This window comes from Heliconius melpomene, chromosome 6, assembly GCF_056956725.1.
Source record: "Heliconius melpomene rosina isolate 202511_hmr_F chromosome 6, ASM5695672v1, whole genome shotgun sequence".
Taxonomy (NCBI): Eukaryota; Metazoa; Arthropoda; class Insecta; order Lepidoptera; family Nymphalidae; genus Heliconius; species Heliconius melpomene.
The window spans coordinates 1,848,344-1,992,522 of NC_140394.1; the positions used below are offsets into that span (position 1 = coordinate 1,848,344).

The 144,179-nt window shown below is 33.0% G+C and overlaps 6 protein-coding genes across 7 annotated transcripts; 3 read left to right on the forward strand and 3 right to left on the reverse strand.

Moving 5' to 3' along the window:
* Positions 1-21,886: 21,886 nt before the first annotated feature.
* On the reverse strand, positions 21,887-24,223 carry LOC146538035 (whey acidic protein-like). Its single transcript, XM_085187023.1, has 3 exons — positions 24,070-24,223; positions 23,494-23,673; positions 21,887-22,055 (listed from the first exon to the last, which is right to left on the reverse strand). Exons 1-3 carry the CDS (start codon positions 24,134-24,136, stop codon positions 21,892-21,894), a joined length of 411 nt encoding a protein of 136 aa, XP_085043149.1. The 5' UTR covers positions 24,137-24,223; the 3' UTR covers positions 21,887-21,891.
* A 5,105-nt stretch (positions 24,224-29,328) lies between these two features.
* Positions 29,329-45,596, reverse strand: LOC146538036 (aminopeptidase N). The gene is made up of 15 exons (XM_085187366.1): positions 45,474-45,596; positions 44,515-44,588; positions 41,525-41,787; positions 40,278-40,472; positions 39,380-39,535; positions 38,269-38,408; positions 37,027-37,216; positions 36,531-36,681; positions 35,579-35,790; positions 35,033-35,216; positions 34,563-34,764; positions 33,912-34,186; positions 32,099-32,298; positions 30,535-30,849; positions 29,329-29,935 (listed from the first exon to the last, which is right to left on the reverse strand). Exons 2-15 carry the CDS (start codon positions 44,575-44,577, stop codon positions 29,668-29,670), a joined length of 2,814 nt encoding a protein of 937 aa, XP_085043492.1. The 5' UTR covers positions 44,578-44,588; positions 45,474-45,596; the 3' UTR covers positions 29,329-29,667.
* Positions 45,597-52,032: 6,436 nt separating this feature from the next.
* LOC146538037 (aminopeptidase N-like) lies at positions 52,033-73,451 on the forward strand. Of its 2 annotated transcripts, XM_085186511.1 has the most exons (16): positions 52,033-52,171; positions 59,176-59,370; positions 60,011-60,630; positions 61,226-61,381; positions 62,967-63,287; positions 63,628-63,811; positions 64,523-64,758; positions 65,010-65,190; positions 65,443-65,635; positions 65,926-66,081; positions 69,083-69,201; positions 69,903-70,099; positions 70,293-70,460; positions 70,685-70,898; positions 71,390-71,537; positions 71,928-73,451. In XM_085186511.1, the coding sequence occupies exons 2-16, from the start codon at positions 59,191-59,193 to the stop codon at positions 72,017-72,019; spliced, it is 3,165 nt and encodes a 1,054-aa protein (XP_085042637.1). In that variant the 5' UTR covers positions 52,033-52,171; positions 59,176-59,190; the 3' UTR covers positions 72,020-73,451. The 2 variants fall into 2 exon arrangements, with proteins under 2 accessions (XP_085042637.1, XP_085042638.1); XM_085186512.1 differs by lacking the exons at positions 52,033-52,171; positions 59,176-59,370 and adding an exon at positions 59,586-59,868.
* A 607-nt stretch (positions 73,452-74,058) lies between these two features.
* Positions 74,059-79,465, forward strand: LOC146538038 (transmembrane protein 181). The gene is made up of 12 exons (XM_085186260.1): positions 74,059-74,368; positions 74,459-74,562; positions 75,033-75,191; positions 75,362-75,464; positions 75,976-76,129; positions 76,328-76,408; positions 76,848-76,947; positions 77,419-77,546; positions 77,899-78,045; positions 78,165-78,267; positions 78,425-78,649; positions 79,260-79,465. Exons 1-12 carry the CDS (start codon positions 74,211-74,213, stop codon positions 79,394-79,396), a joined length of 1,599 nt encoding a protein of 532 aa, XP_085042386.1. The 5' UTR covers positions 74,059-74,210; the 3' UTR covers positions 79,397-79,465.
* Positions 79,466-81,242: 1,777 nt separating this feature from the next.
* ova (ovaries absent) lies at positions 81,243-83,014 on the reverse strand. Its single transcript, XM_085186261.1, has one exon. The coding sequence runs from the start codon at positions 82,737-82,739 to the stop codon at positions 81,318-81,320; it is 1,422 nt and encodes a 473-aa protein (XP_085042387.1). The 5' UTR covers positions 82,740-83,014; the 3' UTR covers positions 81,243-81,317.
* A 567-nt stretch (positions 83,015-83,581) lies between these two features.
* Positions 83,582-95,600, forward strand: TBC1D5 (TBC1 domain family member 5). The gene is made up of 13 exons (XM_085186934.1): positions 83,582-83,763; positions 83,839-83,906; positions 87,005-87,139; positions 87,973-88,072; positions 88,392-88,508; positions 88,875-89,002; positions 89,595-89,645; positions 90,698-90,800; positions 90,975-91,093; positions 91,807-91,949; positions 92,342-92,486; positions 92,932-93,151; positions 93,598-95,600. The coding sequence occupies exons 1-13, from the start codon at positions 83,761-83,763 to the stop codon at positions 93,856-93,858; spliced, it is 1,593 nt and encodes a 530-aa protein (XP_085043060.1). The 5' UTR covers positions 83,582-83,760; the 3' UTR covers positions 93,859-95,600.
* The last annotated feature ends 48,579 nt before the right edge of the window (positions 95,601-144,179 follow it).

Below are 144,179 nucleotides of genomic sequence, written 5' to 3' on the forward strand. Positions count from 1 at the left end.
ACATCCGAGTATTATGCTGGTATGTTCCTTTAATCTATGCCATCATTTTTTTTTTTTATTTTAAGTATAATTTTAAATTTTAAATTATTTTTTATTTATATTACTAAAAATTAAGATTTTAAATTAATAACCTATCAACTAAGCCCATATAACTTTAAATAGGGTTAATCTGGATTAACAGATTCCAGAATTGAACTGGTTCAAGAATGACGAAAGAAAAAGAAATCTTTTTGGTTTCTTTTTCAATTAACATTTGAGAAATACAAAACCACAACATTACAATTATTTTAACAACGTTTATATTTAAATTAAATCCAGTCATCAACTTAGAAAATATTGCACAAATTATACTGTTTTAAGAACAATTTGAATAATGAAATGTCAGATTTCATTCATTTCACACAATTTAAAGGCGATGTACAAACTGTACAATATTATACTAAAAACAAATGTAATTCATACAATATACGAAATATATCTCACGTTTATTTTCTGTTGGGTGGATCATCGCTCAGTAGAGAAAGTGCACAATACATTTCACCTGTAAACCGCTACTATTCTACTCTAAGTAATATTATATGTATTATGTATCTACCTTAGAAGATAAGAAAAATAGAAGCTTAAATAGATATACTAAGAAATATCTTATATGTTTAGTCTTACGATTGACGTTTTTTATTTTTAATTAAAATACCAAGCAATATTTCAAATTATGACTCATATTCTCAATCAATTTATTAAACCTTTTTAGATATATTTAAATATAACACTACTACGAGAAATAATCATATTTATTCTTTCTTCCTAATTTCTTGGTAAAAATGGGATTTTCCATTTTACACCTCAAAATCCACGCAAAAAAAATTACTTGCGACGACTAGTTCTACAATAAATATTTAATTTCAACATATTACCTCAAGACAACATAAATTAAATAGAAATAAAGCTTTCTTCTTTACAAGCTCTCCAGTCTAATAAGTTTTCCAATACCCATGTCCACTTAATTAACTTTTAAAACTTCATTACCGCGGCGATGAGCTTACTTTTTATGTTTTATAAACACTTTTCTTTGTTGAATATTGCTTTAGAAATATTTTTATTATAAAAGATAAGTGATTTTTAAAGTTCAACATCTAACACTTGTGAAAGACTCGAATTATAAACATCAGTACAATAGTAAATTACGTTCTGAAATTGTCAGTTATGTTATTCCATTGACGTTATATAAATAAGTATAACTAGCTTAAATAAGTATAGCCTAATTTTAGACCATTTACGTTATTATTTATTATGTAGAAAATAAATACTATTTATTAATCCTATTGGGAATTGAACTCTCAACTGTCGTGTTTACTCGTGACTCTTTGATAGCTTCTCTATTATTCATACAAAATGGAATAATTAGCAAAATATTTGGCTGTACAATGAGAGCCCTTCACGAATACTACTTGCTTACTCTTTAATGTAAGCTAACCATAAATTAATTTTTCAGAATGTAATTGAAAAATCTTTTATTCATCAAGAAATTTTCATTACAGAATAGGGTCACTCATATAATTTAATATATTGAGCCTACTACATATTAACCACTTTCGAACGAGCGAGGCTTTTATAAAGAAGGTATTCTGCATACGTTTTAACCCATCACATATATTAAAATATCTTGCTATAGTAAAATAGTCCGTGTGTCAAAGGGTTAAGTTATGTATGCACTTTTTGTGTCTCAGTGGCGAGAGTGCATTCTATCATTCGCTAACTCAAGGCTCATTCATGGAGGTCATTGGGCAAGTGAAGAACTGCTGTGGTCCAAGCTATAACTTGCAGAGCAGCAGCAGAGTCAACTTTCTGCATAATATTCGCCTATTGTGCTATAGATATCCTTCTAACTTAAGTTTTTCTTGTAGCTGCTAATAACATCTTGGGACAATAATGATGTTTGACTATTCTTACCAAGGTTTGAATTGAAACACCATGTCAGCTTAAGTTCACAATTATCATTTTTTTTCAATATTTGTATTATATTCTTTAAAATATCAAAAAAAATAAGTTAAAGTGATTTTACACATAAAAATTTAAGTTTTTCAGTAAAATCTATCTATAATTACCATTATTTTTATATATTTTTTGAAGTTAAAAATATCATATTTGTAAGTTTAAAAAAAAGAAAGTCACGTTGAAGTCATCTAAGAAAATCGCTTTCAGCTTGTAACTTTTTCGTATAACCCCACACATAGTGAAAACTGGTAAGGTATGAATACGAAAGAGCGCCGTCATTCAAGTACAAAGAGGTTCGTTATCCAACCCCCGTCGTAGAGCCCAAATCCAAATAGATCTCTTATAGTTCATTGCACTTTAGAAAATAAATTTTAAACTTTTAATTATGTAATAGCTGTGTTGTTGACGCTTCGTGCAACCTGTAGCTGTAAATATGGAAATTTTACTCCCATATGGGGAAATGAATTATTTTGATTTCCACACTCTGGTAATAAGGTAAAGCGCGGCGTTGAATTTCGCCATTCAACACGCAATGTCTTAAAAATTGGGCGGAATGTTGGGAATGGAGGTTCCCTCCGTCTAACTTACTTTATGCGGATACAGCGTGAAGTTCAAAAAATATATTTAAATTATTTTATATTATTTTCTTATAGAGCAATGTGTAGCATGCCTAATAAATGGTATGTCGTAAGTTCTAGGTTTTCTCTCTCTACCCCGTCACACACAGGTGACGCTCTACGCTATAACAATATTACGAAAAATATCGTAATTAAATTGTTTACTTTCAAAAATGATAAAATACAGTTACTTATCAAATTTGTAGGCCTCTTTACTTTTTTTCTTAAAAGGTTTGTTTGTACAATAAATTTTAATTAACTTTTTGCTTTGGAGAGTATTATACTACTATTTTTTTTTAATCAAAATATCACTTTGAGGAATTCTTTTTGATACTTTCTAACAGCCGAATTCTGGAAGCATTGCGTGTAATTCAACGCCGCGCTTTACCTTTGCAATGAGGAAATGGAAATATAATATTTTATTTCCTGGAATGGGAATCGAATCCACAACTTCACACTCGCTACGACTGGCGATATAAATATATAATCAATATAAGCAAAACAACTAGTACAATACGGTGCTCCACTTAAGTGACCATTCCAAAATTATTTGCACGAGCGCCTGCCAAAATCCATTTAAGTTAGCCTTTACAACTTGGCAATATCGCTTATTGGAATCATAAGTTACTACCAACAAGTCAACAGTGTAACAAGTTAGCAACATGATGGATTATGAGAGTTGATTTAGTAAACGCACTTTTTGTATGATATTTCATATTCTTCCTTTAAGGGAGAAAAACGCGGCGTTAAGTTCCGCTTAGTAGTGTCAAAAATAGAGTTAAAGGGCTAATAAATTACAAGCCCTACGATTATAATATAGCAGTTACAACAAAAACTGTTTATTTATTATTTTTAAAAATTTATGTAAAACTCAATATTTGCTCGTAACTTTTCGTAGGCGCTTATATTATATTAGGATCTGGGGATGTCTGGCAGAGGCTTACAACCATGCTTAGTGTCTGGCAATGGATAACGTCATTAATAATGTTATTCCCCAAATAATATAAAAAATAGCTTTATAATTTAACGAAAGTTAGATATTATTTTTTGCACCTTATTAAACCATGATTGGGTGTATTTTCTTGTAAACCTTGATAAATAAATATTAACCCCTTAAGGGTTGTTTAAATTTAGTCCATACAGATAAATTATTTCAATATAAATCAATAGATTTTTGCCAATGTGCTATAAAGGCTGCGTAATACAGGACTAATGAGAGAAGTTGGGGCGACCCGAGAGATATTCAAAGTTGAAATGGATCCTATCTCCATTTGGATAATCCATGAAATGGTGTAGAGGTATGGAATGTTGTGAATTATTATAATATTATGTTACTTTAAAATATAATTTATATGTAATATAAAAGTTTTAATGTGACTCAGATTCATGTCTATTTGTAAAAGTAATAATCATTGTGGATTCGATTCCGACTTAAAGAAATTAATTACTATGATTTCCTCGCTCTATTAAGACAATGTGTGGCGTTGATTCCCACCACTTAACACTAATATTGACCATATAGAAAATTCACATAATTAATAAGAATATATCAAGATTCCCTAGGCGTACCCTATTAAAAATAAAAATTTTCCTTACGAAAAAGCACAGAATTAAGAAAAAATTTAAAAATTCTTTATATTCTCAATAATATTGCTGATCTATACGTGGACAAAAGCCACGTACTACGGGCACTGTAAATAATTTAGTTATACACCCTTTGCCTCTAGAGTCACGTACAAAATGCTTTGGCGGACGGTCCTCGCTAAAACGATTCTGTCATAGCTGCATTGGATATTGCATTTGTTTAGCAACTACTGAACCGGTGTTTTATTTATAATAATACTCGTACTAGTGTCCGCTTCTTTTTATATTGTTCGAATATATAGGGAAAATTGGGAAGTTATTTTAATATATTATTTTACTGTTATAATTTGTTAAACCATAATTTAAATCTTTTATATTTAATAGAAAAATGTTTAGTTACTTCATATCTCTCTATCTAGGTGGGTTATAGGTACCAAACGACAAACGGGGTTTTTCCCACATAAATCCCGATCCCACGAGGACTCTGGGATAAAAAGTAGCACTTCCTAGTTTTCAGTGAAAGTCCCAAAAATAGATTTCGCTGTTTTGAAGATTATCCCGGACAAACAGAAAGACAGACAAACATACATTTTAAAATTGTTTGTTTTTGCTTTAGTACAGTGTAAATAACTACAAGCACTTAATAAAAACACGTTTTTTTTATCACAGAGAGACACTTAAATTTTATTTCTATATAAATATATAGATTAAATCAAAACTTTAATCATAATTCTTAGGTACGGTTCTATATTTGATATTCCAGTGGCGAAGCTTAGAGAAGGGTCCTCAAGAAGTAACGGGCCGAATAATATGAGCTCAGCGTACTAGACCAAACATCAATTTGCATTTCAACTTATATTAATATTATATTTGATTTTTAATTTAATTAGATGAATTTGAAAAGAATACGTCACAAAATTTCTGATTAGATTGTGGTTTCTTTGCCAAATAAAAAAAATAAACAGCGTTAGGTTAACCGCAACCAGTGGAAAATATATGTATATAGATATTAAAATAGCTAAAGGCCGTAGTAGCGCTGTGGGACGGCGACATGTAAACATGTTGATTGTGAATTCGGGTGGGCGGAAAGTGCAGAACGGAATATTTCACCTGTATACCCTGTTATTTGCGGAATGTCCTGTAAAAAAAATAGTGACCTAACAATTAACAATTATAGTAATCATAAATGAGCCATGACCTCATGAAATGTCTGACAATATGTGATGGTAGAGTCAATTAATTGTGGCTTCTACGTCCACTCTGGGTCGACTATTATTATTTTTTTCTACTCTGGTAAAACAAAAAGCTTCATTGAGTCTACCTCTAACTAGTTATTCAGCATTTTTATGGAAATTGGACGATAGTCGAATGTTTTACAAATATACAAGTACTGTTTCTGTCATTTTTGTACTAGAAAGATATACTCTTAAAAATCATGAATGATTTTTCCTACTAATATTATAGGTTTCGTTAATGATAATGATAATTGCATTTCAGTTGATACATCATATCTATCTCCATCCTACCTCTAATGAATAGAACAATAGGCTGAAGAGAGGTTGCCGTTTACACGTCTCTACAATACTGTATATACATTGCACACAGATACATGCTCACCTATACATGTACAAATGTATGAATGTATGTGTGTATGAGTTAGACAATAGATCTAAAATGAATGTATCTAGCTAGTTTAACCGCATAGAATAAGAAAGTCAGTATGATTTAGAGTTTAAATACATAATATTGCATTTTGTGTTTTTTTTACGTAATTTTCTGTCTTTACATTTGGTTGTTGTAGATTCGATCCCCATTCAAAGCATTTATATAGTTAATAACTTAATTTTTTAGCAACATAAAATTTATTAAAATAATAAAATATTTTTTAAAATTTTAAAAGAAATTTTGACTAACTCGAATATAAGTTACAACATTTTTTAAAGAGAAACCACAAGCTCCAAAAGTTGATGTAGCAACAACTTCTGCTAACAACTTTGACGGTCATGAATATGAATTATTTAAAATTTTAACAAAAGAAAAGAACAAAGAATAATAAATGGGTGGTAATATTTCAGTTAATATAATAAATTATCTATATAAGATACCGTTTAAGAACTCTAATAATAGGTTTAGTACTTCTTCTACGACTCTTTTCGTCCTAAAGGTTACCAGAAAGATCTATCTTTTGCACATTATTTATGCCTATTTTATAAATACCTTTACCTTTAAGTCTGGAGTACAAACGGAGGGGGGGGGGGGGGGGTGTACACGCTTGTGAAAGGATACTACCTTTTCTCTGCCTACCTTGCTATATGTATCATATAAAACAAAAACAGTCAAGCTTTTATTTTTACACTGTAACTGTAATTTTCACGCTGTGTGCTAACTGCACAATACAGAGGCACGAGCGTGAAAAGAGGTGCATTTAATCCATGGTACGTATTCGCAATATACGCAATCATTTTAAAACTAAAAGCTGTTTTCTAATTTTATTTTTTTTGTTATAAATATTTGACATGTAAGCTTTTAGCTTTACGCTTTGTCCCTCAAACAATAGGATAGAGAGAATCTAATGTCAAGACATTCTGTAATCCACCTTCCTGCGAGTCTTAATTGTCTTTTTAGAGTTTTTTTTAGGTTAACACTGAATCAAGACAGAGGAGATCTGATGTGACGTACACTGTTTCCAGGTTTACTGTGCTTGTCTATGTGTGAAGACACTCTGCTCTCCACTTTCCATCGAATTCTGGAGACATTGTGTGTTGAGTACTCAATGCCTAATATCAGAGTGAGGAATGAAAATATTAAATTTTCACTCCCCCAAGTGGAAATCGAACCCACGAAACTTGACGATCGTGCCACTATGATACGACTGGTATTACTGTTATCGTGACGGCTGTAGGTTCTACTTCAGAGAGGGGGAAAGATTTATTTTTATTTACTCGCTCTGGCATCGTGATAAGTGGTGGTGTTGAGTTCCGCCGCTAAATACGTGATGTCTCAAAAAATTAGGAACCTTTGATTTCTTTGCTTTAATTGCTTTATCCGGGATGCAGGAATGTTAATTAAACTTACCAAGCAAATTAAGAAAAGAAAGACACGCCCAAACAAAAAGCTCAAAAAAAATGTTAAAACTCTACAGATATAACGATTTTCCAACGATTATATTAACAGAACACCCGTTAAAGAAATTAGGGGTAAAATTGGACGTTGATTGGCATTCGTGTCAGAATTTCAATTTTTCGTGAGCAATCGCCAGGTGCACTTTTCACCCCATTAAGCCCTTCACAATTGATATGGAAAGTAAAATGCTCAAAGATTTGGTCATATTTTTGTATTTAATAAAATGTTACGGTATCACGCACGCACGCACGTTTTCCGCATATAGCGAGATAGGCAGTTAGAACCTAGTAGACACTCTTCGTTCTCCACTTTCCGCCTAATTTCCAATAAATTACGTGTTAAGTGGCGGAACTAAACACCGCGCTTTGTTTTAAGCCATAACCTTTGCTTTTGAAAGAGAAGAGTTTTATTTAATCATTTCGACAAAGTTTTCCTTAAGTTTTATTATTTTTTTTCTCAGGAAACAGCATGTTAGCATTCTTTCTCGCATTTAAGATATAAATAGATATGTAGAAAAGAAGCAGTTTTCAGTATTAATATCACATAGAGAGAAAGAAACTCCTGTTTCCATTTTCCGCCGACGGAAAATAGTAATTATTGCCGAACTACTATTACTTTAAAAAAGATATCATAGATATTTTTTATTTAATAAATCAGCTGTGATAAGTACATACAATTTTTAATATTTTTAACTCAAAATTTTTAACTAATTTCAAACTAAAATATCGCACAAGGCTTGAAAGTGTAGAGAAAGTCTGTGAAAAAAATAAAAAAATGCCTTTCACAAGCCATGAAACGACCTAACGACTTCTAGGCTCCTCAAGAAACGCTTTGTTCCAACGGCGCTACGTGAGCAATCTCTGATGCAAGGAGGTAATATTTCACACATTCTTACACGTAAGAAAACGATTCTAAAAAATGTTAGGGAAATTTTATTAAAATATATATTTTTTAATTTGAATAAAGTTATTTTTTTATAGAAACTTATATAGTAATGGTTTGCTTTTGTGTGTTGAGTGGCGGAGCTCAACGCCGCGCTTTGCCTCGACACTAGAGCGAAGAAATGGAAATATAAATATTTATTTTCCTCGAGTGGGGATCGAACCAGTCACTTTTACACTTGTCACACTTTGTGCCCCTGTGATACGACTAGCCTCTTTTGTAGGTAAATATTGTATTAAAAATATATATATACTAATATAATAAAGCGGAAGTTTCTTTATTTGTTTGTTTGTTTAAGCGCTAAGATCTCTGGGTCTACTGGTCAGATTTATCTTTTTTTATGAAAGCTACATTCTTCAGGAGTTCTATAGAATTTACAACATTACGGTGTAAGTCTTAGTTAGCTAAGTAATTTAATCTCTAACTTATGTACAGTTAGTACATACTCTGCTATATCAACGGTTCTTTGTCTTCCATTGTAATGCAATTATGAGTTTTTGCTTAAAAAAATTTTTGTTCTACGTTTAATTCAACTAAAACTTTCCTCATTTCACAGCCCAATTATTTCCAGTTTAAAATTAACAATTTACCAAATCGCTAAATTAGTCGAATAATAATAGACATATTCAAATTGTGTGCTTAATTTAAATAGTGACATTAATCAATTGAATTAAATAAAATAATGTATGTATACTTTTTAACTTTACAATAGCAATATATATATGCAATGAAAACAGAGGGCATTTAGTGGCAAGACTCTCCATTCTTCATTTTGTGGCCTAATTCGCGCCGTCATATGTCGCCGCCGGCGGGTACCGGTAATTATTGTATGAAAATAAACCTGAGTGGGGGTCGAACTCACGAACATCGCTTATACAATTTTAAAATTATGCCTGATCAGCCCCACTGAGCGCAACGGCCTCAATACGAATTATAATAATGTTAATCTTTAAAAAAATGTATTTATTATAAGAAACTTATTATTTTAATATCGCTATAAGACTCGACCCTAAAACATATTCCATGCAATCAAATTTATACAAATCACAAATATCATCAAAATCGCTTCAGCAAGAAAATCAAGCAGACCAAAACTACAATTTAACGATACTGCAAACAAAGTTATTCTACAGAAAAACTTCTAAATGGCCGAATGAAAAACATTTACACTAACATTTTGGGTGATTTGAGCGTAACGTCAGCGGTCGGCTTTGAAATGCAAATCAGTGTCCGCAACAAACTGCAGCTCGCCTAAATTGGCGGTTTCGTGTTCCCGATTAATTCCTGTAAGCTTTACTATGGGATTGTCCTAATTTTTTTAGGAGACCCTCCTCGTAGAACTAGGAAACGTATGGAGTCTATTACATTTTATAATTTACCTAAATGTTAGTGGGTGTTATATAAAAGTTTAATATACTATGATATTGTGTAATCCTAACTATCAATAACGTTCTATGACTTAAATATACAAAATCGTAATTTTTAAATGACAATAAACCACTGAGAAACATCATCATTTTAAAAATTTTGTATCAACAATGCATTGGATTTTATTAATCTATAATTCTTACAAAATAATGATAAATCACTTATTTCTTCTACTTTTCTTTCTCATACGGGTCATAATCAGAAAAAGTGCACATTTTGTGTCTTTTCTTGTCCCGCTACTTTGAATGCGTTTTAAAAATACAATTTTAAAGATAATTTAAATATTTTGCCATTTAAGATAAATTTACTTATTAACTTAAAGATTTTTGTAATATTTTAAATGTATTAAGGCTTTTAATAGTATTTTTTGTTAGTTGCAAAAAACTTTTCAAAATGCTTCCATACAATTTTTCGTGTCCCATTCACCGCTTTACTTTTTAAAAATTGATTTGTTACGAATATTTATGGTTTTATTTGATTTCAGATATGTTTAGATTACTTTACTTTATGCATAATATTAAATAGAACTACTTTTATTGATACATTATTTAATAAATAATATATATTAATTAAGTAAATTTGTCCCAAAATATTGTCTTTTTGTTACTCAGGGCTAGTAACGTACAATTAAAATATGAACGCAATTATTTTGGATGGTATTTAATATTAGTTTTTATTGTGGCACCATTATTCGAAAAGTCAATGCTGTCGTAGCTACAACCAGTAGTGTTCTCGCAGCAGTTGAGGGGTTCAAATGTTTTAAAGGGAATGCGTAAAATTACATCTCAGGGTTATAAACGGCTTTTATTTTGGTAAGTATTCTATAATTTCGTTTTCTTGTTTATGTTATTTGCTTCTTTTTACAAAATCTCAAAAAAGAACGTCAGTGCTTGCACAGGCAACACGTGGCTTATGAGCAAATATTTAAAAAGGTTAGAATTTCTCAGACTTCATTCTCAATTTCGTTATATTTCGTTACGTAACGAAACTGAGAAAATATGAAGCCTAGTTCACAATTACGGTACCAATGTTTTCTTATATATGTTTATAATAAAATTTTATCGAACCGGTGCTTGTATATGGAAGATATGTATATAAGAAAAAAAAATGCTGGCATATGAAAAAAACTATTAGTGACTTTTCATAACGTAAAGTTACCAAAAATAATGATTTTTAAGTTTTTTTGCTTGTTTGCTTGTTTGTCTATGTGTTTGTGCACGCTAATCTCAGAAACAGCTGAACCGATTTAGTTAAAATTTATTTTTATTCTTTCTGAAATTAGTTGTGATTTTGTGATTTTTATTTTTTGATATATATTTTTGTATTTTCAGTAAGCGTAAGCTCCTATGTCAAATGCTGAAACAAATGCTTTTTTTTTTTTAGATATAGAGAACGTCTTAAAAAGACCAATCCTATTAAATATGAAGATATGCGGAATAAACACTTACAAAGAATTAAACTTAATTCCAATGATAACGACTCAAATTTTGATATATTTTAAAGTGAATTTAATTTTATCATTAACTTTGTGATCTCTAACTAGAAATATAAGTTTATTACGTTACGCACTAGCATTATTATATTGTTAATATTCTCACTTTGTTATGTTTTCTTCGTACATTTATAATCTGTTAATTCAACGATTGGACCTTTAAAATTTTGATCTGTGTCTCATTAAATAAAAAAAACAATAGTTTTATTCATATAATATCGTTATTTTGTTGTGTATAATGCCTTATGTCATCAGTTTCGTAACAAACTTTATCAGTGTTGTTACTTATCAGTTACGTTACGAATTCGAAAATGTCCACTTTTCTGATTATGACCCATACACTTTTATAATATACATTTTTCATGATGGTCTCCAGAGTTTAAAAATAACATACCCAAAAATGAGGCATATAAATAAAAAACACAAATTTCAAATAAGAACGGTATTTCGTATACGCCTTGCACATTCAGCGAGAGCTTAAAAAGAATTTAATTATAACTTCTTTATGAGCTAATTGGCAGTGCTCTAATTACTGAATTTCAGTACAATTTAAACGTTCGTGACTGAAAGAAATCCTTCGTGTAAGCGCTCGAGTCAACTTTACGGTTGGTCTGTTTTGGTGCTTGTTATTTTTTTTTTTTTGATAATTATCGTGACCTTTTCAACTTATACTTATTTGTGCCAGTGAGTTGTAATTGAAGCTAATTATTCACAGCTGAACTACTTATATTTTTATTTATTTTATTTTTATTTTTTTATTTCAGCAGGTGGCCAAAGGAAACCTAGTGCTTAGACTCTTCGGTTCCTACGTTCCGGTGAATTTTCGAGGCATTACGTGTAGAATGGCGGAACTTAACGTCGCGCTTTGTCTTTGGTACTAGCGCGACGAAATGGAAATAAATAACAATTTATTCCCTGAGTCGGAATCGAACTCACAATCGTCGCTTTACAGCTACGCGGTACGATGTGTTAAATTTTTATTTATTGCCATATATTTATACATTTCTTTTGTATTTTGCATATTATTATTACTATTGTTTGGTAATGAGATCTAAAGAGAATTTTTATTAATTAATAACAATCTAAATAAACATCTAGTATGTAAAACCACGCTTAAACATTAATCTAATATATTGCAATTACAAACGAAATATAATCTTTGTGTCTTAACTATAGGTTCCCTCTGCCTACTCTTCTGTATGCGGGATAAAGCGTGAAGCTTATTTTAATTTTTTTTTATAATAAAGATAAATATGCTCAGTAAACAGCAATCACTCGATAACGTAAACAGCGGCGCCTGACAACGGAAACGAAGTTACAATTCCGATCGCTACCTTAATTAATCTGCTTTGCGAACGGAGTTTATTTTTGCAGCAGCAGTAATTACAAGTTTTTATTTAAAAAATATTTCATGGAACGGGATTGATTCGTGCGATGTCACTTAATATTAATAGTTCCGCCGTTTTGTTCTGAAATAGTATTTTAATATTAAAATCGTTTTTTTTATCAGTTTTAAAACTAAGAATATTTATATGTAAGACGCGTTTCTACTAGTTACGGAATCACTAACTGGTAGTGTTTTTAAGATGTAGGGTAGAGTGGTAGAGCTATTTGATACGTCCATCCTCTAGCACCTTTATTTGCTCAGTCCACCACATTGTGGACACGGAAATCCAAAATGTTGAATATTATTATTCTTTAATTGTTTATCAAGCGCACGACAAAAATATGAAAACGTTGCTATGATTTCATAAGTGATTCTTCTTCAGTTTATCCACCACTCACGCATAAAGGGAGTAAAGCATAGAGAACCTAGTGACGACATACTTCATTCTCCGCTTTACTCTTAAATTTGAGACATTTGACGACGATAGCCTCTGCCAATTATCACTAACAATCACTACTTCTTAATATTTTATCCTGCAATAAACACATTATGTATTATCTAAGCACTCAATGACATATTGACACCATAGACGTGATGGAGATCCAATCAGGCTATCATTTTTCCCCAACTAATCGGATCTCAAGATTGCACGACCTACATCCAACGCTTGGCAGGTACATCTAAAATTAATTAATGTTCACACTTGCCACAGACTAAAATAATGCTAGTAAATATGGTGTGTTACACCATTGGAGGAAAACATTGAATAAATTATGTACCTATAGTGTTACCGTCTTCCCTTTTTTACGTGTTTCAATAAAGAGGAAAATGGAGAATGAAGATGATGAATGAGAGTGCCCAATCACCGAGTTTTATTTAATTACTCCGCTAAAAAGAAAACTAATGCCAGGTAAAAGGAACCAAAGAGCAACGTTGAATTTCCCCATAATGTTTTCCAGTTGAAGTTTTTCAAAAAATAGGCTTGAATTGAAAAATAGAATAATTTGATTCTATACAATTTTTTCCTTTATGCAATAAAAATATGAGAAATGCATGTATGTAGGAAGTAAAAATGCAATATATCTTTTTAATAATTATTTAATTACTAGTTTAAATGAAAGCCGTCTTGGCACAGTGGCACAATGTGAAATTGTAAGCACAAGAATCGTTGGTTCAATTCCTATTCAGTAGATCGACATAGTTTCATTTTCTCGATAGTAGTTAAAATTTTTCGCTACTAAACACTTCATACCCTGCTATCTTCTTCTTCATCCTGGCATTAATCCCGGCTATTGCCAGGGTCTGCCTTCCTACACAACCTACTCCACTTTGCACGATCTTTTGCATCCTCGGTGGTTAGACCATTGGCTCCCATGTCCTGCATCACGACATCCAACCAGCGCTTCCTTGGGCGTCCGGGAGGTCGCACCCCAGGGACTGGTATAGCAAGGCACTTGCGTCCGACATAGTTCTTAGGCCGGCGCGTAACGTGGCCAAACCATCTCAAGCGACTCTCTTGGAGCTTATCCGCTACGTCACGGACCCCAAGACTACCTCGAATGAATGTGTTGCGTATGCGGTCAGACCGCGTTACGCCGCACATCCACCTCAGCATCTTCATTTCCGTGACGTGAAGCTCCTGAGTGTGCCGAGATAGTGCTGGCCAACATTCGCTGCCGTATAAAAGAACCGGTCGGACGATGCTCTTGTATATCAGCCCCTTGAGCTTGGGCGGTATTCTGTGGTCGCAGACCACACCAGTGACCTCCCGCCATTTGGCCCAGGCAGCGCTTATCCGGCCATGGACATCGTGATCGATGCCTCCAGACTCGTGCATAACCGATCCAAGGTACCTGAACTTCTCCGACTTAACGGCTGGCTCAGGACGTATAAGGATGGTGCTCGAGTCCCGGCTCCCGCAGGCCATGTACTCTGTCTTCGACACATTTAGTTTAAGACCGCCGTTCTCAAGCGTACCCTTCCAGAGGTTCACTTTACGCTCCAGCGTCAGTCGGTTCTCGGCAATGAGTGCTATGTCGTCGGCATACATCATCAGCCATGGAGGCTGGTCCTGGATGTGAGCCGAGACAGTATCGAGCACTACATTGAACAAGAACGGACTAAGAGCCGAGCCCTGGTGAACGCCCACCGTAATCGGGAAGGGTCTAGTGTCGCCAACAGCAGTCCTAACCATAGAAGCGGAATCGTGGTACATGTCTCTGATAGTCTCAATATAGGCCTCAGGGATCCCTTTGGATCGCAATGCCCACCAGATACATTGACGAGGCACACAGTCAAAGGCCTTCTGCAGATCTAAAAAGGCCACATGCAGAGCTCTCCTTTTTTCCCTGTATGCATCCATCAAAGTTCTGAGGGCGAAAATGGCGTCCATGGTGCCCGATCCTGGCTGAAATCCATATTGAGACTCAGAGACAGTACACTCTCGGCGGAGCCTGAGGTCGATCATGCGCTCGAAGAGCTTCATGGTATGACTCATAAGCTTAATGCCCCTATAACTACCACAATCTTGAACACTGCCCCTTCCTTTGTAAATAGGGGTAATGAAGCTAAGCCGCCACTGATGCGGCATCTTACCAGTGTTCAAGATATGGTTAAAAAGGTCAGTAAGCATGAGCACACCAAGAGAGCCCAACGATTTCCACGCTTCGATCGGAATGTCGTCAGGTCCCACCGCTTTTCCGTTCTTCATGCGTCGAAGGCAATTACGTGTTTCGTCAAGGGTTATTGGGGCAATAAGTCCGAGGTTAGGCGGTGGGTCGTGATGAAGACTGCATGGGTGCTGAGTATTCAGCAACTCCTGGAAGTAGCTTCTCCACCTCTCCTTCACAGAGGCATGACTACAGAGCAGCGTGCCCTGGGAATCTTTGACGCAAAGACATTTTGCGATATCTTGCGTCACTTTATCCCGGGAACGTGCCAGTTTGTAAATGAGCTTCTGCCCCTCCACAGTTTCAAGTTTATCATACAATGGTGACAAACTTTCACTGCGGGCTCTGGCTACAGCTCTTTTACAGGCACGTTTAGCTACTGTGTACTCCAGTCTGTCTTCAGGAGAGTTGGATTCCTGCCACTTCTTAAAGGCAGCCTTCTTTTCACGAGTCACCTCCTGCACCTCGTCATTCCACCACCATGTCTCCTTGTCGATGACACGCCCTCCCCTAGAAAGGCCAAGAACTCGCCTGCCCGCCGCAATGATTGCCGACTGAGCCCGATCCCAAGCATCCTGAGCAGTCTCGGTGTTCGTCGAAATATCGTGACTTTTCACCTCTGCCAGGGAGTCGGTCTGCATCGGTCCATTCAGCAACCACCACTTGATCCGAGGCCTACGTTTCTCGGCTACTTTCTTCTTCGGAGTGACGTTAAAGTCCATGACAAGAAGACGATGTTGGGCCGTTAGGCTTTCGCCTGGAATGACCTTACAGTTAGTTACCCTGCCCATATGACACCGTCTGGTCAATAAGTAGTCTATTTGAGTTGAGTGGGACCCGCTCTTATACGTGATAAGGTGCTGAGAATTCTTTTGGAAGAACGTGTTCACGACGGCCAGATCAGACGCAATACAGGTTTTCAGAATGTTTTCTCCCTCTGCATTGCGAAGACCGTGCCCAAAACCCCCGTGAACACGTTCATACGGCTCAGCAGCCTTACCGACGTGCCCGTTCAAGTCCCCCCCAACTAAGACCACTTCGGTAGACGGCACAGCAAGTAGCACCCCTTCATACTGCTCCCAGAATGTCTCCTTTTCGGCCGCGCTACATCCCGCCTGGGGAGCATAGGCACTGATTAAGTTTATGATAACGCCCTCAATCAGTACCCTCACTCGCATCAAGCGGTCGGAGCGACGGTCAACTTCAAGGAGCCCATTCTGAAGCTCTTCAGAAAGCACTACCGCTACACCGTTTCTACCCGAAGGTGACCCAGTGTATATAAGCCGGTAACCCTGTCCGATGTTACGGGACTTATTGCCCTTCCAGCGTGTTTCCTGGAGGAAGGCACACTGGACCCGACGTCTCATGAGTACATCTGCGAGTTCCCTGCATCGTCCGGTCAGAGAGCCAATATTCCACGTTGCAAAGCGGAGTTTCCTTCTGGGTACTAGCGTCTTTAGCCGTGCCCGTACATGACACGGTAGCCCTTGCCCACTTGTCACAGGTGTAGGGCGATGTGCCTGCGCGTCGTTTTGCGGCGACGCCCTAGCCGTACCCAGTCTTCTGTTTCGTTGTCGGTCCATATAAGTGGCGGTTGGCGGTTTTTAAATGGAGCGACTGCCGTCTGGCCTCCAAAACCCCTTTGTGGGGAAAACCGAAGGGAGAGGAAAATAGAAGGGTAGGATAGGAAAAGGAAGGAGGGAGCTAAGGAAGGAGGAGAGGGGGGGGACACCATTCTTACGGACTGGATGAGGATATAAGAGTGGCGGCTCGAGGATCCGGGGTCGCGTACCCGTATGCCCACAAACCAATATCGGACAGATATTAGTCTGGGCACCCTCTGGAGGATATTCTGGAGGATATCATACCCTGCTATATGCATTATAACCCGTAGAGCTATTATATATAGCAAAACTTTTCTAAATAGCAGTTGTAAAACTATTTTTAGTAGCAGTAACTTACTGATATTTCTATTCTGTGTACTAAGACTACGCCATATAGTCGACAACGAGCTACCAATTACGGTGTGATGAAGAATAGAGGCAGCCTCCTGCTTGATGCACGATAAAATCAAATAGGCTTGACTTATAGATAATAAGTTAGATAAATTATTTTATTTTTATACTTGATTTAGTATTGTTATCTATAATAGAGATATTTTTCTCTATTTTCCGTCGGATTTTAGAAACATCACCTGAAAAAATTGAGACCAATTGGTTAAGTATTAATTACTATCTTTGTTATAAACAACAAATATATAGGTTCTACTTGTATGTATTGTTATTTTAATAGTTCTAGGTACAAAGTATAATAATAGGATATTTTCATTTTCAAATTCTCGCTCTGTCCAGTATATGCAGGCTGGAAGTACCTAGTGTCAAAACACTCATTTTTCCACTTTTCACATAGACAGGAATATACTATTATCAAGACTGGTCTCCTATTTTTGATTGCACATTGCGTACTGAGTGGCGGGACTCAACACCGTATGAAAATAAACTTTTACTTCAAGCTAAGAAATTAATATTTTTTTTTTTTTTTTTCATTTATTTATGTACCACACAAGAAAGAAAGTACAGAAAACTTATAACAATAGAAAAAATGTGTACAATGGATAACTTATCTCTAATAGAGATCTCTACCAGAAACCCTTGAATGTAGGAGATGTTAAAAGAAATGATTCGGGTGCGGTATTTTAATATTATGTTAATAATAATAATAATAAACCTACATACAAATATTAATACACTATATTATAATATATATATATAATACATAATATTATATTATTTTCAAATATTTGTCTATAATAATTATATGCTAATTTAAAGAACCAATTTTTTAGTCACGCAGAGCCCATAAAACATTGAAATTGGCAATTTTTTGTGCAAACAGTGTAAGTAGACCGACGAATTATAGCCTCTTACACTGCATAAATAGGGCGAGAGTAACTTTTGAACAAGGATTATTATCTTTATACGGAGTACCGCCGTTGAGTCCGTCGTGGCGTAGCGGCACAAGGCTGTGACTGTAACTCGACGGTTATGGGTTCAATCCCCACTCGAGGAAGTGAAATATTTATTTACGTTTTTATTTCCTTTTCTTCGCTCTAGTGTCGAGGGAAAGCGCGGCGTTTGGTTCTGCCACTTAACACGCAATGCCTCCAGAATTCGGCAGAAAGTGGCAGATAGAGTTAATTTGGTTGAACGCGCTGATCTCCGTAACTACTGGTTCTCTTCTCTATCAAAGACGGTTATTTGTTATGTTAATCATTTGAATGTACTCCACTCACTGTACCTGCGATCATAGCTACCCCCCACACTTACGTAACGTCATGTATCATACACAACTCTCATTTATTTCTATTTGAGTAAAAGTTACTTTAAAATAAATTGAAATGTCCAATAATAACAAATTATTTTACCTTCATTAACAGGTAAGAGTATAAGGAAAAAAGCGCAACGACAGACCCCAGTATTTGAGATTGGCGTCTGTAAATCAATCACAGCCTCCATGTTGCCGCTGAGAGCATATCCGTATATTTTTCAAGCCTTTTTTATGTAAGAACACGTTTCCATTGCACATTGATTTTCTGGAGGAAAATTTATTAAACTATTAAATATTTCATTTCCTCGAGTGGGAATAGATGGGAATAGGATGTGGGTGTGTGGGTTTCCAGGTTCCTTCTGCTTTGTACGGAATGCAGCGTAAAGCTATAATAAAAAAATACAAACCACTGATTAAATATACGTAAATAATTAATTTCATATTAAAAGACCTAAGACTCACTATAATGGAAACAAGGTGTTTGAAACCGAAACGCTGTGAAAAGGTAATTGTGGTTGCATGAAATATGGTGGCATTTCATCTTGTTCACGCCGTCACACGTAACACTCACTCCAGCTACATACATACATACATACGAGTATATTTATTTATATTGTATTCTTGTATTTCAATCTAGATCGCCTATTACACTTGAACTATGCATTAATTTTCTAACAAGTGCATACCGCGTTATATTATGTATTTAAAAAAATCCAGTACAGAAATATTCGCTATATTTGTATTGAAAGCGTTTGAAAGGCAATTCGCATAATAAAATAAATATATGGCCGAACGATTTAATCGAACAAAACTTGTGTAAATAACTCGTGCTTTTAATGCTGCGATTTATTTTTAATATTCTTTCAGCTCCACGCTGTATCCCGCAGGGTAGGCAGAGGGAGACTAGTGTTAACGTTCCCCAAACTCGCCTAATAGTCGTTATTACCACAAGTGGGAATCGAACACACAACCGTCACGTTCATAGGCATGGCAATAATAATAATAATAATAAGCTTTATTTCAATTCCATACATTATATACATTACATTTACAGATACATTTATAATTTTAAAAATTTTAATCATTGATATATATTTAGATTTAATAAGTTTTGTTATTATTTAATTTATAGATTGTTATATTTCATGTCATTTTAAATTATTAATTATTTTAATTGTTTGTTAATTGTATGGACCCCTTTCGGGTAAAAGCCTCCCCCAAGGAATGCCACGACCCTCTATCCTTAGCTGTGTCCAGCCAACTTTCGCCCGCAATCGCTACTATTTCGTCTACCCACCTGGTTTGAAGGCATGGCAATAGCATGCAACAAATAGAACTTAGTCATAAGAACTTAGAACTTAGTCTTAGATATTTCTCTTTCTGTTGTATTTTGCGAATTAAATATAGAAACATTGTATAACGTATTTAGCTTTAAAAAATATAATAATTTAGTATAAGACGCTGTCCTACTGCACTGTGACAGTTTTAATATTGAAAAGTAGTCCATAGCTTTCAGAAAGAATAAATTTGAAGTATAAAATTACGAATTTGATGCAAAAACGTATGAATTTCGACTATATATATATATATTAGGCTAAAGTAAGATCTACATTGGATATACCATCAAATATTTCCCAACGATGATTTTATTATAGAACGAGTATTTATTAGAAAGATTGCATTTTTTTTTCACACTGCATCCGCATTCAGTACTGTACACAAACCATTGTAGAATGCAATGAAGAATAACAATACAAAAAATGGGATTTCCAGGAGGACAATGCTGGAGCCTTAGCGTCCACAATGGGAAGCCTTTTGTGAAGACGTATAAGATCGATTCGTTCTATGTGTTTTATATACAATATTTTGTCTCGTGCCCAAAAGATGTATTGCTTAAGTTTTTTAAATTTATATTATAGGAACGAACGTTTATAGCATTCTTGTATTATACTAGTAATTACCGGCGGATTCACCCGCGTGGTCAAATATATAACTTAGACACAGTTATGATATATTGTAAGTGTAGAACACAAGACAGCGGAGCAACATAACCTAATGTTTAGACTCTCCCAGTTCTCCGACCGAATTCGAATCACTGCGTGTTAAATAGCGGAATTCAACACCACACTTTGTCCAGAGCGAGGAAATAAAAGCAATTAATCCCAGTCTCAAGTGGGAATCAAACCCATAACCATAGCTTTTACAGTGAAGTGATGCACCTCTACAGCCTCGATAATATATACACAATAGTACAAGTAATATTTTATTAAATGTTTAAGGTACCAAGTAGAACGACATGAAGGCCGTCAAAGGGGAAATACAGAGATAATGAAAACTTTCCTCATCTTCGAAGAAATGATTAACTATATTCTATTTATGATTAACTATATTATTCCAATTCAAATAATTAAAATGATAAATAATATTTTTAAAAGTATATAATACGAAAGTGATTGATTAATTGATATATCTTTATTGCCGACCTAATAACTTGAGGTCGTCGTGCCGAAGGGCACCAGTATGCCACTGTAAGCGCGACGATTGCGGGTTCGTCTTCTACGGTGTAATTAAATATTTAATATTTTCGTGAAGTAAGGTAAGCAGAAAGAGCCTAGTGTTAAGACACTCTGTTCTTTCTTTCATTTTCCATATTAACTGGCGAAACTTAAGGGTCCCCAAACCAAGTAAATGAGAACAATTAATTTCCTCGAGAGAGAGAATCGAACCCATAACAACTAATAATCTATACGCTGATCCAAAACTCCACGATGCTCTGAAAATTTACTAATTTCTATATAATATAGGTACAGTAATGTAGATCATGCGTGAAGAAATGACATTAAATGAGCAAAGGACTCATAAAATGTTTGAAAATATTATGAAAATTTAATTTACCAACTGAAAAATAATCTAAATGGCACAAACGATTTGTTGAGGGTAGAGTTGAATAGTTTTTGTAGAGCTACACACAAAAGTTGAACATTGCCTTTTACATAAATACGTACGTGAGATTCACTCAGATATTAAAAATGCGAGTATTTGAAAGGCTAACCACATTTTAAATTAAAATTCTGCTTCAATTTTTGTTGAGGCCTTATATTAGAAAGAGTTTGTAGGGCTTTAGAAAAATGAAAAATATAATTTTTATTTCTATTTACGTTGGTAATTTATTTTTAATTTGATTTTCTGTATATTATTGTAATACGTAATGACTTGCCAGAAATTAACAATTTGAAAGTAATCGAAACATTATAAAAGTAAATGAAATTATAAAAGCTTTTAAAATCATATTTTGGTGATATTTTTATTAATTTTTGTGAACATTTTTTATAAAGGTGGTGGGACTTCCTCTGCCTCAGGTCTCTGGCACGTCAGGGCGCCGCATCTGTTCGGGCAGCACTTGAGCGTTCTAGGGCAGTCTGAGTCTCCAGTACAAGTGTGACTGCAGACCCACACACCACGCGGGTACTCTGGGCAACGGCCTTTTTTTACTGAAAACAAAAGTAAATTAGTAAAACTGCAAGAAATAAAGAAATAGTATTATGTTCCTCATTAAATGAGCTTTTAATGGCATTTTAGTTAAATAAAATTATTTTATATTTCACTAGCGGACCCGGACGCGGCTACGCCTGCTTGAAATATAAGAATATAATGTCTATAGAAACATAATTTCAATCTAGATGAAATGCTAAAAGTGACTATTATATTTATTTTCATAACGATGAATATCAAAATGACGCGGTAACGAACGCGGTCGCGTAGCGACGACGGTTGTTATTAACATGGCAGAATAAATTGCATGTCAAATTAGAAAGTATTTTAATTTATTAGTATATATGTGTAATGTAATATTATATAGCCTATAGCACTTCTGAAGAATGCAGCTTTCATACAAAACAAAAACAAAGTAAATCGATCCAGTAGATTCAGAGATCTTAGCGTTCAAACAAACAAACAAACAAACAAACAAACAAACAAACAAACAAACAAACAAACAAACAAACAAACAAACAAACAAACAAACAAACAAACAAACAAACAAACAAACAAACAAACAAACAAACAAACTCTTCCGCTTTATTATATTAGTATAGATAGAAAAAAGAATTTTTTTTATATAATGAAAATATTTCCAAAAGATCACAAGTCTAAGCTGGAAATTTTTACGGTACTCGACTAAGGCATAGAAAATTTTGATAAGCGTAGCAGGTACAAAAATGTCATTTATAAAATGCCTGCGAGTTGAAAGACCGTGCTTTCGTCCCAAATTTTTTCTTTTATACTTATAGTGTTGCTGTCAAGCTATAACTTGTTGCTTGTAAAGCTTTCATGTACGAACTTTTTGTGTTCATTTCCAAAATATACATATTCCAAAGATTATAAATGTATATTTTCATTTAAAATAGAACTGGTCAAGTGTGAGTCGGACTCTCCCACCGAGGTTTCCGTACAAATTGCAGGATTCTAGCTTAAATCTAGGTCTAAAATTTAAAATGGATTATGGACCTACAATTTATTGGTCAATAGTACAACTTATAAAAGTTGACAAGTTTAAGTTTGCAGGCGTATCCAATATCCTCAGTCCACATATTTTGTACTACAAATATAAATTTGAAATTATTTTTTCCTATAAAATACATATAAATTTTCGAAACTTCGAATATTTATTTCCTTTAGTTGTAAATTCTGACTTCATGCCAAATTCCACAACAGTAGATCTACGAATTTCATACAAAATGCAGATAAATGATGCATAATTGCTCCTGTATTTTAAATGCTTTGATAATGAATCTTATTTTTTTGCCTGTACCTACCAAAGGGCTTTAGACCAGAATATTGGATGTTAATTCCAGCTTGATATTTCCACGCAATCTCGAGATAAATGGTCAAACAGATTCAATATTAGATATTAAGGGAAGAGCATCTTACCTAAATTAACGAAATGCCTCTGCGTCATAGCATCGACACACATGGCTCCGCCGCACGAGGTCGGGCAGCACAGCTGGGTGGAGTTGCAAGGTAGACTCGGTCCACACTCAGCATCACACTTGTCCACTGACAGTGTGGGTGGACATGAACCCAGTGATTGGGATAGTGGTATTGAAATTGCTGTTGAAATTTATTTTTTTAGTAACACTAGCGATCCCCGCGCGGCTTTGCCTACTTAAACTTATTGTTATATTGTATAAAATTTTTATATAAATTAATGTGTTAATAGTTAGTTAGACTATTAGTTTCATTACCTCGATCTGGTCTGGTTTCAACACGCAATGCTCCAGAATTTGATGGAAAGTGGGGATCGGAAGTGTCTTAATCAGAACGGAATATCTTAACACTAAGTTTTCAGGTTCCCTCTGCATACATGTGCCATACGTGTGGGATACATCGTGAAGCTAAATAAAACACACTAACATTCGCTGACATCACAATTTTACACACTTTTAAAGTTACAAAAATTTTGCTATTCTATTTTTTATTTAAGTAATCAAATAAATACTAACTCACCTAGTACTACAAAACACAGGCCTAACATCTTACTATAATATATATTAGTAACCTTTATAATTTCCATTTGCTCACATAGTAAAGAGACGACTAAGCACAAACGGCGTGTGACACACTGACCGGATCGTCTTGGTTTCTTATCACTTAACTATAATAATATGTTGTAATCAGATAATTAAGAATAATAAATTATTTCTCCGAATATGTTATTTTTATTCATTTCGTATAATATGTGTATGAGGAAAGTAGTTGTGTATTTTGTGATACTTTTTTTATAGCTCCATGCAGTGTCCCGCATAAACAGGGTAGGTAGAGGAAATCTAGTGTCGAGAAACTTTAACCCTCAGAAATAAAGCACACCAATCAATACGTAATGTTTCCAGCTTACATCGGAAAGTGGGGAACAGTAGTGTCTTAATGGGAACGGATTGTCTGTCCTAACACTATGTCCCAAGATTCCCTCTGCCTACCATTAGTTTTTTTATATGATTGTGCCTAAATAAATGAGTGCCTACAGTTACATTGTATACATATTAAAACATCTTCGTTCATTCCGCTTGACCATGACGATCCCAATCCCTCGTGCTGCGGAGTAACAGGTGCAGGGATCTGAAGGATTTGCGGGATTAAAAAAACGTGCGCACGATTTTTCCCGAGTATTAAAGGTTTTGTATATACGATGACGTGCAGACCAACAAGTGTGAACCTATATTCAGTTGATATTGTCCCTAATAGAGTTATGTTTATAAATACACCGTTTTGTTTCTGTTTCGTCGGATAAATACTCGGATACAGATTGGATTTGATTATTCTCATGATAATAGTAAAATATAAATCGATATGAACTTCTAACTAACTACTTCATAATTTTATTCATCTTATATAAATATTTATAAAAAATATATTTCTGACACATTCTACATAAAATATAGAATATAAAGCAATTTTTTTAAGCAGTGTGTATCACGATGTCAGCATAGATAGCGCCGATGGTGAAAGCCTCCAAGAATATGTAGTACATGACTGATGCGGCACAATAGCTCCGTGTCTTAGATCTAATGCTCTTAAGGGATGTAACGAAAGAAGCGTGAACAATCTATTACATGCATGCAGAGACATGGATATTGGATTAGTTTTTGTATTACAGCATATTCTTGGGTTGGATAAATAATATAAGAACAGGTTTTTTTCAGAGGGAACGTAGGAACTTAGTGTTAAGACACTTTGTTCCCATTAAGACACTTTCGTTCCCTATTTTCCTATTCAGTGGGGGAATACCAGAGCGAGGACAACGAATCGCGCACTTATGCTCCTACGCTACGACTGGCCTCTAGGGTACGTTCGAATTTAATATGGGTTCATTTTTTCAGGGCCGACTCTAGGAGATATTAATATTCAAATTTTACATTATTTTACAGCTAATACTGAAAAACATCGTACGTACCTTGAATGGAACTCATATATGTTGGTTATTTTACTAAATTTCATACAGTATTAATAATATAACATGATATCTCTATACTTTATTTGTATATAAAAAATAAACATCCACTTGCAATACACCGTTAACATCACAAGTTCAGAATAGTGGCAAGTGGCAAGGTGCAAATGAAATTTTCCCAGCCTCGGCCGCCTGATGAGCTTCCGCAATAGAAAGTATTGGAAAAACGCTTACCGAGTTTTATCGGGTTAAAGTAAACTCGTTATCTACTACAGCTATTCATATTTAGATATTTTGCATCTGAATAGATCGTTTAAAGCCATAGGGGGTTTGCGATAGATTCTTACATTGTATCTTTGAACCAGCAACTGTGATTTGAGATTTAAAGTAAGATATATAGAGTGGAATGGAACAGTATGGTATAGATGAAAGTTTTTTTTAAAATAATATTTTGGGACACATACATTTTAATTTATATGTATAGACATATAATTATAAGTTTAATTTAAGATTTGAAATATATAATTATGTATATATGGGAATAACCAAAATATATACGTTGTATTTATAATACCATTCAGAATAATCTTGCTAAAGGTTATCGCTATTGCCTTGGCTAGATACAATAATATTAATGACTGATACCGAAAGGTTATTTTATTCATACAATATTTTTTTCTTCGTATCTACCACGTAATTTGGGGAGAACGTAGTGATAAGTCACTTCAATTTCCACCAATTCCATACTTAGGAATGAAAAAGATATTTCTATGTTTTTTCTAAAAATATATTTATCTCACTCTCAGTAAAATATCATTAAAAACATAAATATTTGAAGGTGACGAAATATGTGTAGATATACAAATCTGGCTACGTCATTTTGTCATATATTTCAAAAAAGTTTCACATTTAATTTTTAAAAACCAGTAATTTTTTACATGTTCAAAACTAAACTGTCGAATACCTTATATTACAACGTAGCTATTATTTCTTGTCTAAATAAAGCTATATATGTAATTAACTATTTAATTTATTCCGGTCACAATTGTCAGGTACCCTTCAGGACCCTGTAGTTAACCAACCTGTATAACCATACAGGTGGTTCCAATAAAGTGAATGTTTTGTAGCTTTTTTTTTCATATTTTTTTACCCCCGACGAAAACAAAGGGGTGTATCTCGTTATCTATATGTCTGTCTGTGGCATCGTAGCTCCCAAGCGGATAAATCGATTTTGATTTAGCTTTTTGTTATTTGAAATGGGGACTTGAGTATTGCTAACAATGATTTAAGAAAATAAGTTCAGCTGTTTGAAGATTATCAGCTTTATTCTAGTTGTTTCTTTACTTAATTTTTGTGTTGGGAAATTTTAAATATCAATTACTGTTGTGTTAGGCGTAACGACAACGACGTATTAAAATCGAAGAAACAAGTATATTTAAAATGCTATTGAAAGCGGGAATCAAACCCATAACCAGTAGCACTCCAGCCACGCAAAGATAACTTCAATTAATTATATAAATTAGTAAATTTACTGGACAATACGAACAAAAGGTTAAAACCATTTACAAATTCACTCTTATTTGCTCATGAATTACGTTAATTACACGCGAGCGCTGCCATCAGCGATGCATGAGATGGACCGAATAAATATAAGTTAACTGTACTTTTAATTGAAATGTTAATTTGTTTGTACGACTGCATGCTTATGTACTTTTGCTGTTAAAAATGTTTTTTTTTTTCTTATTACCTTCACGCTGTATTCCGCATATAGCAGAGGAGCCTAGTGTTAAAACACTCGTTAAATACATTCTACATAACTTTCTAGACGCAGTGTAGGCAAGGGGAACCTGGTGGTTACCAGCATCAAGACATTCTGCTCTCTATTAAGAGTTCTGTTCTGTTCTCTCTACTTTCCGCCGAATTCTGAAGGTATTGCGAATTGAGTGGCGGAACTCAATGCCCTACTTTGCCTTACCAGAGAGAACAATTGAAATTATTTAATAATATTTCCTCGAGTGGGAATCAAGTCCACAACCTGCCCCATCTATAGTCGCACGCTTGTACCCCTGCGCTATGACAGGAGCCACAAATTTTATAAATATTTTCTTTTAAATTAATAACATTATTTATTTTATTCATTGAATGCTTAATGATAAAATCTTCACAATGATTTTTAAGTGAGACTTGATTGTGTTGGATTTAATTGAAAATGACAATTCTGATTTAGATTCATTAAAATACCTCTCAATCTGGTACAAGTGTCAACTGATTTTCAAAGCGAACGAGATTCTTATTATAAGGTATAATTCCTATATTGACAAGAAATAGTCAACTGATATTGTTACAATCAATATTTCAAATATAATGCTATTTATATTATGCAATGAAGGTAGTATTAAAAAGTAAAAAGGCAGTATTAAAAATGTTTTATACAGTTTTTTACCTTCGCCTATCTAACACTATTTGTAGAAAAATAAACCGACTGACCACATATCTGAACAATTCCATGCAAAAAATACCCGAACCAATAGTTACTTCCAACTACGCCGTGGTATCTTATTGTTACTTTTAATAAGTATAGAAGATAGTAAATTATGTTTGTTCAGATAAGACACTTATAAAAACGTCGATTAAATCCAATCTTTCGAATAAAATGTCTACGAAGAAGTGCTACGATTATTCCGATTAAATGAACATCCCTCCATTGAAATTATTATATTCGGAAACAAGTTCCGACGAGTAAGAATTTCTTAACTTTATTACGTACAAGAAAATGAGCTAAAATGACTTCAAATATTGTTTTTTTGCTTGTGAGCAATAATAATGAAAAGAGAATTAGTATGGATATGTATTAAGATTCTTATATTTATTCTTATTATCTATAAATTGCAAGGGGATATATAATTATTAATTACATACTAATCTTCATCATATACTTCACACTGCATCTCGCTCATTGTAAAGAAAGTAGGCAGAGAGACCTTGGAAACATAGTGTTAGGACACTATTCACATAAATACACTTCCTTTTCCCATTTTCTCTAGGCAATACTAGGCAATTGCTAGGCAAATTTTGATAAAATTTAGCAAAATAAGATACAAAATATAGAGTAAACGGTAGGATAGAGCTTACTTTATGTCTTGCATTTTATATACAACTAGCACATACTTTCACTAAACAATCCACTGGAGGGTATTTTAAAGGAAGTAGGAGGGTATTTTAAGGAAATAGTAGGTACGTTTATGTTAGAAAAATGTTACGAACTTGGGAACGTCAAAACATGTTTCATCGAACCCTTTTGTTCTCGTGGGAAAAATTTGTCAATGACTTTGGAATTCTTGTTTTCTGAAATATAAATGCGCCAAAAGTGCTTAGATGTATGTATTTGCCTGTTTTTTTAACAATTTATATTAATTAATCATGGCCCAAGGCATTGGTGTATCTAGAGATATTTTCTGGAAAAGGAATTTAGCTTTGAACAGATATGTTCGCGTAAATGTAGTTTTTTTAAGCAGGCGAAGTTGCCCTGGACCGCCAGTAAATATATATATATAAAAAAAATATAAAAAGTATAATTCATTTCTGAATCCTATATTAATAGGGCAAAATCGGGCACATCAAAAATTTACTTGTTGAGTTCTTGCACTTTAGTATTTCTAGAACTATATAATATTTATGAATGAACTTTCATATTTGCATACACATTTATATACAAGAATTTGAAATTATTAATATTTCTGTACATACTATAAAAACATAAGTAGTGTCTTTGTTTTTACTTCAATTCCAAATATGAAGGATAAAAAATAGTCACTAAATAAATATTCAATTAATTTATTACAATAAAATCTTTACAAAACTCGTCATGCCCTTATTTTAATTAAAGCAATTTAGTTCTTAATATATAAGGTTTTACATTTATATATTTATTTAACTTAATTTTTACTATCTTAACTCGGCAAAAACATTTTTGTTTAATTTACTTTTTTGGATATACAATCAAAGCCTAGTGTTATATCCCTCTATTTTATTTGTATTTTCTTATTGTTAATAGCTATGAAACTATATAAAAAAATACATTTCACTAGAAAAATATATCTAAATATATAACAAAACTATAAATACAGACTAACTACAACTATAATACTTAAATAAATCTAATTTTTAATAAACTGATCGTCATTAACCTTGGCCTTGGCTACATAGCCGTCCAACCATTGTTCAATGACTGGTAGATTTTCCGCCGACCACTTGGCCTCTTCGCGTATATTCCTCATAGATTTCTCAATGATATGTTCCGCTGAACCAAATTCTCGTTGATGCTCTATATAAAGACTGGAAACAAGGTCTAAGCCAGCTTGGGTTGTAAACTGTGATGTTGCTGACGTTATTAGATTATCCCATATGTTAGTTTTGCTTGAAAACCTGTGGAATAACAATTACTTTAAATATTTGAGTTATTAATAACAATTACTTTAAATATTAGTTTATCTTAGAGTTCGTTGGTGAAAATCTAAGCCTATTTTATTTAAAAGGAGTCTGTTTTCCTTAACATTACCCTTTTTTTTTTCTTTCGCGATGGAAACCAGACTCACAAACAGAATTAAGATATATATGTATATGTATTTATTTATGACATTATTAGAATAAAGTATTATATATGTATAGCGTCATACACATTATTATAATAATAATGAAGATAGTTTATGATCACTATAGCATAATTATTTGTAATGCAAAATAATTTAGAAATCCTTAATGACATAATTTCATTTTAATTTGTACTTATAAACACTGATAAATTAAAATAATGACCATACGTACATACAAATTAGTTAATATGTACTTTGTCCGAATAAATCAAAGAAACATATCGGAATTAAGAAAAATTATCAATAGGCGGAATTCAACGCTAAACATCGCGCTTTGTAAGAAGCGAAAGAAAATTAAAATATTCCAAGTATATTAGAAGAAAATGTTCTTCTATCATTAATATATTAATTTGACCAAATTCAACAACTTACTTTTCCTTAAGAATATCCCAATGGCTGCTAAGGAAATGGAACAACGTGGTGTATCCATGAGAATTACCAGTCAACATACTGAATATCAAAAACAAATCAGTTTCAGTGAAATTACCATTTCCTTCTAAAATGGTAATATTTAGTAATTTTTGTATTTTAAACTCTTCTACTGGGCACCCGGCAAGTGTTTTTAAGAGATACGTTCTTTCACTCTGCTTTCTCGAGGGCGGGAAATTGATCACTCTCTGAAGACCGAAGTCCCATTCTTTTTGGGTGCCCCATTTAAAGACGGGACAAATGTATTGATTGGATATCCTGAAAAAAAGGAAAATGATATTTTAAAATAATACAAAATATATACTGACAGGATGCAATTTGCCTTTAGACACAAGACCACCAGCCACTAATATAATTTCTCGCCATTGTATACAACTAAAAAATTCAATTTTTTTTTTATTTCACGCTGTATTTCGCATATAGCAGTGTAGGCAGACGGAACTTGGGAACCTAGTGTTGGGCAATGCCGTTCCCCACTTTTCACTTATTTAATTCAATCAACAATATTTACTATAGGAATAATATACGCATACAGTTAAAATACCACAGATCCACAAGTAACAATATAATAATATGAAAAAAAAAAAAATATCATAAGGCGAAAGTAAACCATTCGTATCCGTATCAGAATAATATGTGACATTATTAATGCTTCAAGCACACGAAATAATACTCCATATCTACCTCTTATTTACAAAGGAAAGATATTGCATCTAAAAGAAACAATAATAATGGTTTGTTATTCTTCTAAGATATTAAAATCCTTTGAATAGTAGGAAAATGATGTCTGTGATCTTTTGTTTAATATTTTTATCTAATTAGTTGTGTCGGGCTAAATAATAGGTAGTGATAAATCACTTTGTTTTCTTCTAATTTCGTCTGTTTATATTGGTACGGTGGAACAGCATCTGATATAATTGCGATAGATTACGTGAGCTTAATTATTTTCATCGCAATAAGTCTTCTCAGTCTTAACACTACCTACCATGATATAAATATCACTCCACCTCTCAGATTGCTCTATAGGTAGGTATACGAAGAAATGAATCTTAACGAACGAACGAATAATAGGGGAAAACGGGGAACGGAGAGTGTTAACGCAAGGTTCTCTCTGCCTATCCTGCTACATACGAGATATAATGCAAATGTATGCTTCATAATATTTGTATATCATTGTATGCATGTTATATAAACGTTATCACGGCAAAGTTGAAATTATATGATAATCAGAATTTCCGCTCAGGGAATATTTAATTCAATTCAATGTTCATTTGAGGTCATCGTGGCGTATTGGCATAGTAAGTATGACAATGTAGCTCGTCGTCGGTTCGGTTGCCACTTGAAGGAATTAATTATTTGTTTCATTTAATCGCTATGGTATCGAGGGAAAGCGCAGCGTTGAGTTCCACCACTCATACGAGTCAATGGAGACAACGTCTCGAGAGTTCGGCGGAAAGTGATACAGCGTGAAGCTAAATATCTTTTCTAAAATATACCAAATACTTACGGATTTCCTTCATCAGGGTTAGGTGCCTGCATCCACTTGGCATATTGCTCTTGGGCCTCCAAAATACAAGGTTTGTAGCCAGCCTGACATAAGAAGGTTTTGCTTAAAGAACGTAGATTCTTCTTCCAGTTCTCTTCGTCATCCATAACTTCTTTTGTCAACTCATCGTATAGAGGAGTTAATAGTATACGAACGTATGCCTTTAGAAATACAAAAACAAATGTTTAATCCCAATTAATCGACCTGAATAATAGCAATTAGCGTTTTATTGAAATTAAATTGTTAAACTAAAACTTATTTAAAGCTTAGGAGTGCTTTGTATGACTCTTCTTTGATACAAACAAATCGCTGTAAGATGCGAGGGCAGGTTACAAAACAACCTAATACAGTGTCGGCCACCAAAACATTTTATTTTAATAATTAACGACTCGTTAATAATAATTATATAGCGATAACATTAGGCTCTAATGTTGTTCTGTGCTAGGTGATAAGAATCGATAATGAAGTGTTTTGACACTACACTATTAATATTTTAAAAATATTATTATTATTTCGTAATATTATTATATACGCGGGAAAAAGCTTAGTATTTTCAAAAATGGTTATCGCAAAAGCCCTCATGAATAAAAATAAAATACTTATTTTTTCACAATTTCCAAGTAAAACATACCAAAAAAATGATTTCGTAAAGCGCTTTTCCATATCGGATATTAGAAAAGCTAAACAATGCTATTTGTATTTTTAATATTCGTAAAGCAGTCCTCATTCAATTCTTTATCGGAACAAGTTCGCAATAAAACATCGCACTCTAAGCTGTATTGAACGATAAAAGTACGAACATTCACTGATGCAGAAGCAACAGGATTTTATGTCTTAAACAAATAACGTCTCTCGATACTTTTATTGCGATTTTTATTGTTTTTTTTATCTATTTGTTATATGACACTTCTAAACTATATATTACTAGCAACCTGCTCGCGGCGTCGCCTGCTTAAACTACACAAGTACAAACATTTACTAATCTGAATGAGGTTTCGTATTCTAAGAACATTATCACTTTTAAGACAATTGACTGAGAACAGGGCATTAAAGTATCTCATTAATTCCTCCACCAGGACCTACCAGAACGTGCACGACTTTCAGTAAGGACGAAAACGATGAATATTTTTATTAGTTATGTAACACGATTTGTATATATTTTGTTAGTAGAACTCTGTTTCTCATCTTAATATTAATATTAAATATTTAACGCACGCATCCAATTACCGAAAGTTTAATTATTCTCGCCAACTATTAAGCACTCTAGTGGTAACTTATATAACGCGCTAATACATCGAACTTCCTTAATAGGTACAACTTTATGTAACTTCTTGGTAATTCAATCAAGTACTAATAAAAACAAATAATCAAGCACTGGGTAACATCAATAAAACGCTTTTTTTAGAAAATATATAAAAACTGAAAGTAGCGGGATATGATACCGCCCATCTTGGAAACTGTCCATCCCATCCGGGATGGATCGGGATCGGGATGGATCTTTAAGGGAGTAGTGTGGAAATAATACTTTTAAAATTAAAAAAAATGTAAAGTCTCTGAGTACAATAAATAATCTTATTAAATTATTATCATTTAAACTATCTTTTTTATTCACGTATTTTAAAACTTCTAGTCAGTTTATTTTACTTTAGCCAACCATAGTAGAAAATTATTTATTAAAGCACTACAAAAATATCTATATTTGTCAATATACAATGTATTATATTATTTAAAATAATTAAAGATTTAAGTTTTTGCTAAAGAAATTAAAACTTACCCTAAATTTATCTTGAATGCACGAACAGATATGCCTTCCGATGTGGTCGATCATCGTAAACACGGGATCCCATACTAAATGGTGCCTTTCTTGTCTCATAAACAACGTCATATTAAATGCTGTAGCGAAAGACAATTCTCCCGCATATGCCAGATTCCATGCATCGTGAAGTAGTTTAGCACGAGTCAGTTCAGGGATCTTAGTGCGATTCTCACTTTGTAGGTAAACGGATAGGAGATTCCAGTTGTCCTTTTCGTAGTTGACCGGGTATGGTGCTGGAATATTGTTTCTTTATTAATCAATATACTAGTTGAGGCCAGTGGCGCAGGGGTACAATAGTGTGACTGTAAACACGACAGATTGTGAGTTCGATTCCCACTCTAGGAAATTAAATATTTCATATTCTCATTTTTTCGCTCTGGTATTGAGGCAAAGCGTTGAGGTTCACCATTCAACACGCAATGCTTCTAGAATTCGGCGGAAACTGGGGAGGTATGTGAACGAAGTGTCCTAACACTAGGCTTTCCATAAAAAATATGGTAACTAGTTGTCAGATAAAAAATATTGGTGGATATGAATTCTTAATAATCTATCCAAATATATTCAAATTCTAATATTTAGGTGAATTTTCTCTAATAAAAAGAAACTTACCAATTTCCTCCGGATTAACAATAATGAAATGTTCTTTCCCAGGCAATCCACTAAGATCTAATTGCCATGTATTCTTCAACCAAGCTACAGGCGCGGTTTTGGTAAAGTCCAGGTTGTCAGCTCTCGCCATCACGATGGGTACCCACCAGAGCATTTTGTTAGCGTCTGGGACATCATGGGGACGTTCACGGAGGTACACTTTCTATTTTTAGGGAAAGAATCATTTTTTTTAGACTTATTTATAAAAGTACGCACTGGTACTTATTTATAAAAGTACGAATTCTGTCCGGTAGAATTCTGGTATTCCCAGAATTCTTATGGAATATAATTCCTATGGAACATATCATGTCTAAACTTTATACATTTATTTATCATACTATTTTCTTTTTGTCGTAATTATTAAAAATATTTAATAATTGAATATTTTAATACATAATAATAAAAAATAGTTAAATAAATCCCCTACTTACCTGACTAACTACAGCTGTGTTCGTATCGTAATTTCTCTTAACAGTAATCAAAGGAAGCCTATCCTTTTCAATCCAACTCATTGCTATAGTTTTTACATTTAGACCTTCGGGTATCTTATTATCATTTACAGCCGCAGTGTTTAAGGCGTTCCAGATATCATCACCGGTGAAAGTTTTGTATTTTCTATGGAAAGATAAAAATATGTAATATATTTATTTCTATATATCTTTTTTGTTTTTCTTTTTAAGTATATAAAAATATATACAAATTTAACTTTTATTTAGGGATAGGTGTTATTAATTCTTCTTAAGCATATCAGCACTAATGTTATAATTGAACATTCGGAATAATAATTTAATCTTAGTACAAGCGGTACCTTGTTTTATACTAGTTATGTAGGTTGAAGTTAGGTTACGGTATTTTATTTAGCATACCTTGTGTCATATTAGGTTTTATATGAAAACGCTGGCGTAAACTCCGTTGCAATAAAAATTTTAAACATAATTTGAATAAATTCAAAAAAAAATTGTACTTTTTTTACTTACTTAGCCTCAATAAACTTCCTCAATCCCTTCTTAAAGGTGTCAGCACCAATAGTATAATTGAACATTCGAAACAATAACTCAATCTTGGTACAAGCCGTCTCTTGCTTCATACCAGTTATACGTGAATGTGGGTAGCGTTTACTGAATTCGTAGTAGAGGGAGTAGAGGACCGTCATTGGCCACTTCCCTTCCATTTCGGAACCGCCGTTTATCTAAAATAATGTATTTTTTTTATTTAATAGTATTTTTTATTATTTTTTTATTTAATAGTAAAATGTTGTATAGAAGGCAATCACTTCAAATTTGTTATTTATTGAGTTTATAATTTAAAATTGTCGTAATTGTTTAATTCTTATTCGTATTCTCCACCTATTCGTATGCAGCGCTTCGCCTCCACTTTCCTAATGCGAATGGCTAAGGAGTGGAACTCCCTGCCTGCTGAACTGTTCCCCGCCAAGTATAACCTGGCCCTCTTTAAAGAACGAGTGAATAGGCACTACCTAGGCAAGCATGCTCCACCTTCGTCCGCATCGTCACTACCACCAGGTGAGATAGCGGACAAATGCTTGCCTTGTATATTAATTGGATAGATTTTATAAGTTAAGATTATTACTTAACAATAGTACTTACGGGATTTACATTTTTTTACATTCTATTTACATTCAGCTTCCTAGAAAACCTGGGAGTGTAGCGTTAAGGCACTCCGTCCCCAATATTTATTTATTTTTTTCGCCTAATTCTGGAGGTATTGTGTGTTGAGTGACGGAACTTAACGCCGCGCTTTGCCTTGCTACCAGAGCGAATTAATGAAAAAATAAATATTTAATTTCTTCAGTAGGAAGCGAACCCACAACCAGTTGCGTTTACAGTCGCGCGCTTGTAACCCTGCGCCTCGACTGACCTCACAAGCAACACAAATAAAAAAACAACCCTTTTTATAGATAAGGCATACCTTAAAAGCAATTTCGGCAGCTAAATAACCAACGAGTGCTTTATTGAGGTGAGCGTCCGACCACCACGCGGGCGTCGCGAGCGCTCCCAGCCACTGGTACGAGATTTCTTGGGCCAATTGTAAATAACCTTTCGTACTTAGATCGCTTTCCCTTTGGAAAAAGGTCTAAATTAATTTGTATGCATAAAAAGATACAATAATAATACGAATAAAATATAAAACCTATCGTAGAGGTTCCTTGTGTGGGATGTGGGGGAGCACTAAGAGAATTTTTTTAGAAATCCTTATGGGAAGAACAAACAAAATTGATGCAATAAACAAACGCACTTCTATAAACTTTGCAACCAGACGCAAATTAGGATTAAAAATGTTTAAAAAATATAGATAAATTCATTCTGCTCTCTTCTCTCAGCACATGAGGAGCTTAGTATAAAAAAACACCATATCCTATCATAGAAAAAAAATTCTTCTTTCACAAAAAATGAAATATACTCACTTAAATACAATTAAGCCCCAGTTATCCGCCGGTTTAATACCTTGATAATTAGGTAACGCTACTACATCCAATTTGCGTATGGGAAGTTCCATTTGCCAGAAAGCTGCCACTTCAGAAAATACTTCGGCCACTCTAATGTTTAACCCTTCTAACGCTTGATGATATTCGGGACGACCCCACACGCGGAGTTCTATAAAAAATATATATATTTTATTATTATGCAAAAATATATTTCAAATAATATAAATTTTGTATAAAAGATTAAGCCGATAAATAAGTTAAGTATTTTTTTAAAAGCTTATCCAGAAATATAAAGAATACAAACCTGTAAGAAAAAATGTAACCTACACCGTTCGATTTTTAATAATATTATTTATTAATAACAATAAACAACAGATTCTAATATATTTTACAACTTTATATTATTACATTAAAAGCCATTAAAAGCCGCAATTTCCTATAATCTAAAAAAGCAACATTCCCACTCTCGAAAAGTCATACGACTCAACGGAAATTATGACGTAGAAATATACGAGAAATGATTTTTAATTCTGAACCAAATTGACATTTAATCTCCACTCCACTTTTTCGGTTTCGGAACTCGAGTGCCTTCTGTTTTTATTCTATTTGACCTGAATTTGAAACAGGTAATAATGAATTTTTTTAACGGACTATTTTGTACGCCTACTTTAATTTTAAAAGGGTCATTTAGATCATTTTGTTCCCAAGAGGATGACTTAAAAAAACATGAAAATTATTGTTATTTATAGAAGACAAATTTGGTACCATACACTTTTTTATCTTATATCATAAAATTTTTATACGAGTTTCAATCAGTAAATTATGTATATTTTTAAAATTCTCCAATTTTATATTACTTTTTTTAATATACGAGTATTTCAAATGCATCTATTCCTAATAAATATCATTCGACAATAGAGAATGCTATTTATTAAATATTTTTATATTGGTAAGATTGTTAATCACACAAACAGGAAGGAAAAGTATTTAGAAACCGGAAACAATCCAAGAGGCGCGGGTGCCGCTACGTCAAGATTTTTGTAACTTATTTTAGTATAATAATAATGAAAGCTGATAAAAAAGTATTTTTGAAACACCTTTACGATATTTCACCTTAGGCTAAGGGAGAGGAATAAATATTCTGCTTAACAATATTTTTTTAAAAAAGAAACATGTGAAAAATATATTACAAATATATATACAAAATACAAAATTCCTTACCAAGTGTGGTTCCATATTCGTCCTTATACTGTATTGGGTCGCTGAGTGGTTTCAGATCAGCTATAATTAAACCGAGTGTGAAAGTAGACATCGGGGGAGTCCTCTTAAAATGGACTCGCACTGCATTTGGTTCACCATTGCTAAATAAATAAAAAAATACATAAAATTTAATATAATTATCATAATTATTAGCTATATATCTTTTTATATACTTAATATCTTTATTTATTTTTTAAGTATTTTGGCGATTTAGTTTAGTTTTTTTTTTTATGTATTCTATATTATGGTCATCACCAATCTTATCTCAATCTTATCTTAGCAAAATGGAGACGAAATTTTTCTCATTTTTTAAAAATAATATCAAATCAATATGTATCATATTACAATAACTACCGCATTTTATCTTTATCAGACAACCGCAAGAGGTGGTCAGTTTATCCGATATGTAAACCGCAAAGCTAACGTAGCGTACAAGTGTCAGGTAAAGTAATTACTTAAAATATATAAGGTTTTGTTCAATTTCACTTTAAGGCACTTCTGTCAGCCACTTTCTGCCATATTCTGGAGGCCTTATTTGCCACGTTACTAGAGCGAAGTATTAAAATATTAAATAATTCATTTCCTGGAGCTTGTCCCCTGCGCCACGACTGACTTCATCCGAAATTTTACTAAATAAATAGAAAATATTTATTTTAGAGATTCATAATCGACATTACGTAATGCCATAACAAATTTCGCCGTTAAATTTCAAGTAATTTCAAGTTTTGAGTGTAAACAGTTGACTCGGTTTCGTCAGATGAGTAAATAGCTTTTTATTTTGTAAATACGAATTAAACAGTGAAAAGTTAAATCGAGATTTCAGTTGGAATTTTTTTTCTGAAGAAGAAAATTTTAGGTAGGTATGTAGTTTATATAAATTACAAAGTTAGTACTGCTTCACGCTGTATCACGCTCACAGCAGTATAGGCAGAGAGAACCAAGTGTTCAGACACTCCGTTCTCCACTTTCCGCCGATTTTTTTGAGGCGCGTTGAGACGTGTTGAGTCGTGGAACTCAACGCTTTGTCTTGACAAAACAAATTTTACATTTAAATCTGAAATTTCATACTTACATATCCTCTGTTCTTCGTATAGGCATATTACTCAAGGCCACCATACTACGTGGTCGAATTACTGTCAAATCAAAGGGGGCTTTGTATCCGGGCTCGTCGAAACATGGGAACATTCGTCTTGCGTTGTTCGGACGTAATTGAGTGGCTATTACTGTTCTATAAGAAGATAGGATTTCGGTATCATTTTCTTTTTTTATATTTTTGCTAGCATATAGAAGGACAGGTATCAAGATATCCTACATAAAAGTAGATAAAAAATCGATTCACATGTCCAAAGAAAACAAAAACACTACATTTTAAATATGAACATTCATCAAAAGATATATATTGTACTATAAGGCAGTCCATGCTTTAGCTTTTCTAATGAAATAACAAATTATATAATTAAACCATAAAAGTAGTAAGCTATAATTATGTCAAAAAATATTTCTAATAATTGTTTTAGTAAGGGTTTTAGGTCAAGGCGAACAGTCTCGTGTAGATAACCCCTAGCTTGCATTGCTAGCTCTTCAAGGCAATGCGTTTATCTGTCATTTTGTGCTATAATCATTACAGGAAGTTATGGATCAACTTCCTGTTAGAAATATTTTAAAATATTATTTTTTCTATTCACGGATATCACCCGTTAACCAGATTTGAATCTAATAATACACTTTTGTTAACTTTTTTTGCCTATTTTAAAGATATATATCGCCAATTTTTAAAATAACTTCCTAAAATAATATAAAATATTCCTTTGGTGCGAGATTTAAATTCACAATCATCGTTTTCATCTTTTCTAAATAGTGTTTTTTATAGAATATACAAAAATAATACTACAAACATTAACTTTTTTAAAGGAATTTATACTAAAAATCTATATTATTGAAAATTCATCTAATACTTAGTTGCAACTTACCTCTCAAGTTCTTGATCAGTTATATAAGTAGTTTTAAAGAACGCTTCAGTGTAGCTCGTCTGCATGCTGCCTTTGAAACTGAAGTTTATATAACCTATGGATGTGTTGGACACAGGTGCCTCTAGAGTCAGTGTAATTATTGGTTTCTTAACATCCATGTCCATACTCTTTATTGGTATTTTCTGTAATGTTGTCCTGTGGGAATATTTTTAAATATATATTTTATTAGTTAATGTGAAAATAATAATATGTTTAGTTTTTTTTTTCATTTTGATAAGTAATGAGAAGGAGTGTAGTGCTGAGACACTCTTTTCACGATTGGTCATTTTTTAATTCTGCGTAATGTATGGCGAGACCAATTAATCTCTTTTTTTCTTCATTCTGCACCCAACAAATAGAAAGATAGATAGATGGACAGATAGAAAATCTAGTGTTAAGGTACTCTGTTCCCGACTTTCTCTCGAATTCTGAAGTGTTGAGTGGCGTAAGTCAACGCCGCCCCTTGCCTCGTTATCCAAGCGCTAATTCTAATAATTATAATTGTATTTTTTAATAGTTTGAATATGTACATTTTCTCTAACCTCATATAGCTTATAATATAGAATTTGTGGAGACAACGTGTATATCCTTATAAAATATACAGACGTACATTTGTATGATACAGCTACAAATATCATGATAATGGAAACTGGCAGAAGGTTGAGGTGGGTTTAACCTCATAAAGTCATTGGATTTACGCGAGGGATGACGAGAAATATTTTTTACGTATTGATATTTTGTGTAGTCTTTTGTTTAGAAGCTACAGTGTTACATTTTTTGTTATAACATATATGTTAATACATATGTAAGTATAAATATGATGGTATATAAACATAATACGTTGTGTCCACCCTGATATTCTTTTTAGTGTCACTCCGTATGCCACACGTAGCAGGGTAGTCAGAGGGAGCCTAGTGTTAGAACACTCCGCTCCCTACTTTTCGCTGAATTTTGGAGGCATTGCGTGTTGAGTGGCGGAACTCAATCAGCTTTTTTTCGACACCAGAGCAAATAATTGAAATATTAAGTATTTAATTACCTCAAGTGGGAATTGAACCCACAACCTAATAGCCTCACTAATAATTAATAGCGTATAAAAAGGAAAATATACAAAAAGATAAACGACTAAAATGACTAAAAAACTATAACCAAATACTAAAACCTACACAAAGAAACATACACATTACAATAATGAAAGTCGGACTTACGAGTTGATAGGCACGTAGACCTTGACTTCCGCCTCAGTGATCTCGATCTCGTGAGCGCAATGCACAGTGATTCTATCAGAATCCTCAATCCAGGTCACGTTTATACTAACATGACCCTTGAAGACCGCATCTTCGATGTAGGGCTCCAACTCCAGACGGTAACCAGTTGGATATACTGATTTGTCCAAGCGGCTCTCCATGGCCAGCCCGTGGGCGTTGTTTAGGTCGATGCTTCGCGTTTTGATTATGTGAAGAGGTTTCATCTATTTGTTGGAAAGAGGTTAAAGTATTTTTAATAGATTTAAGTTATTTTAAATTTTTTAGATCAGTCCTGGTGCACCGGCACAGGCATGAGATTGTAAACGTCAGAGATTGTGGATTCGATTCTTACTCGAAGCACTCTCTGGTGACAGCAGAACGTGGCGTTGAGTTCCGCCACTCAGCATGCAATGTTACAGAATTCGGTGTTTTAAAAGGAACGGAGTGTCTTAACACTAGGTTCCCAGGTATCCCGTGGTTACCCTGCTATATGCGGGATACAGCGTGAAGCCATAAAAAATAATAATTTTCTTAGTGATGGTTTTGGATTATTAGGTCGAGCCGTAACTGACTACGCGACAAATCTAAGAATCTGAATTACATGCACTTCTAATTTGTTGTATCATCATGACACTTGGAAATTACATACAGATTAGGTGACAATACAATTTTATGGTAGGTACCACAAAGCTGGTATAATGGTGGAATTGGAAGTTGGTTTGAAAAAACCGAAAAAAGTGTGGTTTTTATGTTTTTAAGCTACTAATTTATGTTAAATTCAGTTAATGTCTGTCACATTTTCTACTTTGTAAGTAGAGAAATCGAGTGATGTAACATTATACTTTCCCCATATGTGCGGGAAAAAAAAAATCCCTTTGTAGTTATTCTAATCCTTTCGCATATTAATTTTACATTTCACGCATAATTTCATAAGCATATGTATGTTTAAATAATAATTCTAGTAAAATGTAAAACAACATTTTAAAATACAACGTTAGCCAAACCAATAAACTAAAATGTGAGAAAATAGAAAATTCCAGTTTACCCCGGTACTGCGTAAAGGAAACAAGCTAAACATTCTGAACAGTCGGAACACAGATAAACTAATTTCGAAAAGACTAGCTGACTGAGCTTTTAGAGTTACTGAAGTAGAAAGTTAAAATCGAATCAAAATGTCCCTTTCCTTAAATTTTAGAAGATACAAAGAGAAAACTATTCATTCTATTGAGGCAAGAGTCTAAAAACGCAACGGTTGCGGGTTCGATTGCCACTCTAAGAAATGAACTATTTAATTCAGTTTCTCGTTCTGGTAATGAGAGAAATCGCAGAGTTGTTTCGGCGTTCAACGCGGAATACCTCGAGAATTCGGTGGAAAATGTGCTGAACCAACTGTTATAAAATTCATATGGCTATACGCCTTTTCTAGTGAAAAAGAATTATTAAAATCTATATAAATTATTAAAAAGTTGACTCAATAAAAACATTATACATAAAAAATATTAAATTGAACCTACGATTACCATGCTTATATACACAAAGCGCTCTACTACGCCATGATATCCTCATGCCAGATTAACCGTGTATGTAAATAACGTATCCCCTGAAAAACAGACCCAATTAAAAGACACCTTTAAAAGACCTTCCCGAAGGTTATTTTCAACGACGCTACGCTAATAACATGAAGCGTGTACCGGGATGACATCTAATAATCTCAAAATAGGTATTTAGCGTCGTCACTTGTCAGCTAACGAGGTTAACTCGTATGCTCACGTGTAATACATTGTATGTTAAATATTATTTACTTGGTAGTTCAATTACTATGACAGTATGAAGTGCAGAAGAAAATGAAGTTGCAAGATGTGACTTTTTTTTTTTATTAAATATATTTTTTTTAATTTAACCCCGTATCCGTCACATATCAGGATAGGGAACCTGGGAACTTAGTATTGCGAGACTCCGTTCGTTATTAAGACACTACCCATTCCCTTTTTCGGCCAAATTCTTGAGGTATTGTGTGTTGAATGGCGGAAATAAACGCCTCAAGTAGATATAAATATTAATTTTAATTCAAGGCAAGCTCTACAATGACGTCACAAATTATGTTAATAGCACTTTACCATATTAAATCGACGATATGTGAGTAACCCATTGTAAGACAAATTACTGTGTCTAAGAATCACTGTGTGATCTAAACGCCTATGCACTCAAACAGTCACTATTGCAATTTCAATTAACTTCCGCGTGATCTCACTTACTAAATAATTTATCTATTTATTATATTAAATTTATTAGCCCAAGATCTGAAGGTCCCCACACCTACGACATTATAGCAAAGTTGAAATTTTCAGGACTACTAGTCTAATATGTAGCACTTTCCAGTTAGTAAGTATGCATACAGTTTTAAAATTTCAGCTTTGTGAAAATGAAAAAGGCCAGGGAGCCCTGGGATCTCAGTCTACATTATAAAGCGAACACGTTTGTTGGTTGAATACGCTAATCTCAGGAAGTACTCGCTCTATTTGTTTGTTTTTTGTGTTGGATCCGTTTATTTATGGAAGCAAGCTTTGCGTCAATGGGGTGAGGCCGCAGGTAAAGGATAGTCAATTATGTAGGAATATTACCAAAATAGAACAAATTTTGTCTGATTACCTTTGTCGTTATTGATGTTGTGATACAATTTAGCTTCACGTTCCGCAAATACTAAAGAGAACAGGAAGGCAGTAGGTAGAGAAAATTTAGAATAAAGACCGTTTTTATTAAATTTATAATTCGCGCGTTGTTCTGTTAACGGAGCGAGGAAGTGAAAATAATTCACTCCCCCAAGTAGCAATCGAACCCACGTCGTCATCGTTTGTCATCAAACACTGTGCAGCTGCTCCTTGGCCAGTTTATTATCACATCAGTTTTGGCGACAGTATAATATTGAATAGCACAAAGACCCTCTAACTCACCTTATCCGGTGGCATGCAATGACACACTGTCAGCCACGCGAGCGCACAAAGGAGAATCTTCATTTTTGATATTTCTATATAGAATAAGCAAAAGAAAAATATTATAATTTAGAATGTAAAATGTATAACATATAGAGTTTCTGTTCAGAAATTTCTCAAATACACAGAAATTTTTCATATTCTCGTACATAAATTGTCTGGCTGAAGTGACACTTCTGCTGATGTAGACACTTATAAGACATTTAAGTAATACATATAAATTTAACACCTTCAAGACATTTACCTATACATAATACATTAAATTTGTATAATTTTTCTAAATGTAATATTTTGATAAAAGCTTTTATTACAGGTACAAGTAATAAATAAATTATTATTTAGTTAAGAAATATTTTCGTAGAGCAATCATTTTTTTTCCTGGAAAACTAAAATCAAGTAATCACCTTTATCTCGTAAAAACTGAAAAGCTTTCTCATGTTGACAACACTAGTAAACAGATACTTCAGATAAATAAGAATAGAAAATATTACGACATAAATGTTTTATTGTCATTTCATAATGTCAACAGGACCAAAGTAAATGATCACAGCTTTTCATTTGTCACGAATTCTGGTCATTTTTAATACACTTCTACTTTGATTCTAAAAAAAATATTTTATAACATAATATTAGCCAATATTATATAAAAAATCATAACTTTATATTATACTATATAATAAATGTTATAAAATATTCTTAATACATTTACTAGACTCTTCTTAGCTTTTCCAAATTGGCTGTGACATATTTTAAATCTCCTAATCATTTTATGTTAGGCTAACTTACTTAGTAATCTAGGATAATATCCGAAATAAATGCTGCTAAAATCAGCAAAATTCACAAAAAATCAAATTTTTAGCTAACCAAATTCTGATTATCTAATCTAAGGCAACAAAACTAGGACACCAAGTGTTACTTACCAGTCAGGCCGTAGACGCGGGTCGCGGGCGTATGAACACAGAGACCAGCTTCCCACTCAATTGGCCCAGGATATAGCCCATTTGCGCTGACGACACTGATTGTCACGTTGGTATTGTCAAGTGTTAGCGATAACTTGCTGTTCACTGTCATAATAGTGTTGTTGTTTGGAAGTATTGAGGATGCAGCCGAAAATAAGTGCTGATCAGGAGATATAATGATTTAAACACTTAGACTTATTTCCAGCTTCACGCTCTATCCCGCGTAAGCAAAGGGAACCTATGTCAAAGAAACTGAACCAACGTTCATGTTACACCAAGTAGACGGTTAATCAATAAAATTATCAAGAAATAAAAAAATACTGTCATTTTGTAAATAATAAAGATTTCTCTCTAAAGATGAGATATAATAATAAAGTCTGGATACAAATTTCAGCATAAATTTTGTGGATAAAAATATTCATCCCTCTTTCACAATTTGTATTGACAAATTACAGAAATTCACAACGGCCTTTTGTTTTTTTTTGGCTTCCAGAACTTATTAACGCTATAACTGATGCATTTTTATAACAAATTCTAGTTTTATGATACTCCGTTCCTTACTTTCTGCTTAATTTTTTGTCATTACGTATGAAGTGATGTAAATCAACGACGAGCTTTGTCTACTAGAACAGAGAAATTAATGTAATTTAAATTAACCTAGTGAGGATCGCACCAAAAGCCGTCAAGTTTACTGTCAGACGCTGCCCTCCACACCGCGATCGAGATACATACGAGTACGTATGGTTCTAAGAAAGCAGATAAATTAAATACCATTAAGACATATTAAAAAATAAACAACTTGTTGGTTGTTGGTGCAAATTGTAATCAGGAAGCTACTAATATATTATTAGACATATTGCTGCGTTTGGATCCGCTTTAATGAGCACGCAATATATGCTTGTAAACATTTAGGAGAACATAGAAGCTTTTCATAAGGTACTCTCTAAGCAGCGTTGTAAGACATCCCGATTTTAAACTCAGAATTTAAATGTCCGGAGCACTGTGAATTATTTTTTAATTACTCTATTTTTTATAAGTTACTAATAATTCGTGAGATAAAAAATCTTTTCCTCTGGCAACGCCGTCTATTACTCTCTACTGGAAAGTAAGCCTGTCAAGAAATATAATTAGTTAGGAAAAATAAAAGATTAAGATAAAGCTTTCACATTTTAGTTATTAGTTAGGATTAAAGTTCTTTTTGAAACTGCAATTTATCAATCACAAGTGAGCCCTATAGGATTATCATGACTGAGCACTAACAAAATTAATGTATTTGGTAAATAAATATATCTAATTGAACTTTTTTTTTATTTATTCTTAGTTTTTGTTTGGTGCTAGTGCTATTATTGTAATGCTTATATTTATTTTTTTAAAGTTGAAATCGAATCCGTACATGACAGGTGCAACCCTGTCAGAGTGTCAATCAAATGTAAAATTAAATTTTGCCATATATTTATAGCAATATTTATAGTCCGTCGTCGTGGTATAGGGGCACAAGGATACGACTGTAAGCGCGACGGTTGTGGGTTCGATTCCCACTCAAACGAAAGAAATAGTTAATATTTTCGTTTCTTTGCTCTGTTATCGAGGAAAGTAGAAAAGGGAAGTATATTAATGAGAACAGAGATGTCATAACACTACGTTTTCACGCTCCCTCTACCTACCATGCTATATGCGGGATTACAGCGTGAAGCTAAAAAAAAGCAAGAAGATGATGATGTTTTTACTATATATTTTAAGCATGTTTATATAATAACTTAGGCAGCGTATAAAGTAAACAAAAATGAGTCTAGATTATTTACATTGGTCGAATAAAGACTCGTTGTTTGTATATGCATACAATACTGCGTGGATTTTCCGAAATAGATACCATGTTCCATATTACGTATGATTTATAAATTTATATATATAACTATATATATTAAATAATAATTATTATACAAAATAAATAAAAATATGCAAATATAATAACTTTAGTATTTTTAATACGTTGTGGTATTTTTTATTGTTTGTCTGTTTATTGCGTGTGATGGTTCTGGGTTTCATTAAATATTATTCGAGAGTGATTCTATAGTTCATATAGCGGGGTTGGCAAAGGGAACCTAGTGTTTAGACACTCCGTTCACCATTTGCCATACTGCTCTGTGAGGGATATGGCTTGACTAGGTGTATACCTAGTCTTATTTACGCTTAACAATACAAAAAACACCTACTTACCATATTTATGTAATATCTTCATAATATAACTAGATAAGTGTTCCTATAAAATAACAAAGAGATTAGATGTCGTAGGTACAACGCCTTAGATGAAGTCACTTCTATAAAGGAAGATCTCATTATTCTATGATTACCCCCTAACTAGGTAGTGGCTAGATACAATCGTGGGAAAACAGTAATTGCATATATATATTATATATTTTATAGTAGTATATAGTTATGAAAAAATTAGAAAAGTAGTAAAATTTGATACAAATATTACCGAAAGTTAAATATACCACCGAGGCGGTCGTGGCGCAGGGGCTCAAGTGTGTGACTGTAATGCAACGGTTGTGAGTTCGATTCCCACTCGGGGGAATGAATTAGTATTTATTAACATTTTCATTTCTTCACTCTGGCACCAAAGTACAAGTCCAGTGTTGAATTCCGTCCCTCAAATTCTTATTCGCTCTGATGTCGAAACAAAAGCACGGCGTTGAGTTTCGCCACTCAACACACAATGCCTCCAGAATTCGACACAAAAAGGGGAATGGAGCGTCTTCACACTAGGTTCCCTCTAACTAAACTGCTGTGTGTGGGATACAACCTGACGTTAAAGAAAAGAAAAACTATTCTCTCCCGACTTTCCACTCAGTTTTCGTGATGATTGGCGGAACTCAACGCCATGCTTTGAACCACAAAGGTTTCTGATCCCAAAATAGGCTTAGTTCACCTATAATAGAAGGCAAGTAAACAAAACAAAGCAAGCAACACTGAAACATAATTAACGAGTAATACAAGAATGATACGTTAATCATTAGTATCGAATTAGTTCGGCATGTTCTGATATCATAAACGAGGTATCTAATTAATGGGTATTATTTACACCACACACAAAATAGGTTAGATAATGCTCTAATTAATGATAGGAGAAAGGCGAATGTAACGTTTAGTGCGGTGATAGTGTTTTTAAGGGTTACAGTAAGTGCAGGTTCGATTTCTAATAATATTAGGTGCGCCAGAATTCTAGCATTTGTTTTATTTTTAATATGCGATATTTTTTTCATTTTTATATATGAGTACAGGTGTATGTGTGAATTTTTGGATTAGGATTTTAAGTCCCGATCGTTCAGGAGATAAATCTTCATCTAAAGAATGAAACGCAAAGCATGGGATTCTGCACGCATCGTGGCCATACTATTTTAGACAACGCTCTTGGAGCTTATTCGCTGCGTCACGGACCCGAAGACTACCTCGAATGAATGTTTTGGGTTTTCGCTTTAGCATTTACAATTTTGTGACGTGACACTCCTGAGTGCCGAGATAGTGGTGGCCAACATTCGCTGCCGTATAGAAGAACCAGTCGGATGATATTCTTGTATAGCAAGCGTAGTGTGTGCAGCACAGTGAAAGGCCTTCGTTAGATCTAAAAAATCCAAGAGAGAACCAACAGAGCCCAAAGATTTTCACGCTTCGATTGGAATATCCTCAAGTCCCACCGCTCTGCATGCGTCGAAATCAATGACGAGTTTCGTTAGGGATTATTGGACGAGAGAGAGACGAGAGAGACGTAGTAAACGCCAGGCAGTTCCAATAATGTAACACAGATTACTCAGTAGAGACCCATTAGACAGACTATATAGGATGTGTAGCTGGCATATTACTATCATTACGAATCACATATAGGTAACACACTGACGTCACCTCACAAACCGTCTAACTAAAATGATACACGGAAAGGCAAATATTATCATTTGGTTTATTCATAGAAGTAAATATTTCAAATATTTATGTACTACTTATCGATTTCATGGGATTTAATGATTAACAGGTAAACTCCGTAGTTAATGGATGATGGATATCCAGCTAAATGGTTTTAAATAATTATCTATTACTATCGTCATTTTAAAGTTTAAAAAAATCCCCGCAAATTTTGCAAAATATGCTAAAGATAAGAAATTTCTTTCAATATTTTTCTATTATAAAAAAGTTTTATGCAAGTGACTTTAAACATTGTCCAAAGTAATATAAAAAAAAACATGTCGTTGTCCTTTAATAATTGGTGCTGGTGTTGAGAAGAGCGTGGTTGGTTATAGTAAGAATATGATTTTTATTATGTTTATTAATGATATTTGAATTTACTCTAACAATTATTGTTCCAATGATTAACACTATGTGTCATTTTAACGGCATATTTTAATGCATTTTAAATTGTCTTATATATTTAGCTAATCTACCCACTAAAATGCCACATATAAAAACTGAGAAAAAAATTATAGCATAACTTTAATAAATTTACATTATTTTACAGAATTAGCTTAAAAAATAAAACTTATTAGATAGTTGACATTCAACCTTGACTGCGACCTTGGTGACACCACGACCTTAGAACGAGCAAATGCGCGTAATAATTGTCTTTTGTCACAACAGCCTGTGATTAGGTTCTAAGTAAACGCCATGAACTTACAACATATTATTTACAGTAATGGTTTTTGATGAGTAGATGCAATTTCATTAAAAAATACAGTCAAATTCAGAACCTCCTCCTTTTACAGAAGTCAGTTAATAAGTTGTAATAGGTGATAAAAAGACTATACGCTTTACTGATAATTTGGGAAATTAGCGGCGGAATTTCAACCTGTGCCTTTTGGAAAACCGTCCAATTTCCATTCAAGAGGGAAATTTCGAATTCGTTACGTTCAAATTTAAATATATTTTCTAAAAGAAGTATTTTTATTTAAGCGTGGAATGACTATATCTTTATATAAACACACAAAACATATATACTATTTTATTTTTTAAAACGAATTAAATGTATATAGTGACATATATGAATCACAGAAAAATTTAAATCCAAACAAACTTTTCATAAATTATATTATTATTTATAATGTATTAGTGACGTACTTAGTATTTTGTAAATATTTTTGTCGCTTAACATAATTTACCTCTATATTCGTATGTATATTTAAATGGTTAGAAACGTCATGCATGTCGCCTTATCGGTTTTGCGTCACGGTTAACCAAATATAAAAATTAGTCAGCGCGAATCATTTTTTGTCTGAATTTGGCAGAAAGTGGAGAACGTAGTATTTTAGCACTAGGTTCCCTCTGCCTACCCTGCTATGTGCGGATATAGAAAGTGGAATTTAACATTTGAACTAACAATTTGTACCTACTTAGGTTCCTATGAAATATGAATTTTATGTAAGTAATATTGCGTCACCAAGGTAAAAGATAAGGAAAAAAATATTTTTTTCAAGCACAAAATGCTATCAGGTTATCCATATCACATATTTCACCTTTAAGGACATACTTAACTAAAGGGAAAAATATATTACTTGTAGACAGATAACAAAAATTGTTAATTATTAACGACAGTATTAAAAGTATATAAATAAACTATAATTATACACTCCGTTAAGGCGAAATATACAACTGATGAGAAGGAGATTTATGGATATGGAGACACAGACAGAAAGTAATGAAGGAGGCCTGTGTCACAAAACAACATGAGCCGAACTCTGAAGATAGATTTTTTTATATTAATAATAGTTTAACCAGAACATATTTCTTAAAAGTATATAATATCTATAACACTAGCTGACAGTGGAGAACTAAATCTCTTAAGTCTTAACATTACTAACCGACTAAATTCAGAAAATACGTAATATTAAAAATATAAATCTAAATTTATTATCATACATGACCACAGCAAAATCTACGCCAAAAATAAAATTCCAATGCATAACACTGCACAAACTAAACAAACGCACATTTTTCATACCGCAATTAGTTACATATAAACATACAGTAATAATAAACACTATTTTCTATACGCAAATATTATCTTTGGCTAGACACTATGAAATCAATGCGGTTTAAAGCAAGGTCGTATTAGTTTTGACTATATATATCTTGTAAATTTATGTCATACTATTTATAACTAAATAAAATATTTAGTTATATTAAAAATAGTCATGTTATACGCTTTATAGTGTCAAAACACTCCGTTCTCAAGTTTTAGAATGAATTAGAGACATTGCTCATAACTTAACGCCGCAATTTGTTTTATCAGGTCGGAGAAATGCAAATCATTTAAATACATATTCTCCGAAAGCGCTGCTTTCATGGGAACGGTTTGTCCTAAGTCTAGGTTCCCATGTTCCCTCCGCGTACCGTGCCATATGCGAAAGGCAGCTAAAAAAAAGAATCTCCAGAGTGGTGAATGAACCCGCAACCATTACGTTTACAGTTAAACATCGTCCAAACACCGTCTATCACTAGTTTACAGGTATAACGTAATACTAAGCCAGACGTGGACGTATACAATGCACACATTTGCCGCGCGCACGCCGATCGATACATTCGCTCAGTTTACCTCAATATTTGTTTATTTTTCTGAAAATTTAAAAGTGACTTTCTAGTGATTTTTTTGTGTATTGGATTTCTAATACTAAACTGTAAGTAATTATTTATTTATTTTCGTATTTATAATTTATTTTTGTATATAGGTACATCGATTGTATAGACGAATTGATTGATTAATATTTCATATAATTTTAAATTATCAATTTTTCATTTAAATTATGAACATATATGATTTATTTAAATAATAAAACAATATTATTATATATTTATATAAGAAAAAAAAAATTATACATTTTGTAATAGAGAAAAAAGATTACTACCTTCGTTTTAATTTCATTTTCAATAGTAAAACGTTTGTTTAATGACTTTAAGACTTTATCATGTTAATGTTAATCGTGGCTTAGTTACATATAAAAAATTATATCATATGTAAATGTACTAAAACAAAATGAAAGTAAGTTTATAACAATACTTCCAAGTTACTTGCCAGTTATAATTTTATGTAACTGTATTTCTTATCGTGTTATTTTTTTGAATGGTTAGATTGTTTTATAAAAAAAGATTAGTTTTATTTTATTCTAGTAATCCCCTCGCAGCCTTGTCCGCTAGATTACAAAAAAAATAAAATAAATAAGCTTCACGCTGTATCCCGCACACAACAGGGTTCTGCCAAATTCTGGAGGCATTGCGTTATGAGTGGCAGAACTCAACGCCGCACTTTGTCTTGACACAAGAGCGAAAAAATGAAAATATAAATATTTCACTTCCTCAAGTTGGGATCGCACCCACAACCGTTGCGTTACAGTCACACCCTTGTGCCGCTGCGCCACGGCGGCCTTTATATTCTACAATATCTATTTTAAAATAGTAATATTATATTTCTTTGTACGAAAACGCTTATTTTTCATGAGTATATGTATATGATCCACTTCTCATCCTCAACATCCTCATCCACTTCTCATTTAAAATACCCAAAATGTGCTATTTTCATAATTATTATCGACCTCCTAATTCCATATTTTACTATGAAATCTGTATCTTAGTAGTAGGTACACATGCATTTTCAAGATAAGGCTTATAAGCTATATTAAAAGTTACGCCTATATTGGAAATTCTATTAATAAAGGAACTTAATGCTATATAAACTACGGCATTTAACTTTATTTAAATTGTAATAAGTATACTGAAAAAATGCATTATTCATTAATAATAAAAAGCCAAACAAGAGGCCCGTAGTTACAAACGGGACAGGTTGTGAGTTCGATTCTCACTCGATGAACAAAAATATTTCATTTTTTCATATCTTCGCTCTGGTAATGAGGCAAAACCCGGCGTTGAGTTTCGCCACTCAAAACGCTGTGCCTTCAGAATTTGTCTGAAAATGGGGAATGAGAACACGTCTTTACACTAGTTTCCCAGCCTCCATCTGTATATATACAGTGTGATGCTAAATAATAATAAAAATATGCATATATTTTCTTTCACAATTAAATTTCTTCATAAATTTCAATCTCTCTATTCAAAACATCTCCATAGATTTATTTGTTTAATATTAAAAGCCATAACTTCTCATAACATTGTACATTGTACCACAAACAAGACAGTCTACGCCCGACGAGCGGTCAACTAGGTCATTTTGTGAGACTCAATTTAAAAATGTTGCAATTACTTTAGAGACAGCCATTTTTAAGATTAAATATTCATCTTTTGTCTGTTTTGTTGTTATTCATTAATATAGCTTCCTAATGATGGCAAAGTTTGACATTTCCGTTTATAAATCTTATTTCGTTAAGACCACAGATTATTAATTTAAAACTAATGTCTTTACTTTTATTATATTTTTAATTAACGATTCCTCCGATAAAAAAAAATATGAACTTATATAAAAAACTAATTATTACTAATAATTTGTCGAACAATTAATTAAAATTTAATAATGCCTTAGGTGCTTTATAGAAATGAAGTGTCATTGAAATTAAATATTCCGTAATTTGAAGTAAAACTGGCCGGTAAATATCCAGACCGTTAATGAGAGAACGGTGACGGTAATTAAAATCGAATTATTCTTATCAAAATGCCTTCGAGCATAATCGATACCGCTGTTCAATATACATTAAATTTGTACCGCATTTCTAAAGAAATATGCCTTTCTTAATAAATTATATATTTTTTTATATTAACGACCATGGTGGATGGCACACAATAACTTCGTTCCATACATTGCATAACCCAACGCCGCGCTTGCTTAACCGAAGAAATAAAAATAATTGAAAATATAAACATTAAGTGGAGATGAAATCAAACCTATTACTATTGCTTGTAGAAGCAGCACTTCCCAATTGCGCCACGATGTCATTAATATTGATTGCATAAAGTAATAAATCGGAATACTCTAAAATAACAATGCTGAAATCTGATGATAACAAAATTTTACTAGTAAAAACTTGTAACCCAATCGAGGTTACAGATTTAATTGGCCGTGACAGTTGGGACGTTGCTACTTCTAATATAAGTAAGTCTTGATTCAATCTCTAAGTTAATTTTACAGGGATTGTGAATAATTAAAAAAACCTAGTGTCAAGGCACTCCGTTTGATTTTAAATCGTTGTGTGTTGAGTGGCAGAACTGAACCTTATTTATTGGAGCGGGAAAATGAAACAGTTTACAGTCAGACACCAATGACCTTAAAGAATATTCAAATGTTTTGTAACTACAAAACGTTAAAATATTCTTTATTCTCTGATGTTGTGTTACGCCATTTATTAAGTCTATTCTTCGATATATCACGCTGTCCACGCCCACTTCAAAATGAGAAACACCATATTACGAAGTAAAGCAAAATAAAACTGCAAATTCAAATACAAATCTTTTTTTAGTATATCTAACGATCATAAATAAAAATGATAATAATAATACTGTACTCGGTAAAAGTACCTGTGTGTTTAAAGTTTCCAAGTCCCAAAACCGGTCTAAGACAACAAGAAGGTGATTTGTAAGGAAGTAAACGATGACGTCATATCCCAATTCTCGGTAGAAACTAAAAAATTCGGAATTCCAATCTTTCGTGAATCACGAAAGGATTTTGGGCATAATTTTGGCTCTGGGGATTACCTTTGATATATGACGCTTCTTAATTATAATATAATCTAATTATTGTCAAAAAGATAAAAGTTACCTGAATCATCTAAATTATGCTTAATAAATTTATTACTTCCTATATCTTATAAAACAAAGTCGCTTTTTGTGTCTGTCTGAACTTTCTAACTCTTCTTCTTCTAAACCACCCAACGTATTTTAATGCGGTTTTCACCATTAGGTCGAGTATTTCTCAGGGAAGGTTTATATATAGTTTATTATTTGTACATTCTTATGTAAATTAACATAAATACGATAAATGTGTATAAAGTCCTACCCGTTGAGACACTTTCGCGCATGCGCTGCTTTAATGGTAAGTACTACATGAAAATAATGTACTGGAGTATTGTTCCTCTTAATAAGATCTACAAAAAAGTCAGCGAGAGCATATTCATATCTTTTAAGAATAACGTGTAGTGATCATATTTCTGTCTAAAAATTGTAATTTCAATATATTTTTTATTGTGAGGGATATTTTTCAATAATGGTATTAATCCTTATCCTTTAAAATACTTTATTAATTTTCTACGTTAAACGAAGATAAAATTTGCTGTTTACACTATTTCGAAATTGCGAATAGTTTTACAGAAAAACGCATTTAATTGTTGACACATCCCGCCGTTGACACATCAGCTGTATGTTACTCAAGTTTCACTTATCCCTTACTCTCAGCATATAAATAAGTACATTAGTTATGTTGGCCATTTAATGTAGATCAAAACTGTCTTTTACTGTTTTTCATTTTAATAAGTACTTTAGAAGTTGTTACAATATCAAAAAATCTTTGCTGCGAAACGGCTCGCCACTCACCATGCGTCCCTTCGCGCGCCGCGACGTTTTGCTTATACAAGCGCGTCCGCCGCGCCCGCCTGCCTTACACGCATCGGTGGTTCAGTGGTAGAATGCTCGCCTGCCACGCGGGCGGCCCGGGTTCGATTCTCGGCCGATGTATTTAATTTTCCTCACAGGCAGCCACGTCGTGCTTGCTTTTCATCAGGGACAGAATACCCTCTTCAGCATTAACCACAAGCTCGAAAAAAAAAACCCGCCTGCCTATATAGCAACGAAGATTTAGATGCGTTTGCACGTATTGAATAATTGGAGTTGAATGTATTATTCCAGCGCGATATATTTGGTTTCATATTTTTTGTAGTAGTTATTAGTAGGTAGGTTTTTGTTTATAATTTCTTCGTCGTATAATTTGATATTGTAACGTCATTTAACTATCTAAAAATAGTCATTTAAATATATTTTAATAAGTACTTGAAAAGATTAGTAGCACAGATTTAAAATTACGGTACCTACTAAAAAATCCTTGCTGTGTAAAACAATTGGAAAATCCTTATTGAAACTATGAAAATGCAGGTTGCATTAGAGTTTAATTAATTTTCACATTACCTTAAGTGTTTTGCAAACATACATTATATGAATAATCCAGTAGTAAAAGCGGGCGAAGCCGCAAGGGGGTCGCTAGTTTAATATAAAGGGAATTATTATCGTTAATTTTTTAGCCTATTTAGTGCACCGCCCACTTTTATATAACTCCAACATCCAAAGGTTGTCTGGAAGAGATCGCTTTTAGCAATAAGGCCATTTACCTTGTTTAATTATTTTAAAGTGCAATAAAGCATATTTATTATTATTAATACTTTTAATTTAATTTAAAGTCTCATGTCGCAAGTCCGTGCGTCAATTATAATCTACGTATCTAATACGTCAATTATATACGTTTTCTAAAAATAAGAAGATAAGAATAGAATAGAATTGAGATAATAAGTCACCGTAATGTTTCTAAACTAGGGAATATTTAAATATAATTTATGTGTGATCTAAAATAAATTGCTTAACCCTTGTGTCTTTCCTCGATTAACACAATATGCTATATATTATATTTATATTTATATATATTTCTTTCAATATGCTATAGAATATTAAATAAAAAATATAACAATCTTTAGTAAAGTTGACGCCCTTGTGGTGCAGTGGTAAAGCCACTGGATACGGGATGCTTGTAGCAATGATTTAATTTAAGCTATTCAGATTACCCCCCCCCCCCCTCCCTCCCCTTTAATATGAAAAAACGGGGCGTTAAATTCTGTTAATTACAATGTTCTCAATACGCAAGGAAAATAGAGACCGAAGAGTCTTACCACTTAGGGAGACTTCACACTATAGTGCCTGTGAGAAATATTGTAACTTGCGTAATCAGACCGCTTTTGACCTGATACAATTATTTTTCATATAAAAATAATTTTATAGAACAGACTGAGATCGAACCGAGAACGAACGACACTAGTCTTAGGATACCTTTCTGACCTGATATGCGGAATAAAAACGCGAGCTTTAATAAATTTAATATTATATAATTTATCAATTTCAATAAGCAGCTAAACGTGTGTGTAAAGGAATTTAAGAGGCCGATGGTCTATTAACATTTTATATTTAAATTTTAAACTCAACGCTAAATGTCACTGTCAAGGTCACCCATTCAACCGGTCGCAGCGTCACAATACGCACTAAACATTTACTTATTGTGCTAATTTACAATGTTAGAAACTAGATAATAGTTACATTTTATCTTATGTAATAGGAATAAACATTTTTTTAAGTATAAACAATTCTATTTAAATAAGCAGTTTTTATTTTATTTTTAATGTTTGTCTAAAAAAAAATTTTGTGTAACTTTTTTAATAACAGCCATGAAGTTTTTATCTGTTATATTTTTTAAAAATGGATAAACAAAACTTAATTCTAAAACTAACAATTGTGTATAATATATTCTATTATATTATCGTTTTTACTATTTTTTATGTTAGAACAAAAAGCAATCAGAAATGGTTAACCGTTGAGATGTCGTGTTTATTGTACAAGCGTTTACGTTATCGCAATAGCCCGCATTGGATTCGACACGCACGATATTGACGCCATTCGACAAGCAAGCGTTCTATTATAACTGTGGATTGCTATTTTTATAACTATCAATTAATTATATTTTGAAAAAAAATATTTATTTAATTTTTTTTATCATGGCTTTCGACGGATTCACGATTTTTACTAAGCCTATAAAAATGTCAAATAATGCTATGAAATTTATGTTTTGCTTCAATGTAAACATGAAGATTGTCGATTTATTTTAAAATAAAAAATATATTAAAAAAAATATCAACCGATTTTGTATAGAGTTCTAGTCCTTTATAAATCTAAGGTGAAAGACGAATATTTAATAACTCATGAATCATATAATACTTATATTACATATTGCAAAATTAGACCATTACAAATTAAGGAAGAAACTTAGAAACATTTAAATAAGTATACCTTAAATATTTCGTCAATCAAAACGATGTAATCTGTCTGTATTGCGTTGTAATAGTAATGCCCGATTTGGGTCAACTATTATCAAACATTAGATACATAAGCTTTAAAAAAATTAAATACGTAGTAAATATTTTTACATAGTATTAGATTTATGCGTCTTGAATTATCATTTACATCTTTGTTACAATTTCAATAGAAAACATCAATAAAATCTTTACCTAAATGAATTGTATCTTCGATATATAATTATGTATTGCATCCTCAGAACAAACGTGACCTAACCAAAAAAAGTACAACGCTTAAGAGATAGCCTACTTATCTAGAGGCTTTTTATTTTGGGTTTTTATTTAAAGATTTTAGAAAAAAAAACGAATTGGCGCTTGTGTAATACAATTACTTCATTATTAATATTTTTTGTTATGACTATAATTATGACAAGGTAAAACACTGCGTTGAGTTCCGCCACTCAGCAGCAGTGTTTCGAAAATTGGCAGGTGTTCTGAGATGCCTGCTTTTAGCGGGATACAGTATAAAATTATAAAAATGCCAATAGAAAAATAATCTTCCAACAAACACATTTGTTCTAAAATAAATCCATTATATCTGAATCTTTTTTAAATGAAAGTATGTATTTCTATTACAGAAATAAACAAGGATCATGTCTATATCAACTAGCCGCCAACAGTTCTTGGCGTACGATACTCACAACGAAGATATACAGTACGGACGGAAAGGAGGCATTTTTATTTCTACCTGTATTTGTATAAGTTTTATCATATTTGCAGTATTAATAGCAGTTCTTATTGGTTTAATTGTATATTATATAACCTACTTAAGGGTAAGTTAAACTTATGATTATTTTTAATTTAAAATTGTATGTAAATGTTTATATCTATGTTATCTACTTTTTGAGACATCACATGCGAGATAGGAAATGAATTATTTCGTAAGTTTATGTAGTATATATTTATCGTGAACTTATCAATGTGGCCTTTGACACAGTTAGAAAAAAAGCACAATGTCAAAATAAAATAGTTGACAGTGACATATCAAATAGCTCGAGGCTTACATTGGTGGGATTTATAAATTAATATTTATAGTTACAAACTTTTGATATAAAATGTTATACACAATTAGATAAATATATTTTAATTGACAATATGAAAAATTTCATAATTTGGATTATCCACTATGTATCGTAAAAGCATTTAGTAGAATTACCAAACCTGCGTCAAAGTTGATATTTAAACAGTGCATTATTAAACGCTAAGCTAAAATGTTTATTATACGGTTATTTTGTTTTGTTTTATACTTAATGGTGTGTGACAATAAAAATGTAAGTTCCTTTTATTAGAGACAAATACATAAAACATATTTACATGAATTTGAAGTGTTAATTTGAATACAATATAAACTAAACGTAAACTTTTTCAAACTTAATTAGTAAGTTATCATAAAATTGGTATTTTAATTTACAGATCTCACAGAAATCAAATGATTTCTGGGATGAAACAGAAACATTTGGGCAGTCTGGTAAACCTTCACCAGATTTGCGCCTCCCGCCTCATGTAGTGCCAAACTTTTATAGATTAAAAATAAAAGCTGATTTGGAAAAATCTACCTTTAATGGTGATGTCTACATAACAATAAGAGCAGCTAAAAAAGTCAAAGAAATCATCTTGCATTCGAAGAATTTGAATATCACAAAAAATATAACACTAACTGAACCAATATATGAAGAAGTACAAACTTTTTACTCTACAAAGTTCAAACGAGAAATAAATACTAATAGTACCATACAGGACAGTGATACAATAGATGAAAATGTAACTAATAGTGTCATAGAGACTGAAACTACAACTTATGTTCCTATAGACACAACTACAATATTAGACACACAAGTGTCACATAGTAAAGTAAGGAATATTAAAATAACTTCAATGGAATACAGTTCTGGAGATAGATTGATTTTATCACTTGGCTCTTTTCTTACACCGAAAGTTGATTACACTCTACAGTTATCATTTTCTGGCCAAATATTGAGCTCTTTGACTGGTTTCTATAAAAGTTCCTATGTTGAAAACAATACAGATGTCAGGTATTTTTTACTTTAATATCATTAAATAAACTATAACAAATTGTATTTTTTTTTGTAAATACAATTGTTTTGAGCCACACTCAATAGAATGAATTGTCATTATTTGTGTTTTAGTAAGAAAATATACAGGGTGGAATTGTCAGCGCCACTTTAAATGAAACCACAGTTTTAACTACTCTATAAAAGCCTAATATAATTCGGAAAAAATAATTCTCAAAAATGAAAAAGTTTTTTTTTCAAACAAAATAAATAATAAAAATATCGTTTTAAAATAAAACGCCATTTGTAAAGTATAACATAGGCATGTGTGCGTACACACTTACCTGTCAAAGCGGCAACGTCGCATACGTATGTGTGCATGACACGAAATACAGGTATGGATAAAAATCGTGAAATGAAGAAAAAATCCTACGTCCAAACCGTTGAGGTACCTTGATTATTTTTTTTAATTTTGGGTTTGAAATATTTTACCCTATATGCAGTTTCAGTAAAAGGAGCGCTGCCTCTTCCACCCTGTATATATATATATTAATATCATAATAATATATTTAAAATGTATAATTGCTTATACATATTTCCTTATAAAATTTTACAGGCAGCTAGCAGTAACACAATTCGAACCTACTTCAGCTAGAGCAGCTTTTCCATGTTTTGATGAACCAATGTTCAAAGCAAAGTTTGAAATAAGCATAGCTCATACACAGAATGTGTCTGCATTATCCAATATGAGGGTGGCTATGGAAGAACCAATGTGAGTTTATAATGTTTTATTAATAATAAGCTGATAAGTATATTTACTTATAATTTATGAAGATATTTTTTTATATGTATTATGATTTTAATGTTTAGTTAGACAAAGTTTTTTGTTTGAAACATTATCTATTTAAGAACAACAGCTATACCTTACTATATGCAGTATACAGAAAATTTTAAAAATAAATTCATTTATTATTCATTCAATATATTAACAATAGAAAGTTAGGTAGGGTGTAAAGAATATATTCACATAAAATTATACAATGAATTTTTTTAAAATAGCCAATAATGTAATTTTTTAACAAGTATATATTTATTTGATTAGCTTCACAATGAAACTTACATGTTTAAAATGTCTGTTATGTATTAAAAAATATAGATAATAATATAATGCTATAAATATTATAGTATTTTTAACCTTGTACTGGAATTTCCTGTTGTAAAAAATATGACGTAAGTAAATAATATAATTTAAAATATGCCAAAATATGTATGACCATCTTATGTTATAATAAATATTTATATATAAATAAGAATATTAAAGAAATTTTATTATTATTGTTATTGTATTTTGCATTCTAGGTTCTAGGTTAGTTTAAATGTCAAGACACCTCATGCATGCTCCACCACCCCAATTATCGAGATGATTCGTTTTGAGAGGCGAAACTTAAGGCCATATTTTGTTTTGTTATTTGAGACGGGAATAATTTACCCGGAGTGGGAATCGAACATGCTTTGATAAAAAAAACTATTTCACAACTTATTTATTCCCGAACGACTCAACACGCAATGTTTAAGGGGGAAGGTGGAGAATGCACTTGGTTTTCCCTGCCCACGTCGCTATGCGTTAAAACGGAAAGTTTTTTATTATTTATCGTTACATCTGTAAAATATGATTCCAATATTTAATAAAAACCGACTTGTCGACATTATTTAAAAAGTACCTATACTTAGATTTAAAGAAGACCATAATTATATTGCACTTAAAATATTGTTCTAAAAAAAACAAGGAAAACCATAATCTTTAGTAAAACAGCCAAGTCATTTGGACTAATGCTCTATAGAATTTAATGAGTGCACTATATGGCAAAAAATATACTAAATAGTCAAGCACACATTAGTATTTTAAATACGAAACGTAATTGGAAACTATAAGTGAAGATAGAGAATGGTAATCGATATTAAAATCGATATTATAATTTTACTGGATTCGTTAATTGAAGGTTTTTTATATTTAAAATGTTTTATTTCTTTGATGAATTAACATTATATCAAAATCTCATAAATAATTACTGAATCTTAATTGGTCATTGTAAGTACCACTCAAAATTAAAGATATTCAGTAATTCTCGTTCGATGAAAAAGAAGAGAATGCAAAGAAATTCGTCCTAAATTTATATTTTCATTTGCTAATTGCGTAGTTTGTTTCACTTTTCTCCCAATTTTCGAGACATTGCGTGTGGAGTGGCCAAACTCAACTTTTGTTACTACTTTTGTATTGTATGGCGGAGATACTTTAAGATAAACCATTTTAACTATAAGTAAGCGGCAATAAATTATATTAAAGCTATTTTTTCCAGTGAATCAGAACCAGGATGGCAATGGACACATTTCGAAAGATCAGTCAACATGTCTACCTATCTTGTTGCCTACATTTTATCAGATTTTAAAAACGTAGAAACTAGTTATTTAAGTAAAGATAACATAACTAAGCCCATTCGCATTTGGACGCGGCCTTCTTTGATTTCCAAAGCTAAGTACGCTTTGGAAATAACTCCGAAGATATTGGCCTATTATGAAGATGTTTTTGGTTTGCCTTACGCTTTGGATAAACTAGATCTTGTAGCGATTCCAGATTTTTCGAGTGGTGCGATGGAAAATTGGGGTTTAATTACTTTTAGGTAAGAGATTTTTTGAATATTCTATGGGCCAAAATAAATTGTTACTAGAAAAAATTACAAGACAAATGTGTTATGCATAATTATGTATGTAATACTTTATCGCAAGTTTTTTTATCTGTTACAAAGATTCCAAAGTTGAGATTAAGGTCGCAAACTTCAATATGATACCGAATAATTATAGTTTCGCGATACGAGTAGATTAGTTAAATAAAAAAAACTATATTGGAGAATATAAATAACAATAGATCGACATTTATCAGAAAATTTGGCCCCAAGTTTGCTCTAAGATTTTCTGTAACACCAAAACCCTTCTATTTCATACACTGCCTATAATTTCCAGAGAAACATCCCTAATATTCGACGAAAAAAACGGCCTACCACGCGAAAAACAAAACGTAGCTATCGACATAGCTCACGAGCTGGCGCACCAATGGTTCGGCAACCTGGTCACCATGGAGTGGTGGACTGACCTGTGGCTGAACGAGGGGTTTGCCACTTACATGGAGTATGTGGGGGTTGATTATGTAAGTTTATGTTTCATAGTTTATGTTGCATAGTATCATTCTTATTATAGGAAAACATAAACTAAGTTGTCATTAAGGTAATCGTGGTTTCGGACCGTAAATGCGGTAATTTTGAGGAAGTCATTATATTTAAATTATAATAATTTTCCTTCCCTTTCTTTTTTATTGATATGAACGGTTTATAATATTAGTGTAATATATAGGGATTATTTAAGTCCATGTTCTCTATTATCTCTTTCTCTCATTATTATTATAGGGAAATGTAAACTATTTTTTAATGAAGATAATCATAGTTTTGTAGTGCTGCTTTTGACTGTATAGGCGATAGTTTTGGATTTTATTAACATTCGAGGAAATGAAGTAGTTTTTCTATTTTCTATCTATTTGTATTATTATTAATTTTGAAAAAAAAATCAGCTTCATCCCCACTTCAGCCTCAGCGTCACGACTGCCCCAATTAAGATCCCGTTTCGAAAAATGTTCGTAGTTATTGAATATATTTCTTGCCTCGATTTAGCTACATGAAGTCTGCATTATCTGCATAATGTAATTCAGGATATTATAACTTTAAAAGAATCAGGAGAGGATTAATCTAAGAGAAAGAAAAGTGGTAGTTGCCCCCTAAATAGTGATATATCACTAAGTTCTCTTTTACTATCTTTCCCATACAAAATTTCATTTCTAAAAATAAAAATAATATTTTTTTATCAGATAACTCCCGGATGGAACATGCTACAGTCATTCACCCAAGACAAAATGGACCTTTTACGTACGGATGCCTTAAAAAATATATCTCCCGTATCAAGGAAAGTGATCGATGCATCGGAAATATCGCAGAAGTTCGATGATATATCGTACTCTAAGGGCGCTAGCTTGATAAGAATGTTGAACCATACCATATCTAGTAAACTCTTTCATGAGGGACTGGTTATTTATTTGAATGAATGGTGAGTGGAGATTTGTTTTTAATTTGTTTAAAACGTAAATGTAAAATTAATATAATTTTTAAGATCTCTCATCTCTATGATGTCACTAGTTATAGTCGTGCTGTAGAGTGTCTAGAAGTTGAATACGACTTAGTCAACCAAAATAAACAAAAATATTTTCTAACAGAAAAACGAACTTGTAATCATCACATATAATTTAATATTTTTAATTAAAATAATACCCCAATAGTAATAAAATTTACTTATTCCAGGAAATACCAAAATGCAGAGGAGGACGACTTATGGCAAGCCATGTCGAAAGCGGTAGCGGGTTCTTCAAATCTTAAAGGAATATCCATAGTGGACTTTATGAACACGTGGACAAGACAGCCTGGTTACCCTGTTGTTAATGTGTATAGAAATTACAGTGGGGATAGTGTTAGTTTTCAACAGGTAAGTGGTATTTGTTTTGATATTTAACTTGATTTGGTTAACTCTCCGTCCGTTTTTTCCCTCCCTCCCTGCAGAAGTCCGTGGTGGTTTAAGAATTTTACTTAAAATGTGTAGAATAAATAAACAAATCAAACATCTCATTATGAAATACATGATATTATGGATCACAATCAGCAAGTTTTTTAGTTTCTACTTATTCATCTACCTGCTATAAAACAAACCATTAAAGTAAAAAAAGTATTTCCCCTACAGGCGCTTTTTCAAAGTACAAAAGTGTCACGTAAAAAGGATCAAACATGGCGTATTCCTATAAGTTACACCACAATGGATGTTCCCACACAAAATTGGACGACATCACCTAAACTGTGGTTAAATGATAAAATACTAAAAGTAAAGCTGCCGTTAAATGATACACAAGCTTTATATGTTAATGTTGATGCGATTGGTAAGTTGTATAATTGTTTTATCTGAAATATAACTCAGGAACTGATTATAATGTACAGTTATTGTTAAAATTATGTTAAAAATTCTTATGTAATTGTTTTTTTATTAGTTGTCAAGTAATCGAAAGGTCTTGGTACTATTTTGTTTTTGTTAGTACATTTTATATGCTAAATATTTTTCATATAGTAATAAAATATTTAATAGGCTTGTTTAAAAGGTCATTAAAGTGTATCTAGAATGTGTTTCACTCTATATGCAATCCTAAATGCTTAAAGATTTTTTTTGTTCTAGGCTACTACCGAGTAAACTACGACCAACAAAACTGGGAACTTCTCAACCAAGCTATAAAATCAGATAAAATAAATCATCCAATTACCAAGGCACAATTAATAGACGACGCGTTTAATTTAGCTAAGTCTGGACAGTTGGACTACAGTTATGCTTTAGGTATTTTTTTTTTATTTTAATATTTAGAACGCGCGGAGCGCGTGCCAAGTTCTTTTATAAACAAAACTGGCGAGCAGCACCGTGTGTTATTTTACACGAACCATTTGAAGCCACTTTTTACCTCTTCGTAACTCGAAAAGTATACCAACTAAACCTGTCATATAAACAAACTCACTGCACATTATTTTTCTCTAATCTTTATCTATTATTATCAAGAATTCTTATCATTAATATTTAATACACTAGTGGCTCGACTGCGACTTCGCCCTCTTTAACTATACGATTATAAAATTTTTGGTTATTTCATACCTATCGGGACGGCAGGTACTCGTGGGCAGCGAACATAGATTTTGCCGCGTAAATCCCGATCTCGCGAAAATTCTGAGATAAAGAGTAACCTATATGTTGCTCTATTACCATTTGTATTTGAGTATTAAAGGAATGTAAATTATTCATTCTATTTATATTATGAAATCATAGACTAGATTTCAATTTTATTAACATTCGTAGACGCCTTCTTCCTGGCATTAATCCCGGCTATTACCAGGGTCTGCCTTCCTACTTAACCTACTCCACTTTACACGATCTTTTGCGTCCTCGGTGGTTAGACCATTGGCTCTCATGTCCTGCATCACGACATCCAACCAGCGCTTCCTTGGGCGTCCGGGAGGTCGCGCCCCAGGAACTGGTATAGCAAGGCACTTGCGTCCGACATAGTTCTTAGGCCGGCGCGTAACGTGGCCAAACCATCTCAAGCGACGCTCTTGGAGCTTATCCGCTGCGTCACGGACCCCAAGACTACCTCGAATGAATGTGTTGCGTATGCGGTCAGACCGCGTAATGCCGCACATCCACCTCAGCATCTTCATTTCCGTGACGTGAAGCTCCTGAGTGTGCCGAGATAGTGCTGGCCAACATTCGCTGCCGTATAAAATAACCAGTCGGGCGATGCTCTTGTATATCAACCCCTTGAGCTTGGGCGGTATTCTGCGGTCGCAGACCACACCAATGACCTCCCGCCATTTGGCCCAGGCAGCGCTTATCCGGCCATGGACATCGTGGTCGATGCCTCCAGACTCGTGCATAACGGATCCAAGGTACCTGAACTTCTCCGACTTAACGGCTGGCTCAGGACCTATAAGGATGGTGCTCGAGTCCCGGCTCCCGCAGGCCATGTACTCTGTCTTCGACACATTTAGTTTAAGACCGCCGTTCTCAAGCGTACCCTTCCAGAGGTTCACTTTACGCTCCAGCGTCAGTTGGTTCTCGGCAATGAGTGCTATGTCGTCGGCATACATCATCAGCCATGGAGGCTGGTCCTGGATGTGAGCCGAGACAGTATCGAGCACTACATTGAATAAGAACAGACTAAGAGCCGAGCCCTGGTGAACCCCCACTGTAATCGGGAAGGGTCTAGTGTGGCCAACAGCAGTCCTAACCATTGAAGCGGAATCGTGGTACATGCCCCTGATAATCTCAATATAGGCCTCAGGGATCCCTTTGGATCGCAATGCCCACCAGATACACTGACGAGGCACACAGTCAAAGGCCTTCTGCAGATCTAAAAAGGCCACGTGCAGAGCTCTCCTTTTTTCCCTGTATGCCTCCATCAAAGTTCTGAGGGCGAAAATGGCGTCCATGGTGCCCGATCCTGGCTGAAATCCATATTGAGACTCAGCTTGACGATCATGCGCTCGAAGAGCTTCATGGTATGACTCATAAGCTTAATGCCCCTATAACTACCACAATCTTGAACACTGCCCCTTCCCTTGTAAATAGGGGTAATAAAGCTAAGACCCGCACTTATACGTGATAAGGTGCTGAGAATTCTTTTGGAAGAACGTATTCACGACGGCCAGATCAGACGCAATACAGGTTCTCAGAATGTTTTCTCCCTCTGCATTGCGAAGACCGTGCCCAAAACCCCCGTGAACACGATCATACGGCTCAGCAGCCCTACCGACGTGCCCGTTCAAGTCCCCCCAACTAAGACCACTTCGGTACACGGCACAGCAAGTAGCACTCCTTCATACTGCTCCCAGAATGTCTCCTTTTCGACCGCGCTACATCCCGCCTGGGGAGCATAGGCACTGATCAAGTTTGTGATAATGCCCTCAATCAGTACCCTCACTCGCATCAAGCGGTCGGAGTGACGGTCAACTTCAAGGAGCCCATTCTGAAGCTCTTCAGAAAGTACTACTGCTACACCGTTTCTACCCGAAGGTGACCCAGTGTATATAAGCCGGTAACCCTGTCCGATGTTACGGGTCTTATTGCCCTTCCAGCGTGTTTCCTGGAGGAAGGCACACTGGACCCGACGTCTCATGAGTACATCTGCGAGTTCCCTGCATCGTCCGGTCAGAGAGCCAATATTCCACGTTGCAAAGCGGAGTTTTCGTCTGGGTACTAGCGTCTTTAGCCGTGCCCGTACTTGACACGGTAGCCCTTGCCCACTCGTCGCAGGTGTAGGGCGATGTGCCTGCGCGTCGTTTTGCGGCGACGCCCTAGCCGTACCCAGTCTTTTGTTTCGTTGTCCATTTAAGTGGCGGTTGGCGGTTTTTAAATGGAGCGACTGCCGTCTGACCTCCAAAACCCCTTTGTGGGGAAAAACCGAGGGGATAGGAAAATAGAAGGGGTAGGATAGGTAAAAGGAGGGAGCTAAGGAAAAGTGGAGGGGAAGGGGGGGAGTTAGGACACTGTATAGTCGTAGACTATTGTTATTAATATACATAAATAATATTTATCATTGTGGCGTTGAGTTCCACCACTCGACACTCAATGCATCCAGAATTTGACGGAAAGTAGGGAACGAAAATGATTTAACGGAAACAGGGTCTCTTTCACTAGGTTCCCAGATTCCCTTTGCATAGCCTGCCATATGCGGGATACAGCGTGAAGCTAAATAAATACTTATCATTAAAAAAAACATTTTGCTTGTCTTTTAAAATATTGTTACTTAGAAATCTAAGCGAATTTTTATTACATTATACTTTAATTCAAGGTTTAACCTCGTGTGTCATAAATGGCGAAGAATCCAAGATGGTGTGGGATTTACTATTGAATAACATGGCGTTCTTACATCAGAATTTACGAGCTACCTCAGGGTACATTTATTTTCAGGTTAGTCAAATTTTTGTATTTTATTTTAAAGGGAGTTACACACTAGTCGTATTATAAAAAAATATGAACATGGATTTATCCATTACTTTGTTAGCAATTCAATAATAATAATTTAAAATTATACTACTTTGTTAATAAAATTTAAAAAAAAAAATCCTAACAATAAATTTGACACAAATAATTTAGTTTTTTACATTATGCTTCGTGTAATTGTAGTTCTTAAAGACTTAAGTCATTTGACAAAAGGTAATTACAAATTTAATATTGGAAAATCTAAAATGTTAGAGTAAACTATTTTTTTATTTATATTAACAAGGCCAGGCCAGTCGTGGCGCAGTACAAATGGTTCTCAAACTTGAATTGCATTTTAATACTATAAAAATAAACTACTATAATAAATAACACAGATACTGCGGACATTTTTTTAAATTTCAGTTTTGTTGCGTGTAAAGTTGTTTTCTGTTATTTTGTTTTTATTATATACATTTTTTATATTTTACAACATGAACAAACCAGGATCATAAAATGTTACATAAAAGTTTTCGATACAGTATTTCTTTGTTTACATTTTATCTCATACCAAAATGAATAGAGTATACAATTGTAGTATATTTTTCCTCTGCTTACCCAGCTATGATCGGGATACAGCGTGGAGCTAAAAAAAACAATTAAGACTTGCCTTAACAAAACAATATTTACAGGACTACATGAAAATAATACTAGAAAAACAATTAGAAAAAGTGAACTACGGTTTAACACAACCCAAGGATGATAACGAATCGTTTCTAGTGGAAAATTTAGTAATGTGGGAGTGTCTAGTGGAAACACCTAGGTGCTTGAAATGGGCAAGAGATGAATTCGACAAGTGGACTAGTAAAAGCAATTTAGAAGATAATCCGTGAGTAGTGAATTATTATTTATATTATTTATTGTCATAAATATTTCATTAGTATATATTGTTTTTCTTACCTTAACAATCAGTGATGTTAACATATCATGTAAGTCTCCTAACTTGTCTAACGAAAACACCAAAATACCCTGCAAAATGTTAAATCTTGAAAACATAATATTTTTTAAAATTCTATTTACAGTATACCAATATACCTACGCTCGTTGGTGTACAACATGGCGTTGAAATACGGCGGTAGGAAGGAATTCGATTTCTTCTTAGATCTGTTCAATAACTCAACTGATCCTAACATGAAGAGTTTATATATAAGCCTCCTACCAAGTATAAAAGATGAATCTTTAATAGTTTTGTAAGTATATTTTAATAATTATTATACATTTGAATTTTTGAAAAAAACATCGTTGTTTTTAACGCTATTTTCTATAATAAACATTTGTCTAGGTTTACCTTCACCGCCAATACCTACGACTCGATCTCGTGAATGAGGCGTATGCGATCTTGTCGCATAGTGTCTGTGTAGCGTTTTATTTTGCTTTGTTGTAAATAATAATTTGTTCCAAATTCTAATTGCAGATTATTAGAAAAAAGTATAACGGACTTACCAAATCAATACGCAAGTTCGTCTTGGAACGTAGAACCCCCGATCGGTACTAAAATAGCTCAAGATTTCCTCATAGACAACTTCGACAGAGTGTACGACAAGTTCAACGATATGGATTCCTTTATGTTCCAGTCCGTGTTAAATGGCGCATTTGGTTTTATAAAGAATAATCATGAATTGGATAAGGTATGGATTTTAATGTTATGTTGTGTGGCGGAACTAAACGACGAACTTAGCGCTAAAAATAATTCGCCTCGAGTCCGGAATCCAAAATGTAACTGTCGCGTTTACAGTAATACGCTGTGTGCAGGAATCCCAAATACATAAAGCCAAAAAGATAACAATATAACTTATAAAAAAAAATGATTAATTTACCTTTATAATATTGTAACTATTTATTATTTTAATTATTATTTTATATTAAATATAACGAATAGTGGTTGAATACATACATATCTGATGTAATGATATCATTATACTTAATGTTTACACTAAAACTAACAAAGTATAAACCATATAATGCTACTATAAAGAGGTAGACCTAATTATTCTACAAAAAATATAATATATATAAACATTGTATTAAGTTATCTTGATATACTTATTATATGATATAGCATTTATGCATTTATATCATGATAAATTAATTCTATACTAATATTTTTCGTTGTTCACAGTTAAAACACTTTGCTTTACAACATAAAGAAAAATTGATGCCGATGTCGCAAACGCTGCAGAAAATAGTAGACACCGCCGTACTGAGAATTAATTGGATAAAGGAACATTCTCAAGGAATCAATGAGTGGTTTAAAGAATACGTTACTGGTCAGTACTCATAAATTTTATGTTAATACTCGCGACTCGGTCGCGGCTTCGCCCGCTATAACTAAATAATTATTTATTTACTATATAAAAAATGTAGCAATTTTGTCGCACCAAATATTTTATTTTGTTATGACTTTTTTTATGAACAATGATTTGGATGAAACAAACACTAAATGTTATGGAAGCAGAGGCAGAGGGAAGTTAGTGTCAAGGCACTCAGTTCTCTAATTTCTGAGTAAATTCAAGACATTTTCTACACAGTGGTGAAACTCGTTGCCGAGCTCGGGAAATGCAAATAATTTATTGCCCCAAGTGGGATTCGAATCCACAACCATCGTTAGACGCTATGCCACGTCGTTCGCCTCAATATTAATGTATATTTCTTTACAGGTAAGAATAATCAAACAATAACCACAGAAGTACCAACGCTTACGGAAAATATAACTATAAATATAACGCCTAATTTTACATCTAGTCCTTAGAATTTTTTCTTAATATCATTTTTGATTTTAAAAGAAGTGGTATTTATTAATGTTTTTTTATTAAACTTTTTGATAAAAAATATTAGGATCCACAATTATTTGAATGTAGAAAAATAAAATGTGGACAGACTTAAAATTTATATTTATATGAGGTACTTAAAAGTCTTTATATTTCGTTTTATGGTTAAATAATTTTTTTTATAAAATAATCATGTGTCACAAAAATCTTTAATAAAAACATTATCATGAAAATAAACATGGAAGATGCATAATAAGTATTTTAATAAGATTTTTATTTAATATAAAATCAATATTTATAAAAATATGTTTTTTTTGTAAACAAACTAGTGTTCGAGTGTTATGCTAAGTGTATTTTGTATCTTTATGCTGTATCCCGCACATACGCCGGTATGCTGAGGAAACGTAGGAGCTTAGTGTTAAAACACTCTATTCGAATTGCGACAATTTTGTTTCTCACTTTCCGCTGTATACTCAAGACATTGCGTGTTGAGTGGCGAAACTCAACGCCGCAATGAAAATATTTCATTTCCTCTTACCCACAACCTGTCGCAAGCTTGAACTCCTGCGTCACAACTATTTTCAGTACTATTTATAAAAAATCTTTTTTACAATTTAAAAAAAAACTAGTTATTACAAACAATGTTACTTTTTGATGGGTGCTCTCTTTTTTTGCATTTTCTATTGTATTTATAGAAAATAATTAACTTGTTATGACAATTGTAATATCAGTACAATTTTTATTAAAACAATGTATTTAAAATATATATGTATATAGGATGAAAATGTATTAATTATTACAATACTACTATTTATACATAAATACATATTTCTATTACTTGTTTCATCTTAATCCATTTATTTATAACGTCTAAATAATAGTATCTTATAATTTAAAAAAAAACATATGTTCTTACTACTTAATCTACTTATGGTCTATTCTCTTGTCTATATTGCAATTTTTCTACTTATTGCACAAGTTGGTTTCCTTATTATAATTTTTTACTATCACTGTTTTTTATTATTTTTTATAGTAGTTTTTTTTTGTGTGTGTGAATAGATAAGCCTATAGTAATTAAAACTGCCTTTAAAAATATTTTAATGTGTACAATGATATGATTTAGTATAATTTTCATTTATATATGAAGAATTTTAAAATGAGCTTAATTGTAACTGTTATATTTAACTATGGTTACCGCAACTAATTAACAAAATGTACAAATAGTATTATTTAATATGTATTTATTTTGTTGTTGTTTACTTTTATTACTTTTAACAGTAAGCCATATTGTTTTGTAGTTCCTATTTTAGTTCGATCATCTCGAATAGTGTAATATAAGTAGTACCATAGTACATGTTAATTAAAAAATAATGTGAACTAAATTGTTAGAATAAATCATTTTCTTTTGTCTTATTTTTAATTTTTCCTTTATTAATCACTTTATATCACTTGTTCAATAGATGCCTGGGTTCGGCGATTTTTAGATTTCCGATTCCGATTCCGATTTTCAGTATCCCGAAATATATAACTGAAACTGGTCGTGGTACAATCATCATAGATAATTGATTGTCCATAGTCCATAAAAACGAAAGCTCTATACAGTGATATGTAACCGTACCGTACCGTAGACGTGCGGTATGTAGGAAAAGGTTAATTGTAAACGATTTACAGGACCTGTGTGCTCCATTATGGGTTGGGGTGGGCAATTCAAGCGGGAATATCGGAGCCACATAAAAACTAAAAATAATTATAATTGCAAATTATAAAACCAATGTCCCGCTTGAGACGAACGAAGAATGATCACGTTATTACGTTACCCATGTGTCAAAATTTATATTTGGCGCTAAATGAAAAATCAATAAAATCACAGATTCGATTTTAACAAAACTACATTTAAACGTATATAAATATCCAAGAAAAAGCTAGTAAATCTAAAAAAATATTTTTATAAATTAAGTAGGAAATTCAAGAATCATAAAATGTAAATACTATGTTAAATTTAATTTCGAGGCCACGTCACATCAACATGGCGTCGCAATGGCGAGTCCCGCGAAAATCAATAATGCTTGTAAACAAGTGCAGGGAAAGTTTTGGCGTAGTAACATTTTGTACCAATATAGAGTGCGTTTAAACGTTTATATTATAATATATTTACTTGTATAGTACAAACTAATGGCAATCATGGATACAGCAAACGTAGGATATTCTTACCATTTGCCTTCTGGCGGATGGAATTACAAAATTCGCAATACACTATCACAATTTAGCGATTTGTTCAGTGAATTCAATAAATATATTGCTCCCGCATATCACCACGATCGCTGTGAAAGGTATTTTTTTAATTATTATTTTTTTATTAATTTGTTATTTTTTTTATATTTTTTATTTTTTTTTTATTATGGTATGATGTCATGTTCCAGGTCTGTCCAAATGAGGATTTATTCGATGCACAAAGGAGAATTTGTGATGGTTTTTATAGCATTTTTTGCTTGCTTCGGACTGGGTGTCTTCATAGGATTAGCAGGTATTTTGTGTATCCATTTTATAATTTTATATTTATTTTTTGTAAATAATTTAAGTTATTATAATAATAATAAGTAATTGTAATGTTGCGTGGCGGAATTCAACGTCGCACTTTGCATCGTTTTCAGAGCGAAGAAATTAAAATATTAAATAAGTACGACCCCAAATGGGAAGCGAGCCCACAATCGATTACAGTCGCACTCCGGCCTTATATGTTTTTATTATTATGCATTTAATATACCTATATTTCTTATTACTTCAAAGAAACTTTAAAGTGGAGGACCGTGTCTCAACACTTGTCAATCAATCTACCTAATATGAAGTTGTTTTTAAATGCATGCAAAATGTAAATTCAATGCTCGTGCTGATGATACGGTAGTATGAGTGAGAGAAAGGGAAGCCAGACAGACTGGCGCCGTTACGCGTTACGTAATCAAGCGGTTTACCCTCCCATAACCCGTTTTCTTGCAGGTCCGTCCCCTACATCCACAACGTCGGTAGCAGCGACCTCTCTATTAACAAATGCAAGTGTGATATACCGCGGGCCGTTCCACTTGCACAGCCCGGCGCTCGGCACTCGCGTGCAACAGTTGTGGTTGCTGGCCGAAATACTAACTGAGAATAATGACGGTATGTGTTTTATCTTCACGCTGCATCATCACATATAGCAGGGTAGGCAGAAGAAACCTGGGGACCTAGTGTTAAGACACTACGTCCACGTTTAGATATTTCCGTACTCCACTTTCTCACTCACTAATTGATCGTTAAGTGTTTGTTTATAATTCTTGGTTTCTTTTCAGAGGAGATATTCGATAAGAGCTTCCAAATAAGTATATCAATAGACGGTGTGTTAAGTGACCATAGTACGACCAATCTTGTACCTGAATCTCAAGCTACTAATAGGTAAATATATTTTTTGCTTTCATACAGTATCCCCTCCATGGCAAGGTTACCCTACCTGGGAAATGTTATGATACTCCGTTCTCCTTAAGATATTTCTGTTCCCACCGAATTCTACAGTAAAATATTGTAGGTAAGGTACCTCACCTCAATGCTTTGCTTTAGCCTGGCAAAAGGGAAAATAAATATTAGGTACCTCAAGTGAGTAAGATTTTCTTATTGATATCATATAAAAAATATATATTTATATTTTTTTTATTTTTGGTTCAAAATAAAGAAAAATACGTTGGGCAGCTCGTTCGTGTGCACTCCACCTCCCTGCAAGCACAATCATGACACTAAATTACAGTAGAGTATGACGTTAAGTATCGTTTACTGCGCCATACTGTGTATAATTATATATACGGCACAAAGTGTTGCATAATGTATTCATATTAACTATTATGCACACGTCTGTACATGCGCAAATTTTAGTCGTTTTATAGCTAGTAAATAATCTTACCTTATATTTCAGAACGCAACATTTAAAATGCAAAAAGCAGATTTGCGAGGAAGTGATGGTTTTACACTTAGGTTCCTTAGAATACACACATTACATGTTAAATATACAATTGTATGGTCTCAGAGAGTTTCATAAACGATATTTTATAAGGGAAATTGTGTTTTATGTAAGTATTTACAATATACTTAAGTAGTTGTAAGTTTTTTTTATCTTATTTTTTTTTCATTCACTGATGACTGTACAATGCGCAAGAAACTCAAAACTTCACTAACTTCAGAGCAGCCGCGACTATCGACAGACTGTACTATAGTCATCCAATTCTTTATTCAATGCCAAACAACAGACAAAAATATTTAATTTTCAGTTCAAAACCTACAATCCGGCGTTTACTCAAATGGAAACGTGGTTTCGTTTCATCTTCCTTCTAACTACCTTTAATGTCGCTGTAAGTATGAGACATTTTTTAGTTTACTTTATCCCGCATATAGCACATTAAGAAAGAGGGAATCTAGTTTTAAGATAATCCATTCCTCACACTTCATCTAATTATTGCAATATTGCGTATTGGATGATGGAACTCTACGCCGCCCTATACTTATCTACCAGAGCAGGGAAATACAATAATTTAAATATGATCATCACACTAACAGGGAATGACCTCGAGTACAGAGTTCGAATTCGAAATAAGAAAATGTCATTAATTAAAAAAGTACCTAAATTTCTTGTCTTTATTTTTTTACTTATATTTAAGTTATTTTTGTATTTTTTTAGTTTTAATATTTTGTTTGTAAAATTGTGGGGTGGTCATGGACCATACCGTCGTTACTATTTTCATGATTAAGAAACATAAAATGTTCGTATTATGAATAAAAAATGTTTTACAGTGTTGGTTCGCGCACACGCTACGCAAATATTCCACACAAGACTGGGCGATCGAACAGAAGTGGCTCTCCATATTATTGCCGCTATTATTGCTTTATAATGGTACGTTTATTCACTATTTAGAAAACAAAAAAAAATATCAGTGTTGATTTTAGTAGATTTGTCATCCGTCATCCTACATCCATCGCCCGTCATTCGTCAGTCATCGACCAATCTATACATTATTGCTTTAAAAAAGTTTTTAAAAAAGTTAACTTCAAAGATACAAAGACTACGCGTCTAGAATACAAAAACGAAAAACGTTCCTGTTTCGAAATTGCTATGAGAAATAAAAAAGCCGGGTATTCACGTTTTTATTATCCTATAGGTTTTGGTTACGCGACTAATTTCAATGCTACAACAACACTGCATAAATGTTTGTATTTTTTAAGGTGTTGACTTGAAAATTAAATTTTGTAGTAGGTACTATTTTTAGTGCGAACATTAAATAAAATAATACAGTGTAGCAACACAACTTTCTCTCTGCCTACTATATGCAACTTATATATGTATATAATTAATTTTTTTTTCCAGATCCAATATTTCCGCTGCGTCTCGTGACGGGCGGATGTTTCGCGCCATTACTCGACACCATATTTCAAACTACGTTTTTAGCGTGTGTCCTGTTATCTTGGCTTGCACTTTACCATGGATTGAGACAGGTTAGCTCATTTTATTAATACAAAGAATAGAATAAAATAGTAATAGAATACTACTTTCTTTAGTTTCCTGCTCTTTCCATTTACATAGCAGTGTGGGCAGAGGGTGTAGGTATACTTCCTTCCTTTATAACACCCACTGGGTTCTAAATGACGTACAGATTGATGATCCTGGTTTAGGATAGGATAGGCGGCCACGACTGGTTGACCCTACTATATGTTAAAACACTCCGTTCCCATTAAAAAAACTTCCGTTCGCCACTTTCCACTCAATTCTGAAGGCATTGCGTGTTGAGTGGCGGAACTCAATTTAATGTAATTTGCTTACTAATTACCTATATAAATATGTTTTCAGAATGAAAGAAGCTTCATATCTTTCTATTTGATTAAAGTAATAGTGGTTGGTCTAATATGGCTCCCCGCCATGATAGTAGCCATGTGGCAGAAGTACTACGCGTATTACGATCCTACCTTCAATTATTATATGAACTCCAATTATCCTGTAAGTATTTGCTATTTAAATATTTAATAATATAAAAATTAAATAAGTATTTAAAAGAACCAGTAACAGTAGATATTATAAATATTACACAAAACATTAAAAATTTTTTTTTATTGCAGGTGGTAAAAATAATGTTTTTCGTCGCTATAACAATATACATATTGTACCTGCTAGTTCTTATTATAAAAGCGTATAGTGATTTAAGAAATATGCCATATTTTGGTAAGTAAAATATTTATTTAAAAAAAATATTATTTACATTAAAAAAAACAAAACGTTCACAACTGACGTATGTACCTATGTGCCTACGTAACTTAACTTTAAAAAAAAAAACCATTCATATTCAACAAGAAACTAAACCATAAAAATCTCCTTCCAGATATAAGACTAAGGTGTCTCTCAATAATAGTATCGACAGTGACCTTCATATTACTCCTATTATCTCTCCACCGCTGGGGCCCCGCCGCCCTGCAGGACCACTGGGCGTCGCTGCCGAAAGTCCACTACGACACGTCTGCCCCCTTCATGGCTTTGTATGGGCTGTTTAATTTTAAAATGTATGTTCTGGCGTATTTATTTTCGCCCGGCAGTGGTGGTATACATGGTGAGTTTTTTTTTTCATATATTTTTTTTTGGTTCATGTTGTATACTGTGTATAGTAGGGTAGCTTGAAAGAATTTAATATTAAGAAACTAGTTCTCATTGCACTCTACAGTTGTCAAGAAATTGTTGTTTGAGTGGCGGAAGTCAACGCCTCGGTTTGTCATGCTATCAGAGCGAGGAAATTAAAATAATTTATTCCCCCGAGTAGGAATCGAATCCACAACTGTTGTATGTTTACCACCATGCCAGTCACACTGGCTCATTAAGCATAGTTATTATTTATACAAAGGATGGAAGTGGTAAATAGAGTATTTTGACATCATGTTTATTCCGCGTATTCTCTTAAGGATAATGTATGTATATGTATAAATATAAACACAACGAGGTCAGCCGTAGCGCAGGAGCACAAACGTGCGACTATCAGCGAGAAAGGCTGTGGGTTTAATTCCCACTCAAGGAAATGATTTTTTTATATTTTCATTTTCTCGCTCTAATAAAAAGGTAAAGCACGGTGTTGTGTTCCGCCAATCAAAACGCAGAATGAAATATAGAAATTTTAATAAAAACCCTCTAAAGTTAAAACAAAAAATAATTACGTTTTGTTTTTTCAGAAACCGCCATAACAAAAGACAACCCCGCGTTTTCCATGATCAACGATTCAGACGAAGAAGTAATTTACGGTTCAGACGAAGAGAGCCGGCGTCCATTAAACTCACACTCGCATAGAGCGACTAGCGAAGATATATGATTGAATGAAAATAAAACTTTTCCAAATATTCTGTAAATTTTCTTGTTACAAAATAGATTATTACGAAAATTCTTGTCTTTGATTATTTTTCCGAAGTAAAATTTTCCAACTTTTCACATACTTACCTAATATAAATTAAAATAATGTAATGAAAACAATAATAAAATACTTTTAAGTCTATTCCAAAACAAACTAAAACTTCTTAAAACCAATTTAAAATATGAATCGTCAATCTGTGTAAGTTTGTTTGTCTTATTATTTAAAGCAGTTTAGTTTAGTTCCTGTTTTATACTACATAATAATATGCACCCAGGGACATTCAATAAACATTTTAAAATACATCAGTATAGAATAAAATCTGAATTTTGTAGTCTGTTGAAGTCTCCATAATTGGGTAGCTCTGGCAATTCATAAAAAGGTAGTTATATTTATTCTTCTATTAGTCTAGGTAATGGGTCATGTTCTTATTTCACAATGGTTGTAATTGATGTAATAAAACAATCATTTTGCAGTTTTGTGTTATATTAGAAAATAGAAAAAATAGAGAAGCACGCCAAGAATCGTAATAAGAAAATCTTAGTTTCTCTATCTCTTCTTAATTTATGGTTTTTGTCCGTGTACATTTCTGTTAATTTTAATTATTATTGAATTACGATTACAGTGTTTTTGTCAAAAATAAAAGTTTTTCTTTTTTACCAAAAATAAGTTTTATTCCAAACAAAATAAATAATAAAATTATCGTTGTAAAATAAAACGCCATTGTTAAGGACGACGCACGCACACATAAACCTATCAAAGGGACACCGCCGCACACGCCTCATTACGAAATCGATCGTAACTATTGGCGATAAAGTTCAAAGTTTTAAACAAGTTTAGTAGTATTTTTGTAGTAGTAGGTGTTTACGTTATTGGTATCGATGCGTACTGCGTCACACGAAATACAGGTATGGATAAACATCGTGAAATGGAAAAAAATCCTACGTCTAAACTGTTGAGGTATCTTGATTAATTTCTTCAGGTATGGGTTTGAATTGAAATATTTTACCCTATATGCTGTTCCCGTAATAGGAGCGCTGACGCTTACAGCCTTTATAAAAATATATTTTTATGTTGGCAACACTGAATATTACAATGAATTTAAATTTATTAGTATAAACCTTTTTATTTTAGTTATCATCGTAAGTACCAAATTTTCACATACTCAATATTGGTATGATATTGGGTTTTTTATTAAAACATCTATTATCTCGGTTGTTAATACGCCGTTGGTGACGTAGTGTTAAAATAATATTGAGCTGAGGCTCATAACAAAACGAAGATTTACTATTAACTAATGAGCTAGAATAATTATTTTCGACATTTTAAATATGTAGACTTGAAAAAATTTAAAGCTTATTAAATAACTTCAATGTATGAGTATTCGTAAGAAAGGGTGCTACGCGAGATACATGCATAATTAGTATTACATTTTTTTTAAATGTCAAATGTTAAACAAAAAATACGTTTAAAATAATTCATAGCCTTTTATTTAGCATGCTCTTATACAATATAGTTATCAATATTCAAACAAGCCTGACTATGTTATATGTCGATATTTTTTTTAATTTAATAAAATACTATTTTTCAGATACTTTTAAAGTGGACATAAATATTAAAATGTTATGTATTGATCAATTTCAATTATTTGATTTTAGGTATTCTCTAGTCATAAGAAGAATCAAATTCACTTACATAATTTACACAAGTAACGCCGCCATTTTATATATCTATAGTCCGCCATTTTGTACAACTCTGAATTACCTTGACCAAGATTATTTTTACTGAACTTGAAATAAAACATAAAAAATGAACATTAAAAGTTTAATTAAGAAGATAATAAATAAATTTCAATATGTATCTACAGTTAAAATATTACATAACATTAGTCTAGAGCTATAGTCTGTAAATTGTTCAGTGAATGCGTTATAAGTATAACAGGGTGCGGCTGAAGGATAAGTGAGGGTAGAGGTCTTTGACGAGCTCCGCAGGGTTCTGCAGGGAGAGCCTGTGGTGTTGCAGCAGTGCGTCGTAAAACCGCACCCCCTCTCATAACACAGGTGATCCCTGCCCGAGGATCACAGTTCTCATTTACACTAGGAGACTCATCATCTGAGCACAAATCAATCACTTCACAATCATTGTCAAGTTTTTTGAGAGGATCACAATTTTTTACTTCATCCATGTTCAGGTCAGGTTCAAGTCCATCAACAAACACTATATCTTTTTCTGCAGCTTTACGCTTGGCCTCTGACTCTATTTTAAAATTATCTATAATCTCCTGCATTTCTTTCAGAGACATTAATTCAATATTTACAGTGACAGGCTTGCATCTTAAAAACAACAACTGGCTTTCGAGATCAAGTACCTTTTTGTTCCTCTGATTTGGAAATGTATGTTTTCTCTGCCAGTAATCAATTGGTCTTCGATATCTGACGGGGAAATGAGAATTTCTACTTTTGCTACCTACATTTTTACACACTGTTGTTGATGGACAACAGTACCTTTCTATTCTTTCTCTTGTGTATGTTGTATCTCTTTGTACATTAACTTTTGCATTCTTCATATATGCCAAAGAGGAAAAGGGGTATGGAGGACCTCTATCTATATTTGCTGCATTTCTAGAATTTTTTGGTCGACAATCAGGTTCATTTCTCTTAGTTGAGGTACCATCATTGCCATCACCTATTGGTTTAAGTTTCAATGCTGAAATAAACTCTGGCAAACCTCCACTACATGTACTTGAAGGTATACTATGTATATCTTCATTATTACATAGCCTTTCGTGTGATTTCAATATTTCCAAATTATCAAAATGACTGTCACAATTATCACAGAGGTAAATATCGGCAGATTTGACTTGTGCTTCAGTCAAGTCAATTGGGGTCTCCCTATCATAAAACAGATTTTCATTACGAAATGTGACTAAAAGGCGACCGCTAGGCCGGTAGTAGAGAGACGTTGTATGATCGCGATTGTCAACATACCTCAGCCTTTTGCGTGGGTACCTAGCGAGTTGAGCAGAAAAAACTAGAAGGAAGGTGCTTTTGTGATAATCGTAGCATCTCTTCACTAAGGTCTTTAACCTCATCTCCCAATCTTCCGGTACAATCGGCGGCTTAACGAAGGGGTGTGAAAAGACAACATTCTGAGGCCACCATGGTGGTTGCCGGATATCTTTTGCTGTATCGTGCCCCCAGGAACATGTCACCATGAATGTAATGAACTTCTCCAATTCTTCAGCGGTGGTCTTCGTCAAAGCGGTTGGATTACCGTTAGCAAAAAGCAGCGGCAGATTGGCAATCATATTTGCTGTTGCTTACAGTCATCGTCTCATCGTAGTCGGAAAGCCAGCGCTTGCGATCTCACTTTGCTTAACACAAAAACAGTAACAATACGCGCCATATCACCGTCACTGTATAAAAACATTATCATTAGAACACATTTGATTCAATATGTATTATTATTAAGAACTAGAAACAACAAACTTATCTTATACTTGAAAAATACGCAAAAATGCTCAAACGCGTTCGTTAACTAAAAAGAGAAAGACATAGCCATTATACCAGAAACCCACAAAGCCACAGAGTATTTTTGCTATTTCCATCTGAAAATAAGGAATTATGTCTCTTAAACTCGATTCCGAACTTATATCGATATAGTACATATACTAAAACAGTTTATATTAATCTACTTGACAATTCATCTTACTATTTAAGTGATAAAATGAAGTAAATACGTATTATAATAACACACATATTATATGTATCAAAGTTTAGTTTCTCTATTGAAACCTTTGGTAATTTTTTTTGGATGAAGTATTATAGAATATTAGTATTTTATGAAACTTAAAAATGTCTAATATCACTGCTTCGTGAACTTTAACCGAAATTGGATCACACATTTTATCAAATCTGTAATAGAAATACATTCCTTATGAAGAACGTTAATAATATTAAAGTTTTGTTAATGTTGTAAGTGTTGTTAATAATAAAAAAAATATCTATATCTTCTTATCGGTAATACTACATAATGCATATTTATTTTAAGCATTTAAGCTAGTGGTATTAAATAAAATAAATCTATTTAAAATCGATCAGAAATCGATTCCACCGTCGTTCGCTTCCAATTGTCAATTAGCCTGTCAATACGTCAATGCTTGTCACATTCAGCTGTGTTGTTGAAACATTTTTAAACTTCCAAAACATTTGTATTACATGTTGTTTTAATATAAAAAAACATTTTTTAATAAATATAATAATTAACAATAGGCATGTTAACCATGTGATATAATAGAGCTCTTCATTTTTGTTCTATATCATCGAAACATGGTAAGTAATTTTTGCTTATTTCTTATAAAATTTCATTGTGAGTCATAGAAGTAATATAATATAACATTTTTTAAGGAACAAAATAGTATGAACGGGTCACCAAACTCGCCTTCGAAAGCATTTATCGAGGCCAACGACTACGAGTAAGTAAAACAGTTAGTTTAAAGCTTATTCTTCACTTACAAACATATCTTTATGTATCGTTGTATAGGATAGGATGTATTTATTGAAAGTATTTACATTATACGTATTTGCTTGATTCTAATTTATTAAATATATTGTAACTATTTAAATTAACAAATGAGATTTTTTTTTTTATTCATTATTCATCATTACATCTTAAATAAATATGAGCTTTTAACATATATCATACATTTTTTTTAAGTAACAAAACAGGATCTGGCATCTTTTGATTCCAAAAGGCATGGAATAATTTCCTGCTACATTAAGATATTTATGTTTTTAAATATTTTCATTGCAGTTTTAATACATGTTTACATATTTTCATTGTTATGAATGTATAATATTTTCAATTAAAATTCTTTCATAATTATTATCTTCTACTCATAATTAAATATTTTAGGATTTTTTTTTAACAAAATCCCTTACTAAAGCAACATTACAAAATGATAAAATCACAGTTCTAATTTCTTAATTATATTTATCTAATGATTGTCAAAATCAATAACAAATGTCAATTTCAGCTTGTAGATAAGAAGTTCTGATTAGAGAACAAGTGATGTTAGTAAACAACCCAAATGCACCTTTCTTTATATATTACTTAATGTGCTATTCTCGAGTATGAAATATATGTATTATATGTCCAGTATGAATAAACATACAAAATATATCATAGGAAAAATATGTCACAATTCATTTTAACTAGGCCATTGTCCCACTTTTTTGACCACTTCTTTTCCTTCTTAACCTACAATAATAACTATATGTTTTTACAATTTTTACCCATTTTTATTGAAACTCTTGAACCAAATTAATCGCATATATTTAGTCATAGAGTTACCATAAAAATGTAAAATAATAAATATAATATGAAGCTCTTATATTCAAATGAAGCGTTCTAACAAATGCAGCTTCCCTGCTTTAATGACTTTGAACGGCATTTCGTCAACCAATGGATCTGATATTTGCAATCAATTTGCAAAGCACTTCTCAAGTGTGTATACTTCACAAAATTTAACTACATTTCATCCATATAAAGCTACATTGTTAAATTGCACTTCAGAGTTGTCAAAAATAAACATCCAAGAGAGGAATATTGTTGATAAATTGAAATGTATTGATATAAATAAAGGCGCTGTACCGGACAATATGCCTCCCTTTTTTGTTAAACAATGTGCTGTCCATCTAGCTAAGCCTCTATTCTTATTATTTAATAAATCATTATGTGTAGGTGAATTCCCGTGTTCATGGAAAGTTGCAAAAGTTGTCTCTATCTTTAAGGCCGGTGATAGAAAAGATATTTCAAATTATAGACCAATTTCCATATTGTCAGTTTTTTCTAAAATATTCGAATCATTAATTTGTCCAGTCCTCACGTGGCACATGAAATCAGCAATTATAGAAAATCAACATGGTTTTATCAAAAAACGATCCACTCTGTCGAACTTGGCAATAGTTGTTGATGATTTAGCTATGGCGTTGGATAATTCTGAACAGGTAGATTGCGTTTATACAGACTTGGCCAAAGCATTCGACGTCGTTGACCATAGTATTTTATTAAATAAACTTAGTGTGTATGGTATCAATGGCATTCTAATTAAATGGCTTAAGACGTACTTGTTGAATCGTAAAATGAATGTAGTTTTAGGGGGATACTTGTCGCAAACGTTTACTGCGACCTCTGGTGTCCCTCAAGGTTCCATTCTTGGCCCCACATTGTTTGCGTTTTTTATAAACGACATACACGACTGTTTTAGGCATAGCAGATTTCAATTATACGCGGACGATCTTAAAATATACAACAAAATTAATAACATAGCCGACTCGATTAAATTACAACAAGATTTGCATAGACTTTCATTGTGGTGTGATAATAATAACTTAAAAGTGAATCATCTCAAATGTTACATTTTAACATTTAGTCGTAAATTTAAAAATATTAACTTTAACTATTCTATAAATGGAAATATTTTAGGAAGAGTCAATCAAATTAGCGATCTCGGGATCATATTAGACAATAAGTTAAGTTTTATTCCACATTTAGACGACATAATAAAAAAGGCACTAAACTGCTAGGTTTCATTTTGCGAGCCTCAAAAGAATTTAAAAGATCCAATACCAAAATAACTTTATTTAACTCTATAATACGTAGTAAGCTTGATTATCTATTCTATTGCATGGAATCCTCATTATAAGTCACAGATTAGAAAGAGTACAGAAGAGATTTTTACGTCAATTGGCTTACAAAGATAACTTGCTGAAACAAACTAAAAGCTATTCCGATCACTTAAGATTTTATAATGCTCTTTCTTTATCTAATCGTAGAGATTTACTTGATCTTTGCTTCTTACATAAAATTATAAATGGGGGTATTGATAGTCCAAATTTGTTACACAGAATAGGTTTAGAAGTACCAAGGCGCAATTCAAGAAGCCACAATAAAAATAAGCACACTTTTAAAGTGCGTTTCTGTAGGAGTAACATAGGCAAAGCAGCTCCATTAAGTAGAACTCTAATATTCATCTTTCAAACTGCAAACAAAAAAAAATTACCTTTTCTCTTAAAAAATAATTATCGATTAACTACAAATGTTATGATTTTACCTATTAAAAAACATAAATGATTTTTATTGATGATATTATTTATGTTTTTTAATAGGTAAAATCATTGTAAAATTTTGGTGTTCTGTTTCCTTTATAGTACTTATAAGTTTTTTATTTTTATTATATTTTATATGTATATATTATTATATTTTATATATATTTATATTTTTTTTGAAGTGTAAGTAATGTTAGTGTAGAATGATTTGTATTGTGTTTGTTTTCTATTGTTTTCTTTTTTATTTCATGCATGTCAAGTTAGCCTGTAAGTGGGGTATACAATTAGTGTCGTACTCGCTTAAGATTGTTATTGTTTTTAGCGTTTGAATTATTATTGTATACAACGTTGGCTTCCTATTAAATAAATAAATAAATATACGCGACTAATCCGATTAATAACTTCATTTAAAATTATAAATTTCTTCGTAAATATTACAATATTGTGATAATTCATTTCCAAGCCTACAATTTCCGACATGGAGTATGGAATATTTGAAGAAAGCTGCTGAAGAACTAAGATTGGCACGACCAAGAAGTTTGGCATGGGGCGTTTTACTTAATGCAATACCGCCGCCTTCGGGAGATATTTTAATAAGGTAATTATGTTAGTTTTATTGTTGTTTTTTATAGTTATATATATTTTATAAGTTTTTTACATTTTGGTAACACTACATTCTGTACACAGTAGAAACTAGATTAACCAGAACATTTGTCGTCATTGGAAATGATGGATGGATAGTTATACGAATATACGGATTATCAAATACTTACATGAGGAAATTATATTGAAATTTACTGGACTTATTTAAACATTTTTTTATAAAACTATTTTCTTATTTTCTGTCTGTACCCTCATTTAAAAGTTTTAGTACTGTAAAGAATCTCATATATCGTCGTCTCGTATTGTATCAAATCAGATATTTAATGTTAGATTTGAATCTATATATTATCTTCAAAACAGTTGTGATATTTGGAAAATGTTCAAATAATATTAAATTAAAAAGATATATCTGCTAAATTAATATAATAAATATAAATGTAATCCAATCGTTTAACCTTAACCTAGCATTGATCTACAATAATTAAATGGCCTTCTGTAAGTCGTTCATATTGTGGCGTAAACTAAGAGGATGTAATAAAACAGGTAAAATCTAGAGTTAAGAGGTCGCTTAACGCTAGGTTCTACAAATTTAGCTAAATCCTTCTGCCTATATAGCCATAGACATCACTCGCAAACGACACGCCTGACTGTAATCGTAGTAATAGTTATGGGTTCGATTCCCGTTTGGAAAGTCAGGAAGTGTCTTAATGAGAACGGAGTGTCTTAACACTACCCTTCCAAGTTCCCTTTGCCTACCCTGCAATGTGCGGGAGATGCCTAAAAGTATAGAGATTTATATTGACAGATACCTATATATTTTTATTGTAGTATAAGGGGCCATCGTAACTTCTATGAAGATTTACGAAAGAAATTGTCAATGGACCCGCGGGCTGTTGTTGGCGACGACCCATTATCACAAAATGATGAAGTAAGAAAAAATACAAAATTTTACCATGTTTTCCTAGTAAATTTAACTGCATACATAATGCTATTTAAGTAAGATTTTTAGAAATTGTATATACTTAAAAAAGTTAAACATTTTAAAAGGATGAAGAAAATATCGAAAATTTTAGAAATAAATATTCAAAAGACTGGAGCCTTTTTGTTATTTAACAATAAAAAAAAATTGTTAATTTATATTAAAAATTGAGGTATGTTATGTTAATATTAGCAGTCTGTCTTTCGGTGAATATTGAAAGGTTTTAGAGTTCAAGAATTTATAATATAAATAAAACATTTTTTTCTAGAGTGCTTGGAAGCAACATTTCTGTGACAATGAGCTAAAAGCGCTGATATTACAAGACGTAGTACGAACTTTCCCCGATGAAGTTTATTTTAGAGACAAGGATGTTCAGGATTTAATGGTAATTATTAAGTTTAATTTGAATTATTTATTTTCCTATAGAAAATATGTTCATATTGAGAGACAAAATTAATTATTTTCGCATTAGAATTGTTCTCACAATAATTATGTTTATAGATATCTAAATAACATAACTAAATATAAAATTCATGTAGATATTTTACAACTAAAAACAAAACTTTTAAACTTACCTCAAAAATTAACTTAAGTGTAATAAGATATTTATTAGTGGTATTATTTTTTTGGGGTTCCGTGTGAAACGGAGTGTCCCTCTGCCTACTTTGCTTTATGCGGGATGTAGCGTGAAGCTAATATAAAAAGGTGTTCTGTATGAATATAATATAAACTTATATAAATTTATTTCCAGGTCCGCGTTCTATTTTTTTGGGCCCGTTCCCATCCAAGTCCGGGATATAGACAAGGCATGCACGAGATATTAGCACCATTGCTTTACGAATTATTCACTGATAGGAAGTTTAGACCCCACGATTTGAGGTAAGTAAAAGATTTGTTTTACAAAGTAGAAATAGTTATATATTTTTTTATTTTCTGACAAGAGAGAAGAAGATTGGACATAAAGAGTATAATGTGTACATTGAGTTACTCAACTGAAGGCTTAGAGAATAAAATATAAACTTATACAGTATTAAAGTGCTCCCCCGGAGGCAACATATTAGTTAAGTGTATTCACAGATTATTATAAGATTATATCATTTGCATAACTGACCATATGTAAGAAAGCATACTTGTTTACCTAATGTGTAACTATTTTACTGTATATATACAATATACACATTGTTTAGGTATTAGTATGTAAACCTGCTAAATCACTTGATTTTGTTTCTTCATTTGAATAAATAAAAATAACAAGAAGTTATTTTGGCGTTATTGTATTATTTAATTTGCATCTTGTTCAATGCTTTTTCGTAAAAACACTGAGCAAATCTTTAATATAGTGATGTCTATTAATATATACGATGTGTTTTACGTAGCGGAATTTTAACCCGCTCCCTTGCCTTTACTAAAGCATACAATTGCTATTACACTATTATGTATTAAATATGATATCTATTTTTATCAATTTCAGCGACACTCTGCGGTATTACTTACAAGATGATTATTTGGAGCATGACAGTTAGTGAGTATATTTTATAATATGAAACTTTATAATCTCTGTCTCTATATATAATTAAAAAGTAACAATATTTTTAGTGTTTTTGACTGAAATGAATAGAGAGAGAGACTTAAAAAGAATAATAGATAGCATAAAATTATTTTTTTAAGTTCTTGTCTGTATGCATAGTCACGCTAATCTCTGAAAGTACTGAATCGTACAACTTTACATACGTAAAACTTTCACCAATTTCTTTGTTTTAACACAGCTTAACATCTAAAGTTGCATCAAAATCTGTTCATTAAAAAAAGTTATAGTCATTTGAATGAACTCAAGGCATGAGTTTGCCTGCTAATATATAGCAATCCATATCTATACTTATAATAAATCTGTATTTGTTTGTAATGAATCTGTATTTTTGACCGACTTTCAAAACGAGGAGGAGGTTCTCTCTGGACTGTAGGCCAAAAAACCACTAAGTCGGACCGCCTTTAATAGATATATACTTACTAGCCGACGCGCGCAGCTCCGCTTGCTTATTTAGGGGTGAATTCTAATAAACCACGAAACATGTGTTCAATGAAATATTTTTAAGAGTCTAAATTTCAAATTTTATAAAAATTGGTGCCGATTTAAAAAAAAAACTATACAAACTTTCAACCCCTTATTTGCCCCCTTAAGGGGAGAATTCCAGAAAACGATGAAACACGTGTTCAATTAAATACTTTTATAAATCTAAATTACAAATTTTGTAAAAATCGGTGCCGATTTAATTTTTTTTCCATACAAACTTTCAACCCCTATTTAACCCCTTTCGGATTATTTTTTTTCAAAATCCTTTCTTAGTAGATGTCCAGATAACAAAAGTAAACATTTGTCCAAATTCCACGTTTGTACCATCAGCGGTTACGGCTGTGCGTGCGTCTTACCTCAGTCAGTGAGGACAAGTCCTTTTATATATATAGATAAAACCATCACGATAAGTCAGTTTCAAATGGATTTAATTCTTGTCTCTCATAACTCTTTTATCGTTTAATATATTGTGCATAGGAATTTATGTTATATTCTTCTTTCAGTATGTTATTCAGTGCTATAATGAAAGGTCTAGAGAAGTTTTATTCGACTGGTGACGTGGTTCCTACACCTAGTGGGCGATTGCCTACGTCTAAAAGTGTTCATGTAAGATATTTTCTTTATTTCTATTTAATTTCACTTAATGTATGATGATAATTTAACAAGTGTGTTAAATCATCATTTAGCATTTAATATATTTTGTACTGATGCTTTATACAATATATCAAGAATGATATGAAAAACCTCAATTAAAATCTTGTATTTAATTATATATTTCAGAGTCAAAACGAAGTAGTGCGATATTTAGATAGAGTGAGAGAGGAGTATTTAGTCGCTTACGATCCGGAGTTGGCGTCTCATTTGGCTGGATGTAATATTTCCATGGAATTGTTTGGAATGTAAGTATCTTGTGTAGTGGTTAACTACAGTAACCCTTTTTAGTAGTTTATGTAAATTTTATTTTGATTTTATACAATATATTTTTTAAGTAAAGCCAAAATATATACATAACAATGTATAATTAATATGTTTCGTTGCACCGGTGTCGCAGCGAGGTCTGCGCGTACGCTGGTGCACCAATCCGACTTCATACCACGACGGCGAATGCACGTTCCTTTTGTGCTACTCGCTAATTACGTTTTAGTTATTTTATTCGTTTGCTTATATAAATCCTTCTGTTTAGCCTTATTATATATTAAACTCTTGTGCTTGCTATAATTCTTTCTATTAACTGTTCTTCCGTTGTTTATTGTGTTGTGCTTTCTGCTGTGACTTGTAATGACATCGACGTGACATGTTCGATTCTTATTTGGGGAAGTAAAATATAATATTATTATTTACTGGGTTTGGAAAAGAGGCAAAGGGCGAAAGGCTTGAAGAGTTGAGTCACTTTACACACAATGCAGCGGAATATCCCCTCTGAAATACAGCGCCAGCGGAAGTGGAGGCCGCAAGTTTCTTCACACCAGATTCCTAAGTTCCCTCTGTCTGCCCTTCTATGTGCTCGATACACTGTGAAGTTCCTCATAGCTCTTTCATAACACTATATGTCCATTGTAGAAACAGAAATAAATAATACTAACTAATAAAAAAATATATAATATATTTTCAGTCGCTGGCTTCGTTTGCTATTCGGTCGGGAGTTCCACCGTCAAGAAATACCAAATCTATGGGGTTTCATATTTTCCGATGGGCCAATGTTGCCGAACGTCCATTACGTTATATTGGCAATGCTGTTGTCTATTAGGAATATTTGTGAGTATTTTTTTATTAAGCCATACATACTTCCCCACTTTCTCTTCGTTTATAAATAAATAAATAAAGGATGTGGCCGAAAGAAGCATGTTTAAAAGAAACTTCTTAGTATTTTCATGTGATATCTGTGTATATGGATAGGGATCCATACACTACCTATAGACAGATATCACAAAAAGGTGTTTTATAAAATGTTAAATAGAAGTCATTCGTCATATAAAATTTATATTCTCAAAAAAGTGGGCTTTTTATTCTTGTTTTACTCTTACTATCAATAATTGCGATCAGACTTGATCTCGGAAACTAGAATGTTTCATGTGTTATCCACAACTCTTAGTTATTTCCCTTTCACCAGGCAGGATGCAAATAAAAACTAATATTCTGTATTCCAGTGCTAGATGCGGATACGGGAGCGGCACTTTCAATACTGATGCGCTCGTCGGTGGTGAGTGTGCGCTATATATGCTCGTTCGCGTCGCACCTGCGCGCGCCGCACTTGTACGCCAGACCACCCGCACCTGACATTGTTGAACATGTGTGAGTGTTTGTAAATTTACTTTGTTAGATTTGTAAATTTAAATCTGATTGTAATATTTAATTTTAAGTTTTGTTTTATTATAACTTCACCTTTTTATATATAATTAGTATGAATCTTTTTATATATAATTATAGTATGAATTCATTAATATTATTCTAGTCTTTAGAGGAAACCCTCTGGTAACGTAATTATTATACGTATTTGTTCTTGGATATATGGGTATGCGATCCCAGATCCCCGAGCATAACCATCCAGTCCATGGGTGCCTTCTTCACTCGGTGGGCTGACGGACGTGGGAACAGTGTGTATTAGTAGATTTATTTTAGATTTATTTTACGACCGCTATGAAGTTACAATTTTAACCTGGGTAACCGTCTATAGCTTACCTCAAAGCGGCCACGACTTGTTCATTGTACTATACATACATATACATAACATCCCCAGTATAGAAACCCCGACGCGAACGCACACGCTGTCGCACAGCTACACGGGTTCATCGTCGTCATCGGTGGCGTCGGGTGTGGCGGAGGGCGGCGACGTGGCGCACTCGCTGGCGGCGCTGGCGCTGCTGCGCGCGCGCCTTCCGCCCGCCGCCGCCGCTCTGCGCGCTGCCCTGCCCGCGCCGCCGCCCGCCGCGCGCGCCGCCCTGCACGAGATACTGCAGGTCAGTGCCACGAGCACGGACGAAAACACTCAAGCTCACATGAGTCATAAATTATATATTTTTTTGCTAGATAAGCTAAGTGATGCCGTCATGGCGCAAAATGACGCATGGACACAAGAGTAAGACCGTAAACGTGACAGCTGTGAGTCGATTTCCACTCAAGGAAATAAAATATTTAATATTTTCGTTATTTCACTCTGGTAACGAGGTAAAGCGTGGCGTTTTGTTCCGCCACTCAACACAATATGATGGAAATGAGTGCCTTAACACTATGTTCTCAGGATTCGATTGCCTCTGCCCTGCTAAGAGTGGGATACAGCGTAAAGCAAAAAAAAGAACATAACCTGACTTACGTAATGTGCTATTACAGAATAATAATGTATGTGTTACATTTAATAATGAATAAAAAAAAATGTATATGAAAATAAAAAAAATATGATTTGCAGCTAGCAGCCTTACTCCAATGTCGCAACCACGCCTTAATAGATGTTGAAACAGCCCTAGAAGCTGCTGAAAACCAATCAATAGAAACAGTAGGCAAAAAACAACTACTTCCAGTTGTAAAGATATCAAAGTCCAAACAATTGAATAACCAAAATATTGTGAAAAAAGTGAAAGAAGTGCCTCTCAAAGTGTTCCACGAGTTCGAATGTGACGGCACCAGTGACTTGCCGTTTTTAGACCCGCTGAGGTTGAGGACAGAATGATTAAGACGGAAAATTATGCTTTTTAGCTATTATCATTAGTTGTTTTGTAAAGATTACGTGTGAGAATATCGATTTTGTATCCATTCTTTTAGGTTCACGCAGTATCCCGTAGAACTAGTATAAAGAATAAAATTGAATGTCTGGTTAACAATAGGAAACTGAAAACTGTTAGTAAATAAGAAAAATATTGAAAAAAGGAGAAATTTGCTTCTCAGTGTTTGATAACTTTAAATGTGATGATGACACAAGTGATTTAGACCCACTGAGGTTGTCTGTGTTGAAGGAAATTAGTGTTAAGACACTCCATACTCTAGGGTCTGACTGCAAACTCGACAATGGAATTGGTTCCTAAAATGAAATACTTTCATTTCTCGCTCTGGTAACAAAATGTCCAGATTTTGTTACCAGAGCGAGAAATGTGTCGAAAGTTGGGCGACGCCTTAACGGAGTGTATGAACACTAGGTTCCCTCTGTTAACTCTACTATATGCGGGATACAATGTGAATTTGAAAAATACTTCTACTATACTAATATAACAAGGTAAATAATAAAAAGAAAAAGGTATTGAAAATATATATGTATATATTTTGAGAATATAATGTTCAAATAATTTCTTTTTCCTATTTAATTTAAGCCAATTTAATATTTAAATTATGACATTAAGGTATTAAATGAATATTATACAGTTTTAATATATTCGATTTTTACGTTGTTTAACAAAGTACAAGTAAATCTATTCAGATTTTACATAAATTATGAAAATATTGAATAACAAAAATACATTTAATTTATAAATATGGTTGTATATGTTCGTTTTTTAGCGTAGAAACGCTTTGTTACATTATTTTATTTGTTTGTATTATAAGCTATACACATTACATTAAAATGTTTCTAATTCTATATAAATTAATATTTACTTTTCTATTATAAAATACTTTGTTTATATATGTGTTAAGCAATATAAGAAAATGATAATTTTGCCTCAGTTTTAAAATTTGTTAGATTATCTATGATGATTATGTGTTGAAGTCCATTGAAAAAAAGGAAAAAGGGTTGCATGTTTAGTCAATAAGTTTATATATGTGATAGATACGGACAAATGTAGCTTTTATTTAAGTTCAAATTAGTTTAATTTAGTATGAAAATTTAATTTTCTCGCACTGTTGATTATTTAAAAGTTGAAAGTTACTGAATTAAGTTATATCAATATTTTATATCGATTCTTTCAGAGGTTTATCGATTTTGATTGATATCGATATCGACTTTTTTTCGACCAAAATTTGCTGCAAGTATGTTTATTAATTGTTTATTTTTATTTTTTTAAATGTATAATAATTATTTTTTAATTAAGTATAGATCGTTAGGTCCTATTAGTTAAGATGTAGGTCATTGTTTAAAGCTCGCCTCGTTCACTTTCATTTTTTATATATACATTTGTAAGTGAGAAAAGCAATTATAAAAGTAATTTAATATTTTACTCTGTTACAAAATGAATAAAGTTGCCATATATTAAATGATAATATGTTTAATAACAAAATGTTACAGATTTTCGAACATTTTATGCTTATTATTATGTTAAAATACAATATATTCATATTATATACAAATCATTTAAAAAAAACAATTTTGTGTTTTAAAATGTACTGATTTTGTCTCACACAAATATAAATAAAACAATTATATTAAAATTGGTCTCAAAACAGTATGTTTAAGCTTCTCTTCAAAATAAAATGTTAAAATAATCATTGTCAAATTAATCCCCTATCTCCTCTTTTCACTTATTTTTCGTCTTTGTTATTTCATAAGATTTTTTTAGCTTCGCTATCAATACCGCATTTAAGAGGACAGGCTAAGACACTTAGTTTCCCACGGAACGAATAATTTTCGAGACATTGCTTATTGAATGACAGAACTCGACGTCGCGCTTTATTTCGTTACGAGATCAAGGATTTGCAAATCATTTATTATCCTGAGTGGCAAAGCATTTACTTAATTCTTAAATCCTAATACATAAGTAAGAAAATATTCTGGTATCTTGGCTTATCATTTCCTAAACATAACTTCGGCCACAAACGAGAGTTTAGACTAAGAAGAGTTGCTTAATAAAAAAATGTGAAAATCTTTTTAGTTACTTTCTTTAAGTACCTCTGAAAGGCTAAAATGTTTAACTTTGGTAAAAAATAAACATCCGGTTCTGTGTTTATTTTTTTACGTTACGAAATATGTAAACATTGAGCATTTTACTTTTTTTATTAACCTTTAGGTACAGTCTAACATTGTAAAACTGAACAAACAAAAATATTAAGCATTCCTTCCGGTTTATTTGTTTGGTTTTGTTACATAAAATTTCGGAACACAAAATTGAAATTACTGGACATGGGACAACACGCAAAATTCCGGGACAATCTCGTATTTCCCAGTCATAGTCAACCCTATATGTAAAAATATAACGACATCGTGATGCAGTGAAACAGCGATTCCACTCGGGAGAATGATTGTAATTATTATTATGAAATCAATATCTCGGATTAGGCGGAAAGCGTAGGCGAAGCGTAAGTAACTAGGTTTTCTTCCTAGAATACGGGAAAAACGAGTGGAGCTGAAAACAATTTATAAAAATATTTATTTATTGACATACAAATGCAGTTGGGAGAAATATTTTCTCTACCTATACAGGTGCCACAAATTACGTAATGGAATTTGTTGAACTCTACGTGCAGATTTTCTATAAAGAATCAAACCATCTTTCGTTTAGTGCTTAACGTTTAGAACGCTGAAATGAAATATATTTGTTTGTATGGAAAGGATGTTGGATGAAGTGATGGTAAGTGACCTCCGCCGCACATGACCACGTGTAAGAGGTGGAGTTAGATGTGCTTCCACTCGAGGAAATGAAATATTTAATATTCTTATTTATTCGCTCTGGTTAGGCAAAGCGCGACGTTGAGTTCCACCACTTAACACGCAAGGCCTCGAGGATTCGGCACAAAATGGGGAGCGGAGTGTCTTAATACGAGAGATTCCTTCTGCCTAACCTGCTGGGTGCGGGATACAGCGTGAAGCTAAAAAAATATATAATATTTTTGGCTTTTTTAATACAAGACAAGTTAGGTGCTATTTTCAATCACTTTCTAAATTGGTGCCAACTATATACTGGTATATTCAACGTGTAGGTGAACATGTAAATTGAGGAAACAACCTATCTCATCTAAGTACTACTTGAACTCGACTTCGAAATTTGTCTGCTTTTTTCTATTTATATCTAAATATCAGAATATATTTTTTAACCTTACACATCTTCATTAGCATTTAGCTTGCTAATTATACATTTATACAATTGAAAAGTATATTTAGAAACGTGCCCGCCATCGTGAGGTCGCCGTGGCATAGCGACACTGTATTTTACTGTAAACGAAAAATGGTAAAGGAAATAAATAAAGAAGAGGCCGTTTTGGCGCAGTGTCACAAGTGTGCGTCTGTTAAGGCAACGGTTTTGGGTTCGTCCATCTTGTTCCTTGTCACTTTTTGTGGTGATTTGTGAATGTATGAATCAAAAGGTTACCTACATGAAGAACCACAAAAAAATACTCACTCATTACACTCCCCATTAAATTTTTGCAAACACATCATCGAAAATCAGATTGTTACTAACATAAAATTCGTAAAATTTTATATTTATAATGTAATATAGTTTTTTTAGTTTTTGATTAAATCATAAGTTCGTTTCAGAAAATTAAAATGTCATACTTTGGTAAACACACAAAAAAGAAACTACACTAGAACAAGTAGTAGCGCATTAGATGGGCAAATGATCTCTGGGATTGTTTATTCACAATACAGCGTGAGATACCATTGCTATGCATCCGACGGGCTCCCAATACTAATTTGATTTATTCAGTGTTTTGGTGATCAAATTCGTGATGACCGCTTCCTAGATACGTCTACATAGGACAGATTTTGTGATTCCCTAGTAATTGTTTAGAGAACATTGAGGGTTTTTTTTGTTTAACTCATTTATTTGCGTACCATACTGTTAGGTATAGTAACACCTACGCTGTCTCTTCCATAGAGAACCGTTGAGACCGTTCCTCCTGACCTCCGTTAGAAACGATAAAATACGTGTTAATGATTTCTTTGAACGTTTACATTCCAATCATCAAATTATTTTTTATTTAATTATTTAGATTAGCCTCAACCACTGATAACGAAGCTTAACGTTGCATTTCGTTACACCACTCAACACGCAATACCTCAAGCATTCCGCGGAAAGTTGAGAACAGAAGTGACTGAAAGAACGAAGTATCTTAGCACTTAGTTGCCAGGTTCCCTCTGTCTACCGTTCTATGTGTCAAGCTAAAAAGTTACTTAAGTATTGCAAATGATATTTTATGTATAACACACACACATAATACATTCATAGGTATAACTCATTCATAATTGCATCCAAATACTCCAAAATAGATCTAATGATAGGCGATAAGCAAACAAATAATGGCTCCCAATTTACTATCTTACTGGAAGGCACTGAAAGTTGCTGGGAACATAAATCGTGTTCGATAGTTTCGATAGGTTTCGATAGTTCCGATAGTTTTCGATAGTTTCGATAGTTGAACCACCGACGGTCTCAGCGCAACTATCCCGCCGGTGCACTTTGTTTGTTTAGGGATTAATATGACGTGTTTAGTTTTACTTCTATGTAGAGTTAAGAGTTTTGAATTTATTGATCTAAGGGTTTGTATTGAGAGGTCTTTTAGAGTTGTGGTTCATAATGTTGATTGCTCTGGAAATAGTTGTTCTTTAATCAACACATTATTATTTAAGTCAATCCACTATATAAATATGCATAAATAAAAAAACAATATTAAAAAAAATTACCAAATTAAAAATACCAATACATATACTAAATAAAAATACTAAAACAAATTATTTTTTTTTCAAAATCTTATCAAGAATTACTGAATTACTGAATTCGCTACTACCGAAAAAATAAAAACCATTATTTAAATAAAACTAATATAAAAACTTGCATTTTATTAGTAATTGGACTATTCATCGTTAGTTTAGTACCTAGGTATATAGCAGGAGTACCAGGACCAATGCAGCGTTTATACAACTTTAGTCATTTATCTCAACTCGTGGAACTTGACAGCTCAATACAAACTCGAAGTCAGTTCAATCTGCATATTGAAAAACTTTCTATTGCACCCAACGCAATAATAGAACCAGCACCCATTGTGGCCAAGGAAATCTATGCATCTAAGCTATTATCTATTCTCCAGGCAGCTATATTAAATATTAAATTAGAAGATTTGTAGAGGACGTATTTACTGCTTTTATACGTAAGATCCATTATTATTGGATTCCATTATTATATATTCTATTTATTTGTAGTCATATATTCTAAGTAGAAAGATCCATGTGGTGCAAAGGAGCAGCATCTAACTGTTAACGCTATGGTTGTGGGTTCAATCCCCACTCAGGTTAATGTATTTATTTTAATTCTTTCGTTCTGAAGAGATAAATTGCAGTGTGAAGTTGTGAACTGTCTTCACACTCGGCTTTTACTGTCCACCTTGGTATGCAGAGAAAAGCGAGGAACTAGGAGAAAAAAAATGAAAGAGTAAGTATTCACCCATTCTGTTTTTTTTATTTTCGCCCCTTTTCGATATATTATACCTAAGCTGTTGTGTTCAACTATATCGGAGAGAATAAGAAAACAAAAATGTTATATTTAAATACTTAGTCCCCAAATATCGAATCGAATTGAAGACATTAATATAGCACATTAATACCTAACTACTTCACTAATGGGATTTATTAAAAGTTTACTAAATTAGTTTTGCTATAAGTATTTCTTTCTTGTTCGTTTTATTAACTTGTTGTTTCTAAGATAAAAAATGTTCAGTGAAAGTCTTAGGGAATTGCTTGCCACTATTGTATGTTTCTATAAGTACGTGTTCATTTCACATTCGCTTAAAAGCTGGATTTGGGCAGGTGTTGAGTGGCGGAATTCAACGTCGAGTTTTGCATGGACACCAGAGCGATAAAATTAAAAAATACATTTAAATAAATATTTTGTATCCTCGAGTGGGAATCGAACTCAAAACCAGTCGCTTTTACAGTCACATACATGTCCCCGCACCACGACCGGTCTCTGTATCTATATATGATAATATTAAATAGCAGAAATCTATATAAGTAGATCACCAGTTTAGCAACAATCACACAGCAAGTTTCCATCAATATCAATAAAGGAAACTCCCATACATTTTGCGTTCGAATAAAACGAATGTCAAACGATTTAGCACCAGTAAGCCGTAGCCTGTATCGTATGGTCAATTGACTGTAAAGAGAACCTTATGTATAACGCTTGCTTTACTACCGATGCCAATGAGAACTAACCTTTTAAATGTTTTTTGCCTTTTTTTAGCTTCATGCTGTATCCGGAATATGCAAGGTAAGAAAACAGAACTTGGTGGTAAGACACTCTCCACCTTCTTTTACAAAGCGTATTGAGGATCCAGTGCCGCTTGGGTAAATAAATGAATTCGTTTCTCTGCTCTGATATCAAGACAAAGCGCGGCGAGCTTCGCCAAACACCCCACAATATCTCGATTTCAGGTGATTTGGCGGAATCTTGGATTATTTCGTAAGTAAAAGGACAAGCAAAAAGGAATACAATACGGTATATTTTCAAAAATATAATCAATTTCTAAACATGAAACCTCATAATCTCTTTTTGTTGAAATCAGTTCAAAAAAAACAAAAATCAAAAGAAAATCATCTAAAATCTAAACAAAGTGGCTATACCTACTTATTGTATCTACGAATATCGATTTCGATTCACGCCAGCGATAAACTATTGATTTATAACAGCATTATGAGTTAGCTGAAACAGAAACTACATTCCAATGAAACAGCGGAAATGTTCCAAGTCCGTTAACTGTTCTTTCATTAGTTTACGTTCTTATACGATTTGCTAATATTGGTTTGTATATACGAGTATTTCTATAATAGTTATAAACTAATTTTGGAAAGTCATTAAATGGAATGACTTGGTTGTTTGTAATTGATTATATTGTTGGGATTTTCTTTTTTGTTTTTATGTATCCCGCACATACCAAGGCATTCTCATTAAGACATCATCGCCATTTTCAGCCGAATTCTGGAGTCATTGAGTGTTGAGTCAAGACCTTATCGCCGCGCTTTGCCTCGTTCACCAGAGCGAGGAAATGAAAACATTAAATATTTCAAAATCAAAGTATTTTTTGTAATTTTGATATTTTAATCTTTTTTTAATATATTAATATTTTTCCAAGATATGTTTGTAAATGTTTTTTAATTTAATACATTAATTAAATTTATGAAAATTTGTTTTTTTTTTATTTCTTAGAAAAACAGAGAAAAAAAAATAATAGGGTGGGAGGTGAATGCTTCGTAGGCGTAGTTGGTACATCATCAGGTTATCTCACTAATCGCAGTGGTGAGTGGTGGTGAGCCTGCGAGGAAAGTTTTGATTTATGATTCTTTGTAACTCTCCACTAACTACACCCTGTTGGTCCATCAGGCGTGAGTAGGTACGCTACTTCCATTAAAACGCAACATGGAATTATGTTAACATTATTACATATACTGTGTATGTATATTTTTAGGGTTTCGTACCTTAAAAGAAAAAAACGGACCCCTTATATGATTATTTTATTGATCGTTTTCCCGGTTGTTAAGACCAATTATCTCGCGAAATTTCCTGGCAGAATCAAGCTGAAATTAAAATTAAATATTACTGTATACGTTCCTTAGGAACGCAGAATAAAATCAAGCTTCTAAGTCAACGCAATTAAAAGGATACAAGTATTAATATTTTGTTTTTGCCGCAATTTTGTGTGAAATTTCGTTACTTAAGCTCAATTTATAGGATACTTCCCGTAGACCTAATTTCATAGCTAGCTAGCTAGTTATGAAATTATTCGCAAAGTAAAAACTTATAATAAAAATAAAAGAAAAAAATTGAATCTGGCATGTCATCAAATCAAAAAAATGTTTACAAATTTATATTTAAATATCATTTCATTCAAAATGAGTGCATAGGCTCACAAATTTAACTTTATAAATCTTTATAAATTGCTCTTCATGTTGTACGGAACACTCCGAGGGCGAATTTGACTCGCCTTTGACTTGTTTTTATATAGCTTTATGCTTTGTCCCTTATATAATTATATTAATCACAAATTTAAACAAAAAATATAAATTTACAAACATGTCAACATATATATATTGCTTAGAAGAGAATAGAAGTATTGATTGTTGTTTAATTAGGTGCATCTCGCTAGGATCTCTCTAGTGTCTCCAAACTTAGTTGGTCACAGATCACAGCACAGATGAAGTCGACAGCAAACTGATAACTTGAAGCTTTAGAACCAAAACAATAATAAAGTTTAGCTTTGAGGTCGGTCTAAGAATACTAACTTAAATTTGAGTTTCTATTGAATTTATACGTATATTGTACACGTTTTGGTGAATAAAGGGTAGGCAAAGGGAACCTAATATTAAGATACTACGTTCCTCACTTACCGCTCAATTTTCGTAACGTTTCGTTTTGATTAACGGAACTGAACTCCGCTATCTGTCGTCTTACCAAAGCAAGGCAATAAACATATTTAATTACCACGGTAAAGGTAAAGTGCAAATTTTATTTTATTTCTTTGTATAAAAGATTATTCTTCAAAATATTGCATTTTATTTTTCATTTTTAGTATTTTGGATTTGATTTTTATTGATAGTGTATGATGATTTAATTATAAAAAATACTAATTATGTATAATAGAATTGTCATTAAAACTTTAGTTTTCTATTAAAATTTTATGTTTCGTAAAAAGCATGACCACTTAGAAGGGAAGAACTATGAAGAGATTGATGACAGAAAGAAATATGCAGAGACCGTAGCGTTTGGCGCCCCGTTCTCTTTGACTACCCCGCTAGGGATAAAGCGTGAAGCTAAGTTAAATTACACGTACATTTTGTACATATTACGTACATTTTGTACATTAGTAGAATTGTAAAAACCGTGAATAAAATTTTAAAGCTAGGATATCCGGTTAAAGTTTTAAACCAGTCTGCAACATCGTAATAGAATAATAAACTTTTTCCGTTAAAACTCCTTTATAAACTTTTCACTCGACACCAGACAGACCGGAAAAAAGAGAAATCTAGAAATATATATTTTTTGTATTCTATTATTTTATTGTATACAGTTCAAAGTAAACATAATTATAAAGCTATTGTTTATGTATTGTAAAAGCGATGGTCGTGGATTCAATTCTCCCTCTAGGGTATGAACAAGGTGTGTTGATTCATCGAAATGAGCATTCGGAGGAAAGTGGGCAACGAAAGTGTATTAATGGGGACGGAGTGTCTTAACACTAGGTGTCCAGGTACCCTCTGCCTTGTGCAGGATACAGCATTAGACTAAAAAAATAAAAAAAAATAGAACGAACTGTCGAAAATAATTCTAACGACAAAAAAAATCACTTCGTTATAAGGACCTTTTTTTGAGAAATTCAGTTCTCAATAAGCGTTATTCCTTCAGCCTGTAAGCCACGTGGAGCGGGCCGCGGATGTCGCTGACGAAATATTAATTGAAGGCGGTTCAATTCAATTACACGATTCCGTTATGAGGAAAACGTTTCGATTGTGACTTTGAAATGTGTCTTTTGAAATATAAAAAACTCTCTAATAATTATTTATTAATGATTTTTATGAGAAAAATTGTATTTGTTTAGAATATTGTAATATTTTATTTAAAATCTGTTAGTTTCTGTTAGTAAAAAGTTTTGTTTAAGAATATTAAATCATTAAAATCAAGTATCGAGTGGGAACCTAGTGTTGAGACACTCCGTTCCCCACTTTCCGCCAAATTTTTCTATGCATTACGTTGCAAAGCGAAGAAAAGAAAAATATAATTAATTAATGTAACTCTAATAAAGGTCTAACATACGTAAGGTATTTTTTTCATTTAGTTCCATTAAAGTAAACATTGGTTCTAATAAAAATAACTTTATTAGAAACGTGTTCGACCGTTCACTTTCTTACATACGAAGGTGGGCTCGATATTAGGTCGTATAAGATAAAATAGTACTCTCAATATTGTATCAGATTACAGTAGTTACAATAAATTATAATAGTTCTATGGAGAAAGTAAGTAAAATATAAATATTTCATACGTTTTATTATTTGTATTATTAAATTTATGATTTATGCAGCGTATAATTTATAAACAATAAAAAAAATATTTAATATATTCTCCTTGTAAATTTATGTAGTAGCACTTTTTTTTTCCTTGTGGCAACACTGGAATAGAAACGTCTTTAGTCCTGTAAAAATAATTTAAATTTAAATATTTTTTATTGTAAAATTTGGTGTATAAGTTTGTGAATAAGTTTGTTTGTTTGTGAATAAGTTCTGTGAAGAAGACATTTGTAGTTAAATTTGTTTAATATTATAATAAGTACATTTTCTTCTGTAACTCTAAAGTGTTTGTGCTGTGTATTGTTCGTCAGCTGACATCGCGCAGGTAAGTAACTATAATGTAGAAATTTATCTTACTTCTTTACTTATTGCATTCCCCCTCGGTACTAACGCCCAGTAGGTGGAAAATAAGCTCCAACTGAGGTTCCAGGATCTAAAGTCATCCAGGATGCTGTACGAATAACTTCTGAGAGAGTAAAAGTTTTTATTATTGCGTACCAATATTATGACAGTTAAGCATCAAAGCCAATCAAAAGAGTATAAAATAACGAATATCTAATGAAGATTCTTTGGATCCCTTGATTTAATGATAATCTGTCACACAATTATCTGTTATTTTTTTATCATTCATTTGGAGAAGAATTTCAATTACAAACGTTGTAAATGCGTCGTAGACAAAGTACACTGACAAAGTAAACCGACTCCTTTCAAGGGGTAATTTAGTGTTAAGAGACTCCGTTCCCAACTTTACACCTAATTGTGGAAACATTGCGTATTGAGTGGTGGAAGTCAATGCCGCGCTTTGCCGTATTACTTTAGCGAGAAAGAACAAAATAGTATACATTTAAATGTCTTCATGGTTATTTCATTAAATTCAAAAGTCACGTCAGCTACTCATAAGTAAAAATTCCATAATATAAAATGAAGTTGAAATATTTGAATCAATACATACAACCAGGGTGGCTGGCGGCGCGCCAAGTCGACGGGGGCTGAGCGTCTATGAACTTTAGGGAAATCATTGGCACGGATACAAATCTTGGTCTAGATGAAACGTTTCAACGACGCTAATAACAAATATTTTGAAGAATATTAAAAAGTGTTTTGAAGGAATATTAAAAAAAATATATAGGCTGGCGTAGAGCAGCGCCAGATCGTCTGACGTAATTATTTTCATTTCCTCACTCTGGTATCATGATAAAACGTGGCGTTGTATTCCGTAATTCGATACGCAATGTCTTCAGAAATTGTTGGAGAGTGGGGAACCGAAGTGTCTTAACACTAAGTTTCCAAGTTTTCTTTGCCTATCCAGCTATGTAACGTGAAAAAATAACTGAAATTATATGACATATAATTTCTATCTGTACATTGTGGATTTGCTAGATGCCGGCAATGAGTGAAGCTAAAATAAGATAACATTTTTTTTGTAAAAAGTTACTAGTGAAATACAATCGTTATTAAATCATTAATTTAAAATATTGATTTCGATTACAAGTAAAAGTTGAGTTTTCTTAATTTTTATTGCTTTGTAAGTTCTCGGAAATTCAATTTGCCACCTGTAATTGAAATCTTATATTAATTACGTATTTATTGTAATAAGTTTATCTGATTTAGAAATATTAAATAAAATAAGAAACAGAAACGACCGAAGGCAATTACTTCTAACTGCAAATCTTGGTTTAAATCTCTAATAATAATATTTATATTATAAATACTTAGTCTAGCTAGATGGACAAAACGTAGGGTTGGTGGTAATCATTTTAAAATGTAGTGTAAATATTTTTTTATTACATACTAACCTAATAATACATAAGTATTTTGATAAATTACTGATTTATATTTTATTTAATCTATATATATAAAATCGAAAGGTCACTCACTCATCACGAAATCTCAGAAACTACATGTGCTAGGAATCTCAAATTTTGCATAGGAGTTACTTATAGGACGTAGGTGCTCGCTAAGACGGAAATTTGCAATATTCGACTTCTAAGGGGTTGTTTTTGGGGTCGAAAGTTTGTATGAAACTTCGTTACTACAAATGTTACGACTCTCAAATTTTGCATAGACGTCACTAGGACGTAGTCATGGGGACAGAAATTAATAATAACATAGTTCACGCGAGTGTAACCGCGAGCGGGCCGCTAGTAAACTATATATTTTATGGCCAAAAATATTATAAAAATAAAATGACTGTAATACTATGCACCTTACACCTTTTATTAGAGGTGGACTCGTATATCTAATATTCGTCACATTACGTGTTAATTAATTTTTAATTTTTATCAAAACGATCCATTTCCCGACTGGAAATTGAACCCACAACCGTCGCGTATAGTAACAAAGTCAAAAGGAATAGATGATTAGCAAAAAACAAAACACATTTAAAAATAAAGATCTGTATCTGGAGCGTTGAAATGTACATTTAAGTGTCACATTTACCTGGTCGGGTGCGACTTCTCAACTGAATACATGCCCCAGAATATCTAATAAGTCAAGCAGCTTTCACCTTCCTTAGTACAATCGACGAGTCTTGGCCGCTTTAAAATTAGATTTTATGAACTTGTTTGTACTGTTCACTCGGGAACGAAATAATCAAAAACGTGAAAAATCTTAAATTTAAATCTACACAGCCATCTACAATAAGCTTCAGAGTGGTCACGACTTGTTGACCGTACTGTACCTCTCGGACTTCGCAGTCAAGATGTCATAAATATTTGAGCGGGAGCCACAACTTTAAGTGAAACTTTGCCATATCGTGATTTTTGGTTGTTCAAATGTATTTCAGTGAAATCCTTTTTTTATAAAAGGTATAAGAAATTTCATGTAGCGGAATTTGGAAACTGTCCTAGAAAGTAATGATACGTGTAAGATGTGCAGTGCATATTTTCTAAAAAAAGTATTTTTTTTATTGTACATTTAAGTGTCACATTTACCTGGTCGGGTGCGACTTCTCAACTGAATACATGCCCCAGAATATCTAATAAGTCAAGCAGCTCCATTTTCCATTTACAGCTAGAATGCGGGAAATGCGTGTTCGGTTGTTGGTTTGGACTATACGACTGGCTTCTTACAAATTTCTAAATACTCTTTAGATAAAAAAGAATAAAAGCATTAGTAAAAAATTAAAAAATAATATTAAAAAAAAAGAAATGACTTCGATATATCGAACAAATCTTAACTTATTAAGCCCAGTTCCAAAGTAACGAAAACAAAACTTGAATCACAATATAAGATTCAATCTGCGCCCCCACCTGCCCTCCGCCTGCCCCGGCCGTTTTAATTAAGAAATATTTTCCTTGCCAATGCTCGGCGCGATAAATATTTAGATCGGAACCGTAAAAAATTTCGTTGATACATTAAAAACACTTAGTTGCTTAATTTCCTTTCTTTATTTTCTAGCAGAATCACGTTTTTTTCATATAGGTTAGGTTGGGTTAGAGTGAACCCAATTTATATTATGACATTAAGACCCATTTGCCAATTTCCGGGCAAATTGGAGATATTGCGTGTTGATTAGCGTAAGTGAACGCCGCACTATAAAAAAAAACAATAAGATATTAAAGAGAAAACAAGATAAACTTATAGTCAACATATAGATATGAAGATTAACGACAAATCAATGCGAAGCTTAGAGGATAATGTAGCAGAAGTAGTCGTGACAAAGTCTCGCATAGCTATTAATGGTCTGTCACTAACTTGTGATATCCACTTCCTTTGTTCAGTATAATAATGATACAGGCTAATGTCACAGTATTACTTATTTCTTCCCGAAAAATATATTATCTTTTGTCAATGATTTTAACGAAATGTATAGAAAAAAGAGTCATTATATAAGGAAACTTGGTATAAATTGTAATTCTAATAACAAAAGTGCAAATTTTCATTTTATTCTGCTGCTGCTGAAGAGTTAGTTTTGCTGAACGCCCTAATTTCAGAAAACATTAGTTCCAATTGAAAAAATGTTTCAACAAGGACACTAAGCATCAAGCAGACCTTCATGTAGCAGAGGAACAGCCATTCTCCAAAAAATCTTTTTTTTAATATAATGTGGCTACCATTCTCTACTTTTTGCCATTATATTTATTATTATACACACTGACTAAGCAATAATAATTATACTATAATTTTTATAAGACGTTCAATTTCTTTCTGTACACCAAGTAAACAAACGTATCCAATTCAAATTCCAAAGCAGGCGTGCCAAATTAACTTCCATAGATACTTTAATTCCATTGTTCCGTCCTTGCCTTATTAAAAGTTGTATTTTTCTCAAAATTCATCCCGCGCCAATTGCAGGGCGTTTCTGAATAAAATATTTGTACTCGTGCCCCAATTGCTCTTACGAGTACACCATCTAAACAATCTTGAGTCATCCTTAGAAGTGGGATGCTTTGATTTTTTTTTGCTTTAACATTTAAGAGAAATGTTGATTGAACGTTTTAAATGGTTTATTAAAATGGGGTAGGCAGAGGAAACCTGGGAACCTAGTGTTAAGACATTTCGTTTCCCAACACTTTGGTCCTCACTTTCCGCCGAACTCTTGAGGCATAGGAACCCAGAACCGACACGTTTACAGTCGCACACTTGTTCCTCTGCGCTACGACGGAATAAATCAAAATTAAATAAAGCATATCATAATTAGTCATAAAATATGGTATGAGTCTACACGTGTTTAGATACTCAGGATAATTAAATAGTTGGGAAGCAAGGAAAGTTTCAGTTATTTTCGAGAGTCCGAAGTAACTTTCCTTGTTAGCGGTTTGTGTGAAAATTTTCATCAAGACTTTAACGATTGTGATTTATACTAATTAAATGTTGTTATTGAGATTTATTAAATTTTAAAAGAATCGGAGTTTGATGTAAATTTCTTGCCAATTATAGACTTCTAGGCGAAGGTTATTATAGGTTCGTATAAATGAGAATCTTGCCCATTCGGTGCAACAATGAAATATTTGCGATGATATTAAATTCGATTTCCATTCAGGGAAATTATTTATTACAATTCCTCGCCCTGGTAACAAGTGAGCAGAAAGTGGGGCGCGTAGTGTCTTACCACTAGGTTTTCGCCCCCCATTCTGCTAAATACGGGATACAGCGTGAAGTACTTCTTAATATACAAAGATCCTTTTTCAAAGTAAAAAGAAAATTTCTTTCATAAATATACGATAGAGACAGTGCTATAAATTGCATTTACATGGCGTCATATGCGCTAAAGTGAACAACTTTATGATGGTTCGATCGAGAATTTCATCTGCGATAAGCTTCTGGTGGAGCAAAAGGACTCTTAAATGTTATGTAACCTATTTAAATAAATGGTTTCTATTTTTTTAGCTGCACGTTGTATCCCGCACATAGTAAGTAAGGGGAACCTGGGAACCTAATGTTACGACCATCCGTTCTCATTAAGACCCTTCTTGTCTCCACATTCTGCCGAATTTTAGAGTGCGTTTCGATAGGCCTCCTACATGCGAGTAAGTAGTTATTAGGCAATTTATTCATTCGATGCCATCAGTGTGTGGCGTGAGTTCTAAGACAACACGCAGTATCTCGAATTCGAGCGAAAAATGGGAAATGGAGTGTTCTGACACTTAGTTTACTCTGCCCACCTTGTTTGTGCAATGCAGAAAACGTGAAGCTAAACAATTGATTTGGTTATGTTTTCGGTCTAATTCGTTACGCAGATAAGACAAATAAAGCTTACTGATGATTCAAATATATTATTTGATAGTCGTACAATACGCATAATTCAAATTTTTTCTTTATATATTTAAGTAAATTATATTTATTACATCTCTTAATACCAACATATTACTTGAAAGCTAAGCACGACACAAAGACTTTTATTACCCGGAGGTTTTATTTTTATTGTAAAAGGTCTTGATATCAATAGTACGGAGCAATTCAAAGTAATCGTTTTGCTACAATCTTAGAGACAATCTAGCGTCCCCTAAGGAAGGCGCTATCTCACCCGTATTGTTTAATCAGCAGGCAAATGGAAGCTCGAAAATGTTCTTGATTGGATAAAAAAGGACAGGAATTATTAGGTTGGCACTGTTTATATTTAAATTTGTAATGTTTTTAAATTAAAAAAAAACATGAATAATAGGAATAATACTGTACCTATTACAATAATAAATAAAAAAATAGGTTGTAGTAGCTTAATGCTACATAATACTACGAAAGTAAAGGTAGAGTTTTCTGGATTCCATCCTTATTCGAGAACTTGTATCTTGAACGCCCCCGCCTTTCTCGACTAGGGCAGCGAAGTGTAAAAAAAATCCCCAGAAATGGAATCGAATCCACAACCGTTACGTTTATCAGACGTCCCACTGCGTCAGCATGGACTGAAAAATGTAAAGACTCAAAATATTTTTTTCTAATTCCAACAAATTAGAGAAAATGTATAAAAATATTAACTAATGTAACTAAAAATCGAACTACATTTTGTAATCCCTACAAGGTGGTTAAAACTGCAGCTTAACGCTAACCCGTTCGCAAACTTAAACAAAAACTGTATAACAGAAGTATCCAGGGAGAGTAAGTACACCTCTAAGTGCTCACGCCCCATTTCATCTTATCGGTTTCTGGCCACCTCTCACACTGAATGCTTGTAGATGTGTAGTATATGAAAATTCTTTGGTTTCTTCTTTTTATACTGTAAAAGGAAGGATATTTAGCACGTATTTTAACGGGTTTTGGAGACAGGACACTCTTTTCTTCATTTTATTTTATTTATTTAAAAGCCGTTAAAGCTATAAATATTTGGTCCGTTCTATTTTTTTCCATATTTTGATTATTAATTTTCTCTTTTCTCAAGGATGTCCGGATCAAAAAACCTGCTATTTTTTAAGGCTTGCGAATATTTCATTAAGAATATGTCATTATATGTCATATTTCATCCTTAACAATATGTCATTGTGACGCATTAGCCTTGATCCATATCTGAGTAATCCCATATAACTGCCCAGAGATGGTCTATGGAACTATGGAAAATATGTAAAACTAAATTAAGATAATGGAATGGAATTTAGATGGATTAAGAAACTATTAAAGAATACTTACGGATATCCGCCTTTTCCCAAATTGAATAGTTAATATTTAAAAGAGAAAAAAAATCGTATTGCTTAATAAATCTTAAATAAGGATAATTTAACTCTTTTATGAGTTAATTTGATTAGAATAACTAATATTTTAGGCTGAACGGTGTAACACACGCTCACTTCTCAATTATATGACCAATATATCCGATGATGTATGAAAGTTATTGTCGATTTTATTCCTAATGTACCTAGAGTTGTAACTTGCTTCAGAGTATTTCAAGTTAATTCCGTGAACATGTTTAATGTTTATCTTTTTCAGTTCATTTCTAATATTTGCTCATATATATGTTGATCTAGGTTTTATAGTAATGTGGAAGTTTGGAAAATGCTCGTTTTCTAGTCATTTAATATTTGATGGACTGTATTTTATTATTGAGTCCATAACATCGACGTTATTACGGTACAGTTTTTGTTTTTTAATATATTGGTTAAAAGTTGAAATTTTTATTAGGTGCTTGCATTGTCACATTCAGGTATTTTCTTAATGTAGTTTGACAAAGGTTTTCACTAGGATTCCTAGTCTTATAAACGATGGCTAAAAAGAGGCTGAAAGCGGAAATTATTATCAGCCATCGCTATCATCTGTATCATCATTAGATACGACGACGATTTTACGACAAAACAATATAATAAAATATGTGATCATATTTTAGACGTGAAATTCTTGTAAAGAGAATTTCCCGAAAATTGTATGAGAATTCGAACAAAAAAAGAAAAATACATTTTGTACTCGAAGAAAAAAACAATTCGTATAAAATATTTTGAAAAAGTTGGATTTGATTGTAATTTACACGTGAGAACAATATATTAAACAAAGCCTCGCTGAAACAGCTAAGACCGGCTCTTAATAAACCTTGTCTGAAGCAGGCGGAATAGTAAATGCCTACTTCAATTGTGGTTTTCGCGGCGTATCTGTTTGTGCATAAGGAATCTATGATACGATATTATATCTATAATGATATGATTTTAACAAACGTTACTAACAATTTAGCTTCCCGCTGTATCCCGCAATATTAAGGTAGACCAAAGAAACTTGGAAACTTATTATAAAGACACTTCGTTTCCATTAAGACTTTCCCATACCCCACTTTCTGCCGAGTTTTTGAGGCATTGCGCGTTGAGCAGCGGAATTCAAGGCCACCCTCCACCTTGTTACAAGGCCGAACAAATAAAGATATTATATAATTCAATTCCTTGAATTAGAATCGAACCCACAACCTATCTCACTTGTGCTTTTGCGCCATGACGGGCCTCAAATTTAATTATAATAATCATTTATCAACAAAACCAATAGCTTATAGAACAAAACTATCATCCGATATTAGGTACTCAGCCGTGCAAACACCTACCTACTATATACTACTCGTATAATAGATACATCGTACCGCTTAATATAATAGCGCACAAACAAGCCAGGTTACAGGAACAAAGCCGCTCATGTATGAGAGCCAGATAAGCGTGATTACAGCGATTAGTTATTTAAATGAGTGAACGAATGCCTATATGAAATCTACCGTATTAAGATAGATACGTGACCAAAATTAAAATTGTATATCAGAATATATGTACTTGCTAGCGATCCAAACGCGGCTTCGCTCGCTTTTAATTGTTGTTGTATTATGACCAAATTTTACAAAATCTTTAAATAGATTGTAGCCTATGTTTTATTTTGATGTATAAACTATGTTATTGTTAAGTTTTATCAAAATCTGTTTAGTAATTTTTGCGTGATAGTGGAACAAACATATATTCTCATAAACTTTCACATTTATAATATTGGTAGGATTTTGTATTGGATTGTGTTTATCTTGCTTGTAATCAGTTAGGGGGGTGAAATTGTGTGGTTTTCGTTTTTGGCTTTACACATTCTGGTGGTAGGACACTCAATTTACCACTTTTCAACCGATTTTCGAGATATTGCATGTTGAGTGGCGGATCTTAACCAGGTTTGTAGAGAAGTAAAATGTTTATACTATAAATATAATTCCAATATTATAATAGATTCTATTGTAAAAATTTTTTGTTAAATAAATTAGGATAAGAATTGCAAAATAAACTCTCTAAATATACAATATAAGAACCAATATTTACGTTATACAAAAGAAATTGATTTAAGAAAATTTTCTAATGAAGAAAAGAGAACAATTTGTTACTAATCTCTAGAACAACTAAGTTCAACACCTTCTTATATTCCTTTTATAATCATCAAATAATATCAAAAATCTGGGAACTTGAGTGTCTTAACATTAGTTTTCCAGATTCCTTACCCGCTGTTATGTGCCAGAAACAGCGTAAAACTAAAAAAATATCACACATCCCGTGCATACCTACACACCACACGACGATTATCACAAAATCTTTCCACTTACCCCGGCACAGACCAGCGGTTACCCAATTAATTTGTCAACAGCCACTGCTAATGGCTAATCGAGGTGAATTGGAGCCGATAAATAAGAAAATTGGCGACCCGCACGTGGCCAGCAAATACAATTAATTACCCGCCGCATGCCGCTGACTGCTGCCATTACTGACCAACGGGTGTGGAATTTTGATGGATATTAGCCACCTTTCGTTAATTTGATATGTTTTTTTGCTTTGGTTTCCTCTGAAGTCAACTATGTTGGCGTTAAATTATTTAATCATTCATAATTGGTCACTGATGAAAGTCAAATATAGTCAATGCCGGAGTGACTGATGTGGAAAATATTTCATTGGACTGATCATAAATCGAGATGATTAGTTCCATCAACAACACTCAATGCTTCGAAAGTTTGGCGGAAAGTTAAGAACGGAGTGTCTAAAAATATATATTTTCTAACAATATATATATGTGTTAGCGTTACAAATTCGCTACCAATGTGTTGAAAGCAATAAGAAAAATTATAATAATTTTGTGACTTTTAGTAACATCGAATATAGATATTTTTTATACAATAATATTTCCCTAATCTAGAATTGAATGTTTAACTATCAATTGTGTTCTGTGTTCAGTCTAGTATAGTAAAACTGCATCACGTTTAGATGTGCACAATGTATAGTCGACAACGATGCTAGTTTACAAATTAGGCGTAGACCGTTTCAGTGCCAGCAGCCGCAATGATTTAGGTAATTGTTGCAATGGCCCTCTTTATGTCTTAATTTATTTAATTGTTAGACTACTTTTGAGCCGAGGTCATTTTTTTTCATTTTTTCGCTTTGATGTCGAGGCAGAGTGCGTTTTTGAGTTCAGCCATTGAACACGCAAAACCTTCAGAATTCACCGGAAAGTATACCTACCCTGATGTGTGCGGGATTCAGCGTGAAGCTTAAAAAAGTTCATTTCGACTATATGTTTAATATTCTAAAAAACTAAAACTAAGAATTCAAGAAGACAGGTCAGATTATGTAGGTCTTATACATTACTAGTGGACCCGAACGCGGCTACGCCTGCTTCAACTATAAGAATATTTATTAAATATATTCATGAAATTATTTTCAATTTTCAATAGAATTAGTAAGAAAATATAAGCTTTAATAATCAAAAAGAATAATAAGTATAGACATATTATTAGAAAAAAATATCTGAGTTATTGAAATGAACCAACAAAAGGATTAAAAGTGACTAAAGGATAGGTATTCTTAATATTAGAAAAAGTACCTAAAGTTTTCCGTGCGTGCGTACATATCGACTCTACGAAATAACTAAACATTTCTCTCTATTAAGTAGGATAATTTTAGCGGGCAATATCAAATAAAATAAGAAGAGAACCAAAGTGTAGCTTAAATTAATTATAAACAGCAAATAATTACATAAACATTCACAATAGTTCTGTTCTGTTCTGTTCTTTCTAATATGGCGTTCCGAGCGTGCCAGTTGAGCACAAAATCACTTCGCCAGTGTCACGTTGAATGGAGAACTCACGAAAGAGGTGGTACGATTTACAATAGTTCGAAAATGTATGAAAATTTATAAAACCGTCAATGTCATCTGCCTGTTCGCGTCGGTCATACTATGGCGCCCGTAAGCTAGGTCATTTGGAATCAGTGACATCTCCTTAATTATTTATTAGAATGTTATACAGTAAACTATAATTTCAATCTAGATAAAATGTTAAGAGTGACTATTCATAAGGATGAATATCAAAATGTCGCGGTAACGGTTGCGTAGCGACGCGACGGTTGTTATTAACATGGCAGAATAAATTGCATGTCAAATTAGAATGTACTTTAAAATATATTAGTTTATATGTGTAATGTAATGTTATATAGCCTATAGCACTTCTGAAGAATGCAGCTTTCATACAAAACAAAAACAATGAAAATCGGACCAGTAGATCCAGAGATCTTAGCGTTCAAACAAACAAACAAACAAACAAACTCTTCCGCTTTATTATATTAGTATAGATTTCTATTGACATGCAATTTATTCTGCCATGTTAATAACAACCGTCGCGTCGCTACGCAACCGTTACCGCGAATTGATATTCATCCTTATGAAAATAAATATAATAGTCAGTTTTAGCATTTTATCTAGATTGAAATTATAGTTTACTGTATAACATACTAATAAATAATTAAGGACATGTCACTGATTCGAAATGACCTAGCCTTCGGGCAGCACAGTATGAGTATGACCGACGCGAAAATATTCTTATAGTTAAAGCAGGCGTAGCCGCGTCCGGGTCCACTAGTAACTCATAAAACATGGAAATGTCCTCGTGAGTATTATATATCTAATTATAATTTTTCTATTAAAAATACCGATGAGTTTCACCACCTATAATGCGAAAAAAAGAAAACTGACAGTGTAAATACTAGAGTCTGTATAACTACTAATAAGATAAACCTGAAAGAAGCGTCAATCTCAACTTAAAAAAATAAAATTAACTCATTTTCTAAGAAAGTCTATAAGGATATATCTGGCATAGCTCAGATATACGTTAGAATTTATACTTCATTGAGAATTTTATGAATCGTGACCCAAAAGAGTTTGAAATTGGAAATGGTCCAAAGGGTGGGTACCCCCTCACCCTTTGGACCCTGAGATACTGCTGTGTGGTAAAGACTACGAGTAAAGATTCGTGCGGCGATTCATTCCTAATAAACGTCCGTCGATCGCAGAGGTCATGCTATTTTTCCTTTCATTGATGTGGGCAATTTCTGTGAAAAACTACTTCATTGTTCACGTACTGATAGGTTTAAGAGAGGCTTAGGTTAGGCTTTTGGTTAAAAAAAGGTTAAAGTTTACTTAAAAATGGTTTAAATTTGCTATTTTGCTAAAAATGAGACACAAATTAATTATAAGGTGAAATTTCTATTAGGTTTTACATATTTGCACGAAATGTCAGAATTAAAGAACGGAGAAATACATATTGAACTTAAAGCTATCGCGCTCAGTCAAATACTTCTTAACTGCACTACAGGGTCAACGAGGGCTAGTTATATTTTTTTTACAATTTATAACTAAAGCAAATTCTCGTAAGCATTAAGCGTATTTAGCTATAAGATAATTTTGATTTACTAACATGATGCTATTCGAAATCGATTTGTAGTCGATTTAGGCCAAATACAACGCCTAACTAGAATGTGTTATATAATAATATTTAATATCTTGTTTTTTTTTTGCTTTTTTTTTACATCTAGTGTTAAGACACTCTGGTCCCCACTTTCCGTCATATTTGGTGAGACATTGATATTTACGTGTTCAGTAGCGATGAGTGTGAGTTCATTCCCCACTCGAGGCAATGAATAATTTCCTCGGTCGGGTAACATTAGAAACTAAAGCCTTGGGTTCCTCTACTCTACACGCTATGTCTCGAAAATTGGGCGATGCTTGAGAAACGGAATGTCTTAACACTATGGTTCTCCTATCCATGCATAGGATACAGCGTAAATCTAAAAAATACAAAAAATCTATATTGTAGGTATACCAACAGTATAAAAGAGTTAAAAATATCTTTAACACACGAAATAGTGACTATAAACCAATTCTAGTATATTAAGTCAGAGTTTTAACGTAAATACTAGTGTTAGACAATAAATTAGAAATTCCCAAACGCGTGAACTTCCGAACTTCAAACATATTTCAGGTAAGCTTCAATGGCATATAAATTGAGTGGGACGCGTCGTTCAGAGATAGGAGGACTTATCACAGCTTACGTTCAATTAGTCTTTTGTTTTATATTTGTTTAGGACAAAATCGAATTTATTTTCAGATGTTTTTATATTTAAACTAGCTTTACCTTGCGGATTCGACTTCCGTATTTAAATGGAAATAATTGGAAGAATCAAGAAAAAAAAGAAGAATCTTAACATTTTTTAAGTATTCGAGGTACCTTTGGGTTCAGGTGTAGTGAGTGTCGATCAATTGGAATGCAATATATCGAAATGGAATCACTTAATGTAATATAGCCTATAGCCTGCCTCGATAAATGGACTATCGAATAAAGAAGGTTTCTTGTGGCGCAGGGGCACAAGCATGCGACTGTAAGCGCGATTTTTGTGGGTTCGATATACTAATTTAAGAGAATGAATTACTTTCATTTCTTCACTCTGGTAGGATACGATACAATTGGATAGAAGTCTGACAGTTTATGGTATTTTCATTCCTTGCTTTCGTATTGAGGCAAAGCACGGCGTTGAGATCCGCCACTCAGCACACAATATCCCGAGAATCGGCGGAAAGTGTCTTAATGGAGAAAGATGCGTCTAAACACTAGATTCTCAGGTGCGCTTTGCCTATCCTGTTAAGTGCGGAATACAGCGAAATCCTAATAAATAAATTGTTATATTACTGTAAAACTAAATTAGTATTTCATTTTATTCAAACAATATATGTCTGTTAGAAATGATTATTAAAATAAAATATACTAATATACTCGTACACTGTTCCTAACAAATGGAAAATCTTATTCTAAATACAAGTGTTTACATTGATCAAACAAAGGCAATTTACTAAATAAGAAGCAATTTAGAATATCACAAAAGAGAACAATATCACTTTTACTAACTAAATTTACTCTGAAATTGTGAATTCAATAAACATTGATAAGTTTTTATTACTTTGATGTACTTATTGAAATTAACTATAGAAGTGTAATAAAGAGTCCTTACAATTATTTTTTTATCTTTTTCGTTTCGTTTTATTTATTTGTCATAATTTTATTGTTTTATTTTTAAGGGTTCACGCTTTATCCCGCCTATAGCAGGGTGGGAGGGAACCTAGTGTTATGACACTCCTTTGCCACGAAACCGATCAATTTTTGAGACATTGCGTATTGAGTGACGGTACTCAACGCCGCGTTTTGTCTTGCTGGTTAACATAGCGAGGAAATGAAAATAATTCATTCTTGAATGAAAATAATTAGTTCCAGAATGAAAATAGTTCATAACCGAATGAAAATAATTTATTCCCGAATGAAAATAACTCATTCCCGAGTGCAAATTGATTGAATTCAACTTAATGGGAAATGAACCCACAGCTATCGTGCTTACATGCGCTGCGACGCTGTGCCACGATGTCCTGGCTGTTTTAATTTCTTGTGACAAAATGCGGCGTTGTATTCCGCTACTCTAAATAACCAACACTGAAGAGTGGAGTGTCTTTACACTAGGTACTCTTAGCACTCTGGTAAATGCGGAAAATGTTTTGGTTTCTATATAAAAACAGAGAAACGAATTCCCTGCAATGAGCACCCGCGGCGTTGGAAATCGACTTTTGTTTGGAAAATCACAAACATTTTCAATTTCAAGTAATAATGAAACTGTGTTCACTATTTGTATGCAGTTTTCATTTTCGTACTGTTGTAGGTACTTACGTAAGCATAGCTTTTGATGTTAAAGTTCTTATGTATGTTTGTATCTACGATATCGTTGCTCTTCGTGTGGTTTTGTTAAATAAATTGTTTTACTTAAAGTTCCAAGCTAGAGAATAATTATAAATTTTATTTTTAAAATTTATCGTTTTGATAACGAGCGTGTAATATCTTGAGAATTAAACAAAAACTGGGGAACAGAGTGTCGTAACTCATTAGGAACACTACTGGTTCAAATTGAAAAACTCTCTTAGTATTCTTTTATTTAAGCTGCTGTATGCTGTATCCATACATAGAAAGAACGGTAGGCAGTGGAAAGCAGGCAACCCAGTGTTAAAACACTCCGTTCTCCAATTTCGTCGACTTCTTAAGATATTGCGTGTTGAGTGGCAGAACTCAAATAAAATGAAAATATTTCATTCTCTCTACGCCACGACCTCCTCAAAAATGAATAATTTTCAAATTTATTTTCTTTACTGGTTAGATAGAGCTGTACTAACCAAAAGCTGTGAGATTTCAGCGTATATCATCTTACCAGAGCGAAGAAAAGAAAATAGGTAATTCCTTCGAGCGTGTATCGAACCCGCACTCATCGCGATTACAGTAAGACACTACCAGCGTGCCACTACGGTGTAATCATTAAATAAACAAAATAAATTCCTTCAAAATAAAAAAAATAAAGTAAGCTTATTAAAAGTGAACATAATTTGTATTAATCTACTTACCGAGTCAGTGTTCCTCCGTAGAAGCGCAACGTCCCGTTTGGACTTGGGCCAAATAAGTTAATGTTTGATAAGCGAAGGTTGAATTAGCTTTGTTTTGAATTTACTTCGGACGTATAGAATTTTGTATGCGCTATCAAGTTGTTTGAGAATGCCTTGGAAATAGTTTAGTAGTTTATTTAGTACTTTAATGTTTTGTAGATTTCGTTGTTTGTTTGTTTGTTTGACACCCGCCTGGAGTAGTTGCAACGTGCGTTGCTATATGTGATGATAGTATGTTTAAATGCGTGTGAGTGTAAACACGACTGGTTGTGGGTTCGATTCTTACTCGAGTACCGATTACTTTTAAATGTTCAAAAATATTTTAAATATTTTTTGATGAGCTTTCCCTAGCTCCAGGTAACAAGAACAATAAATTTAAAAACAAATATAGGAGGTGACTAACAACACTTCGTGATATTGTATTTATTTTTATCGAAATTATTTATATATTAATATCTGTATAAATGATGACATAATACGACGATAATGCGATTAAATGAATAGTATTTTAGTCATTCAGTAATAAGGCTCGTTAGCTCAGTAGGTTAGAGTGCCGATCAATCAATCAATCAAAAACACTTTATTGCACAAAGTAAATACAATTAAATTTCTAATTTAGATACAGTGCATAGGCGGCCTTATCACTATAAGTGATTTCTTACAGGCAACCTTTTTTTTGATGCCGATATGAAATGCTATTTGACCATCGGAGGACGAAGGTTCAAATCCTTCACGAGCCGTTGCTATTTTGGTTTATTTTTAATTTATTTAAGAGAACTCCTATAGAAGAATGCTTCAAGATACCCACAGATACTGCATTATCGTACTGTTTTTATTTATTTTTTATTGATTATTTATTTATTTAAATAATTGTGTCATTAATGTAACTGTAACTAATTTACCTATTATTAAAACAAATACATATTTTACATTATACCCACTCCGAATTACCTTCAAATATTTATATTAAATTCGATACTAATCATATGTCTATTGAAGCCAGTCGTAGGCACAAATGTGTGAATTTCCACTCAAAGAAATATTAAATATTTTCATTCTTTCGCTTTGGTGTCGAGGCAAAGTGCGGCGTTAAGTTCCAATACAATGTGTTAGCACTAGACTCCCTCTGCCTACCGTGCTACGTGTAGGGCTGAAAACGCTACGCTTGAAGCTGAAAAAAAGCCATATTTCTTTACAAAAAAAGCCATATTTCTTTACTAACATACTTTGAATTTGAAAGAGAAATGGAAAAAATGTTTTAGAAATCAAATATTCGTAAATTGTGTATACAAATCACGATCGAGCAGTCTATATATAAGTGGCTAGGTATATATTGTGTACTTTGATTAACACTCAACAAGGCACCAATTAAGGCAATGGCTTAGATTTAATTAGTCAAGTTTTCCTTCCTCGTACTCTCACTCGTTTCGGATTTTGCAGGAAGCGAGCTGACGCAAGTGGAGGTTAAACAGTTAACCAGTGGAAATTATGAGGAAACTTTTTGTAAAATGCGTTTTAAATTTAATTGTTATGTTGTAAAATATATTTGATTATTTCTTTTCTTACATACCGCATGTAAGAGAGTAGGCAAAGGGAACCTAGTATTAATACACTCTGTTCCCCATTTCCACCGAATTCTAGAGACATTGTGTGTTGAGTGGCGAAACACTACGAACGTCGCGCTTTGCCTCGACACCAGAGAAAACAAAAAAATATATTTCATTTTCTTGAATGGGAATCAAATCCACAACCTGTAAAATAAATTATATTTTAACATTATTTTACAGAAGTTAGATAAGTAAGAGAATACTAACACTACATGATATTGTATTATTTTATCTAACTTCGATATCTTTATTTTTATCGATGATTTTTATCATTAAGCCAATAGTATTGCTTATATTAAACATTTAGTAATAAGGCTCGTTAGCTCAGTAGGTTAGAGTGCCGATATGATATGCTATTTGACCATCGGAGGACGAAGGTTCAAATCCTTCACGAGCCGTTCCTTTTTAATTTTTACTTTCATTACCAGAGAAAATAAAAATATTGTTTTGCTTTTGTACTACTGCGCCATACAGCTTCATATTTTCATTATTTCCATTATCACGCTTGAGAACACAAAGACCTTGAATTCCGAATAGCCTTGACTCTAGGATTCTGACTTTTCCGCTATATGGTGGCTAAAGCATGAGCCCGAAGAAAATAATTAAATCATAGTAAAATCGTAGAGAGAGATAGTCGTAAATCCTGTCGATAAATAAATCCTGTCGAAATAAACAATATCGATTTACAAAAAGCTAAATTTTATTTTTTAGAATATATTACCTTCAACGCGAAGTGTCTGTCACTAGGTTCCCTCTGCCTACCCAGATATACCGATTACACTTAACTATGAAATCCCCAACATTAGCAACTCACTACATCTGACACAGTGGAGACGTAGCTGATATGATAGCTACAATACAATATAATATAAGAAGGCAAAACTATTTTAAAATTTATATAAAAATATTTTTTTATACGATATTGTTATTTCAAGGGTCTATTTATTTATTTATTCTAATTAATTGCTAGCAGCTACCTATGCCCATTTCACGACTATAGTATCCTTCAATCAAGCCTTCTCCTACACAAGTTTTCCTAATGAAACTAGAAATAAAAAAGACGGCTCGTGAAGGATTTGAACCTTCGTCCTCTGATGGTCAAATAGCATTTCATATTGGCACTCTAACCTACTGAGCTAACGAGCCTTATTACTAAACGTTTAATAGAAGCAATACTATTCGCATAATGACATCATCGATAGATATTGAATTCAGATAAATTAAAAATACTGATAAAAACAGATAGAATATCATGTAGTACTATTAGTCATCCTTTTATATACAACTTATTAATATTACCATATGTATCTATATCTTAATATTTTTTACGGTAACTTATTGAAACCAAGTTTCGATGTGCCAACGGATGCATTCCATTAATTGATTGATGACTTGAGTAACCCGCTCGCGGCTTCGCCCGCTTGAACGATACAATTATTTATTTATAAATTTGAATTGTTTTCGTGGAAATATTATTATTATTTTGATTTTAAATACATTAAATACTAAAGTTCACTCAGCGAATTCAATAACATAGTTCTTTTGTAGGAATTTTGTGAAGTTAAATATTTTATATTGATATAACGTACGATTTAAGTAAAATAAATACATTTAGTGTTAAGGAAAGTTCTCCAAGATACAGAAGTGGTATCTGTATTTAAATCGGTTTAGCCGTTAGTAACCGATTAACGTGCACAAGCGCACAGACAGACAGATAAAAATTTTTAAATCATTGCTTTGGGTCCTATATCTGCCACCAATAATAGATTTTCTCATATATTTTCCATATAAAGGCAGTGACTAGTTAGAATTTTATTACATGTATGTATAGATATAGGTATAATCAGGTATTCCAGTCAAACCCGTGTCACAAAGTTGATCCTAACTCAGTTTCCGTTTGACTTGCTCCGGTGTATAAAGGATGTTCAATTAAAACTCAAGGCTCAAAGTATACGGTATATGTAACATTTGCTATTATTGATTAAAACATCACCTTTTGGTGTATCCCAAACACAGCAGGGTAGGCAGAGAGAAACTAGTGTTAAGACACTCCGTTCCCCCCTTTCCGCCGTATTTGACGGAACTCTACAACGCACTTTGCCTCGAAAATAATAATAACGTGCTACATCTTTGTATGAGACATTGTGAATATAAAACGGTTTAATGGTAATTTACCCCACATACTCGTAAGTAAGATCGATCTAGAGAAAGAAGCCTAAAGTTGTTAAATAAAAGGGCGTACGGCATCACGTTCCGCATCGGTTTTTTATCGTAAAACTTGTTGAGGTTAACGCGGGACGTGAAGGGAATGTTATATATATTTGTATTCTTATTCTTGTTTTTTTAACTTCATGTGTCGTGGAATTTTCTGCTGATATGTTGGGGTAAAGATCTGATCAAAACCACCATCTTCCAGGTCTAAAGCCTCGTTGAGCCACCCACAATAGCCTTTAGGATCTCTATTGCATTATATTCTAGTTAATATTTTAGCATAAACCATAGATTTCAATATTTGATATTAATTTTAGAGTGATATATCCACGCAATCTTTAGATAAATGTTCTGGACAGGTGGAAAAAAAAGTGATCAAAGTTTCCGTTTTTCTTTCCTTTTGAGGTACGGAACCCTAAAAAAAACACCCATAAGCCCTTCCCATCAAGCGCGCGGCAGTAACGGTCGAAGCGAACGAATCGCTTATAGTTAAAGTGAAATTAACATATTTAACGACAAAAGAGTGCCACGGGTGATTATTTAAAGTGTATCGAATCAATATTCATTAAACATGAAATTGCGAACTGGAGAACTGCCAGATGCGGGCGGCAATTACTTTGTATATAGGTAGGTAGGTACTTGTACATGTATATTGTATGGCGTAACGGTTAATTATATTTTCTAATAGCATAAATTACATAACTAAGGCTATTGTAGAGCTGGTTTGGCTAATTGTTTTATATGAATACGAGTATACTAACTTAATACTATATCTTTGCTTTTTTTTAAAGAAAATTATATTAATTACGAGGCAATTGTTTTTTATTTGTACAGAATAGACAGATGATCTAGAGAAACTGCGTTGAAAACTTTTCACTTTAAATTTACAACAAGTATTTGGGTAAGGTTTGGTATTTGAACCCATATCTCCAAGCAAGCAGTAGTGTCATTGCGTATTCTGAAATAAACTCGATAAAAGCAGCTTAACTTTTTTGATAATTTTTCCTGCATAGTAGGGTAGGGAGAGTTTTTCTGCTTGCCCACTCCTTACTCTTCGCTGAATTTTTAGACTACTGCGTCTAGCCAACCAAAGCGGAGAAATGAAAATAAACTAAACGAAGCAACGATTATTGCCTCGAGTTGTTCGATTAACGACGACAATGACTTCAAATAAACTCGAAAATGCTAAATAATAAATAAATTTATTATACAAAATCGGAGTACAGTAGCTTATATATACTGATGTATACGAGGATCACCTCTACCTCCACCTCCACAAAACGATAGAACTAAAATTTAAATTTCAAATTAGATTTTTAAGTATACATTTTTAAAGGTAGTAGCTAGTCATAGAATTGCTAATATCCTCAAGAGTCTGCACTGAAATCCAGATACTCGTTACGTTCAAACTTCATTAACATAATGTGTCGCTTTACTGTAAATTATCCAATGATATTATTTGCATCATTATCATTATTTTACATATTGTTGTCGTTCCGCCTGAATGTTTAAATTTTTATCGGAGTTGCCCAATTATGTGATAAGTGTAATGGGTTATTTTATTTCGATAAATGTCCTTTTGGGGCCGGAGTGGCGCAGTGGACAGCGTCTGCTTGTAAACGTGATGAATGAGGATTCGATATTTGGGGGAATTGATTAATTTTATGCCGCTATAATATTTTGAATTCCGGCGGATAGCAGAGAACGGTGTGTCTTTAGCTTTTCTCTACTTACTTATCGTATGCAGGATATAGCGTGAAGCTGTAAAATGGAAACAAAATGTTCTTTTGCTGTGGAAATTCATTTTGGTTTTGGGCTATTGGGAGGATGAGGAAACAACCAAATATTTTTCAATATCCCTCTAGTTAAAGTTTGCAACCACAACGTGTAATCTTCTAAAATTGAATAAACAGCCTATAAGAAAATCAAACAGGACCGAAGTTCAAAAAGTCATATTTAGAATACCAGTTAAACAATTTACAACATTGTAAAACTCGATATAAGCATTTCTTGAGACATTTACAGTCTTTTCTAAGAGACAAAAGAATAACCTCCGGCCAAGCTTTATAAAACATTATAGATAGTACAAACTTGGGGCAAGTTCTGCCTGGTGTCATAACTTTTATAATGGAATTTGTGGGGCGTCCCGTTACAGATATTGACATTTAGATAGGTATACCTTGAGTTTAAACTATAAGGTTTTTCCTTTATAACTTAGTTTACGGATAATTTATAGAGCTACGGCGTCTGTAGTTTCGAGCTGCTGTGAAATCTCTCAGTCTCGAGATGAATATGTTTTAAACTTTACCAACCATTATGTAATTTACAAACATTTTGAATAGTTCAGTGGGGTACTAAATCTGTAGGACGTGATGCAATTTGCGAATCAAAATGTTAGTGTTTAGGATAATATAATCGAAAACCGATTATATTATTATTTTATTAGAGTTAGTACTGCATAAAATAATATTAGTTATTTTTATTTGGGTAGAGTGGAGAATAACACTATTCACACTAGGTTCACTTTGCTTGTCTATTTTTTTTTAATTTTTTTTTTGAGCTTAGATTGGAATAATATTGAGACACTGTCCGCCAAATTTTTTAGATTGCCTGTTGAATGGCGTTACTTGACGTCGCACCTTGTCTTCTTAGCAGAGCAACTAAATAAAAATAGGACATTCCTTCAAGTGGCAATCGAACCCACAACTGAAGCCATTACCATCAGACGATCTTCAAAATAAATAAATATAAAAAAATAATTAAATCTCTAACTAAAAATGAAATAGCAAATAGAATATCTAAAGCACTATTGGCGAGTCGCTATGATTTCCCGTCTGGCTCAAACGGGAACTGCACGTGACAGCCGACGGGGCTCCGGTACGCTCTTTGCATCGACGGCGGACTGTGACATACCAATCTTGTAAAGTAGTGCTCAATACAGTGTGATGTCTATTTCTTTTCGCATTTCTGGTGATAAATTAATTTTTAAATTGATTTCTTTTATATTTATATTTTTTAGGTTCACCTGTATCCCAGACATAGGCAGATAGATGTGTGTTAACACAGTCCATTCAAGCGTTCCTCATTCGTTCTTCACTTTCCGTCATATTCTCGAGGCTTTGTGTGTTGAGTCGCGGAGCTCAACGCTGCGCTTGGCCTCAACGCTAGATCGAGGAAATGAAAATATTTATAAAATCATTCCCCCGAGTGGAAATTAAACTCACACTCGTCGTGTTTACAGTTGCACGCTTGCGGCCCTGCGCCATGACGATAAAAAATAGTACCAACTTATCGGAGTAGCATTTGGATACGAGTTCAGTCAAACAGTTAACATACAAATAATGCGTAGTGTTTAATAGTTGAGTAGAAAGTTTTATCATTTATATCACAGTATCCGAAGATAAACTGCTATAGCATTCAAGGACCCATTCATTTAGAAATAAAATCTTGAAAAACAAAATCAGGCCGAAAGACTCTATACAATCATATAAAAATAGTACAAAAATTACTCATGAACATATGTTTATAAGACAACACTCAATATTTTCTATATTTACTGTACTTCTACACATTCGCCTCTACGTTTAAGATATACACTAATATTGGGATCTGTAGGTCTAATTCAGACTTACGTGTGTCGCCTTTCAAACATTCTCTATAGTACGGTCAACGAGTTGTGGCCGCCCTGAAGTTAGTAAGTGACAAAAATATTACTTAGGATTATTTTTAATATCAGTCAACAATGCGTGAAGTAAAGGAAGTCTTTCTTCAGGGCGACCACAACTCTTCGGTTGTACTTTACTTGAATGCCACGTACACGTAGACGTAGATATAAGATTGAAGCTGATATATCGCAATCAGTACTATTGTGGATTGGGATATGAAAAAATACTGATATATACTTTTATGTGTGGTTTTTCATGTATTGCAGAAATAAAAAAAAGCAGTGGTGGGAAACGGAGTGTCTTAATTCTACTTTCTTTTTGCCTATCCAGCTATTATACGGGTGTAGAGTGAATTTAAAAAAGTGTATTAAAAACAACCAATAAAGTAAAAAGTTCCAATAACTCAATTTATACGTAGCCATTTATAGAAGTTGTTCTTGTATTGAATAAAAACCTAGTCATCGAAAGGTTTCCCCTATCGAGTAAGCACGCGTCACTGCCCCTGAAGTCGATATTCCAATCATTTTTTCGTGTTGCCCGTTGGTTTTCTATTAGTTTTTATTTAATAGAGTATATGAATGTGCTTTAGACCAGTCGTAGCTGTTAAAATTTTTATTAAATTTAAAATTTAAATGGCGGAACTTAACGCCGCGTGGCTTATTCAACCCAGTAAGAATCAAACCCACAACGCGACTATAGTCAGACGCTATTCCACTGAGACACGACGGTCTCATGATAACAAAAAATATCTTATGTAGGTAAATATCTAGATTTTAAAACTAAATATTAAATTAATTACTAAATTCATAGTTTACACAAGTTTATTACTTCTATATCGTGGTAGCTCGGTACATGATGTTGACGATTCAGCCGTAGCTATAAGCAACGTTGAATGGGCAAGGGTCAATGGTTCGTTTGCGATACCAGCGTCGTTCACCAGTTTTACTGCCGTCGAATAGGCTGCAGGATATGTGGGTAGATATGTCATGTTGAGTTCAGCTAGTTATTTACTATGTTATATATATCTTTTATTTTGTATAGATAGTTATGTTTATTTTGTTATTTTCTTTTAGCTTTATGCTGTATTACGCTCAAAGAGCTAAGAGGGAAGCTAGTGCTAAGATGCATGCATGCGATGCATGTCATGACATGCATCGCCAGATTTTCTGGACTTTTTTTGCAATAAAATATTCACCCCAGTGGGCATCGAACCTACCATCATCGCGTTTACTAGTTAGACGCTGTGCCGCTGCGCCTGCGGCCTGAAAATATATTAAAATTAATAGGATAGGTTGCGCGTTCGATTCCCACTCAAAGAAATGAAATATTTAACATTTTCTATTTTATTTAACATTAGGTTCCCTTTGTACTCTGTGTATTCTGTAGTATCCGGGAAACGAGCCGCTTGTCGAGCGCGTGCCGCTAAAAAAAAAGAATATGGGCAACATAGATTTTCTCTACCATAAACAGCTTACATAAACATAATAACACAATTACTATATTTTTTTTAACTTTCTTTAATAATAATTTAACTTTGAACCCACAATCACCGCGTACACTCTATACACTCATACAATATATATGTAGATTACAGTTAATAATTAAGTAAAACCGCAGTGCGTGTGTTTAAGCTCATTGTTTTCGAATATTACAACTTCTTAGGGAACTGGTAAAGTTTTGATTTATGCTTCCATTATGAGTCAGCTAAAATGTAATACCATTTCAATGGGCATAAGGAATCGTTCTTCTATATTTGTTTGTATACACTTGTGTTGTTGGAAGGTATTGCTGTACAGTAATGTTACTATCCAATTACTTACTGACTATAAATTCGAATCCTGAATGTGGGGGTGTGATTTTGAAAATTCATACTTTTTTTTGTATTTAAGAAAAACCACAAACAGTTTTTTTTAAATACTAAGAACTCAGAACAATAAACTTTATTTATCACCAATTACAGTTTCTTAATTACAAGTTATTCTTACTTAAGGCCAACTGTGGCGTAGAGACACAAATGTATGTCTGTAATCGCGTCTGGTTGTGGGTTCTATCCCCACTCGAGGAAATGAAATATTAATTTAAATATATCCAGAATTCCAGAGGAGAGAATTCCTCCAGAATTCGGCAGAAAGTGGGGAACGAACACTAATGGTGAGAATAATAAATCATATATATTTATATTTTGATTCTTTTTGAGATAGGAGTGATATTTCACTAGATTAAACCGTTTTTTATTCAAATATATTAATAATTATGTATATTTTTCAAAAAAAATATCTAATAAAGCAGATTTACCTATTAGCTATATTTTATAAGAGCAATTTCCAAACGAAATCCTTACGCTTAGAATATTTATGAGAATAAAGAAACCTATCTGTAAATTAAATGCGGTATTTCATTCATTCATTTTGATTCTTTGTCCTTTATTGTTACGCGTGCATTAAATACATTATACTTACTTTGGTTAAAACATTGTTTGAAAAAAGGTAGAAATTAATGCAATAAGTGCTTTTAAAGATAAAACGTAAAATTATATGAATAGTTTGTATCGTGAGGCTGTAATCTTACTTAGAACTCGGATTTCTCACTCGACGGAGAGAAATCTGTGTAGAACAAAAACAATTTATGTGTTTTCTCGGCAAACGTCTAACTTTTATAGTAATTAAACTCTCGGGTTCAAATTGTTTGTACAATGTATTTTTATCTATATATATATATTAAATCGAAAGGTCACTCACTCATCACGAAATCTCAGAAACTACATGTGCTAGGAATCTGAAATTTTGCATAGTAGTTACTTATAGGACGTAGGTGCTCGCTAAGATGGGAATTTGCAATATTCGATTTCTAAGGGGTTGTTTTTGGGGTCGAAAGTTTGTATGAAACTTCGTTACTACAAATGCTAGGAGTCTCAAATTTTGCATAGACGTCATTAGGACGTAGTCATGGAGACAGAAATTAATAATAACATAGTTCACGCGGGTGAAACCGCGAGCGGGCCGCTATATATATATATATATATATATATATATATATATATATATGGGATTTAGACGTAGAATGCTTCGGAATCTTTTTGAAACAAACATGTAAATCTATATACAGGGTGTAACTCGATCGATGGATTGGGTGGTTTATGAATAGAGGATCTCAGTCCCCATTATTATCCCAATAGTATCCACTCCCCCCATGTATGCGGTGCGATTTACATTGTTTCATTAGATATTTGGATCTTAGTTAATATTAACATTCACAGGCTGTCGAACAAAATATTTCTCTAGTGTTTTTTTGAAACCGCCCAACTCAAAAACTACTTACTAATACCTATACAATCATCGCGTTTATATAATACACAATCCTACTACAGCAGGAAGGGATCATAATGGGAATAAATTACAATATTTGTGGTCCTGACGTTTAAAAAAAAACTTTTATAATCGTTGAGCACTAGATTTATTAATGAAGTTAAAAAGAAAACGAATGGATGTCAGCTATCAGTTGCCAGTTACAATCTATTTTAATGTCTGTGGGTTTTTTTATCTGTAATTTGATTTCAAAGAAAGATTCTTTATATAGGTTGTTTTTTTTTATCAAGAGGTTATTTATACAAGCTTATTATAAGGTAAAAATATAATAATATAATAATAATAATTTTATGCCGCTATAATATTTTGAATTCCGGCGGATAGCAGAGAACGGTGTGTCTTTAGCTTTTCTCTACTTACTTATCGTATGCAGGATATAGCGTGAAGCTGTAAAATGGAAACAAAATGTTCTTTTGCTGTGGAAATTCATTTTGGTTTTGGGCTATTGGGAGGATGAGGAAACAACCAAATATTTTTCAATATCCCTCTAGTTAAAGTTTGCAACCACAACGTGTAATCTTCTAAAATTGAATAAACAGCCTATAAGAAAATCAAACAGGACCGAAGTTCAAAAAGTCATATTTAGAATACCAGTTAAACAATTTACAACATTGTAAAACTCGATATAAGCATTTCTTGAGACATTTACAGTCTTTTCTAAGAGACAAAAGAATAACCTCCGGCCAAGCTTTATAAAACATTATAGATAGTACAAACTTGGGGCAAGTTCTGCCTGGTGTCATAACTTTTATAATGGAATTTGTGGGGCGTCCCGTTACAGATATTGACATTTAGATAGGTATACCTTGAGTTTAAACTATAAGGTTTTTCCTTTATAACTTAGTTTACGGATAATTTATAGAGCTACGGCGTCTGTAGTTTCGAGCTGCTGTGAAATCTCTCAGTCTCGAGATGAATATGTTTTAAACTTTACCAACCATTATGTAATTTACAAACATTTTGAATAGTTCAGTGGGGTACTAAATCTGTAGGACGTGATGCAATTTGCGAATCAAAATGTTAGTGTTTAGGATAATATAATCGAAAACCGATTATATTATTATTTTATTAGAGTTAGTACTGCATAAAATAATATTAGTTATTTTTATTTGGGTAGAGTGGAGAATAACACTATTCACACTAGGTTCACTTTGCTTGTCTATTTTTTTTTAATTTTTTTTTTGAGCTTAGATTGGAATAATATTGAGACACTGTCCGCCAAATTTTTTAGATTGCCTGTTGAATGGCGTTACTTGACGTCGCACCTTGTCTTCTTAGCAGAGCAACTAAATAAAAATAGGACATTCCTTCAAGTGGCAATCGAACCCACAACTGAAGCCATTACCATCAGACGATCTTCAAAATAAATAAATATAAAAAAATAATTAAATCTCTAACTAAAAATGAAATAGCAAATAGAATATCTAAAGCACTATTGGCGAGTCGCTATGATTTCCCGTCTGGCTCAAACGGGAACTGCACGTGACAGCCGACGGGGCTCCGGTACGCTCTTTGCATCGACGGCGGACTGTGACATACCAATCTTGTAAAGTAGTGCTCAATACAGTGTGATGTCTATTTCTTTTCGCATTTCTGGTGATAAATTAATTTTTAAATTGATTTCTTTTATATTTATATTTTTTAGGTTCACCTGTATCCCAGACATAGGCAGATAGATGTGTGTTAACACAGTCCATTCAAGCGTTCCTCATTCGTTCTTCACTTTCCGTCATATTCTCGAGGCTTTGTGTGTTGAGTCGCGGAGCTCAACGCTGCGCTTGGCCTCAACGCTAGATCGAGGAAATGAAAATATTTATAAAATCATTCCCCCGAGTGGAAATTAAACTCACACTCGTCGTGTTTACAGTTGCACGCTTGCGGCCCTGCGCCATGACGATAAAAAATAGTACCAACTTATCGGAGTAGCATTTGGATACGAGTTCAGTCAAACAGTTAACATACAAATAATGCGTAGTGTTTAATAGTTGAGTAGAAAGTTTTATCATTTATATCACAGTATCCGAAGATAAACTGCTATAGCATTCAAGGACCCATTCATTTAGAAATAAAATCTTGAAAAACAAAATCAGGCCGAAAGACTCTATACAATCATATAAAAATAGTACAAAAATTACTCATGAACATATGTTTATAAGACAACACTCAATATTTTCTATATTTACTGTACTTCTACACATTCGCCTCTACGTTTAAGATATACACTAATATTGGGATCTGTAGGTCTAATTCAGACTTACGTGTGTCGCCTTTCAAACATTCTCTATAGTACGGTCAACGAGTTGTGGCCGCCCTGAAGTTAGTAAGTGACAAAAATATTACTTAGGATTATTTTCAATATCAGTCAACAATGCGTGAAGTAAAGGAAGTCTTTCTTCAGGGCGACCACAACTCTTCGGTTGTACTTTACTTGAATGCCACGTACACGTAGACGTAGATATAAGATTGAAGCTGATATATCGCAATCAGTACTATTGTGGATTGGGATATGAAAAAATACTGATATATACTTTTATGTGTGGTTTTTCATGTATTGCAGAAATAAAAAAAAGCAGTGGTGGGAAACGGAGTGTCTTAATTCTACTTTCTTTTTGCCTATCCAGCTATTATACGGGTGTAGAGTGAATTTAAAAAAGTGTATTAAAAACAACCAATAAAGTAAAAAGTTCCAATAACTCAATTTATACGTAGCCATTTATAGAAGTTGTTCTTGTATTGAATAAAAACCTAGTCATCGAAAGGTTTCCCCTATCGAGTAAGCACGCGTCACTGCCCCTGAAGTCGATATTCCAATCATTTTTTCGTGTTGCCCGTTGGTTTTCTATTAGTTTTTATTTAATAGAGTATATGAATGTGCTTTAGACCAGTCGTAGCTGTTAAAATTTTTATTAAATTTAAAATTTAAATGGCGGAACTTAACGCCGCGTGGCTTATTCAACCCAGTAAGAATCAAACCCACAACGCGACTATAGTCAGACGCTATTCCACTGAGACACGACGGTCTCATGATAACAAAAAATATCTTATGTAGGTAAATATCTAGATTTTAAAACTAAATATTAAATTAATTACTAAATTCATAGTTTACACAAGTTTATTACTTCTATATCGTGGTAGCTCGGTACATGATGTTGACGATTCAGCCGTAGCTATAAGCAACGTTGAATGGGCAAGGGTCAATGGTTCGTTTGCGATACCAGCGTCGTTCACCAGTTTTACTGCCGTCGAATAGGCTGCAGGATATGTGGGTAGATATGTCATGTTGAGTTCAGCTAGTTATTTACTATGTTATATATATCTTTTATTTTGTATAGATAGTTATGTTTATTTTGTTATTTTCTTTTAGCTTTATGCTGTATTACGCTCAAAGAGCTAAGAGGGAAGCTAGTGCTAAGATGCATGCATGCGATGCATGTCATGACATGCATCGCCAGATTTTCTGGACTTTTTTTGCAATAAAATATTCACCCCAGTGGGCATCGAACCTACCATCATCGCGTTTACTAGTTAGACGCTGTGCCGCTGCGCCTGCGGCCTGAAAATATATTAAAATTAATAGGATAGGTTGCGCGTTCGATTCCCACTCAAAGAAATGAAATATTTAACATTTTCTATTTTATTTAACATTAGGTTCCCTTTGTACTCTGTGTATTCTGTAGTATCCGGGAAACGAGCCGCTTGTCGAGCGCGTGCCGCTAAAAAAAAAGAATATGGGCAACATAGATTTTCTCTACCATAAACAGCTTACATAAACATAATAACACAATTACTATATTTTTTTTAACTTTCTTTAATAATAATTTAACTTTGAACCCACAATCACCGCGTACACTCTATACACTCATACAATATATATGTAGATTACAGTTAATAATTAAGTAAAACCGCAGTGCGTGTGTTTAAGCTCATTGTTTTCGAATATTACAACTTCTTAGGGAACTGGTAAAGTTTTGATTTATGCTTCCATTATGAGTCAGCTAAAATGTAATACCATTTCAATGGGCATAAGGAATCGTTCTTCTATATTTGTTTGTATACACTTGTGTTGTTGGAAGGTATTGCTGTACAGTAATGTTACTATCCAATTACTTACTGACTATAAATTCGAATCCTGAATGTGGGGGTGTGATTTTGAAAATTCATACTTTTTTTTGTATTTAAGAAAAACCACAAACAGTTTTTTTTAAATACTAAGAACTCAGAACAATAAACTTTATTTATCACCAATTACAGTTTCTTAATTACAAGTTATTCTTACTTAAGGCCAACTGTGGCGTAGAGACACAAATGTATGTCTGTAATCGCGTCTGGTTGTGGGTTCTATCCCCACTCGAGGAAATGAAATATTAATTTAAATATATCCAGAATTCCAGAGGAGAGAATTCCTCCAGAATTCGGCAGAAAGTGGGGAACGAACACTAATGGTGAGAATAATAAATCATATATATTTATATTTTGATTCTTTTTGAGATAGGAGTGATATTTCACTAGATTAAACCGTTTTTTATTCAAATATATTAATAATTATGTATATTTTTCAAAAAAAATATCTAATAAAGCAGATTTACCTATTAGCTATATTTTATAAGAGCAATTTCCAAACGAAATCCTTACGCTTAGAATATTTATGAGAATAAAGAAACCTATCTGTAAATTAAATGCGGTATTTCATTCATTCATTTTGATTCTTTGTCCTTTATTGTTACGCGTGCATTAAATACATTATACTTACTTTGGTTAAAACATTGTTTGAAAAAAGGTAGAAATTAATGCAATAAGTGCTTTTAAAGATAAAACGTAAAATTATATGAATAGTTTGTATCGTGAGGCTGTAATCTTACTTAGAACTCGGATTTCTCACTCGACGGAGAGAAATCTGTGTAGAACAAAAACAATTTATGTGTTTTCTCGGCAAACGTCTAACTTTTATAGTAATTAAACTCTCGGGTTCAAATTGTTTGTACAATGTATTTTTATCTATATATATATATTAAATCGAAAGGTCACTCACTCATCACGAAATCTCAGAAACTACATGTGCTAGGAATCTGAAATTTTGCATAGTAGTTACTTATAGGACGTAGGTGCTCGCTAAGATGGGAATTTGCAATATTCGATTTCTAAGGGGTTGTTTTTGGGGTCGAAAGTTTGTATGAAACTTCGTTACTACAAATGCTAGGAGTCTCAAATTTTGCATAGACGTCATTAGGACGTAGTCATGGAGACAGAAATTAATAATAACATAGTTCACGCGGGTGAAACCGCGAGCGGGCCGCTATATATATATATATATATATATATATATATATATATATATATGGGATTTAGACGTAGAATGCTTCGGAATCTTTTTGAAACAAACATGTAAATCTATATACAGGGTGTAACTCGATCGATGGATTGGGTGGTTTATGAATAGAGGATCTCAGTCCCCATTATTATCCCAATAGTATCCACTCCCCCCATGTATGCGGTGCGATTTACATTGTTTCATTAGATATTTGGATCTTAGTTAATATTAACATTCACAGGCTGTCGAACAAAATATTTCTCTAGTGTTTTTTTGAAACCGCCCAACTCAAAAACTACTTACTAATACCTATACAATCATCGCGTTTATATAATACACAATCCTACTACAGCAGGAAGGGATCATAATGGGAATAAATTACAATATTTGTGGTCCTGACGTTTAAAAAAAAACTTTTATAATCGTTGAGCACTAGATTTATTAATGAAGTTAAAAAGAAAACGAATGGATGTCAGCTATCAGTTGCCAGTTACAATCTATTTTAATGTCTGTGGGTTTTTTTATCTGTAATTTGATTTCAAAGAAAGATTCTTTATATAGGTTGTTTTTTTTTATCAAGAGGTTATTTATACAAGCTTATTATAAGGTAAAAATATAATAATATAATAATAATAATTTTATGCCGCTATAATATTTTGAATTCCGGCGGATAGCAGAGAACGGTGTGTCTTTAGCTTTTCTCTACTTACTTATCGTATGCAGGATATAGCGTGAAGCTGTAAAATGGAAACAAAATGTTCTTTTGCTGTGGAAATTCATTTTGGTTTTGGGCTATTGGGAGGATGAGGAAACAACCAAATATTTTTCAATATCCCTCTAGTTAAAGTTTGCAACCACAACGTGTAATCTTCTAAAATTGAATAAACAGCCTATAAGAAAATCAAACAGGACCGAAGTTCAAAAAGTCATATTTAGAATACCAGTTAAACAATTTACAACATTGTAAAACTCGATATAAGCATTTCTTGAGACATTTACAGTCTTTTCTAAGAGACAAAAGAATAACCTCCGGCCAAGCTTTATAAAACATTATAGATAGTACAAACTTGGGGCAAGTTCTGCCTGGTGTCATAACTTTTATAATGGAATTTGTGGGGCGTCCCGTTACAGATATTGACATTTAGATAGGTATACCTTGAGTTTAAACTATAAGGTTTTTCCTTTATAACTTAGTTTACGGATAATTTATAGAGCTACGGCGTCTGTAGTTTCGAGCTGCTGTGAAATCTCTCAGTCTCGAGATGAATATGTTTTAAACTTTACCAACCATTATGTAATTTACAAACATTTTGAATAGTTCAGTGGGGTACTAAATCTGTAGGACGTGATGCAATTTGCGAATCAAAATGTTAGTGTTTAGGATAATATAATCGAAAACCGATTATATTATTATTTTATTAGAGTTAGTACTGCATAAAATAATATTAGTTATTTTTATTTGGGTAGAGTGGAGAATAACACTATTCACACTAGGTTCACTTTGCTTGTCTATTTTTTTTTAATTTTTTTTTTGAGCTTAGATTGGAATAATATTGAGACACTGTCCGCCAAATTTTTTAGATTGCCTGTTGAATGGCGTTACTTGACGTCGCACCTTGTCTTCTTAGCAGAGCAACTAAATAAAAATAGGACATTCCTTCAAGTGGCAATCGAACCCACAACTGAAGCCATTACCATCAGACGATCTTCAAAATAAATAAATATAAAAAAATAATTAAATCTCTAACTAAAAATGAAATAGCAAATAGAATATCTAAAGCACTATTGGCGAGTCGCTATGATTTCCCGTCTGGCTCAAACGGGAACTGCACGTGACAGCCGACGGGGCTCCGGTACGCTCTTTGCATCGACGGCGGACTGTGACATACCAATCTTGTAAAGTAGTGCTCAATACAGTGTGATGTCTATTTCTTTTCGCATTTCTGGTGATAAATTAATTTTTAAATTGATTTCTTTTATATTTATATTTTTTAGGTTCACCTGTATCCCAGACATAGGCAGATAGATGTGTGTTAACACAGTCCATTCAAGCGTTCCTCATTCGTTCTTCACTTTCCGTCATATTCTCGAGGCTTTGTGTGTTGAGTCGCGGAGCTCAACGCTGCGCTTGGCCTCAACGCTAGATCGAGGAAATGAAAATATTTATAAAATCATTCCCCCGAGTGGAAATTAAACTCACACTCGTCGTGTTTACAGTTGCACGCTTGCGGCCCTGCGCCATGACGATAAAAAATAGTACCAACTTATCGGAGTAGCATTTGGATACGAGTTCAGTCAAACAGTTAACATACAAATAATGCGTAGTGTTTAATAGTTGAGTAGAAAGTTTTATCATTTATATCACAGTATCCGAAGATAAACTGCTATAGCATTCAAGGACCCATTCATTTAGAAATAAAATCTTGAAAAACAAAATCAGGCCGAAAGACTCTATACAATCATATAAAAATAGTACAAAAATTACTCATGAACATATGTTTATAAGACAACACTCAATATTTTCTATATTTACTGTACTTCTACACATTCGCCTCTACGTTTAAGATATACACTAATATTGGGATCTGTAGGTCTAATTCAGACTTACGTGTGTCGCCTTTCAAACATTCTCTATAGTACGGTCAACGAGTTGTGGCCGCCCTGAAGTTAGTAAGTGACAAAAATATTACTTAGGATTATTTTTAATATCAGTCAACAATGCGTGAAGTAAAGGAAGTCTTTCTTCAGGGCGACCACAACTCTTCGGTTGTACTTTACTTGAATGCCACGTACACGTAGACGTAGATATAAGATTGAAGCTGATATATCGCAATCAGTACTATTGTGGATTGGGATATGAAAAAATACTGATATATACTTTTATGTGTGGTTTTTCATGTATTGCAGAAATAAAAAAAAGCAGTGGTGGGAAACGGAGTGTCTTAATTCTACTTTCTTTTTGCCTATCCAGCTATTATACGGGTGTAGAGTGAATTTAAAAAAGTGTATTAAAAACAACCAATAAAGTAAAAAGTTCCAATAACTCAATTTATACGTAGCCATTTATAGAAGTTGTTCTTGTATTGAATAAAAACCTAGTCATCGAAAGGTTTCCCCTATCGAGTAAGCACGCGTCACTGCCCCTGAAGTCGATATTCCAATCATTTTTTCGTGTTGCCCGTTGGTTTTCTATTAGTTTTTATTTAATAGAGTATATGAATGTGCTTTAGACCAGTCGTAGCTGTTAAAATTTTTATTAAATTTAAAATTTAAATGGCGGAACTTAACGCCGCGTGGCTTATTCAACCCAGTAAGAATCAAACCCACAACGCGACTATAGTCAGACGCTATTCCACTGAGACACGACGGTCTCATGATAACAAAAAATATCTTATGTAGGTAAATATCTAGATTTTAAAACTAAATATTAAATTAATTACTAAATTCATAGTTTACACAAGTTTATTACTTCTATATCGTGGTAGCTCGGTACATGATGTTGACGATTCAGCCGTAGCTATAAGCAACGTTGAATGGGCAAGGGTCAATGGTTCGTTTGCGATACCAGCGTCGTTCACCAGTTTTACTGCCGTCGAATAGGCTGCAGGATATGTGGGTAGATATGTCATGTTGAGTTCAGCTAGTTATTTACTATGTTATATATATCTTTTATTTTGTATAGATAGTTATGTTTATTTTGTTATTTTCTTTTAGCTTTATGCTGTATTACGCTCAAAGAGCTAAGAGGGAAGCTAGTGCTAAGATGCATGCATGCGATGCATGTCATGACATGCATCGCCAGATTTTCTGGACTTTTTTTGCAATAAAATATTCACCCCAGTGGGCATCGAACCTACCATCATCGCGTTTACTAGTTAGACGCTGTGCCGCTGCGCCTGCGGCCTGAAAATATATTAAAATTAATAGGATAGGTTGCGCGTTCGATTCCCACTCAAAGAAATGAAATATTTAACATTTTCTATTTTATTTAACATTAGGTTCCCTTTGTACTCTGTGTATTCTGTAGTATCCGGGAAACGAGCCGCTTGTCGAGCGCGTGCCGCTAAAAAAAAAGAATATGGGCAACATAGATTTTCTCTACCATAAACAGCTTACATAAACATAATAACACAATTACTATATTTTTTTTAACTTTCTTTAATAATAATTTAACTTTGAACCCACAATCACCGCGTACACTCTATACACTCATACAATATATATGTAGATTACAGTTAATAATTAAGTAAAACCGCAGTGCGTGTGTTTAAGCTCATTGTTTTCGAATATTACAACTTCTTAGGGAACTGGTAAAGTTTTGATTTATGCTTCCATTATGAGTCAGCTAAAATGTAATACCATTTCAATGGGCATAAGGAATCGTTCTTCTATATTTGTTTGTATACACTTGTGTTGTTGGAAGGTATTGCTGTACAGTAATGTTACTATCCAATTACTTACTGACTATAAATTCGAATCCTGAATGTGGGGGTGTGATTTTGAAAATTCATACTTTTTTTTGTATTTAAGAAAAACCACAAACAGTTTTTTTTAAATACTAAGAACTCAGAACAATAAACTTTATTTATCACCAATTACAGTTTCTTAATTACAAGTTATTCTTACTTAAGGCCAACTGTGGCGTAGAGACACAAATGTATGTCTGTAATCGCGTCTGGTTGTGGGTTCTATCCCCACTCGAGGAAATGAAATATTAATTTAAATATATCCAGAATTCCAGAGGAGAGAATTCCTCCAGAATTCGGCAGAAAGTGGGGAACGAACACTAATGGTGAGAATAATAAATCATATATATTTATATTTTGATTCTTTTTGAGATAGGAGTGATATTTCACTAGATTAAACCGTTTTTTATTCAAATATATTAATAATTATGTATATTTTTCAAAAAAAATATCTAATAAAGCAGATTTACCTATTAGCTATATTTTATAAGAGCAATTTCCAAACGAAATCCTTACGCTTAGAATATTTATGAGAATAAAGAAACCTATCTGTAAATTAAATGCGGTATTTCATTCATTCATTTTGATTCTTTGTCCTTTATTGTTACGCGTGCATTAAATACATTATACTTACTTTGGTTAAAACATTGTTTGAAAAAAGGTAGAAATTAATGCAATAAGTGCTTTTAAAGATAAAACGTAAAATTATATGAATAGTTTGTATCGTGAGGCTGTAATCTTACTTAGAACTCGGATTTCTCACTCGACGGAGAGAAATCTGTGTAGAACAAAAACAATTTATGTGTTTTCTCGGCAAACGTCTAACTTTTATAGTAATTAAACTCTCGGGTTCAAATTGTTTGTACAATGTATTTTTATCTATATATATATATTAAATCGAAAGGTCACTCACTCATCACGAAATCTCAGAAACTACATGTGCTAGGAATCTGAAATTTTGCATAGTAGTTACTTATAGGACGTAGGTGCTCGCTAAGATGGGAATTTGCAATATTCGATTTCTAAGGGGTTGTTTTTGGGGTCGAAAGTTTGTATGAAACTTCGTTACTACAAATGCTAGGAGTCTCAAATTTTGCATAGACGTCATTAGGACGTAGTCATGGAGACAGAAATTAATAATAACATAGTTCACGCGGGTGAAACCGCGAGCGGGCCGCTATATATATATATATATATATATATATATATATATATATATGGGATTTAGACGTAGAATGCTTCGGAATCTTTTTGAAACAAACATGTAAATCTATATACAGGGTGTAACTCGATCGATGGATTGGGTGGTTTATGAATAGAGGATCTCAGTCCCCATTATTATCCCAATAGTATCCACTCCCCCCATGTATGCGGTGCGATTTACATTGTTTCATTAGATATTTGGATCTTAGTTAATATTAACATTCACAGGCTGTCGAACAAAATATTTCTCTAGTGTTTTTTTGAAACCGCCCAACTCAAAAACTACTTACTAATACCTATACAATCATCGCGTTTATATAATACACAATCCTACTACAGCAGGAAGGGATCATAATGGGAATAAATTACAATATTTGTGGTCCTGACGTTTAAAAAAAAACTTTTATAATCGTTGAGCACTAGATTTATTAATGAAGTTAAAAAGAAAACGAATGGATGTCAGCTATCAGTTGCCAGTTACAATCTATTTTAATGTCTGTGGGTTTTTTTATCTGTAATTTGATTTCAAAGAAAGATTCTTTATATAGGTTGTTTTTTTTTATCAAGAGGTTATTTATACAAGCTTATTATAAGGTAAAAATATAATAATATAATAATAATAATTTTATGCCGCTATAATATTTTGAATTCCGGCGGATAGCAGAGAACGGTGTGTCTTTAGCTTTTCTCTACTTACTTATCGTATGCAGGATATAGCGTGAAGCTGTAAAATGGAAACAAAATGTTCTTTTGCTGTGGAAATTCATTTTGGTTTTGGGCTATTGGGAGGATGAGGAAACAACCAAATATTTTTCAATATCCCTCTAGTTAAAGTTTGCAACCACAACGTGTAATCTTCTAAAATTGAATAAACAGCCTATAAGAAAATCAAACAGGACCGAAGTTCAAAAAGTCATATTTAGAATACCAGTTAAACAATTTACAACATTGTAAAACTCGATATAAGCATTTCTTGAGACATTTACAGTCTTTTCTAAGAGACAAAAGAATAACCTCCGGCCAAGCTTTATAAAACATTATAGATAGTACAAACTTGGGGCAAGTTCTGCCTGGTGTCATAACTTTTATAATGGAATTTGTGGGGCGTCCCGTTACAGATATTGACATTTAGATAGGTATACCTTGAGTTTAAACTATAAGGTTTTTCCTTTATAACTTAGTTTACGGATAATTTATAGAGCTACGGCGTCTGTAGTTTCGAGCTGCTGTGAAATCTCTCAGTCTCGAGATGAATATGTTTTAAACTTTACCAACCATTATGTAATTTACAAACATTTTGAATAGTTCAGTGGGGTACTAAATCTGTAGGACGTGATGCAATTTGCGAATCAAAATGTTAGTGTTTAGGATAATATAATCGAAAACCGATTATATTATTATTTTATTAGAGTTAGTACTGCATAAAATAATATTAGTTATTTTTATTTGGGTAGAGTGGAGAATAACACTATTCACACTAGGTTCACTTTGCTTGTCTATTTTTTTTTAATTTTTTTTTTGAGCTTAGATTGGAATAATATTGAGACACTGTCCGCCAAATTTTTTAGATTGCCTGTTGAATGGCGTTACTTGACGTCGCACCTTGTCTTCTTAGCAGAGCAACTAAATAAAAATAGGACATTCCTTCAAGTGGCAATCGAACCCACAACTGAAGCCATTACCATCAGACGATCTTCAAAATAAATAAATATAAAAAAATAATTAAATCTCTAACTAAAAATGAAATAGCAAATAGAATATCTAAAGCACTATTGGCGAGTCGCTATGATTTCCCGTCTGGCTCAAACGGGAACTGCACGTGACAGCCGACGGGGCTCCGGTACGCTCTTTGCATCGACGGCGGACTGTGACATACCAATCTTGTAAAGTAGTGCTCAATACAGTGTGATGTCTATTTCTTTTCGCATTTCTGGTGATAAATTAATTTTTAAATTGATTTCTTTTATATTTATATTTTTTAGGTTCACCTGTATCCCAGACATAGGCAGATAGATGTGTGTTAACACAGTCCATTCAAGCGTTCCTCATTCGTTCTTCACTTTCCGTCATATTCTCGAGGCTTTGTGTGTTGAGTCGCGGAGCTCAACGCTGCGCTTGGCCTCAACGCTAGATCGAGGAAATGAAAATATTTATAAAATCATTCCCCCGAGTGGAAATTAAACTCACACTCGTCGTGTTTACAGTTGCACGCTTGCGGCCCTGCGCCATGACGATAAAAAATAGTACCAACTTATCGGAGTAGCATTTGGATACGAGTTCAGTCAAACAGTTAACATACAAATAATGCGTAGTGTTTAATAGTTGAGTAGAAAGTTTTATCATTTATATCACAGTATCCGAAGATAAACTGCTATAGCATTCAAGGACCCATTCATTTAGAAATAAAATCTTGAAAAACAAAATCAGGCCGAAAGACTCTATACAATCATATAAAAATAGTACAAAAATTACTCATGAACATATGTTTATAAGACAACACTCAATATTTTCTATATTTACTGTACTTCTACACATTCGCCTCTACGTTTAAGATATACACTAATATTGGGATCTGTAGGTCTAATTCAGACTTA

Bases quoted from the DNA above. Each gene is read 5' to 3' on its own strand.
- ova (XM_085186261.1), bottom strand. From the start codon at position 82,739: ATGATTGCCAATCTGCCGCTGCTTTTTGCTAACGGTAATCCAACCGCT.
- LOC146538036 (XM_085187366.1), bottom strand. From the start codon at position 44,577: ATGAAGATTCTCCTTTGTGCGCTCGCGTGGCTGACAGTGTGTCATTGC. The intron at 36,682-37,026 runs GTGAGTATATTT...CTTTTTCCAAAG, and splicing joins TGGGGCTTAATTGTATTTAA to GGAAAGCGATCTAAGTACGA. The intron at 30,850-32,098 runs GTAAGTATTTGG...CCTTTTTTTCAG, and splicing joins AACCCTGATGAAGGAAATCC to GATATCCAATCAATACATTT.
- LOC146538038 (XM_085186260.1), top strand. From the start codon at position 74,211: ATGGCAATCATGGATACAGCAAACGTAGGATATTCTTACCATTTGCCT. The intron at 78,268-78,424 runs GTAAGTAAAATA...ATCTCCTTCCAG, and splicing joins AAGAAATATGCCATATTTTG to ATATAAGACTAAGGTGTCTC. The intron at 78,650-79,259 runs GTGAGTTTTTTT...TTGTTTTTTCAG, and splicing joins CGGCAGTGGTGGTATACATG to AAACCGCCATAACAAAAGAC.
- LOC146538037 (XM_085186511.1), top strand. From the start codon at position 59,191: ATGTCTATATCAACTAGCCGCCAACAGTTCTTGGCGTACGATACTCAC. The intron at 60,631-61,225 runs GTATTTTTTACT...AAAATTTTACAG, and splicing joins GAAAACAATACAGATGTCAG to GCAGCTAGCAGTAACACAAT. The intron at 70,899-71,389 runs GTATGGATTTTA...CGTTGTTCACAG, and splicing joins ATAATCATGAATTGGATAAG to TTAAAACACTTTGCTTTACA.
- TBC1D5 (XM_085186934.1), top strand. The intron at 83,907-87,004 runs GTAAGTAAAACA...TTCATTTCCAAG, and splicing joins ATCGAGGCCAACGACTACGA to CCTACAATTTCCGACATGGA. The intron at 92,487-92,931 runs GTGAGTGTTTGT...TAACATCCCCAG, and splicing joins CCTGACATTGTTGAACATGT to TATAGAAACCCCGACGCGAA.
- LOC146538035 (XM_085187023.1), bottom strand. From the start codon at position 24,136: ATGGAAATTATAAAGGTTACTAATATATATTATAGTAAGATGTTAGGC. The intron at 23,674-24,069 runs GTGAGTTAGTAT...AAATTTCAACAG, and splicing joins CCTGTGTTTTGTAGTACTAG to CAATTTCAATACCACTATCC. The intron at 22,056-23,493 runs GTAAGATGCTCT...TTTTGTTTTCAG, and splicing joins GAGGCATTTCGTTAATTTAG to TAAAAAAAGGCCGTTGCCCA.